The sequence below is a fragment of the Homalodisca vitripennis genome, chromosome X (assembly GCF_021130785.1).
Source record: "Homalodisca vitripennis isolate AUS2020 chromosome X, UT_GWSS_2.1, whole genome shotgun sequence".
NCBI lineage: Eukaryota > Metazoa > Arthropoda > Insecta > Hemiptera > Cicadellidae > Homalodisca > Homalodisca vitripennis.
This window is the reverse complement of record NC_060215.1, coordinates 129,762,961-129,907,139: the sequence shown is the minus strand read 5'-3', so window position 1 is coordinate 129,907,139 and position 144,179 is coordinate 129,762,961. Positions and strand designations below refer to the sequence as shown.

Sequence of the window (144,179 nt, the reverse complement as noted above, 5' to 3'; positions counted from 1 at the left end):
AGAAATATGGATTAATAGTAACGAAATAAATCAATACTCCATACCTAACTATGTTTTGTATTCAAATTGTAACGATAGTTATAGATCAGGTGGCATTGCGGTTTATGTTAAAAGTTCAATTTCAGTTATACATTCTTCAATAGTTCAAATGCAAACAGCTGATGCCTTAAAAATTATAATTAGTATTCTTGGTTATCAAATTTGTTTATTATCTGTATACAGATTATATTTCCATTCAATAGATTCTTTCATTAATGAGTTCTCAGTAGTTTTAAATAGTTTCAATAAATATCAATATTTTTTTATTGTTGGTGATTTGAATATAAATATATTAGAAAACACGCAACTTGTTGATAGCTATCTGAGGTTATTGGCGATGAATGGATTAGAAAGTTTAAATCATGAGCCTACAAGGATTGCGGCAGACTCGGCCACCTGTATTGATCATGTTTTCGCCCGTATTGCGTGCCGATACAGGATGTTAGTGGATGTCTCAACAATACACGCCGGTATCACTGACCACTCACTGTTGTGTGTGCGCTTATCACTGGCCGGTGGGGATGGGGAGGGGGACGACCCCTTGCCAACCTCTCAGCCGCTCAGGACGCGCGTCAACTATGATAAGCTGAGACAGCTGTTGCGTGAAGCCGACTGGTCTGATGTTTACAACGATCAGGACCCGTCGTCTGCTTTTGACTCTTTCATTGACTTATTTCAGATATATATAAAACAAAGTGAAGAAATATTAACTTTTAATAAAAAAATAAAACAAATAAAACCTTGGATAAATGATTTTATTTGTAGAAAAATTAAAAAGAGAAACTCCTTATTCAAACTTGTAAAAAATCATCCTAATAATATTAATCTGAAAAACTATTATACCATATTTAGAAATAAGTTACAAGATGAAATAAGAGCGCTAAAAAATAATTACTATAAAGTACAATTTGAAAAATGTGAAGGTAATACAAAAAATACTTGGAAGGTTTTAAATGGCATAACTAATCAAATGAAAGTAAATTCAAAATCTGTTGGATTGTATATAAATGATAAACTTGAATACGACTCAAGGACTGTAGCAAATGAGTTTAATGAATATTTTTTGAACATAATAGATAACTTAGATTTAGATAGCAATTTGCCTATGAATTTTTCAACTTTAAGTTTTAAAAGCTATTTTGACGATGTGTATCAAGTCAGATCGATGTTTTTAGAAGCTATTTTCAAAGAAGACGTAACTATTGCTATAAATTCCTTAAAAAATAATACCTCTCCTGGTATAGATAATATAAGTTCTAATCTTATCAAAACAGTTGCACGGGAAATAGTTGAAATTCTTGCGTATCTGATAAATTCAAGTTTTGAACATGGTATTTTCCCAAACCAATTGAAGCAAGCAGTTGTAATTCCTATTTATAAGAAAGGACCAAACAGTCAATGTAGCAATTATCGCCCAATCTCATTACTTTCTTGTTTCTCAAAAATTTATGAAAAAATAATGAAAAAGAAGCTTTTAAAATTTCTTAACAACACGCGTTTTTTTAGTCAAAATCAGTTTGGTTTTAGAGATAATATGAACACTGAAAATGCCCTAATGCATTTCATGTCAAACATTTATGACGGTTTTAAACCTAAATAAATGTACTAGTGGCCTTTTTTTAGATATAAAAAAAGCTTTTGATACTGTGGATCATGATATTCTACTTGATAAAATGCATAAATCTGGAATCAGAGGAGTAACAAACAAATGGTTTGAAAGCTACTTAAAAAATAGACGTCAATGTGTCAAAGTGTGTGCCACATACAGCGAACCTGGTACAATTTCTCACGGTGTTCCTCAAGGATCCGTTTTAGGGCCAATTCTTTTCATAATATATATAAATGACCTATGTAATGCAAAATTTGAAGGTAAAGTGACGTCTTTTGCGGACGACACTGCGCTCAGTTACGTAAAAGGTAATTTGGCTGATATTCATATTGCTATGAATAAAGATCTGACAGCAATACAGTGGTGGTTCAAAATGAACCATATGTTACTTAGTACTGAAAAAACGATGTATATTAATTTTAGCTTAAGAAAAGATGTATCGTTTGAAACACCCATAATTTATAAATGTGCAGGTTGTATTATGGATTCAAGCTTAAGTATCTGTTTAACAAATAAATGTTCAATCGTTGAAAAAACTAAAAATTTAAAATACCTAGGTGTTATTTTAGATCAAGAAGTTAATTGGAAAAATCATATAACAAATATTAAAACAAAGTTAAATAACGTAATTAGACTTTTATTTTCTGAAAAATATGTGTTGCTCAAACATACTTAGAATGCTATATTTTGCACTTGTACAAAGTCGTATTGAATATGGATTATTTCTTTGGGGTGGTACTTATAACATAAATATGAATTCAATATACTTACAGCAAAAACATTTTGTCAGAATAATAACTTCAAAAAAATAACTGAACCCTCTCGTCCACTATTTAAACAGTTGAAAGTTTTTCCTTTGAAACATTTATTCGTTTTTAAGATTTTAAAATGTTATTTTAGTATGATAACTTCTGTTCATCAAATTAATGAATACAAAAGTAAACTTAGAAATGCAGATAATGCTGAAGTTCCAAAGCCGAAAAATACATTCTTTACCAAATCTTTTATTTTTATTGGACCTTGGTTTTTTAACAGGCTGCCAAGCCACATTAAAAACTCAACAAATAAAATTGTATTTTTAAAAAAACTAAAAAAGTGGCTCCATGATATAGATAATATAGATATCGTTCTAAATATTCAAGTTTAGCTTTTAATATTATCACTTTGGGTTTTTATATAAATTTTCATTATTATCCTCTTAATCATTTTGACAAACACATTAGTTCTAAGTAGATGTAAATTCAAATTTAAATCAGGTTATACAGATTTAAATATCTTGTTTTGAATAGTTTTATGTAAATATATATTTCTTTTCCTTAGCGAGAATTTGGTTTATTTTTTGTGTGATTTTTGTTCGCTGATAACTATTTGTTTATTTATTGTTTTTATGCTGGAACCTCCGAACAGGCTAGCCTTGGAGGCCCTATATTTCTCTATATATAAAAAGTAAGATGTAGTTGATAATCATCTTTATGTTTTTGTTATCTCAGTATATTTTTTAGTTTCATTCTTGTACTTAGATTACTTAGTTTTATGTATTCTTACGAGTAAATTTGTTTAAGTTAAAAAACCTTGTAAACTTTTTCATTGTGCTTGACATGTTTTTGTATTTAAAATATTGTAGATAAACTTATAGTTTTGAAGTCAGTCCTGGCAAGACATAAATACGTAAAACTGTCTACTATACATATATAAAAAAATTGTCAACTATATGTATATTGTATATATTATTGTGATGTAAAAGAGAAATAAATTCTTTATTCTTATTCTTTATTCTTTTATTACCAATAAAAGTAAGAAAATTGAAATTTCTTTGAACATTAAAAATAATTTAAACCAATATTCTGAGCGAATTAAAGAGATTCAATTGTAAAATTTCACAAAAACTTGTCCATTTATTAAGCTACTATTTAACATAAAAAAGTATTTATTTCTGTTTCAAATACCTGGAGAAAAGTGAAGTTGAATGTGGAAAAACATAGAGGTTTGTAACAAAAAAAACAACACTAATACAAGTTGGTATTAAAAGTTATAAATACACTAAAAACCACACATTTTATTATGATTATGAGTAAACTGGATAAATATTTTAAACATTTGTTGTTCAGCTAGTAATGATAAAAGAGAAAATCCTCACAGAGTTTTAAAATGTCACATATCATTTTCAAACTGCCTGCCTTGTTTCCTAATACATGCATATATATATATATATATATATATATATATATATATATATATATATATATATATATATATAGGGTGATTCGGTTAGTGTTACCGGCACTTTCTGAGCTGATTGTACTATAAAAAATAAAGAAAAAAGTTCATATAAACGTGGGTCCGGAAATGCTTCCTTACTGGGTTATGGCCAATTGAAGATTTCACCAAAAATTGTGTGCAGGAGGTCAAATGATGATTTGCCGCGTGTTTATGAAGAGATATTTATAGGCGAATGCAACTTTTTCTAACGGATTTTTAGATGAGAAATTGAATAAAGTTCATCTCATAGCTGTATCTCATTTAGTTTTTTTGTTATACTACAAAAAACAGAAATAAAATAATTGTGAAAACACTTTTTTAAGGTTTAACGGACAATTATTTTGTTAAATAGGCATTGAAGACCCACATTTTTACAAAGAAACTTGCAGAAAATTTAATTCTGAATAAAATTATGTGCCACACGGCTATTAACAGCGAAGTATTAGTTTCTGGAATTTAATTTTACAACAAACATTCTACCAAGCAAGTATATGCATACGAGTTGTTTAAATATAATATACATATACAAGGTGAGTTTTAAGTCCCTTCCCCCCTATTTCTTTTTTAAACCGTATAAGTTAGGAGGTTTAAACTCCGTACATATTCGTTAGACCTAAATATCTTGTTTTTCATGGGTTCATTGACTCTCCACCTCCAATGGGGGACGGTCCACGAGGAGTAAGCCGAGAATCTTAAATGTAAGCATAGGTTGATATGCACATCAAATTAAAGGTTCGTGGTTACCTTAATGTTCATTTTCGTGAGAAGTGGATAGGACGACGCGGGGCAATAGAATGGCCGGCACGGTCCCCTGACTTGAACCCACTGGATTTTTTTTTGTGGGGACACTTGAAGTCTGTGATTTATTGTACACCAGTCGCATGTGTGGAAGATCTTCGGAACAGAATTACTGAGGCCTGCAGGAAGGTAACACCAGAAATCCTAACCCGTGTAAGGAGTGAATTTGTTAACGGACTATACTACTGTCAGGAAGTAACAGGCAATCAGTTTGAGCATCTACTACAATAAAAGGGTAAGTAACAACCTACTAGTATCGGAATCGTACAATATTAGAACCGGAATCGCTGTTGAAATAAAAATAAATGGGTCTGAAACCTTTGTAAGACAACAATTCTTTAAATAAAATACTTACAAGGCGACACAACACATGATCGACTTCTTATTAAATCCTTTAGTTAACTCCTAGATCTCGGACTTCCATTGATCCCTTAAAATCATTAAACACAACAAAATAAAGTTTCTTTTAAAGAATAAACAGCAATAGAAAAATTGTTTTGAAATGAACTTTTAAAAAGTTGCGCGATAAAACGCAGATAATAGCACATTACTATTTTGTACATTTTAACACCCTGTAATTTTCATTAGGATGAACCTTTTGAGGTCCGGTTTGCGGCATTGTATTCTACTTACAGAGACCTTTAATTTGATGTGCATATCAACCTATGCTTACATTTAAGATTCTCGGCTTACTCCTCGTGGACCGTCCCCCATTGGAGGTGGAGAGTCAATGAACCCATGAAAAACAAGATATTTAGGTCTAACGAATATGTACGGAGTTTAAACCTCCTAACTTATACGGTTTAAAAAAGAAATACGGGGGAAGGGACTTAAAACTCACCCTGTAAGTAGATATGAATACGATGTTTCTAGACCACTTTTGGAGCCATTAGTTAATCAATGTAAATAGTACGAAAAAAACTATTTTCAATCCAATTCTAACTATAAATATGTAAAATTTTACCATATGTTAAATATGTTAAAATTTACCATACAATTTACATTTAATTCTATCAATAACTATGATAATCTTTATTCATGCAACTTTTAAGGACAATGTGTTGAAACGATGTACATACAGCATTGAAATAGTGTGTGTAACTCTCCATGGAACTTTTGTTGGCAATACTCGAGTGGTAAATTTTGTTCTATAACGAAAATAATCAAATGTTCCTTAAATGTTTATGCAGTTTGCTTTCAATATTCTTAATCTGTTTAATAGTTTAATAAATAATGTTTATTCTACAATATTAACCATATTACTATATCTTTCTTTAATTTTCTTCTATTTTTTATCAGGAAAGAGGTAATATATATCACAAATACGTCTCTAATATTAAGACTATAAACTCATTTCTGTATTTGATATTTTGTTTCATAAAATACACTATTATTATCTTAATAAATTGATAACGTGCATTATAAAGGCCACAGTAGCAATAGCATCCAGATAAACTATAGTAGATGGTATGATATCTGCTGCAAATAGAGAAATATGAATGTAGCTCCTTATTTAGCCGAGAGATTGCAGCACTTTCCAGCCACGCTTGGGCAAGGATTGAATTTTATATCTGCACAATACATTGTGCCATACCTATTTATTGGCCTGAGGGACAGGACGCCATCATATACCTTTCAACTGACACAAAAACAACTCCCCATGGGGCCACCCATACCTGCTGTGGCCGCGCGAGATCCTGCGGGCAAAGTTTTAGAAAAGTGGAATTCATTTTTATTGTAGTAATAAAATAAAGACAATCACGGGACATTTAATATTAAACCGCGATGACAACTCCAACTGATATTAGCAGAATAGACGGACTGGACAGGATCTGCGAGCGACAACGTACACCTTACAAACGCCGACGGATACGGATGAAGGCAGGGCAGGACAAAGTGCCCAAGTCTTAACCCTCTTGACTTGGTTTTACATTACTTCCTTCGCTACCTATCTCATATAACAGGTGATATCAAAACATGACTTTTACTCACATTACGACCTAGGCCCTTATCTTTGGATGTTTTCTAAAACATTACTTGAGCAAAAGTTGCATAAAACATTAGTTTTAGCCAAGGTTGTTACAAATCATTAAACAAAGAAATTTTCTATGACGATTAAAACGTTTTGATAAAATGGTATTTCGTACTCAACAATGATCCCTTAACAGTGAGAAAAAGTTAAATTTATTCCATATCCCAGTTCATACCCAATGCTACCTAGACTATTCTACAGTATTCATCTCTCTTAACGGATGTAATATTCCAGATTACGAATAAATCTTGGTGGTCATCTTCTGCAAAATACCAAGTATAAGCTGTATTATGTTTTGAAATTTATTAATAATTTTTTTATATTTTGGCTAACGCATATAATATAATATATATATATATATATATATATATATATATATATATATATATATATATATATATCCACCATATTCGGTTGTATCTCGAAATCAATATTGTCTGAGTGGTACAAACACTCTAATTAAGGCACATTATAATATTAATTCCATGTCAGCAAACACTCCAGTTGATTACATCTCTACATGAATTTAATCTCCTGGTCAAAGGATGACGTCTATTACGATGATGAAGAATATTCTTTTACACGGTTGACCAAATTCTTAAATCTAGAAACATAACAGTATTAAATCCACGTTTGAAACACCTCAGTTGATTAGATCTCTTCACAAATTTAACTTCCTGGTCAAAATATTTTTATATGGTAGTACAAACATTATAATTGAGAGACATAATTATCAATATTGACTTTAATAATTAAAACATCACTTCAGAAACTCAACTTCAAATTCAGTTCTTTAGTACATTAGATTCTACGGACAGAGTATTTTAATTTAACTGAACAAATAGTGTGGTCAATGTAGTGGCCTTCACGTGTTTATGTTACATTAAAACTGATGTATCCAAAAGCCAATGTCAAAACCAAGTTTGTGGAGGTCAATATAAGTTTTGACGAAGCCATCAACAAGCTAGGCTGTTCAATAGGAGTTTTAACTAATTCATTTTGGTCAAAACGAATAATTTCACGAATCAAGGGTCAATGCTAGATTTGACCGTAACGTCAAATTTAGAAAAGAAATTCAATTTAACACAGTAAATATTCCAGGAAATCATCATTTATTTTTAATCTTTTTTAATATCTCACATGATATTGTACCACATGATCTTGTAGTTAATGATGAAATACCACTATAAAACTGTTAATGAGAAAATTTAATAATCTCACTTGATACAACATAGAAATGGTTGATAACACTTTGAATTCCAAACATAAATATATAAATATAAATTGTCTGTATTATATATTACCAAATAGAACAAGGGCATGAATGTGGCCACTTCCAGTCCTGAACCATTAGAGATATTGAAAAACTGTGAAAAGCAAAAATGTCTTATTTTGTAGATTAAAATCTAAAAACAACATAAAATACAGGGTGTTCCATAAAAAATTTGAAAGTGTATTCTTGAGTAAAACTTAAAATTGAGCAAGTTCCAAATTTAAAGTGTGGTGCTAAGTCGTGTAATTAAAAAGGTAGCTATTGGATCACTTTAAAAAACTCACCCGGTATATATGTATATATATATATATATATATATATATATAATATATATATATATATATATATATATATATTAGGATGGTCCAAAAACTGAAATGTTTGAACATGTATTCTCCACATTCATGCCCTTGTTCTATTTGATAATATATAATACAGACAATTTTTTTAGGTGAATAGGTCAATGTTTAGGGGTCCTTTAGTTACGTTTCTGAAGAGACAAATCTGTCAAATTATTTCCTCAACAGGATCAATATCACTATGTTCTTATCTAATAATACGATGGACTACAAGTAGTTACGTTTCTCAAGAGACAAATCTGTCAAATTATTTCCTCAACAGGATCAATATCACTATGTTCTTATCTAATAATACGATGGACTACAAGTAGTTACGTTTCTCAAGAGACAAATCTGTCAAATTATTTCCTCAACAGGATCAATATCACTATGTTCTTATCTAATAATACGATGGACTACAAGTAGTTACGTTTCTCAAGAGACAAATCTGTCAAATTATTTCCTCAACAGGATCAATATCACTATGTTCTTATCTAATAATACGATGGACTACAAGTAGTTACGTTTCTCAAGAGACAAATCTGTCAAATTATTTCCTCAAAAGGATCAATATCACTATGTTCTTATCTAATAATACGATGGACTACAAGTATATCTAATAATACGATGGACTACAAGTAGTTACGTTTCTCAAGAGACAAATATGTCAAATTATTCCCTCAAAAGGATCAATATCACTATGTTCTTATCTAATAATACGATGGACTACAAGTAGTTACGTTTCTCAAGAGACAAATCTGTCAAATTATTCCCTCAACAGGATCAATATCACTATGTTCTTATCTAATAATACGATGGACTACAAGTAGTTACGTTTCTCAAGAGACAAATCTGTCAAATTATTCCCTCAACAGGATCAATATCACTATGTTCTTATCTAATAATACGATGAACTACAAGTAGTTACGTTTCTCAAGAGACAAATCTGTCAAATTATTTCCTCAACAGGATCAATATCACTATGTTCTTATCTAATAATACGATGGACTACAAGTAGTTACGTTTCTCAAGAGACAAATCTGTCAAATTATTTCCTCAACAGGATCAATATCACTATGTTCTTATCTAATAATACGATGGACTACAAGTAGTTACGTTTTCTGAAAGAGACAAATCTTTCAAATTATTTCCTCAACAGGATCAATATCACTATGTTCTTATCTAATAATACGATGGACTACAAGTAGTTACGTTTCTCAAGAGACAAATCTGTCAAATTATTTCCTCAACAGGATCAATATCACTATGTTCTTATCTAATAATACGATGGACTACAAGTAGTTACGTTTCTCAAGAGACAAATCTGTCAAATTATTTCCTCAAAAGGATCAATATCACTATGTTCTTATCTAATAATACGATGGACTACAAGTAGTTACGTTTCTCAAGAGACAAATCTGTCAAATTATTTCCTCAACAGGATCAATATCACTATGTTCTTATCTAATAATACGATGGACTACAAGTAGTTACGTTTCTCAAGAGACAAATCTTTCAAATTATTTCCTCAACAGGATCAATATCACTATGTTATTATCTAATAATATGAGGGACTACAAGTAGTTACGTTTCTGAAGAGATTGATCTGTCAAATTATTTCCTCAACAGGATCAATATCACTATGTTATTATCTAATAATATGAGGAACTACAAGTAGTTACGTTTCTGAAGAGATTGATCTGTCAAATTATTTCCTCAACAGGATCAATATCACTATGTTATTATCTAATAATACGATGGACTACAAGTAGTTACGTTTCTCAAGAGACAAATCTTTCAAATTATTTCCTAAACAGGATCAATATCACTATGTTATTATCTAATAATATGAGGGACTACAAGTAGTTACGTTTCTGAAGAGATTAATCTGTCAAATTATTTCCTCAACAAGATCAATATCACTATGTTATTATCTAATAATATGAGGGACTACAAGTAGTTACGTTTCTGAAGAGATTAATCTGTCAAAGTGGTTCCTCAATGGGATTAATATCACTCTGTTTGAAAGTTATTTTTGACGATGGAAGGATTGTGAAGGAAACAGGATTTTTCCGAACATTTGCCATCGTTCAGTGAAACAAGAAAACAGTAACACTACGTTTCGAGATCTGAAGAAGAGATCAGATTGGAGATCTCGAAACGTAGTGTTACTGTTTTCTTGTTTCACTGAACGATGGCAAATGTCCGGAAAAATCCTGTTTCCTTCACTCTGTTTGAATCCACTACATTAGTATGCACCATAATTTGAACAGAAACATTATTTAATGAAAAGCTTACGTTAACTGGAGTAAGCATATTAAACTGATTTTGCCAGTAACCATTAATGCAAAATAGTTTTTATTTTGTCTACGGGGTTAGGTTCATAATTATATCAAAGTGTTCGATCACCTGGTTAAAAATTATGTCTCTATTTATGAATCTACAACAGAGTATAATCGTGAGTTCACCTCCAGAAGAGAATAAAACCAAATTATTTATTTTGTTCAATATATTTAAAATTAATCTCTTCATTACTAAATGTTTTATATTAGAATTGTATCTACGGTTTATTTTTATGATAATATTTAACAGGTTGGATTCTTTAGTTAACAGGACTGAAATACGTTATTTCTCTACCTACTGATGTTATTGTCAAAACTAAAATTCTCACGAGTATCAACTGATTATGACCAAAGGGCCGCAGTCAAATCTGGTTTTGAATAATTAATAATTAATCTGCCCAGCTAGTTTTGACTTAAAAAGCAGTTTGAACCAAGCCAGGCAGTCTTAATTGGTACGAATCGGTCAATACTAATTTGGATTGTTAATGTTTGTTCAAAATTAGTTTTACCTGTTATGTGGTATCAAGTAAAAATATTATTAAATAACTGTTGTACGTCTGTAATGAACGCATTCTGAACTATAATATTTACCCAGTCTTTTCCCCTCGGTCTTACCTTCTGTAGTTACCTTCCCTTCTATTTCCTTGTATTTTTGACATTGGAAGTAATGATACAATTTAGCACAGGTAAAACTCAAAGAAATTAGCATTTTTATTGTAACAAAGCTAATTAATAAAAGAAAGTGATATTGATAGAGAACAACGGAAATGAGGAAGGATGATTTGTTTGAAACCAATGACCGAAAGAAATTATTAACTTCTCAGCAACAATGAGAAGTTTTGGCTTTAAAATCAAAATAAAAAAAAAAATCATTAACAAAAAAAAATCTTAAAACAACAAAACAAAATCTTTAATTGTTCTAAAGGCAAATAACACAATACATTTTCAATATAATTTAATGCATCTTGGCCATTAACAGTTACTGGACAGAATTAGTAACTTGTCATGTATTAATGTAGCTAATCTAGCACTCCAACGCTATTAATAGAAATATGTTTTTTATTCAACTACAGAAGTAAATATGGAGTAATACCGTAGGATGGGGCGATGGAAACTTGGTGTGGTGTTAACTGTTAAAGGTTTTTAACTCCAAGGTCACAATCATTTAAGATAACTCTTCCGAAACAGGAACAATATTGATAATACGATGACTGCAAGATAAGTTTTAATAGTACAAAATCATTATTGGGGATTGTGCTGGAGAGAGAGTTTTTCTTCTGGCAACTAGCCAAAGCTATAACGGTAAGTCATGTTCTTCATTCTTTTAGCCCTGACTCTTTGCATACTTGTGGCTCATTGAAATATTATAATTGTATTTTCAATTTTTCTTAACTTTATCACAAATTTATCTGAATTCAATTCAATTCTGGATTCTTTCTCGGAGTCTGAACATTTGGCCAGCAATCCTTTTCTTTTAAAAAGTAGCAGCAACCTTCGCTCTTTTTTTTTGCATGTCCAAACAAGCAAGTGCAGATTTCTTTATTACGTATGAGACACTTTTTTTAGATACATAGCAATATTTTGGATCATGATCACCGTTGATTGGAATGGAATGTCTGAATGGAAATGGAACGTGATTAATCAAGTTTTAACGATTCTTGCACGGCATAACGTTAGGAATTAGTATTCTTTCTTTAATAGATAGTTAAATATTTAAAAAATGAATAGGCCTACTAAAGCAGAAAATTGTATGGATATTGTTAAAACAGTTCGATTAGTTATTGTTGACATAGACGGTTTCTGATCAAATTAAAAGTTCCTTTTTCAAAGAGGCGGAAATAGGGCCATTCATCCCTCTGTATCAAAACCTCAATAATAATAAAATCAAATTTATATCTTAATTCCCAATTCCGAGCCGATGGCCGAGCGGTGGTTGATGGCAATGGGGTTTTTCTGCATTAAAAATTAAAATTACAGAATGGGGCAGTTAAGATATAAATGAGCGGTCTAAGACGTTGGACTTTGGGTCTGAGTTAGAGATAGCGCAGGATCAAATCCTGCCTGTGACCGAAGCGATTTTTATTAGTACCATTGACTTTGTACGTATCGATAACTTTATTCTTAAAGCCAAAACTTCTGATTGTTGCTGACGGACCTGAGTTGTCTCCAACACTGCCCGCTACCTCGCCTGCTGCTGCCGCCCGCCAGTCTGACACAGAACCGTGTCATGTATCATGAAATGGCATCATTATGAATTGGCACATATTTTCCTTCCGTCCATTTTTAAAGCAGATAGTGTGGCAATCTTTGTTAATCCTGCCATATATGATCACTTCGCTCAGTAGGTTGTGATTAATGGACTTGATCCGGTGACTGGGCTTGCAGAAGTTACGGTCAAAAGAGCTCTAAACCCTCAAAATATTAACTACATACTCTAAGGCATCTTTGTCACACACACGAACAATACGTGTAGAAGGTCTAATGCAGATCACCAACGGAGGGCCCCTTAGAATAACTCTCCGATCGTGATCGACTTCAGCTCGCGCTGGAAGATGATTTCTGCCAATTCAGGCTGCAAAAACATATCAAACATCCACTAGACTTTTGGATATCATCCTGTGTTTTTCCGGGAACATCTCATTGCCACCAACATGATCCAGAACTGTACAATGTTTAAATAATTGCAACATACGCTATTCAGGTAAATATATTAAGGTTTGTTAGCTATAATGATTCAGTAATTGTGTAATTTACATAATCATGAGTTTAGCTGTTATTTGTTAGATATATAGAAATATCTTTGCCTAAAATATTTCATATGTATGTTAAAGTATGTCTAAATATGGCAAATTCTAATTTGGTTCCAATTACAAGATACAAATAAAAAATATATATTATTTGGGTACCATCAATGTACAAATGAACCTCCTTGATTATCGGAAATGTAGTATACTTATTCTACTGTGAATTTCTAATTAAATCTGTGTAATACTATCGTAAAATAGTTTAGGCTCTTCTTCAAAATTATGTTTCCTTATTTTTCGTTGTTGTTTTTCCGTAAACATACAGTTGTAATTTAGTAAATTATAATTTACCAAAATACTTTAAATTATAAGCTCATTAATTAACAATAACTCAGGTGTTAACAATAACCAAACCAATATGAGTACGATACATTAATCGGTATATGAAATGTAGTGCAATTTTAAATGATAACGATTATAATCAAAACGTTTAACTTACAATGATATTGTTAATTTAGTTTTACATCAAACTCTGTCTGTTTCCTCAATTAACACGTGTATGAGCTGATTCCAGTGGTTGACCATTACAAATGTTAAGCACTGTCAGACATTATAGTTGTGTCGCTAATGTACGTGTAATACCCAAATGTACTAATGTACTAAACATACATTACAATGATTCCGGTTATTAAACCTCATAATAATCTAGGTATTTATTTATATCCTCAGTTTATATATATCATAGAATATTCTAAAAATATTTTTCATTTATTTTAACTATCAACTTAATTATAATTTTCAGGTTTAAAGGCTTTTACAAAATTAGAAAGATTGTAATTAATTTTATTTTATTTTATTTATCAGACATTGGTTTGAGTCTATGGTAACGCTTTCCTTGTATGAAGCAGAGTGAGAGAGATAAAGAGCATCATGCATTGCTTACCCCTATAGAGAGCAATACCCAGGCGCAATTCCTAAACACACCCTTTGGCGGCTTTTATAGATTGCCTATTTAAATAGTAGTATTATTAAACCTCCCTTCATAATTTAATGAACAGTGTTTCTTGTCAAACTTCTTTTTTACCCCTGTAAACAGTGAATTGTGCAAGTGTTACAAGAAGTATTGTGAAGACTTCTGCTCGTGACTACCGCGGTTATAATCTGACAATGCGTGTTACTCGCTCGTTATTCTTGCTCTCAATGCAAACATCACTTCAACTCCTTAGACACTGTCCCAGGTGTGGACTCGAACTCGCACTAGTGATAACAGCAGAGTCATGCAATGGTCTTCCGAAATATGGTTCTGTGAACCCACCTCAACTTTTAAATAGTTTTCTTCATTATATACTAATTGCCCTATCTTTGAGTATCGCTTATTATTTGTTAATCTTAATCGAATCTCACAAAACATATAACAGGTTTTGAATTCTTATTATAAATGTATATATATATATATATATATAATATATATATATATATATATATAAAATTTATTTAGCTGTCCCTATAATTAAGAAGCTGTAATGAAGTAACTCATAACGTAATTGAATTTTTTATTCGCCCTCAATATTTTAAATTGTTAACTAAATACTAATTGCATCAGTCGCATTTATCTACTTGATTGTAAGTTAATTGACACCATAATTAACCAGAACAGCAACTTGTGCAGCATGTGTCAGCGTCAGATTTCAGACGCTTCACTAAGTGGAAGGTAAAATGGAGCTACATTCAATATTCACACTCATACAGTAGCGACATGCGTAACTATCCTTAATTTTATACTTCAGTTACCGTAAAATTTTTCTCATCAGTTCATGTTAAAAACAGCTAAACTGTTGCTGTGTTATAAAATTTCGAAATGTTATAACATATTGCAAAGATTTTCTAACTACAACTACATAATCTGTATTTTTTTTAATCGTGTTTCATTTTTTACACTTAATATTGTACCGTATGACGATAACACATGGGGGTGGTGACTTCTGAGGTCGTAGTAATAAATACTAGAATTGCAAAAAGTTTTACTTATAAGTTCAGTTTAATTACGATAACTTACAAGCACCACTTTTTTAGATGGTAAAGGAAAAGTTATGTAATGCCACGTTGCTGCCAATTAGAATAAAATAACTAAAACGTATATCTTCTAGGTGGGCCTAAAATATTCCAATGTTCTCTGAAATTATGTCTACGATGTTTTACTTTATAAGACATAAGATTTTACTTCCCTTCGCAATGTGTATACTCAAAACCCGGGTGTCCGGCGTCTTGGCACGAGACATTGAAGCTGTAGTCTAAGAACGGTTATTTCTAGAAGAGGAGTAGAAGTTGGGAAGTGGTAGCCATCTATTCAAACAAACACGTGAGATACATCAGCTACGTAAAACTCGCGGACAAAGCGCGCGAGGTCTGATCGGTTACGTAGTTGGGCTGCTCCAAAGAGTTAGAAGAAAAATATTCATACGCGTGCCAATTAGGTAGTTACTCCGCCCAATAATTTAGTTCCGGAACATTGGATGTAAAATAATATTATATTGTACTGGCTGACTAGGTTGCGAAATTTACATTATATGAAATTAAATTAGTCCATTAAACGGTACAGAATATCCCCCTGTTTTGATTTCGCAACCTAGTTAGTCACTTTACTTTAAACATATTCTAAATAACAAACTTAATTCAACCTTTTATTCATTACATAAATTCAAATTCAAACCATAACAATACGATAGCGCGGGGTTTCGAGAGTTTTCCTATGAAATCCGCTAGATCGCATACCAATGCAGTTTTGCAGTTTATCTCTGCTCGCTTAGGGACCAAAAATAGAAAATCGATTTAAGCAAACTATTTCCATTCAGTGCACGTTGCAGCGTTTTAGAATTTGCGGGTCGTTGCGAGAATAAGGGCATTTAAGGCGATTTTAAATCGTGAACAAATGTAGTGTAGTGTTTTGTTATATAGGCGGCCATATTCATACTTCTTTTTTGCATTCATACCAGTGTTTTTGTGTATAGTGTTTTGCCATTAAATACCCTGAGACTTGCGGACAAGTTACCAATATGGATCGAATACTTTGGAATGAAACATCCCCTCACGAGAAGCTAAGTCTCCCATTCCTTATTAATACTGCATTACTCTTAATATATATATTTACATACAACATCCTATACATCTTACATCTACCTTAATTAGAACACTTCAAATATATCAAAAAAATTCAAACTTCAATATTTTGACATACATACAAAACACAGACAATTTTTCATATTTGATTCCCTCATTACAAACAGTCAGGATCAACTTTGTCTCATTTCTTTTATACTAAGTCTACCTACAAATTTGTTTTACATATTTTATTTCCACTCGAACATTCGATTAGTATTCATCAAACAATTAACTTCCTGGGTTTTATGTTATCTTTTAAAATTTGGCAGCAAAGTGGTTCCTTAAGCTAGGGATGCTACAACATTTTTCTTTCATGCATAATATGTTTTAATTTAATTTTAAATCCACAATATGAACCTTTTTTTACATTCAAAATATTTTCAGTGAGTTGTACAATAATAGTTTATTTTCTAATTACCATTGAATTTAAAAGAACATGAATCTCCATCAAGATCTAAAATTAATTTGCTATTAGTTATAAATGGGTTTCCTAATACAATTTTCCATTTATGTACCATTTTAAATTATCCAATACAATAAATTTTACTTTCCAACAAAAATTTAGAAATTTTTATCTTAGCATAACAGTAACCAAAACATTTTATTTCAGTGTTATTTGCAGCAAACATTCTATCATTTGACTTCATTAATTTAGAAACATTTTTATTCAACAATAGGCTATCATAAAATTCTTCACTAATTATATCTCTTGTAGCACCAGTATCTAATAAGCAGTTTGTTTTTTACATTTTTTACCCACTATAGCTTCAATTAAAGGCATATTGTTACACTGTCTAACATTTAGTCTTAAATTAGGTTTTCTATAGTTTAATTTACTCCAATTTTAATTACCTTACCATGGATTCTCATAAAATAGTGTTTTTATTTTCTTACTGCATTGCTATTTTTAAAATTAGTATTCTTAGACTTATGAAAACCGGGGAGGGATATTTTTAGGTGTTGTGTGTAATACCACTCCCCTACCAACTAGTTTTTTGGATTCCTAAAAGCAATTTTCTGCTAAGTGACCAGGCCTATTACAATTGAAACATAACTTTGGGTTTTTGACAGTATCCCTACTATTTCTAGGTTCAACATGTGGTGGATACATGTTGTTAACATATGTCTTACTTAAATTGTCCCTTAAGTTATCATTAAAGGTTATATTGTTACTAGCTATACACAAATTTTCCAAATCTGTAAAACAAATGGGATTGTTTTCCAAAATTAACTTATTTCTATCTGTGGGCTTAATACCTCTTTTTATACAAGTTACCCAAGTCCTGTTCACTTATGTTACACAATAAAACTTGACTGAGCTCTTTGATATCATAGATGTATTCATACAGTGGCTCATCAAACCTTTGTGGCCTATAAACTAAATCTAGTCTAAGTCTTTCAATTAGGCCTACAGGAATAAAAGCACTAATTAATTCCCTGTGTAGATAGTTGACATTAGGCATGACAGACTTACACTGTATTATTTTGGCTAAAAGTGGACCTTTTGCATAACATGGTAACAATGCTAAAATTTCATTTTCTGATAGGCTAGTTTCACATTTTAGTTTTAACAAAGTTTTCAAAAAGTTTATAAGCTCAGGTACTATTAAACCATTTGTTTACTGTAAAAATTTTGTTAAATGACATTCTACAGGGTTGTTTAACTTATTAAACATATTTGAACTAGACATAGGTTGACTAATACAATCATTGTTTGCATTATAAATAGGCACTACAGGCAAAGTGGGGGTACTGGCAGTAGGCTGTGATATTGTTGGTGGTTGTAACAGAAATAGGGCCTATTTGTTCTTTCACTGCTGTTCCATAGCCTCATCTTGTTCTAATGATTAATTTAAATTGGCTTCTAACACTTTAAGCTGTTCTAGGGTTCACTGTAGGTAGCAAGTTTTTTAGCTAACTGTTGTTTCAACATTTACTAGCCTACACTTTAAAGCTGATAAAGTTTCACTATGTACAGTACTTAGTTCTAGCTGGTTGTCTAAAAATAAACGGTTTATTAAATGTTTACACTTTTCTTGGAATTTGGTGATTTCTAAAGGTGAAACTAGCACTGTTCAATTCACTGCACCCATGTTCTAATAAAATATCACTTTTTCACTGAGAAGTTGTACTTCCTGATTGTGGTCTATTTTAATAGGCTACTAGCAGTAGGTAAAATATTGTTTCTCAAACACTGTCTTAAGGACTTTCTGAGTTCATTTACTGTACTGTCACTATTTAATTTAATACCTCTAGATATCAGTTCGAATACCAACTCATCTTTAGACAAATATTCTATTTTAATGGCAGGCATTGTGGCGTTTTCCACTCAGTTTCACCACAGTTGATGGCAGAGTAGGCACATCAATAGCAGATTGGCGCAATAATTGATGTGCCTACTTAAAAATTACATCAACAGCAGATTCGCGCAATAAATATGTGTGTACCGTATGGACGATAACACATGGGGGTGGTGACTTCTGAGGTCGTAGTAATAAATACTAGAATTGCAAAGTTTACTTATAAGTTCAGTTTAATTACGATAACTTACAAGCACCACTTTTTAGATGGTAAAGGAAAAGTTATGTAATGCCACGTTGCTGCCAATTAGAATAAAATAACTAAAAACGTATATCTTCTAGGTGGGCCTAAAATATCCAATGTTCTCTGAAATTATGTCTACGATGTTTTACTTTATAAGACAGAAGATTTTACTTCCCTTCGCAATGTGTAGACTCAAAACCCGGGTGTCGGCGTCTTGGCACGAGACATTGAAGCTGTAGTCTATGAACGGTTATTTCTAGAAGAGGAGTAGAGTTGGGAAGTGGTAGCCATCTATTCAAACAACACGTGAGATACATCAGCTACGTAAACTCGCGGACAAAGCGCGCGAGGTCTGATCGGTTACGTAGTTGGGCTGCTCCAAAGAGTTAGAAGAAAATATTCATACGCGTGCCAATTAGGTAGTTACTCCGCCCAATAATTTAGTTCCGGAACATTGGATGTAAAATAATATTATATTGTACTGGCTGACTAGGTTGCGAAATTTACATTATATGAAATTAAATTAGTCCATTAACGGTACAATATAATATAATATCATTAAATTATATTACACATGATTTGTAACTTACTTGTCATATGATGCGCCATATGACTATAGTTGTTAGTCATGTACAACTATTGATTCTGTTATTAGTTCCTAGGCCTTGCATATTGACGCGACAGGAACGTTACAAATCTCCCGATCGTTCAATCCAATTTTCATTTTTTTAAATTTACGTTCTTTTAAAAAAATAGTGGTTTGCCCTAACCAATAGGTGTTAAACTAAGTGGAATACATATAATTAAGTAAATTTCTGATTGCAATATAACATTTCCAAGAAGGATTTTGTACTCCAATATTCGTAATTTTAACAATAAAAACTATCCGTATCTCACGTTGACCTGGTGGAGTTCACGGCATGTGTGTGAGTTCTACTGGCGGAGTAGAGGATCCATGGCAGCGAAAACTACTGTAGACAGAAAGTTAGAAGTAAAATCTACATTCTTTACACGTAATAGTCACTTTTACGTGGACGCTTCCTTGAACTGCCTTACGTAACACGGGTTCGTGAGCTGTGTAAACATGCCTCAGCAGAACCTGTATTGATCACTTGTTTGACAACCACGATTATGATAAAATCCTGCATTACCAACATTCATATCACTGACCACAACAGAATATCACTGGATATACTATAACACTACGACGACCCTACCTGTTTTCCACACATTATTACTGATAAACAACAATTTACTAAAGTTTTAGACTCCTTTCACACACGCCGTTTTGAGAGTGATGGAAAAATTCCAAACTTTTAAAACGTTTTAAAATTAGTCCTTTGACACGGACCTATTTTTCATCGGTATTCAATGGGTGCGGAACGTTATTACATTATATCATTGATTAGGAGTACTTACATCACTTCATTTATTAGTGGTTGTTACATTACATCATTTGTTCAATATTTTTACATTACTTCCTTGAATAGGAGTTGTCACATTACTTTATTTATTAGTGGTTGTTATATTATTTAATTGACTGGAGGTTGTTACGAAACACGTTGGTTAGGAGTTTTTACATTACTTCATTAATTAGGGGTTCTTACATTACCTAATTGATTAGAAATTGTTACATTACTTCATTGAAAAGGGGTAAGTACAACATATTTGTCATCTAGAGTACGTATTTATTCGTTGTGTATAATCACTATGATTTGAAAAAAACAAAGAGAAGAAGTTACCTGCCAAACGAGTCTGAATGCAACGACAAGGCGTCTTAACTTCCAGGAATATTTTTTCTTGTATTCTCGTCTCAAATGTATTATGTATAAGGACAAGAGATCTCAATATATTTTTGAAAGTATCTTTGTTGGTTTGAATTCGGGAATTCTTTCACCACTAAATAACTCTTCACAAAGGCAGTATAACGTATTATTATCGCTTCCATTTCATATGAACTTTCACTTCATAACTATGTAAAAGTTAACTTAGACTACCACTTACTATTATTCTAGAAAGATTACATATTTATAAATAAGTTCATTGTTCAGATCAATAAACATTACCCAGTAATAAACTGTGTTCATACCAACCTGTTAGCCGCATCCTTCTCGGCATTATCACAATATTACGATTTTTGTGAGTAACAAACAAATAAGGTGGGGAAGATACGAATATATATATATATATATATATATATATATATATATATATATATATATTATTCAATATCTTTTACCACCTTACCATATTCCTATTCAAAACACTTTAAATACAAGTATTATATTAATATATTGTTTAAATGTTAGTTAATTTGGCAAATTTTTAATCGCGTTTTAAAAATTATATCGTATTTTTATACTATTGTTGAAAATTACTCATTTTATACATATCTATGTTTTTCAGCTTTAGGTCGAAATGTCATGATGTTCATGAATTTACAGAAAGTTGCTTCATGCAAATAACTGTATTATTTTTTAATGTTATTTTTTAATAGTCATTTCTCTACATTTCCTCTACTGTGTGCAATCGAGCTGGATATAGCCATCTACAGATAGTCCAGCTCCATTGCTTTTTCTATTACTTCCACTAATTTTCCCATGGCATACGTTCGGGACAGAGTCGCCCACATGCTTGGCCAACCACTTTACTCACCTCCATCATGCAAAGAAACATAATTAACACTCCTGATCTGCTATGGTGTCCTCTCTTTTTTTAGTTCTGCTTACATTAATTTTTCTGTTTCTAGATTATGATAATTAATTATAAAACAGGAAATAAATTACATTAATGCTGCAATGAAGTATAAAAGTAATTCGTAACCACGTACAATTTTTTAGCCCTTAGAGGGCACATTTCCTACGGAATTATCTACTCTTAAAAACAGTGAATTCTGCAGATAACTATTTTAAATATATACAGTTAATCAAAGCTTACCAAAATAACAAAACATCATGTGACATATTTTTATTACTGTTATTATGCTGTGTATTATTAACTTGTTTTGAGTAATGTGGATATAAACCTCTTTTGATTTGAAAAACTACGGATCTCAACATTGTGTTTTAATCACTCAGATGAAAATTGAATTCATACTCATTCATTGCTGTTTCAACAATTTTAAACTTTTAATCAAGCTATAAACACATCTTAAATAGTAAGTTTAATTTAAAAATTTAAATAAATCAAAAGTAATAAAGTAGTATATAAATTAAAACCCGAATATTTGCTATTACAATTCGGAATTGAAGGGTACAATTTGTCTGAGTCTGGACTATACAACAAAAGTAGCTTTTGTGTTAAACCATCTAGTGGGACGTGTGAAACTTTTGTCGATTTCCAACTTTGTAAATCCAATTCTCGTTTGAAACTCTGGTTTGGACCGGAATTCAAAATAGACCCTTCAACTTCGGACAAAAGAAAGTCGAAGAAAATACAAGATGGAGTTAAGGATTACTTATAGATTCAGTGTCATTCACTGAATCATAATTACTTTTGATTTCAAAAATAATAAGTATTTCATTGATATAATATGTTTATACAAATTACTACAACCTAGAATTCAAAAGTAATTTAATTCGTAAAAATTACTTACAATTGCATTACGTTTTAAAATCACGTAATACACCATTTAAATTTAAATCATGACATTATTTACTACCCAGAATTCCAGCAATATCTATATAAAATAATTTGAGTTATCCTTGGCTACGGTGATTACATTTATTCCTCAATGCAAATGCTCGTTAACAGACGTTCTGTAATATGATAATTTACAGATTACAAAACTTACTATCGTTAATGCTCATATTATTATTGCTGTGTCAAATTAATCTTGTATATAAGTAGCAAACATGCGCACTACCTTCTAGTTGCATGGATTTTTGTTGTGAAAATGTCATAAGAGAGAGAGCTAAAAGTATAAGTTCAAGATTTTACAAAATTAATTTTAAAATAATTCCATAAAATTGTTTTCATAGTTTTAAGCTGTATGTTCAAATTAATGAGAAGTAATAATTGTATTTACAATAATAGTACAATAGATACTTCATTCTTAATTATACATACATGAGATAAGTTGTACAAAAATGTCAACATCATAGTCTGTAGAGATGAGAAAGTTATATATTATTTAATTTAAACGCACGTATTTAGCCATATCCTTCAAGAGCGTAAACAAAAGTGTAAAACTATACTCAGTAAATTAAGCTAAATGATTTCTTATCAATGTCTAGTCTTTATTAGGAAAGAATACGTATTTCTGGTTTTAGGAAGTTTCTTTCGAGAATATACAATTAGACTTAATATGAAAATAATTGCATATTAATATAAGCTTCATAGATTTAAATCAACGGGAAGGAATGTTTCGGAGAATATAAGCAACTTATTATCGCATTTTGTGTGGGGTTGCACTATACAGAATACTGCAGGATGTAGATTTGCAGAATCAACGTAATTATCTCTTCTGTTTAAGATTGCTTTATAGTAAAGTGGAAATCGATGCACAGTAACATTATTAACATATTATTGTTTTAACGATATTTTTACAGTGCCCATACTATATATTCCTTCTGTCTAAGATGATGCCAATATATGCATATAAAAACAGCACAATAAAGCACCAAAAGTATTTTCAATTAATGATAAATTTCCTTATCAGAGATTATGAAACACTAAGTAGGTAAGCGCTCTATTTAATATTGCACTAAATGTAAACAATGAGTTACTATAATGTTAACTCTGAAGTTTGTACGGTATTAAAAAGTATAATCTGTGTAAACAATGAGAACTCATTGAAGCGTAAAATATAAAGTTCTTGGAGGTAAGCGCTGCTTATTTATATTTAAAATAGGTTTTAAGAGAAATATAAACGTTCTTTATTTTTGAGATTTTCCTGTCATAATGGTGAGACCTTTATAAATTAATGAAAGTTAAATAATTTTTAATTCATGAACCTCCGTTAATTATTGAGTTGACCGTTTTGTCTACTACATTAACGTCCATAGTTTAGGAGTAATAATAATTTTAATCAAAGAAACAAGAATACAAATATGCTACCAAAGAATATAAAACATATGTAAATATGAGTTATATTTAACACTTTCATAAACGGCTAAAGTTGGGTAGAACCGTATTAGCTCACTAATTTGTCAATTAAATACCTGTCTTTTGATTAAGAGAACTGTTAAGACATTGTATAAAATATTTACATTTATAAGAGCTATGTTTTACATTTTGCTGGATCTTAAAAATAATTACAGATATTTTTGCACTACAGCCGCAAAATGATAATATCTAAAGGTCTTTCAATTAAAGGAAATTATATTGATACGATACTTTTCTATGCATATTTTCTATTAAATTAATGTGAGAACCAACTCTAAATATATTGGTCGCCATTGTTTGTAGGTCTAAAATAATAATAGCATAGGATTTTCAATTAATGAGAAGTTATATTACCTCAGCATATAAAATACCGGAAACAAGTGTTATGATTAAATTTATTGTAAAAACCACGCACAATATTGATAATTCAGAAGTGCTCCTGATAGTATTGGCTGTATTCTTTGCAATTATTGATGATGAATGTAACCCTATAGTATTAAAGCACCTAATTAAGAGTTAAGATGTACTAAATTACCCATATTTTTTCCAATAACAATTAGTGTGCATGTGCATTTAATATTTTTAACATACAGTAATTGACTGAGCGTTAGTGGAACTTATCATTCGAGGTACTGAAAAAAATATCAATTCCATCAGAATGTCTGAACGATATCTCGAGAACTATAGACTTAAATTTAATTTAAAAATCACTAAGTTTGATAATAGTGCATTTTATATCATGTGATTTTAGGAAAAAATTGTTATTATCGCCTTACACATTGGTCTTATGAGCTGAATAAATACATTTGAAAGCAAATTGAGTACAATCAAAAAACAACTTTAACATCACGTAGTAACATATTTAGCTTAGTGAAATGAGCAATACACTTCACATTTTGCACGCATTCTCAGCAAAGCCTGTTACAAAACACGGCTTACTCCAACCTTGTTTAATTAAAACTTGTTCTTTGACACCATTACTGTACATACTGACATTACGGTTAATTTTACATTCACAATTTTTGTAAATAAATTTATTTTTATGCTATATTTTGCTCGGTTATTATGTTAATATTAAGTTTCTCTATGTTTTGTTATAAAATTAATTATTTTTATTTTAAATTTCCAAATGGATTTTTCCAATGAATGGATCTTTCTTGCGTCTATTCACGTCCTATAAAATCATGCTTCATTTACTCAATATTCTAATAATTATCATCTGTTCTTTTTTGTATTATATTACCGCCCGAAAAATGTTCATAACAGTATCATCTTCATGCTATTAATGAACAAAACTGTTAATAGCAAATATTATAAATTGCTCCTACTTTATCGTTCTGTTTAGCTTTATACTATACAGTGTGTGTAAAAAAAAGTATAGACATTTTTATAGCTATTAACTATGAAACTTAAACTGGTAAAATTTCCCGCTTTGTTTTAAGTTGGTAGTTGAAGATTTCATGTAATTCTCGCGAATTTGAAGGCTCGTACGAAAACGTCCGATCCAGGAGTCACTCAACATTTTTTTATGTAAGCATGCGTTGCTTTTGCATTAAAATAAAGGTCTGCTTAAACTTAACCAAGATTCTGTTATTCGAAATTCTGTTATCCTTTCACCCATATTTTCCCACTCTATTCTGGATGAGACTCAGATCTAGCTGATTGAGGGGTGAGCAGAGATTTCAAGATTGCTCACTTAAAAAGAGAGCTTTCATAAATGCGTTGAATATATGAATACATGACTTCATCCTGAGAGCTCGTCTGAGAATTGTGGGCTGAGCTTTAGCGAAGCCTATCACTCGTGGGGCTGGATAATTTAATTTCTGCCTGCCTGTCCTGCCGATATCTCGAAAATATACTGACCAATAGATTTACTGAATTTTCCATAAAGCTTCATGTGTATATTAACAACAATGAGTTCGATTATGTTCCATGTCACTCCCTAGGAATTTACTGAACATTAGTGAATAGTTTTACATTTCCTTAATAGGGAACCATGAAGGCCAGAATAAATAAATTTGTAAACAAACCGAATCAAATCATTTGATATTCCAACAACAAAAGTAAAATGAAAAATAGTTAAAAGTTATGTTAAAAATCAGTGACAACATTTCATTTCAGCTCACTCTTACGTTTTAGTAGCCTACTCTCCATAGCTCTCCGGCATTGTGATTCTCTGAACACTCCTATTACACTCCATGAAATGATGAAAAAGAAGAATGCATTGTGTGGCAACATAACTTGAAAAAAATGTATCTGTTGACTTTACAATTAACGTAAACTTCATTTATTCATACACTAAAATGTGTTACATGATGGTGCAAGTGCAATATGACTCAATAGACTGACACAGTTTCTATTTTGCCTGCCAGAGGGGATGTAATGATTGTTGTACTCTCCAGCGACCCTACCCCCGCTCCATCAATCTATTCCTGTAGTTATCTCGAGAATGAAATTAACTATAGATTTTAAATTTTTTATGCACCCTCAGCGATGCCTGTTACGACACGTCGTGTGTTGTACGAAGTACCTTGTAATATACCAGGATATCCATTGCTCCGTAGCGACAGGTGTATTAACACTGATAAATGCGATGCGGGAGAGGAGTTGCCGTTTATATTGAATAATATAACCTATGAGCGGTATAATCTGCCTCAGCGTTTTGACCCTGGTACAGAGTACGTGGTATCCTGAGATTAAAAGAGAGTATAATTGGTGAGTCTGTGACATATAAGTCACATGGTTTCACACAGTTTTCTGTCACCTCTTTTTCAATACTTGTTTGTAGATTTATCAGTCGAACACAAAAGCATGATCTTAGAAGAAAATATGTTAGTATTTTTATGTAAGCATCCAACGTTTGGGGATGCAGCATCTGAGATTACACACGCCTACATCTACTCAAACTTTTAACAATACAGCATTAGTTGAATAACAGAACACTAAAATTTCAGCTGTGGACATTGTTCTCTACAGTTATAAGTAATTACCAAACAATGTATAAATGCAGGGTGAGGCACACTACTCATCCGCGATGAACAACGGCTGAACCGAGAAATCCACCTTATTTGTTTTCAAAAACTAAAACCATCGGCTCCAAAGAAATCTAAACGATTTATAACGTACAAAAATACCCCCTAAATGGTACATTAGGGGAGTTATTTTCAAAGCTTTTCAAATGTAAAGGTAGGTCAAGCCGTACCTCATTTTAATGGTCACTAATCATTTAAAAGTTTTTCTGATGAAACATGAATAATGCTTCTTATTGTTTCTTCTAAACTTGTTCAAAAATGTTCAGTAAATTTTTGAAGATTTTAAGTTATTCAGAAACTGTGAAACCTTACAAATTTAATATTTTGGACCATCATGTTTACAAGAAAATAAAAATGTTGTTTAAATGTCACACACATTTAGAATCAGGTACAGCTCGACCTACCTTTATATGTGAATATTTTTTTAATGACTAGCACCTCCCCCCCCCCCAGTGCAATTTTTTAGTCCTTTTTATGTTAAAAATCGTTTTCCTGATTTCTTTGCGGTCAAAATACTAAGGTTATCGTTCAAACTAAGAAGTTATGTTATAGGCTCAGTCCCTGAAAATCGCGGACGGGTGTTCTGTCTCACTCTGTAAAGATCGTTAAATAGTTATCTATCAACCGTTTATGGTACAGCTCTGCCCCCTTCAACTTACCTGCTCAAGCAGATAGTTATTATCGATAGTTTCGATTTAACACCAGGTGGCAAAAGACGTCTCTCCAAAGCGGCTTCCATATATTTCAAGAATTAATTGTGAATACGATTCAATTGTATTCTCAATAAAAAAGGACATTGACCTATAAAATACGATAAAACTTTAGTAATATACTTGGTTACCTCTTTGCAATGGAATATTCACATACAAAATATTTTACGGTGCTATGTAGTATTACGAACTTTTTTTTTTAAATCAGTGTAGTTATAAATTAATGAGTGCTCACTATGCTCATTTACCTCCCAGGTTGTGAATAGTATTACTCTATTCTAGTGCGGCTCTGTTGTGCAAATATTTTAATTACAGTTACATTCTGAACAATAAAAAGACTTAACAGGTCTTGTTACTTTGTTTTTAAAAGAGATTTAGAAATGGTGATTCCATTTTTATACACATACTTATTCATATACTTGTCTAATTAATTTATTAGAAAATGCATGCACAAAACAAATTTCATCTTTAGATCTCCCCAAAAATGATAATAAGACATATTTTATGAAAACCCCTATTTAGTGAATTGTCACAATTATGTTACGTTTATTCTTAGTAAGTTTCAAAAAAATACATAAAGCGAATTGTGTTTAAGAAACTTTTATTTTTTTTCAATATTAGCCATTACGTGAAAATGTATTATGTAAATTTAAGTATAGTTTTTTATATGAAAATTTAATATAATCTTCCTAAGTTGTATGTATTGTTTTTTTCTTATTTTTCTTTTTTACTTTTAATACGTTTTGTATTTCAACTCATTTATGTGTTTACTCTGTAAGATTTTTCCCTGTTATTTTTGGACTTTTTAAAAATTGTTTTTGCACTGTTACTGAAATAGTTTGGAAAATTTTTTTTAATATTTACTCATAAAATTAACCTGATTATTGTAACGATATATGAGGCATAACGATATATGCATCTCAGTATGCCTAATATTTGATAAAATTGTGGATCTTACGATCTGGGTAAACATGAGTTAAATATGCCAGTATGGTTATAATATCCCAATAATAAGCCAGTTTTCAACCATATGCTTGAGTCTGCTATGAAGCCAGTATCTTCACAATACTTTTACAATAATAAGTTAGATGTTTATCTTGTGCCACTTACTAATAGTCAGGAACGAGAACTGCTATTTAGAATGTATACAATAGAAAGCTAAATTTAAATTCTGTTGTAAATTCGACGTAATCTATTATTGGCCTAATCAACCACAGATTTTAATTTTTTACGGCAGAAGCGCATCTGGCATGGCTAACTGCTTCAAAGTTTAGGGGTTCCAGATATTACCTACCCTCTCGCAAAGGACAGGGCAGAAAATCAATTTGACATCATTGTGGCTGATAACGTCTTGATATACACCAACTGACTCTTTGAACTGTTTAAACTGTATACGAGGCACTTGTGTGTACGTGTCAGAAACGGTCACTCGAGCAGGACCCTGTGCACTCTTGGGGCGAAGCCCTCTACTTTCCTTACTCAGATAATTTCACAATGAGAAAATTTTGTTACCTCTGCATAACCCACAACATTTACTTTCCCAGGACAACTCCATGTTATGGTACAACTTCCCAGCCTACAGTTATATTTATGTATTATTTAGACAGTTTATGAATGTTAAGTGTTTATTTCAGTTAGTGGTCTCCGGTTGAAGTGGTTTTGTCTTCTACCTGTGTATCTAGGATTTATAATTAATCAGATATTGAACTGTCCGACCTGAACTAAAATAAGAGTAATATTTATAAGCCCTAGTATTTCATGTTTATGTACCTTGTTTTACCAGGTAATATTATATTACCGTAAGTATCAATGTAGCTTTTAAAAACACAAAACTCTTGTCTCTTAACTAATTTACTCAATATAAATTGATATATTCACACTCAATGTTTATATTATGAATCAATTGGTAGAATACTTTTCGGGCCATTATACATGTTATTTCATATCTGGGGATTATAGTCATTGCTTACTATTGGTCGGTAGTAGTATTTTGATCTAATCACTGTACAATACACTATACTTTTATTTAACAGAATACAAAGAATAATGTCATAATTTGGGATAGTAAGATATTGATTGTATTATTTTACTTGTTACTTTTATTAATGGTTACCGAGGTGATTTGTAAAATACTAAACGCCCATATTATTGCTCTGTTATTCTGTCTTACGAGTAGTTATGATTCAACTAGGAATTAGACTCCCCGTATAGAGGTCTAAGTGGATGCCGTAATAAACTGGGTGGCGCCCTAAACTTTATTCCAACTTAACACTTAAACATATACAAACATAAAAGTTTTTCCGACCCCGAGCTCCTCCCCGTGTGGTCGGCGGGGTATGAAATGAATTCCTCTAAAAAGGTAATTTGTAGCTAGTTTTTTCTTTACTTGAGTGCATTATACTGTGTAGGCGTAATTATATTGTATCTTGTATATTGTGTAATTGTGAGTATCTTGAGATACTCTACCACAAGAGAGTATCACATTGTGTGTTTATACCACATAAACTATCCTGTCCAATTTGGATAGTGAGTTTCTAAACAATACTAGTCGTGTTTAATATTTAATATCTTCGTAAGGATGAATTCTACGTGCCAGAATATTATGTTCAACATCTTAATATCCATACGAGCAGATTTTGCCTTGTACTTGCTGGCAGATAAGCTAGCAGATATCTTGTGTTGCAAGGATCTAAGCAAAGTTGTGAAGTGAGTAAAATAATATACAGCTATAATTTACCTATTAACAGTTCACTTAGGAATCATTCAATGTTATGTTTGTGCAATATTAAGATGGAATTTTATTATATTATGGTCATGGTTTGGGCAAACGATTTCTAGCTATTATGTTTTTAAATATATTACGATGTAACTGCGTCCCAGCATTTATGGACTGGGAAGTGATGGGTTGTGTAAACATGTATAACCTGCCGAAGCTTCAAAGCTTACTAATCAGTTTTATCTAGTAATTGTACATGATTAACTTGGAATTGTGTCTTGTGTTATCATAGTCTGGACCCACAGTTTATACCTAGTATTGTTACAATAGTTGAATGCCATAATAATATCTTAGAGGAACTTGCGGTCTGAGCTCATAATTAAAGTAATGCCAACAACAGCATGTTATATGTTTACGGTGTGAAGCTTGTAGCATCTACACGGAGTTGTACGTAGTACATGTACAATAATGAGCTGGAACAATGTATTCCTTGTACTGCGTCTGGTCTGAGTCCAGGTGTATAGTGTGATCAACACACTATTAGCAACATATTTATTACATTTGACCCAATTCTACGTACTCGAACGTAAGCTGAAAGTGTTTTTGTTTCATATAAAAGTCTTTATTAAAATTAGTAACATATGCCAGAATATCTTGGCTATTTTCTAAAGCCCAACAATCTACCCGTATAAATTTAAGCCACAATAGTACAGTATATGCTAGTTATGGTCTGAGTTCATATATTAAGTTATTAAAACATCTTATTAGTAACAGAGTTACTTTCTACTCTTCACGGCATCATACAGAAGTAAGAGCAAATTGAAATTTTCTGCTTAATGGCTAGGCAGTTATTTTCTAGCTAGTACTTTTACAGTAATAAACTGGATTGTAATGTATTCACCCCTGCCCATTGGTGGATAATAACAGTGTTATATATATGCAAATAATTATGCACATATGTTTTTCAAGGCATATACATTTTCAAATTCTACCTAGAAATTTCACATTAGTAAGTGGAATTTTGTCTTGTTATGCTCACAGTCTGGGTAAAGAGTGATTATGTATGTCTGTATATTCTGATTATAACAACTTAGTCAAAGATTTACTTTGTACCTACTAATTGTATATCAGTAGTTATTTACAAGAGTATTCATATATCAATGTACATTCTTTTTCAAATCTAAAATTCCACACAGTCAGTGTTTGACCTGTTCTTGTAATATAGTCATCTGGCATGATTTTTTGTGCTGCTTATTGTTTGGGAAAAATTTATAAACTGATTTTATCAATGAAATCAATATCTACCCAGTATGTTTGAAATAGTAAACCAAATTCAAATGCTACTCATGGCCTAGGCAGGGTGAGGCACCTAAGTTAGCCGGGTATCAAACGTGAGACCCAGGAATTTTATTTCCTCGACGTTTGGTATTCTCTGTCCAATCAAAGTTAGTGTTGGCCTCTCCATGGTTTGGAGCCTAGAAAAGACCATGCAGTTAGTTTTCGATGGGGAAAAAAGAAAAACCCGTTACTCTAGACCACTGTTCAAGCCGGTTTATAGTCAACTGCAAAGCTCTTTCAGATGTAGACAGTTTCTTTGCCGAGATAAAAATAGCAAAATCGTCTACGAACAAAGAACAGCGTACAGGAGGTATAACGTACGATGCAAGTTCATTTATTGCAATGGTAAACAGAGTGCAGCTCAACACACTTCCTTGCGGGATTCCATTTTCTTGAATAAGAGGATCAGAAAGAGTTTTCCCGAGTCTTACTTGGATGGTTCTGTCTGACAAAAAGCCATTTATGAATTTCACCATGTGGCCACCAACACCCCAAGATATTAGTTTATTTACTATACCCCTTCTCCATGCAGTGTCATAGGCTTTCGACAGGTCAAATAAAACAGTTTTCCTTCAATAAAAGAGTTTAGGATGAACGTCTCCAAACACAACAGATGGTCAGCAGTAGACCTGCCCTGCCGAAATCCACACTGAGCAGTCGCCAGAAGATTGTTTTTTTCCAAATACCACACAAGCCTTCTATTGATCATTCTTTCAAGGACTTTGCAGAGGCAACTACTAAGGGATATAGGCCGATAGCTACTTGGAGACGCTCTATCCTGGCCCGGTTTATGTAGAGCGATAATATGTGAACGACGCCAAGATGTAGGAAATACATTTTCTAAATAAATTATGTTATATAGCGTTAAAAGGTCTTTCTTAATTTCCTCCGTCAGGTTCCGCAACATGGCATAATGTATATTTTCAGGACCTGGTGCGGAGTTTGATGTGGTCTTAAGGGACAAATCGAGTTCATTTATGGTAAAGGGAAGGTTTAAAGGGGAGTCGTTATTTCGATTTAAATTAATAGGCAACCTTTCCTGAGCAGCTTTAAAATGTTGAAAGTCGAGGCAATACGACGACGTCTTGGAAACTTGCTCAAAGTGAGCCGAAAACAAGTTGGCAACTGTTAGAGGATCTGTCACTATATCACCGCTACGTTCTACACCAATTATGGAAGGTGGAGAGGGCCTGCTGCAAACTGAACGTAGTTTTTTCCAAAGATCAGACGTAGGAGTAGTTCTCTGCGTGACGACTTTGTTTCCCTGAGGACTTGGGAATGTTCAATTCGGGCGCTGAAATAAGAGCTAATGTAAATGATGCAGTTACTATTTCAATGTCAGTATTTTGAGTATTAATGGTTAGAGGATTTAAGCTATTTCTAAATTCATTCCAATCCGCTTTCTGAATTTTCTACCTTGGAGGCCTGTCGATTGCAGAAGGAAGCGAATGAAAGGCTATGGTAATGGGCGCATGGTCACTTCCTGACAGGTCGGGAAGAACGGACCAGTGGACCCTGGTTCCCAAACACGGACTGCATATCGACAAATCAATTGCCGACCACACGCCGCGCCGGTCCTAGGACACATGTAGGTGGCCGACCCGTCATTGAGTCGACCGTTTTCACCTCATCCCACAACCCCGAAAGCATGTTACCCCTCTGACTACAATGACTGGAACCCCAGGAATGATGATGTGCGTTGAAATAGCCAACAATCAAGAACGGAGAGGGAAGCTGGTTGATTATATTACGCAGATTGTCAAGGACCAGGTCGTAAGGTAGAGGTGGGATGTATATAGAGCAGATTGTTATTTTAATAGGAATGTTTATTGTTATTATAATTGCTTGTAGATTTGTGACGATGTTCAAGACTCTGGCGTTCAAACAAGAATCCGAAAGAATCGCAACACCGCCACAGGCTATTTCTTGTTGGTGATCTAATAGAAAAGTGTCATAACCATTGATTTTGTGTTATGTGAGGAGCTAATTTGGTTTCTTGAATACAGATTATTTTGGGCCATTTTGTATTTATAAGTAGTTTAAAATCCTCTAAATGACTTCTTAAACCATTAATATTCCATTGAATAAGCATGATTTTATTTTATTATTATAATGCATGCAATATTTTACTTTTTTACCACATAGTGATTTTTTTCTTTGTTTTGTTACAGGTCGGAAAGTTCCACGTAACGTTTGGAACTCCGTCCTGAGCTCCAAAGGATCCTCAGCTGTGCCATCATCATTGATGGACAGTTGAGATGACTTAGATGATGACGTGTTAAGGTACCTAATAGGCACTTTTGACCTTTTATCGACTTTAGTTTAAATATTCTTCTTAAGCTTTTCTGACAATTTATTCTCTCTTCTAAACTTAAGGCAGGTTTCAAATTTTGCTGAACTTTATCTCTGTATGTAAGACATCCTGGTGAAGGTTTAACATAAGACTGTGCATTAGGTTTAGAGGAGGTCTGAACGTCTCGGGGAAATTTACTGGGCAGGACCACAGACTGTTCCCCAGTACCTGCAGTGAGGTACTGAACCAGAGCAGCCACCTGCTCAGTTAATGCACGCAACATGCCCTCCAAGACTGTACATGAGGAACACTGTGCGGTCTGAACAGGGACAGATACAGCTTCAGAGTAAGAAACTCCTTTTTTTGGAGTTGGGGAGACCCTCCTCCTGTACTCTTTACGCGCCTCGTTAAATGAAAGCTTTTCGATATTCATGATTTTTAATATTTCTTTTTCTTCTTTAAAGATATTACACTCTCTTGAATATGCCGGATGTTTTCCCTTGCAATTGATGCATCGCGTCTCATTTTTGCACCCTTCCTCTTGGTGTCCTTCATCACCACAGAGGGAACATGTCTCCGGGTTCGAACACACTTTACTTGAGTGCCCGAAACTCTGACAGCGGAAACACCGCTGGGGGTTTTTAAAGTACGGCCGCACAGACAGAGACAAATAACCGGCTTTGATGGTTTCTGGCGGATGGGGTTTTGCAAAGGTTATAATGAGACCCGGGGTAGGAACCTTTACCCCGTTTTCGGCCCGAACTATCCTGACCAGATATGTCGCCATCTCGTACTGTAGCTCATCCTTTATTTCCTCTTCACTGCAGTCCATAAGGTCTCGACAGAAAACGATTCCCTTGGAAGAGTTCAGAGAGGCATGGGGCTGGACAGTAATCGCTACCTGGTCGAAAAAGCTCGTCATTTTAAGAAACTTCTTGGATTGGATGCAATTTGCAGCCTCCACCAGGATAGTTCCATTCCTCAGCTTCCTTATAGATTTAGGTTGCCCTCCACAGGCTACTAAAGATTTCTGGATAAGGAACGGGCTCACCTTAGTCAGGGGTTTTCCATCTTCCTTATGACTTAGCACAAGAAATAAAGGTGTAGGAATATTTATCTCATCGTCGGTTTGTTCTTTATCCATTTTTCTTTGCTTGTTTTGATCAAGCTCAATTCTGAGTCAGACACTGCCGTTTTTTCTCCAGATCACTTTGATCTCTTGTTACAACGCTTTGCCCTAGTTTTGGGGTGGTTTCGGTTTCCATAAGTATTTTAACCAGCGCATCGTGTGTAAGGGTGCAGGCCGAAATACACCGGGAACGGGCACGCCCTCGATAAAACTGGGTCCCGTGGGAGCCCAGGTTAATCTACACCACCCCCCCCCTGAGGCCCGGTGTTGACTCGTTTAACTAGGCTTGGTATACTCGCACGGCCTGGGCTCGCACGTTGCAGCAGGAGCTCCGACACTCCTACTCAATACACACTTCCTGACCAAGGACATCGAAATGGCTGGCTTCTGAACCAGTACATGACTTACGCCTCGGCAGAGCAAGCTCACATCAGCTCTCACCAACACCAGATAGGGCACCTAGTGCCGGCTTAAGCACTCGGTCGAACAGAGCGGGTACTAATAAGACCCTGGAGGGGGATTGGGTAGGAATTAAGGAAATTGTTAGGTTGGTGTGGGCAGTTTAACGTCATACCCAGGACGACCCATCAGATTTTAACCCTCCAACTGTTGTTTATCAAAATTTTGATAAACATAACCCTTAGCGGATTGTTGTTCGTCAAAATTTTGATAAACAAACATTCCCTTGCATAATCACTCATAACAGTATATTCCGGCAACGTATCGATTCGATTCATGCACCATTGGATTCGGGGAAAAAAAAGCCTAAGGAATACTATAGTTTTATTCCTCTTTATTTTGTAGTTGCAACGTACCAAGTTTGTAGTTTGGAACGTAAAAGATGTGACCGCCATGTTGTCGATGCCGTCTGAGTTGTTGATGTGACGAGTCGTGTTTATTAGTAAGTTTTAGTAGGTTTATTTGTGTTTTAGTGTTGTGTTTAGTGTGTGGTGAATTGTTAAATATTGCAGTAGTGCAAATAAATATATTTTAGAATAAATAAATTTCTCGAAAATTTTTCGCAAAATTTTTGAGTAATGACAAAATGAAACTTTTTTCGACTCTTCAAAAAAAAAGTTATGGAATTTATTTTACTACTGCTGTATAGTTTACTTCATTCTGAGTAATAAAATATGCAATATAACATGTATAGAAGTAAAACTGTATTAGTAAAACTTTTATTAGCAAACTCTTACATATACACCCTATTTTCACAATTTATGCGCATCGCTGCTTTTTGTTATATAGTGTTATTATAGTTTCATAAATTTGTATAATGCTTATGTGTTTCTGAAACTAGAATAAATTTGACACACAATGGTACTCTCACTTTTATAGTTTTCTTACTATAACTTGGTTTGCTAAGTATGGTCCCCCCCCAAATAAAAAAAAAAAAAAATGTAAATTTTGAATTTCATGGAAAAAAAATTTTAGTAAACATTTTTTTAAGGCCAAATTTAAATACTAATATTATTATATGTTTAATTCTGAACACAAAAATATATACTTCTATATATATTACTTTTAATTTATATTTTTAATAAATTTTTTAAAAAACCCTTGCACGAGGCTCGAAAACATGCCGCCACTACAGGAAAAAATGACTGCCAGTTGGAGGGTTTTAAATATATATTAATGTTGCAAACATTTTTTCAATAAAATTTCAAGCTTCACATTGATTGCATATGAGATAAGATTGTTATATTTTATGACTTAAGGTTTGAAATTTTACATGATAGATAAGAAGGCAAGAACAAAACAATAATGTAACATATATTATGCTCTTTAACTTGCTTGTTTTTCCTATGCTAGTTTTATGTCACATAGCAGCATTCAAGTCATATCTTGTAGGGATTTCACATAGATTTATACCCGTAATCTCGTATTAATTAACTTGGTCATGTGAATAGACTTTTTCGCCAATTTTCGGTTTCTGATATCTGTTTCGACAATATTTTGATGTTCAAAATTTAATCGAGACAAATCACTGCGAAATAGAAAAACAACGGCACAGCGCAAGTTTAACACAACGTACATTAACGCCAACACACGACCTTACACAATGCAAGTTATATATTTGTAGTATATATGTAGCCAATTTTACAATATAGGAGATACCAAATTTTTAAATATTCTAAAACAAACAAAAATTAAAACACACAGTTTCTGCACCTTAAATATTACAACTGCCTGCAGTAGCCTTTAACTCTCTTATTTTTAGGACCTGTCCAAGCCCCTGCTAGGCTACCCTTTGCATTGCATCTGGGATATTTGCTCTCTTGGAGTATATCTTTTTTTTCTCTCTGGAGTAAGTCAAGTTTTTCTTAAATATTAACCCTGGTTTAGTAAATAAATAACGGTCTAACACAAGTCTATAAATTAGTTCATAAATTAACAAAATTAATCCAAAACATTTCATGATTTCATGAATTTGATTTGTTTTAAACATCTTCAATTAAAACTAAACACAGTTTTTAGCTTTATCCCTTAAAACTATGCCCAAGGCTATCGGTGTATAAGTCTGCTGTTCGATTTAAAAATAAATTAGACACCGGATCTAGCCATGCTTAACACTGGTTCCACACATTTGTTGCTAAATTCACAATGTATTCAATAAGGTGGTTTAGTTTAACATGAATTTCAATTAATTTAATAAATAAATCAGTTCAATAAGTATAATCATGCTCAAGGGAATTTAAAAAAAAACACAGATTTGCATTATGGAATAATATTTTTATAATATTTTCATACATGATTAACATACAAGAATGTTCATTATGGTAACATAAATTAAATTTTAACAGTTTAAACTTGTCTTCATAAAATTTACCACATTTGACCAAGCCAAACATTAACAATATAGTTTTATATGAGGCTTAAAACCTCAAAAGCCATCACCATAACAAATTAATCATGGATTACCAAACTAAAACTAGACATCTTCGCCAAACTTTTGTAAAATGTGTGACAGTGAATACTGAGTTAACTTTCGCGTACAAGTTAGGGTTAGAGTACAGTATATTTCAATATGTGAGCCAAGTGTTAAAATTATCTCATTACTCATTGGCGAATACAATAAAACATTAAAGTTAAAACTTCAATCACTTAGATATATTATTTAATCTGGTTAAAATGTTTTTCTTGATATGATAACTTATAGCTCATGCGCTGAGACATATATATCATAATAAATAAATTAGTGATAAAGTAAGTATTAAACTTAAAACGAAGGTCAAATTCGCAAACCAACTACACTACAATCAATGAAAAGAACCTTGTACTTTTTATAGGAACATCTAGTGGCATTTAACAAAACAATTTGTCAATGCCTTTTTTTGGTCTTTCGTTATTTTGTTTTCATGTTACTTTCTTCCATCACCAAAAACAATTTTAACACAGACAAATAAAAACAAAACTAAAGAATTTTATCTTGAAGCTTACACATAAATAAAACAAATAAAACTAATAGAACAACTTCCTCAGAGAGGAATACACACAACATTAATATTATCAAAGTAAAAAACAGTAAATAAACATATGTATCAATACAAAACTCTTGTGCTTTTAACAAAATAAAAGCTTACTCACAGTTCTCAGATCTATTTGTAATACGGATACATCATAATGAGGAAAGAAATTATAATACAAATTCTGTATCTAGATTAAAAAGACGGAACGTACCCTATACAAGCTGAGGCACAGGTTTACATATAAAATTTCCAAGCTACACTGTTTGACTACAGTTAGGTTAAGGGTTTCAGTATAGTATTGCTCAGTCCGTCGAGGTTTCAGTCTTATTATTCTCAGCTGATTTATTGTCGAGGTCAGTCTTTATGCTTCTGAAACACAATCACCAAATATTTATAAACATACATGAAATCACACAAAACGTTTTAATAAGATATAACGAGGTTTACTCGTCAATACATATTTTGCTTGAACACAGTTTTATTAGTAAGTGTATAAGCGATGAATAATACTATATAATAATAAACAGTATATACAACAAAAATACACTGCTTATTGTAGGAAATCACCAAGAACTTTTATTTTATTCTTATGTCATATTTACCGTCTTCAAACAAAATATGCTTAGGTTAGAGGAGAACTTAAAAGTTAAATTCTAAAACATTTTAATACCGTTACACTTATATTATAAAAATTATAATAATATCCCCGGAATAACATTCACCTGACGTAAATAATAATTATGAATTTGAGTTACATCACCTTGTCTGGAATATTAGAGGTTATAGGCCTTTTTGACACACTTTCAATTATAAATTGATAACTTCTATGGGATTTATTTTTCCCCCACCTCAGCAACTTCACCACAGATGCGTTATTACCTGTTTCCTACTATCTACTAAAGGTAAACTTAACAAAACTTAAGTTACACTAAAGAAACAAACGTGATCGTTCTTAAAAACCGATGATAAGCAATCATATTTTAAATTTACAACTGTGTTCTTTTTTAGTAAGATATCGCATTTGATAAGTAGTTAAAATTACTAAACGTATCAACCCACCAACGCAACTCGAAAACACATTAAATCTGTGATATTGCAGTTTACTGCGTTAATGTATAGAAATGTATTTCATAGGGATAAGTGAAAGGTTTAATTTAATTACGCAGAATAAATGGAACATTTGTATAGTTTCACAACCAGCTGATTTTACAGAACACATGTTTGGTAATAGTATGAACACGAACGACATCAATAGCATCAATATCTATGTTGAGTACTGTACATTTTCGAGAAAAAGTAATCATGCCAACCAAAGTCTTATAAATGATAGATACAAGGGCCGAAGAACTACCAACTGCACTTTTATTCCTTTAAAATTAAGTAAGATCTTGCCCGTTAGGAGAAATTTAAGCTACACCTATCGTATGGTTACACTAATATTTCTTATCCACACATATACCAGTTATAACTAAGTTAGCATTAAGAATTTTCGCTTCTGGCTGGTTTATACCTTTCAGTTGACACTAAACTACGTACTGTAAAAACCGATGTTTAACTTAAATCTGCAACCCAATGTGGGATTTGCAGGAGCGGATACCGCAAATGTATATTGGGGTGCAAGAGTGGATCAATAGATTTAGCAGAGGTCGACTCAGTGGGTGGAGCTCTCAAATTTAAAAGCATTTTCTAGCCTCAGCCATGGAGTACTGTTTGCGTCGGTCCTCCCAGCCTACTCTGACTAGAAGGGGCAGGAACAGAACTAGATCGTTCTTCTCCCAATGTGGCACATCAGAGATATAGTGCCCGTTGTCCTTCCTCATGGGATCTCGCCAGGAGGCAACCTCTTCCCCTTCCCCCTTACCCATCCTGTATATCATTCGCTCCGGAAGCGATGTTCTTCTGTGACTAAATGCAATCAAAGGTTTATCTTCTCCTAAGTAAACAACCACAATACTAATAACTAAGCATGCTACTGCATTTTATTAACTTCATACAATAGGACCCTAGGTGCAGAGACTTTACTGTCTACTGGTTTCTCGTGAGAACAATCTGCACAAACTACATACAAATAGAGTATACTAAAGTGTTATGAAAACCCAAGGCCAATGAGGACGGCATAAAGACACATAATAGATTCAGACTTCCTGTGTTTACCAAGTTTAGTGATAGTTTGGTACAACCATAAATACATATCAAGTGCTCTAAAGAGTAGTTTTTTGTTTGAGGCCAAGGTAACAGGACAAAAGCACGGGTGCTTCACAAGCTACTGGTACTCTCGTATGATGAATGGTCGATGAATACAAACTAAGCATACTAAAGTACATTTTAAGCCCAAGATCTATGATTTGGGTATAAATATAGATGTCACATACAAACTAATGGAACTGTCATGTAATGATGATAAACAAACTTGTTTACGTAACAAGCATAATAAAGAAAACCTTTTTGCTTGTAATTATTATAAATGACGAAGGAACATATACTCTACAATCTATTGGTTCTATTCTGCTCAGGCAATTGGTGAAAATTACATATACATTGAGCATACTAACGTATATACCAAGACCTATGATAAGTTACGAAGGTACAAAGTCACATATCATATACCGTTTCTGCCATATTAGGATTTGAATATGAGGATGAGAAAATATATATAAGACATATTAAAGCATACTTTATATTTTCATTGAATGGCTTGAGGCTAAAATAATGTGATAAATATAACGTATAGAATTGGGTTGATTCTCCCCTTTGATGAATGGGCACATACAATACAATGAAAGAACAAAGACAAAGGCGCATTTATATACTAACCGCTGGTACTAGTCTTAATGATTAAACACAATGTATTAAATTACCGTACAAAGGGATAGAGGCCATAAGCCTGAGGTAATATTGAAGAAATTTTAAACAAATTATCTAGGGGTTGTTCGTTTTTTTTTTGTTCCTTTGAAAATATATATAGAGGGAAGATTAAACTGAAGTGCATAGCTTTAGAATATTATCAAGGTAGTATTCACAGCTTGTTTACAAGTTACACCAATAGCTCGAACCTTTGCAGATTTGCAGAAACCATGTACATGATATGTAAAATATGTGTGTAATGACGTTGCAGAAATCACCCCATCAGGAAATAGAGAACTTTGTGTACGTACTCAAAGCGCTCTATTTTCTGATCGAGTGGTGATTCATGAAAAGTTTATTTTGCATCAAACGGCGGCCCGTTTAAAGGTTCAATACTGATCTTATTTTAACATTCGGCTCGTTGGCATGTATGAAGCTTACAAAGGGTGTTTTGCGGCATTTAAAACTTTCATAACACTACCTACTGGTCATCTTTCAATATATGCATATGAAGGTTATTACATAAAAAAGTTATTGAAACAGTCGTATAACATTGTAGCACCTTTGTATATTTTATCTGCTACGGTTAAAAAATATATTAAAAAATATCAGGATGTTTCTAGATGTTTTACAATTCTGACTAATATTACCACACAGAATTAATACAGAGTTAATAAAAAGTCTGGAGACCCCTGTTAACATTGAAACGCCTCCCACAAGAAAAAATAAACTCTGCACACCTTTGTCATGCTATGAGTACTTTTTGGGCACAATTACTACTTCGTTAACACATCCAAAATTAGGATTTATGGGGCAACTCAAACATTTCAAATGATAAGCCCCATCGAGTGATCCCTCGTTTTGAAGGTCCTGATTAAAGAAAACTAAAAATTCAAACTAGTGGTCTCCATCTTAACTCAGTAAAAAATGGCGACCAATTTAACGTTTCAGAAGTCAGAATTAAGTAACCTTTAGGAGCAGAAAAAATTTTAAATATTAATCACCACTCAGTAAACTAATTTTTAAGGTGTTAAAACGGGACTAGTCAAAGCAAAGTTTATGTTGAAATATTAAAACTAGAAAATAAAAAAGTTAAAAGAAAAAATTGGGAATTCCTAACGACAGGAGAACTAAATTGTATAAGTTATGGACTTTATTCAGTGTAATCAGTTGTTTTACTAGTCTGATAAGAGGCTACTTAGCTTCAATACTATTATTGTCCTGTCATACTGACTCGATTCACATTGTACTTTACCTTCTTGAAGCAGTTAAGCGAACAGGAACTAATTATTTGTTAATAATGCATAGTAATGGTTATAGAATTAGAACATACGGTCGAGATATTTGCTCCATGAAACATTTCCCAATAAAAACCCTACATAAAAATTGGCTGTTAAAAAACAATTAAAAGTTTTGATGAAACAGGCTCATTGAAGACAGCCTAAATCTGAAAACCCGGGATAGGCAAAAACCGACAACTATTGTCTGGAGGCGTTGAAGTCTGTTGTTAAAAACCGTACTGAAAAAACCACTACTCTGTGAACAGAAGTGAAGATTTCTGAGTGATCCCTTTGTAAGATATTGCACATGAAAATCATTAAAAGGTAGAAAAAAATATTCTTGTACAGGACCTGAACTAAGAAAACTTTGATCGAAGAGTATAATATTGTGATGAATTGATAAGTAAAATAGCTAAACAGACAGATGATACTTAAATGATATTGTATTTAATAACGGTGCAACCTCCATGGAGGGGGGTTTAATAGACACAATTATCGTCTCTCGAGTAATGTATCTTTACTGAGAACGAGAAAACCACACTCAACGTGCCGAAAAAATACGTCTGGCTAGGTGTGATCGGAGGACGAGTCATTTGCATTCTCTATTGAAGGGAATCTTACTGGACATGTGTATTGACATTAGCTCCAACAACAGATAACTCCAGCAATCCAGACATCCAGAGGGGATTTTAAACAAGTTTGGTTCCAACAAGCACCTCCACTTATAACCGGCAAGTACCCCACTACTTACATAATGTTTTCTGCAATCGATGGATAGGTAAACGTGAGTTTATTGAGTGTCTTTCCAGATCACCGGACCTGTTACCACTCTATACTTCATATAGGGTTATGTCAAATACAGACTATACGAATCATAGCTACATGTTATTTATGATCTGAGAAACATAATTGTACATTAAATACAAGGGTTGACATTACAGCAAGTTGTGTCACATGTTTACCATACACTTGCGCATTTTCGAGCACCTAAGGGGAAGCAATTTGATAATTTCTTGTGAAACGTTATGCTGGTAAGTAAAGTCAGCCTACCTGCTTCGATTCATAACAATTATATTAGGTTAATTATTACATTTATTTTCTTATCATTCACTGGTATTATTAAAAATACGGGTTACAATGAAATTTCGAATGCATTATGGTAAGAAACGATTTAAGAACAATATTGAAAAAGGCACATTGTTAGACGATTTCAGAATCGTTTGAATCAGAAGCTTACGGGATGACGCCAACTCAACGACGTTGTTCTAGATTTTGTTCCTAGTGTGAGCTGTTACAATATTAACAGGGGTCACCAGACTTTTATTAACCCTGTATACTGAATTAGTGTACTGTTTGGCCTGATACTAAGAGGATTTGACAAAGGCACAGATTATATACATGCCACAGCGCTGGTTCGGCCATGTGGCTCGGTTAACATTTAGTAGGTGCAAATTTTGGGGCGTTAAATATTGATAAAAAATAAAATACTAGCTTTTAATAAGGAACTAAAATCCATTAAAATATGATCTGATCAGAAATCCAAAAAAAATACATTTCAAATTTCTTAATATAAATCGTCCTGAATGGAACAAGAGCTACTAACTTATTTATTTAATAATATGTTTATTTATTACAGTTGTAAGCAACCAATGTAGAAATATACAGGAACAAGATGGTATACATATGCATGAATGCATAGATGATAAATCCAGTTAGTTCAATGTGAGTGAATGACACCAAGGCCGTCATGCTAGCGTTTAAGAAATGTGTACTCTGTTCCATACATGTAAGGACAGTAAGAATGGCTTGTACGCTTCAAATTAAAAAACTAAATTTGGATATAAAACCTGCCCATCTTGTTGCAACAATAATATGTTTTTAGATCATATCTTCTTTGATAACATAACTTGTAAAAGTTATTTCAATCAATTTTATTTTTCATTTAATATGGATATATGAAAAAGATTACTAATATGCTGTATTAAATTAACATAGATATAGTGAATTAGTTGTGGTTTATTAGTTGTAACACAAGCTACACACCTTTACTGCTGTAAGAAACGCATCTGTGGTGGAGATGTATTCCGGTTCTTGGAGCTACGCATCAATGGCTTGTGAGTAGAATGTAGTTCTGGGTGGTGCTGCAGGTTCCAACACCTGAGGCAAAAGTAGCGGAAGCACGTCATCTCCCGACAGAAGTACGGCCCTTGTTGCACCTTGCAGTGTGAGCACGGAGAATCCTCCAGATAGGGATCTACTTGGACCTGATTGACACAAATTTATAAATTAACAGCCATAAATGTCAATGAACTCCTATAAAAAGGATATTATGTTTACATGATTATATTAAGTTATTAAGTTTATTGCAAATTAAAATACGTCTAAATATTTAAGATTCGTTTTGGGCTACGTGTGGTTATATAGTACTTAGATAGACGAACTCTCTTTACAAACATTAAGCAACTACTTTGTGTCTCAAGCGACCAACTATCTAGGACTCATGTAAATATTCAATAAATATTGCGAAACTGTCAATTCAAATGACAATAGACAATATTTATTTACATATTCTTTAAAAACTGTAATTCGTCGACCATTTTACATAAATGATTTAAAAAGGTTTAAATATAATTTTGTTCTTTATTGAAATGTATATAAACTTAAAAACTATTGATTCTAGTTGAGCCTGAAGTCTGATTGTTCTTCCAGTTGACAAATTCTTCCAAGGTGTAGAAAGTGTGCTCCAGCAACCAAGAAAATGAGGTCCAATTTAAATAATGATTACAATTATGCGTGGCATACACATTAGTAACAGTAGATAATAAAAATTGTCAATAATTTAAAAAAACATATATGCTATTTTATGGGCAAAAAAATAAAAGAAACAGAAAATGATATTTTTAGCAATGAAACACGAAAAAATAAGTTTTTTAACTTTTACTTGAGCAACAAGTAAGCATAGACAGCTAGTCCTCATTCGTATAAAACTTGTGGTATTTGGCTAAACACTGATAGTTGCAGCAACATATCAGTGCATATTCACTGTAGGCTTTAACATTCATGACGTGGATATTGTATAAGACTAAAACTAAGCCAGCTTATACAATAAAATTGTATTTTAGACTAACGATTCTTTATTTTAATGCGGCAAAGAACTTAATCTAGGACTATACACTCACTATTTGAAGAAAACACTATATTGGTTAATTTGTCAACCAATCTTTACCGACTGTAATCATTTGTAAAAAAAATGTTTAATTCACTATTTTCATCCTGGAAGTACATATTAAAAACTACTACTGTGAAAAACGTCATACTTACCATATTTCTAGCACTTTTGGAACTGGGCCGGAATTAATATGACTAAGCTAGCAAGGGAATTACCTTTCCAAACAGAATTTAAACTGACAAATTTTCACTGTGTTGTTGTTCACGCTTAATTCGTAACCTCGTTGGGTATACACTGGTAAATACAAAAGGGAGTCAATGAAGTGCAATTAATCCCTACATAGCATTGATTTAGATATATTTCATTTCTTTATTGCAGTTGACGGCTAATTGGGCCCTCGACAGTGAAGATTACGCTCTAGTATGGAAGAACTTTCTATGGCGTTTTATTATGGGGGTTTTAGGTTTTAACTCTTGTTTTTTACACCTACCATGATTGCGCAACGGAGCAATTACCACCAATGTTCTTTTCAGAATTACTTTAAAAGGGCTCATGAACTTTGGAAAATGGTTTTTAATTTTAAAATTAACAAAAATATCAATAAATGATGAATTACTAATATCATTCATTGCAAAAAAATTTCAATTTTTATCACTATTCTTGGAAGTATGTTATATATTTGCAGATTACAATATGACAAATTGTTAGTCAGAGAACATTCTCCTACAGGAAGAGGCGCTTGAAAGTTTTTGATATGTTAAAACATATGATTGGCCAAGAAACACCAAAATAGTGTAATTTTGAGAAATAATAATAATACACGTTCCTGTTATAGGATTTATAATTATGTAAAGCAGTCTGGAAAATATCTTATTGTTTTAAAAACTTAAAGATCAATCTATAATCAAATTTAAAAGACTCATGTACGTTATACTTGAGTGAATATTTCCACCACAGAATAGTTTACATCTGTCTTGAGTTATTTTTACTGGTTTTTAATTAGTTACGATTAATTAAAATTAAAAATATATGTTATAAAAAATTCAATTATGCATTAATCGTACGATTTGGAAGATAAAACATAATGGAGTTAAATTTTGTTGATGCCATGTTAACCCATTGATAAATATGTATATCATACTATTGTAGGGTGCCCACATTAAGTATTAAAAGTTGTGTCCCCCCTTTTAAACACATTTTACTGCAATTTACTATTTCAAAATATATTTTTATGGATTTAAAAAAAAGTAAAAACCACATATTATGATTTGCGCTCGAAATAATTTTGACTACTTTATAAAGTAATAAAAAAGTATTAATAAATTAACACTGTTTTAAATACAGTTTTTCAAAAACAAGGAATGAACATGTACGCATGAAAAACTAATAATCGAAGTAACATAACAGCTTTTAAGAATACACGAACTAAAATGTTTGTTCGTGTTTTGTAAAGGCATGATGCCCAAAGTTAAAAAGCATATAGCTTTTCTGTCATTAGGAAAGCACATTTATATGCTTTCATGGATTCTCCTATGTTAAAACAAAATCTCTTACATTTTGGATATAACGTCAACTTGGTTATTTTTTAATAATATTTGACCTTTAATATGAACTATGTATAACGTATATATTTTTTTTCTCATTAAAACACGTAATGGTTGAGTATGGCTCATAAAATTAAATTCTTGGAAAATTCTTATTTCGATCCAGCTTAACCACATGAGGAATTATTGAGTTAATCATATACCTTTTATATTTTCCTCATAAGCAGTAATAAAAGTTGAATGATTTAGTAACTTAAAAGAAAATTGCGTATTTTGTGTTCTTCTACAACGAGACAACGGATATTACAAGGGTATTTAGGTTGTTACAGTGCCTCTACAGTTATTGTTACAATACCTTTAGATTGTTTATTATTTAGTGGATAATAATTTATTTATATTGGTGGTCTGTACATTAGCTTATATAAGCTAATATTCACTATAACACCACCACTTCTTACTTCAGCTTACCTTTTTAGTAAATTTAGTCGTCTTGATTTCGATGAATGCTGCCCTGACCGCCCTCATGTATGAATGTCTGTTGTTAAAGGTCACTCGAGCAGAGCCTATCGGATACTTGAACTTGTCCGTGTCAATACCTGCAATACATCATACACAATTATCCGGCGCTTATACAGGATACAATTTTCCTGGAATTATATACATTATCTAATTTCTTAGAAATATATTAATATCAGAATAACATTTAAACCCTCTCATACTCCCTTAACCATTAACAGCCAATCATAAAACACAATTGACTTAAAATATAATAATAGCAATAATAAATATTCTAATTAGCTTAAGGAACTTTAAAATAATTACTTCGCTGAAGTTTTTATGTTTTATGTATCATGATTTATTTTATCAAGATAGAATTTTGAATTAATGGCAAGGTGAATAAGTTTAAAATTTGTATTCATTAATTTTCTTGCGGAAACACCTCACTCAATTGTGGAGCACTTCTTTTAAGGCATGGAAAAAATTCTAAATTTGTTTTCTGCCTTTGTAACTTTTAAAATTCTTCTTCTGATCAGAAGTTTTAATGCTTTTAAAACTATATATATATCTATAGTATATATATGGGGTATTACGCATACATAACTGTTTGAATAAGACAAAATTTACTTTCCAGTTCCAAAATCAAATTCAACAATAGCTCAGAATATGTATAATAGTTTTGCACCTCGTGCTTATTCAATCTTTTCAGTAACAAAAACGACATTTATACTTCACGATCTTTAACAAACAAAGTATGCAATAGAATAATACGAAACGATAGCAATTGCATAATATCCATTAACATCAGTCAAGGATGGAGAAACCTCTTAAAAACAATTTAAAAAAAGCTTACCAAAGAAGGCGTCATTATACACATTACCTTTGCCTGGCAGTCTGCGATGAGAAATCCGTATTAATCACAGAGTGATCGTAAATTAGTTCAGCTAATCACGATAAAGCTAATCGCCACCTGAACTGTATTACCTGTCTGAGTAGTTCGTGTGTAACAATACGTCGATTAAAGATGACTTTCCAAAGAAAGGTGGAATATATTAAGATTTCGATTTTGTTACGCATTTTTGTAACCGGGTGTGAACCGGGAAACTTACATGATAATCAAGACAATAACTGCGTAAATTATCAATTCAGATTGAATTAGTATGTTGTAACACGTATTATACGATGTTATATAGTTTGTTTAGGTTGGGTTTTCTGCAAAGACTATTGTTTTTTAACTCCTTTAAGTCAATACAGATTTATCCTAGAGGACGAATGTTGTCTTTATACGCCACATATTTTACAATAAATGTGATTGAAAAGGAGATGCAAGGTTATAAATTTTAACTTTCACATAGAGATTATTATACTGGCCCATATTTGTAATAAAAAGTATACTGATGTAATACATTTATTTTTTTCTGTAAATTTTTGAAAAGATGTAAATCATTCTCCAATTTCAGATTTAACAAACTGCTATGTAAATAATTAATGTACGTATGAACAAAAACGGGCACAAATTGGGTATTTGTGGGGGCTTTAAAACCTAAAGACTCACTGAAACCCTTTAGAATAAATCAAATGATACCCATTTTCTAAATAAGATTCGATGAACCTCTCAGATAAATCATCAACAACATGCAAACATAATTTGTTGACAATTTTAATGTAAAAGTGTGTCAAAAGCTTTAATAAAATGGTATGGTTTACAATTTCCAGCTTCCATTCTCTCTAAACTACTAAGATAATTAATTGAAGAATTCGTGACAGCTTGGATAGTACGTTTAAGTCCTCCCACATTTCTTAGGGAATATACTTGTCTTTTTACAAGTGATGCCTAAAGTCTATTTCTACAAAACATTTATCTGAGGTGGTTGCGACTGAAACAACTTGTGTTTTAATGTAAGAGTTATGTCAACTTTTTTGTTGTCAATAAAGGGAAATCAAAAATCATTTTAAAATTGAAAATCGAAGCTTAAATAAGGATCTTACTTTCATAATTGGGCATAAAACCCCTGCTTGTTTTTCTACGCGATTCCTACTGATAGCAGACAAAGGTTGAGAAACCACAACTTGAATTTTAGCGGCGATATTGACAGAGATTGTGAGAGCCTTGTGGGATATTTGTCAAGTCGATGCACTTTGTTGCAATATATTATTGAAATATCTAGACATTTTTAACCTATTCAGTTAAAAGTTAGGGTTTATGAATCAGTACAAATTAAGTTCATATTTATGTTCAACCTAAGAAATAAGTCCATTGTTTACAAAGCCACTATATATGTTGCCTGCAATTTTCTAAAGAATAAGAATCTTAACCTTTTCATCAAAATTTATTCTTCCAAGAGGATAAATTGTTTCTAAGGACACATAAACCACATTCTTATCACCCCTCGCGATATACTACTGCCAGTGCAATGCTACAGTGATGAACTCATTTTGCAGGAAACTTAAAAAACCTTCTTTTGTTTATAGTTTCACTTATTCATTTGACACTTCGTGCAACATTGTATAACGCCAACCAATAGGATCTGTGATGATACACAACTGACAATTCCTTTATTTACCAGTCGTAGTGTGGACGATGATTGATCTAATGATACAAGAGATACAGTTCTCATTTTTACAATTTTTATTATTAGAGACAGTAGTTAAATTGCACGTGTGTAACCTTGTTTATATTAGTTTCCTTGTGAGAACAGTCCGTGCTGATAACATTTCGTGAAGCCAATGTTTTGTGGTCATCATCTCTTAATGATAATCATCATACGTGGAGTCATCATGAGGTGTGCAGTATTCTACATGTTTAATGCAAAAATCAGAGTGTATTGATAAATTATTACTATCGACCCTGAAAGAAAAAAAATATTTACTGCTGTGCAGTCACCTGTACTTAGGTTTAACATACCCAGGTATAATACACTAAATGACATCACTCAATGCGCTGATGATTACCGATGGCAGGTAAGCCATTTAACGTTAACATTTTCATTACACTTCACGTTTGTTTTATTTGTGAACATTATTGGTGTCAAAGTTCAGTTTAAATGAAATAAAATACACAGACCCTATGCTATCCGAAGCGACACGAAACTATCAAATAAATACAGAGCGCGATGAGATGCAATGTGACGAGGTCTGTGTATTTTACTACATGTGTTAACATGTATTTGATGGTTTCGAATCGCACCGTATCGATGTCTGTGTATTTGTATCCTAAGTTGCATATTTGGTTAATTCAAAATCCTTACACACATTTAATGAATATTTTAATGGAGGCCTTGTTATCATTTAGACACTGCAATATGATGTAATTAGTTCATCAGAAAATACAAGGTTATGTTAGTCCACGTAGGTAGTGAACTAACTACCATAACATAAATATAATATTTCAAAGTGGAATTGGCCAATGACAACAAACCTCATCTTATTTACTTCCAATACGTATATGGAACTGTCCTATTGTTAGAATAAGCTCAGGATAAGTTAAAGCCAAATTTTCTGATTGGTTTATGTGGTTGTAGCACTCATATTTGTCACAAATACGATTGTCTGTGATTATACCAGAACTCCAACGTTTATTCAATATATTGTAAAATGTTCCACCTATTTTCAGATTGTTACAAGAGGCAATTTCTCTCTCGCTGTGGCTCTTGAAGTAATAAATTTCCTAAGTTCTCGCCAATGTCGCTGTACAATATTATAATAAAATGCTTGTATTATAATTTCATGGTTCCTACGTAATTGAACGTTTACTTCTGCATTGTAGTAAACGTCACCTGGTGTGCTGGTTAACAAACATCCAACAAAGTTACACCGAGGTTAAACAGTCAATTAAATTTTAAAGTATGTTATTAGATAATCTATTTAATTATTGCACTAATTTTAGAATGAATAATACGCTTATTTCACAACATACGATTAGATATGAGAACAATTCACGAACATCAATAAAACATAATTTACCCTTAAAACAGATTTCAAATTACAAATATAAATTAAAATTATATACTTCATTTTATTGCTTATATAGAACAATAAGTGTATGATATTCATTATGTTAAACATGGTTTATCTAGAAAAATGGTCAAAGGCATAAAACTGTCATCAAAGCTGCGAATCATCAAAGGGTACCGGTGAAATAGTGTGCAATCGTTTGATGGATTGTTGAAATCGTTAAGCTAAATGATGCGCCCATTGAAATGCATCAAAATAATGAATGCCTTTTCATTAGCACCCTTTGTTTTGGTATTTCTGTCGGTTATTTCACTGGTTAGTAAATCACACAGGCTACTTGAATGTTATAAAAACATACAGCTTTTGAGTTACTTAAGTTAAACAATTTTAATTTTTAAACGGAATATTGAAACTGTTCATAACTTTTTCAAATCAATTTTTACAAAACGTGTCATGATTTAGTCTATTATAAAATACTGTACTTTAGGTAAGTACTCAATTTGGTCACGAATTGAGCTTTTGATCTACGTTTTCCAAAGTTTGTACTGATAGAAAATACCTTCGAAATTATATGCGTATTGATCTATATTACTTTGCATTTAAGATTTTCATGACACTCCACACAGTTGTAATCCCAACGTGATGTCTAATGGTTATTACATAATATAGCAGATATAGCAAATAGTCGTGTACGTCGTGCAAAATTCGTAAATTGTATCTGCTAAGGTTTAAACAGTATTAAGGTGAGTCCATAATTTTACAAACCCTGTATCACGTAAACGGTATTTACAGTTTTTTTTAATATATTTATGACCATGTATTAGAGACATTTTCAGGAAAAATCTTGTATATTGTGGTCATTCTTCATGTTCAATACGGCTATCTAAAACAGTTAAACTATTACATTAGATCAATATTTTACAACATATTACTGTTTGTTACTGAACTTTAATACAGAAAAGTGAAAATTTAAACTTGTTTTACACCTTATACTGAGTTGTACATAATGCTACCAATCTCTTCAGACATCTCTCTCTCCAACCCAACAACTTATCGATTAATGATTTTGAGATGGTAAGGAGAGGTTATTAGCTGATAACACTAATGAGCTATTCGATTGGCCGTAATACTTTGATTATTTGCTTTGGCAATAATTATTCTCATTAATTTTCATTCAATTTCGTTCCTCAGATTAGTCTAAGATAACATAATTGCACATCAGTTTTAATTAATTGTTTCCAGATTGATGCTCAGATAGTGTGAAACATACATAAATATTATATTGTTACAGAAAAATGTAGCCTATCATAGCTAACTATAGCGTTGGTAATGATTTTAGTTTTATTTCTACCTGGTATCTTCAGAGATGTACCAGTATATAAATATAATTCAAGCAATACTATATACAAACACGTCCATATTAACACATACATCTAAAAGTGCCCAAAATATTTGCAGACTGTGAAAATAGTTTAAGTGACAACAAAATATACAAAACTGGTAATATAAACCTGGTCAGTTCAACCATGTCAAATCAATCAAAAATGCTAATAACTAAAAATTTTACTGTTCCTTGCTAATAATTATTTAATTATTATAATCCTTAATTATTGCAATCAATTAAAAATTTAATGATATCTTCCTTTCTTTACAATAACTGACTCATAAATTTACATTCAATCTCCATATTAAATGAATAGGAATTATTAAGTTTAAGGTTTTCCTGCTCTATATTTTTAGCCTGGAATAGCTAACATAAACCTTTAATATGTGTTTGGGAATTGTAGCGTAATTGGTTCGCTCTTAGTATTTCATATTTTTTATAATAAGATTTTTTTATTTTATATTGGGACAATTAGAGCAGAGTTCGGCCATTCATACATATGAAAATAATACTAATAATAAAATAATAATTTCACTTTAGATAAAATTTGTTCTCGATGAAAACAATTATGCACTCACATTATATTATAATTTTATACAAATAATATCAATGAACTAGGATTCATGGAGGCTGAATATGAACGCTGTAAAGTATGCAGCACAGTTTAAAACTCCAAAGTCAAAAGCATCTAGCCTGATTTCAATATGTTTCCTAACAGCACTACATATGTAAAATTTACTTGTTACAGCGTTTCCAGCATTACATATCCTCCCGTCAACCATCTTCATTTTCATAGTGTAACTAAAGATATGTTCTACCGTTGAGAATAGAACTACATCTGTATTGAAAAGGAACTTCCCGCTATCTTCAACATTATTTATCTCTTCTTTTGGCCTTTTCTTAGATTCCTTCAAAAATCTAAATCATACTGGACATCTCGTGGAAAATATTATTTTGGATTTTACAAAGAGACTTTCTTCCTCTCTTTCCCAAAAAGAAATTTATTAAGAACGAACTTATATATTAATTTCTGGGCCATTATTACCTATCTGTGTAGCCTCGATTTTAAATTATCTGTAACAAATTCGCCTCACTTTCATTAATTAGAACTTATTCCAGGTAAATTTCGGCACACCTCGCAGTTACTCGTGATGATTCATTAGGAGTAAAGCATTCTGTTTTGGCACTCAACCGTAACTACTAGGCGTGTGAAACGTGTTGTTTGTCGCTTTTACTATTATCGTCCCTTGCTGTGTGTAGTATTTGCTACATAGGTAATTTTAAACTTATTTATTAAATACTGATGGGAGAAATTATATGTTAAATATTTCCGAATGTAATTGGTGATGTCAAAATGTAGGTAAATTAAATTATGTAATTTCTCAAGAAAGGGTCTGCGGATGTAGGATGTACGACAGCAGGGTTTTCTGGAAGTCTACTCTGTTAACGGGTTTACAATGAGAGTTGCCTTTTTTCCTCTCTGACCATGTGATTGGATAGTTGGAGGCCAATCTAAGGTGTCGCTTATAGTTAGCTGGTTGGAAAGGGGTCGGTATAAAACCCTCCGACCCGCTGTTAATTGTTCGTGGTTTGCTTGTTTCTTTTTACCCTACCAGTCTGCGCGTGATATTGAATAATTTTGATAAAAAATGAAAATAAGAATATTTTAATTCACTTAACAATTAAGGCAAGCTTACAAGAGAGTAGATGTCGTTTCAAGTATTTTTCAAAGTAAAGTCTTCAATTTTAACATTATTTAAATGTTACTTGTAATAAGCATTTAAAATACAATAGTCAAAATCGTGTTTATACATTAAGATAAAAAAAGCTTTTAGTAAATATTTTTGGGTGAAACATAGTTAAATTAAAGTTTGAACTTTAAGTAAATACCAATAGTAAAAGGTTGTGACACGAGTGGTACGAAGAATTTCTCCAGGAAAATTTTAGTTCAGTTTTATGTAGCCTCATTTATAATAGAGAAATACATATTATTTTGAATTAAATTATACATTTTATTTATTTAGTTTTATAAGAAAGTTAAATTTATTGTTCGAGTTTATTTTTGAAACAAGGAGTTAACTACAAATTTATTTTATTTTAAAGAAGAAAACCTTATCTTGAGAAAACCTTTACAACAAAAGTGTTTGTGTAAGCTTTTGGAAATTGAATTTAAATATATCTAACAAGTATAAGAATTGTTATTTTAAGTTCAATATAATCTGTAATTAATTATCTGCTAATTAATACAGAATTAAGAGAGAATTTTTTGCATTCGCTCGGACTTATTTGGGAAACGGTTACATCTTTTAAAATTTTTGAAGCATTTCTATTACCGGACCTGTGAAACAGTGCCATATGGAAAATGACATTTCTGTCCACAGCAGAATGAAATTCCTCTTTTCTTCCTTCTCTTGCTTGATTCCCAAACTAGTTAGCAGGGCTGACTTGGACAATTCCGTGCATTTTCTAACGTTTCTGCTCACCAAGAATATTTTCGTAGAAACAATATTTTATATTGTGTGCATTTGAAACAAAACAATCACGAAACAGAAAATGTTAGTTAGGTTAGCACATTTACCTGCATACACAACTCCTCCAAAAAGGTCATTCATAATGATAAATAATCCTTCGGCGTTCAGCATTCCATGGAGAGCTCCCACGAACACCGTGGTCTGTGGATCCAGTTTCTGAGATGGGGTCTGAACATAGTTACTGTCACTCAAAGACCATGGAATCACCTGCACCTGTGTCACACATATTATATCACATACCTATTACATTTATAAAAAACAAATAATAAATTATGTTAAAATGAAAAGCTGTAACTAGGATTAAATTTGTAAGGGATAAGGAACTGAATATGAAATCTGTGTTTTGAAATATAAACCAGAAGTAAAAGAAAGTATTACAAATATGAGATTATCACTTTAAAATATAAAAAAAGAAATATTAATTCTAATACAACCTAATGAATTTAAGGATCTTTTTCATTATTTGAAATTAGAAAGCGAAATTAAATTAAATTAATTTTTAATAATACAAAAATATTAAAAGATGAAATTATCTTGAGAATACAATAAAATGAATGATATAGCACGGTATATCCCTTTTTTTCAGTAGAGAAATATAGCTTGCGTCGATTTGGCAAAATGGGCCATATGCCTAACATTAACTGTTACAGATGAAAAATACACAACCCAGTGGAATGCACCCTGTCCCATCTCTTTTAATATTCAACCAGAATAACTTAATCTATCTCACAGACTTTAGCCGAATATTGAATGTAAAGAGTGCAAGCGAATACAAAACGAAAAATCTTCTTTTTTCATTTTATATACATTAAACGAGACTGAGGTTTACAATAATTCTGCATTCTCAAGTATGTATTTACATTATTTTGTACTTTGTAGATTTCAATATGTTGTGTTATCAATTGAAAATCTAGTCATATCATATCAAGAGATAAATATATAAATTACTCTCTTGGCCTCATTTCTAAACTTTTAACACACGGAACCTTACGATTTATCAATTTTAAAGTTTGTAATTAATCGTTTCCAAAGTAATTCATTTATATATCATTCATTTCAAATAACAAACATATATTTACTTTTTCATTTCATCCCTATATTCTTAGTTCTATAGATTAATTTGCAAGAAACGCCCGTGTATTTGCTGCATATCAAAATAAAAGTTTAGTTAAATTTACATACATCATGTTTTAAGTACAGTATTATTGACTTAAAAAACTATGTGTGCCTATATGTGTGAATAAAGTCTTTTTCGACATGGGGAATTTTGGAGTTGTGGGTGATTTGCGCAAGGGAGCGCCATTGGTTTTGAAGATGCCCATTAGAAATCCTTCTGTGTATACGGTACGCGAAGTGTGAATCTGAAATAACTGTAGTGATATTCATCGACGACATTGTGTTGAATACTCTACAAATAGGAATAACATATACACACACACAATAAAATACTACATAAAATAATTCAAAAATAAAGGTTGTCTGTGTAAAGGAAAATTCATCATTTGTCCTCATGACTTAGACAAAGTTGTAGATATCATCCGGTAAAAGCTTTGAACGTTGCCCCAGAATGCCCATTATTCGTGATTAAAGATTATCAGAACATATTTCAAAGTTTTCGGCAACGCGAAGTCTGAAACCGCACTTATATTACTGCAGGCACTTTGTACAAGTGAAAAAATGTGGGTATGTGTGAGTTCGTTCTCAGAAAGGGTGCATAAATTGAAAATATTATGATATGATTATTGCTTATCAATTAAGCAGTCCAGATTATGATTGGCAGATGACTGATGTTATGTGTAAGTAAAATAGTTTCCATATGGCTACATTTGACTTTTACGGGTTAAACAATTGATATAGTAACTAGTTCTTAATACCATATAACGACAATATAGGAATTAATTTAACAGTTTAATTAAACTGACAAAATACATATTTTCAGTTTGAGAAATTCTCCAAAACTCGATATTTTTTCGTTATTTTTCTAAGGCAACTCTGATTCCTTTTTCGTTTTAAATACTTCCCCATACACGTATAAATCGACAATACACAGTTGAGTATGGAAATTCTTTTTAATAATCACATTCGTCTATACGGTGGGGTCAACCATGGTATGAGGGCTGCTTTCGTATAAAAATGTTTATACCCGAGTTTAAACGTTAATTAAAACCACTATAGCTTAATAGCGGGAATTACGCGAAAACCCAAATTCACTGGATTCATTCTTACCAAATATCACGATGTATTCCTCTCGATGGTTTAAAATAGATTTCACTATATTATGAGAACTCTTTTCACGCTACAACGGCAGTAGGAGTTATGGATCAATGTTGTGAATCTAAATTGCAGATGCACTGAGTAAATTTGATATGATTTTAAACCACTGTGAGTAAACTTCAATTACATGTATTATTTTAATAACGTTAAACATTAAAAATAGGACGGCTCTGAAGCACTCACTAGACGAGGGATATTTCTTCAAGAGCCAAAATATACTATATATTGGTAATTACTTACCTAAGTAGTGCTGCAAACATAAATTTTTGTCATGTGCAATTATAACATGCACTGATACAATGTTGAGATATGAATTTTTTTCATCGTTTACTGCTCAAAATTTTAAATGAACTAATTCCAAGTATGTTTACCTCTTTAGATTTCATTTTCCTGGAGGAGATGCGGAAGTACCAATTCACACCATTACCACTGGACACGTCACGAGTGCAATGGTTCAGCAACGCCTTAACCTGCAACATAAAACGGTGGCGTAGCAGGTGAGGTACAATTATTGATCAATTGTATTCTACAATTTGTAATTAAATATAAAACATTCTACAAACAATTACAAACATTTGTCGATGGTCTTGTGTAGGAGACAGATGGAAAGTGTCCAGATAGTCCGGCGGCAGTCCTAATAGTTTGCTGACAAAACACAGCCATTGTTATTCGGCGGCCCGAGAATTGCGACCCAACCCTTGGGAATTCCGCCCACTGAGGCATCTGGCATACCCCACCAAGAACACTATTATCTCGCCCATCAACCGGATATAATTGTTTGGCGGTTCTTTATTTTTGGCAAAGTGGTAAAAATAAAATCTCATAGTACTGAAAGGATTACGGGATTACGGATGTTTGCACAGTAACAGAAACACTACATTTTAAAAACTGATATCTGCTCTCTTCACCAAGTGCCAAATCACAATACATAATTATTGTACATCAAAAGCACAAATATATATTAAATGTCAAGTGAGGAAAATGCAAACGATAAATCACGATACAGAGGAGATGTACGGTTGAAACACATGATACACCCAACACAGCAAGCAAGTAGAACGTGAAGTTTTATAGGTCGTCCTCATTATCATGAGAACATGTATCATTGCTCAGTACATAAAGAGTTGGAAAGGTTAAAATATATAGTAGTAAAACTTATATAAAAGTGGAGCAATGCCTACTAACTACCCGTATAGTTTTCACTGTGTATTTCTGGGGTTTTAATATAATAGAAATATAATACAGAAAGTTAACTAGATACTAATAAAACTTTCAGTTTTCACAACATTGCATAACTGCTAAAATCCTGGAGGGGGATTATCTAAAAATCTGCTCTTAGTGCGGTTAGGAAGCTGAAAAATAAGTAAGGCTGTAAGTAGGTTAATATATAACTTAAGGTTCTGACTATCCCATAATTTGCAATATTTACATTTCATTAATTATGGTACCCTGGTGATGAGTTACCAGTTATCACCATATCTGTATAGTATAGTAGTATAAATAGAATGCGATAAAAAAATCCATAACCACCAATAAAATTCTCCATAAATATTACGACAGTTCACAGCTCTGGAGGCTTGTACTAAGAAAGAGCTACTCCCATAACGATAAAGCTAGGTTTTATGGATTGCAATATAACATTACCCTTATAAAGCATAGATAAACACTTAATAACCACCAAGAATTATAATCAATATATCAATTCTTTGTTTTGAACGTTTTTACGATGGAAGGATTGTGAAGGAAACATACTCTTATAACTGTATTTAAATCTGAGTAACTTCGGAAGATACAGAATGTTCCGCATTGATAAAGATAGAAAACTGGCACTAGCCACTGTTGAAATGCGAAGATACGACCACTAACAGGTGGATAGCGGACACTATCTCAGTCATATCTCCCTTGAGAGGATAAGAGAGGATCTTTTCCGACTCAGCGTCTACCAATGAAAGTGGGTGGGGAAGAGTGTCCATCACGTTATGCTTACAAAAACCTTTAACACTAAGGAGCCCCACCCACTTCAATAATCATCCTTCACAGTAAACTAGACCTATCGATCAAGTTATCCTTTTACGCCAGTATCTCGACATTGTGATTAATGACGTGCCGCTCCTCCACAACTATGGGTTGCTCAGAGGTAAGTGAAAAATCGGTTTTAGCTACCAGTGCCGTTTCTATTAGCAGATATAAATCAGCCACAAGTGAATCCTGTTGGGGACAGTGATATATCAGTAAGGATTATAGCTTTTGATTGAAACTAGAACAAGATAACAGGATTTCGGACATTTGCCATCGTTATATGTTACAGAAGGTATAACACGAAGTTTCGAGGATTAGAATCTATCCTCTTCGTCAGGTGGGGGGAGATATTAATACAAAGGAAAATAAAGAACAAAAGGAAGAAAGGAATTGTACCAAAAATAAAAATAAATGAAACATTGTACCAATCTAACAAACCTCAACCAACACACCTTGACACTAAGGCTAACACCAAAACATCAAGCCGGAAGTGGCTTCTTACCTTTACCCCTTTCCCTTCCTGACCATCGTTTTCCTGTCTCATTGTTTCAGATGACAAGACGCGGTGCCGAAGAAAAATCCTACAGTGATTTTCTTGTTAGTATACCATTATGGCATGTGCTGGGTGTGATTGTGATTATTGTATTCGTGACTTGTGCTCGGACTTACATTCTTTGCAGTGATAATGACTGGACTGGACTCCAAGCAGTTTTAGGGTATGTTTGAACCCTGTTCTTTCCCTTCTTTTCTTCCTTCAGTTCTTAATTTTTTAATGTATTAATATCTACCCTCACATAGAAGAGAATAGGTTCCAATCCTCGAAACGTATTGTTATACCATTTGTAACTTTTACCGATAGCAAATGTTCGAAATCCCGTTATCTTTTCAAACCTTCAATCGCCAAAAACAAACTTTAAACAAAGAACTAGAATCAGGTTATAAATATCAACTAAATGAATATCCATGTAATTCTCATTCATCGCATATACAAATAATAAACGTCTAGGGAACTTGTAATAACTTAACTTCCAATTCACACAATCTTAAGTTATAAGGTTGTATGGATTATATTATAGCAGTGTAAGTACTTAATAACTACCTACAATGTTCTCTGTGTATAACTATTATATTTTTAGGAATAGTAATAATCAAGTGTAGAATCACACACTACAAGTGCTATTATCGTATAGCCTAGTAGTTATAACAGAATAAAAATCCATACAGTTGCCACTTAGTCCAGTCAATGACGGTAAAACAACGTGTAAACTGTTTATTTATCCCATACAGCACAAATTTTCATAAAAATTTGGATTTAGGTTCTACTTGTTCTCTATTTCAAACTCAACCCTGTGCCGGGGATTACTTTTTTCCCAGGGTGGATGCCACCCTTTTTTGGGGGTGAGCAATTTTTCATTGGCATGAGTGCAAATCAATAAGTTCACTAATTCTAAGCAACTTTTGTGCCATGAAGTTTTTTCTGAAATGCAATACTTTTTCACTTATTCGCGGGTGAAATTGTCGCTTTTCAGGCAAAAAAAACATGTTCATATATAAATACAGTGAATTGTAAAGTGGCTATTTTTTACTCAAATTGGTTTGGAAGAGAGGTGAGATTTTCACTGTTTTGTTCCGACGAAAGAATAAGAATCGACATTACTCCCTTCATAACTCGCGTAGTTTTAAAGCAAGAAACTTTTGTCAAAAAGTAAAAAAGAAAGCTTTTAAAGGACTTTTAAGAAACTTCTATGAATTTCCCCCCAAAAAATGCATTGGTTTTTGGTTGTTGAACGTAAAAACTTTCCATTAAGACGTTTAAAATATTAATACTCTTTCAACAAGCAATAATTCCGTTTGCATTATGTCTGCACATATCAGAAATACACGATACTTTTTGCTAAATATTTTTTCTACAGGATTTTCCAACTAAATGTATATTTCTCCAGTTATTGGCGAAAACCCCCTGAAAACGTGGTTTCTTTAGGTGAAAACCAGAAAATGGTCATTGACTAAACTAACTGGATATGTGAACCAAACTACGTAATACTGCCAAGTTATTGCAGAGGTTTTAAGTACAGTAAAAATTTGTTAGTCTAAACGTGCGCATGTGAGCGGTGCCGCAATCAATGCCGGACATCTGGAGAGAGCGGTGTCGGACATTAAACCTGCAGTTCCATAGCTGAGTTTGCATTACAATGATGAGTAAAGTTGCGAGAGAACCTGCACAACTGCTGTCGCATAGTGTAAACTAGGGTAAGCAATTTTAATCGCGAGTACTTTACGACAGCTGCATCGTTATTTATTTCAAGAGTCGACGCAAAATCTACTCATGACACCGATATATTGGGTACATTTGTAATTAAACTTGCAGACTAGTAATAAATGAGACTCAGGTTACTCAATTAACAATATACCTGATTATATAGTAATACTAATACAGAGTACTGATACAAACCACTACTGCTATGTACTTGCAAACTTTTTCACCGTACACATAACTCTTAAAACTGTTGGTTAGCAATGAATAAGAGCCATTTCACACAATTTATAGTGTAATTCTTGTTGGGTTAACAGTGTTCAGATGCAGTGAGAAAGCACTTATAAAGTCTTACAAGATTCAAGTATATAATACACAGTACGGATATATTTCTCACTGCACTCGTAATTATAACTACATTATTATAACCCTAACATTGGTAATATGTTTTTTTTCCTGCTGAGACAGTTCTTAGTGTTGTAACGATTAAAGTATAATCATGTCATTAAAATGCGCATATTAAAGCCTAATTACGGCTCATAAAGGATTTCATTCTATATAAATATATAGTTTTTTCAGACCTAGATACTAGTCGTATAATATAAGGATAACCACCAAAATATTTTAAGTTCTAGGTTGGTAAGTATTATAGTTAAGGTTTTTAGTTAAGATTGAAGGCAGCTGAAAGTCTTAAACAATTGTTGAATGTTTGGGATAGGTCTGCAAACATGGACACACTGTTACAGGATGGTAAAAACTATTTTAACACGTATTTATTTGACCGCTACAAACTCTTTGGACGGTCCACAAATCATAGGAAGAAGATCTTAATTAGACCGTAGGTTGATATTTACTGAATTTATAGTTTTTTATTATTGTAATGCACTTCATGCTTACGACCTTCTCCCTTTACTTAAAATGTGAATTTAGATCATCCTGACCGATATTATTCTTGGTATTGTCAAACACTCACTATATAATGCCAAAAAGAGTTAAACTAACTAGTACGATGACCGGTTAAAAGTAGATAGCGGGTATTAGCAGTAGAAAATGTAACCGATTTACAATTGATGTTTGAAACATATCCTTATTTATTTCTTTTGATGAATCGTAAATATAAATAGTAATTGTGTCACTATTGAAATCTCTATGTAATGACTTGATTTCAACAGAAATGAAACAGCCAACCAAAGTCTGACTTACGGATTAACATGAAACTAATGTTAACACCAAACAAAAGATACTTTACTTTCTATTGAATTACAGATGTGAGAGTTTTAAACCATTTTAATAATTGCCTCTTAAGATTAATTACCTAACCTTTTGTTTATAGTAAAAGTTCATACTGTCGCTTGGCAATGTCAAAGCCTATCGCTGCGTGTTGTAAACAGGGTGTTTAATTCTCTGAACTATTGTATTATCCGATAATTTTGTTTTTGAAGTGTGACTTTTGAGAAATCCGTATTGAGATACTGGGTGGATTTTAACTCTATAAGTGATGACATATAAAAACATAAATTAAAGATGCTTAGCTGTTCTATATTTGGAGATAAACTATGCATTCTTGCACTTAGATTCTCATAAACCATTCTTGAATATTTTCGCTTTTTCAGGAGCTTTTGATTGGCAGGTTGGCTTTTGAAAACTTGACCTGAGCTGTGCGAGGTTAATCCATATTGAAAGTCCATACTTCAGGAGGTCAGTCCTCACACCAACCTAGTATGAATTGAAGGGCGTCATGGCACCGAAAAAGAACTCCTTCTGCAAGCACCGCTGGTCACGGCTAGTAAAGGGATCATCGTCCACTGATGGTATTTTGACTCTCTGGTCTCATCGATTCCCACCTTAACTATGACAATACTTCCCATATGCTTCAAGTAGTAACAGTTACTGCTCACCATTTAGGTATTTTATTTCCTATGTTATGCCTGTAAAAATGCCCACATTTGAGACCTCTTACATCTAGTATTAAGTTTGGATATTGTTTGTAAAACAATTTTCGAGAACTTGTTCTACTGAGTCTAAGCTCATCAATACAACTAATACAGTAATATTTTGATTTTAAATTTGAGATATTATACAATCAAGTAATTATACAAACTAATGTTAATGTAAAATTACTTATATTGGGGAGAGTAATGATTACCTGTTTTTCAGATTCAAAGATGATGTACACATAACCCTTCGGCTGATTCCCCGCTTCCTCCTTGCCCGGCCACTCCACCCGCACCTTGCCGAATTGGTTGAACACACAAATGAGGGTGTCTTCAGTGACATCCCAAGGCACACCTCCAAGGAACACCTGCAAATTTACATTATAATTGAAAATTGAACAAACAGAATTGTATTTGAACAAATTCCTAATTGAAAACGTTAAGTTTCGCGGTGTCGCATCATCGCCATTTAAGACAAAAACAACTTGAGCATAAGTATCGGCGTCACTAATAGAGACTGCATACTTCTTGTATAGGTTTTTTAGTATTTCAGATTGGTTTCTAAATTAAGAAAGTACCTGTTTTCTCAAGACATTGTGGGGTCTAAAATTACTCTTATAGGTTAGTTTCATACGTCTTTGATATCTTTCTAAAATGTCAAAGACGGCGTTGCGTCATTTCAAATAGCTAAAACAATTGTTTCACTGCAGTGTCTAACCGATTGCTATTATTCCTTATTTATTTCAGGTTAACGAAACGATTAGTTATATAGATACATGTAAGTTTTTATTGGTATCATATAGAACACTAAACTCAAATACGCGATGAAGTATTCGAACCAAAGTTTCTTAGATGTAATAATTCACAAACGTTAAGTAGAGGGTTTTATGTGTTCTTCACTTGGATTTATGTTTCCTTTTTACTACGTAAGACTGATTTATGTAAAACATAGCTCAAACTTATTTTAACTTTTGACAAATAACGTTATATTTTACGTACAATATGATAATGTTTATTTTTCGTTCCTAAATTAACTGATATTCTAATCATTTAAGACTCATGCAACTTTTTTTTCAAACTAAATAACAGTGCTGAAAAATTATTATTATAAGATTAACGTTTTAATTACGTGTTAATTATTAGACTTGATTTCCAAATAATGATAATGATCTAAATTAATATAAAGCAATCTAAAAATCTATATATATATATATATATATATATATATATATATATATATATATATATATATTATAAACCCAAGAAACTGTATTGGATTGTCGTAAATACTCAAAAAATCACTCATTAAAATACTCAATTAAATGTCTATTTATTCATCAATTTTTATTACTTCAGCACCGTGATCAGTCTCTTTAACGTCAGAAACCTGTTAGTTATATCAAGTATTATACAATTACTCTGACATTTTAGAGCATTTTAAATGAGTTTTAAAGCCTTGACGTTGGTATATTTGTATTTGAATATTTGCTGAGGTAATAATCAACTGTGACAGGTTATAAAACAGCCTTCTATACTTTCTAGTGTTGTAGTATCCTCTACCTTTGTTCTGATACAGTTATTGTTTGTATGTTACTATTACGGAGTTGTGCTTTAATCCTCTAATAAGCAAGCGACAAAGACTAAATTGTTAAAAGAATTACTTGCAAGACTCTCTCAACATCCACTTCACGCGTTTTAATTACTGTAAAGGAAGCAGAAACGAATTTTTTCTTAGGAAATTGGTGAAACCTTTTTCTTTAGCGAGTTATACTCTATGTGAATCGGCCAATTTTAAATGAGGATTTCGAAAAAGGTTAATTACTTTTCTTTTAAAATCCATTCTCAATTACTTTTCGTAAATCGGTTTTCATATCTTTACACGGTTTAATTTCGACAATTTATTTGATTTCAATTTACATTGTTTAAATGTAGTTTATTTAAGAGAGCAGGCGAATCTTATGCATGGCTGGCGAATAGCTAGTGATTCCCTCAGCACCCTGTTGCCCAGTCCAGCCACTTTTTGGGCTGATTAGCAAATGAATGTGGCAGTACATGTTATGTATGTTGGTAGCTCAGGTAATATGTACCGCACAGGGTGGCTCAAAAACAAAGCGCTGTATTTGCTCTCGAGGCCGAGAAGTGAAGGATACATGCCTTTGGTTGAGGTTATAAGTTGACCAGTTCCTTTACAAGTCTGAAGGAACGAGGTATTTACCATTTATAAAAGAAAAGTTCATATTATTCCACACTCACTGGAATATAATTTTTTTTATGAGAGAAGATGGTAATTTACCGCTGTCTCCCTTTCTCTCTGTACATTATCACATGGTTATTCTTGTCTTGAAACTTAAAGAAACAACTGCAGCCATAAACATTCGATAATGTCTGTATTTATTTTATTATGGCCTTTAGGCTATATAGCATACGGAATCAGCCTTATATTGCTTGATTCTTCCTGATCATACAGAGAATACACACATCAGCATTCAATTCAGCATTCAAGCATTCATGGTACATATTTTTTTACCATAAAAGAGTAAATGGTTTAATAAATTTATAGTTTAGTTGTTTTTCTAACAACGTGTATTCTAAGATATTTAGTTGTTAAATGGCGTAATCTAAAACTTGAAACTGTGTTTTCTACGTATCCAAGAAAACTTATTTTACAACAATTCTCAACTTTTACAGAGATCATCCATCGCTAAGCTCTAAAATGTGACTCTTTTCAAATGATCTACAGTATTGTTACTGTAAAATATGTCACCCTCTAGAAAGCTCCTTTACACGAAAGTGTCTTAAACTTAAATTTTGCCTCCTTACACGCTGTTCCAGATACACAAATTTCTGTTATTCTTAGTTATGGGGAAGAATAAGGATATAAAATATTAAACTAGACTAAAAAAATTAAACAATCTATTTTTTTTTTTTTAAGTTACTGGTGGAATTACCGTTCTTTATGTAAATATCTCATTGGTTTATGAGCTACTATAAATATGTATTCTCGAACATCTCAGTTGCTTAACCAAGAAGCTCGGTTGAGTAGATTTATTACTCAGCAAACTATATTTCCAGCCTCACAAGGTTTACTTGGTAAAAGGCTGCGATACATTTGACGCACGGTGACTTTAGATCGATTAACTCCTTAAATATCTCAAGATGGAAAAACTGATGGCAGTATTTCAGTACCTGTCATTGTATACCATTAATGTAATTTACAGTATAAGCCAATGTTGGTAACACTTAGAATTTTAGCACTTACTGACAATTAGTTTAACACTCTCTCGTACAAGAGAACCGAATTGAAACCCTGAAGACAATTTTATTTTAAATTGTAAACTACAATATTGATGTATGTATTTTTGCTAAGCTGATACACTGGCGCGTTCAGACATGAACTGTGTATAACTGTTTATAAAGACTCCACACATGATAGTATCTGTCGGCAATTAAATGTTAGGTTTCTACCACCAAGTAGGGATTATACTCTGCTTGTTTGATTGCCCATACTTTTGGATTAGTTTTTTCGGGCACCAAATGTAAGTCAATTGCTTTCAATTCCAGAGCTGTTTATAAGGTATGTATGTACTTGAAACATGTCTCGTTTTAACGTAACATATTTACGTATTGTAATACAAAATCCCAAAAAATTAGCAAATTCTTTATTATTAACTGAATCTTCTTTTGAAATACTATACTATACTATACATAAATAGGAGTGCCGGGCCTTCTCAGCCTACAATTTGATTTCATAAATATATTGAATAAGTCAAAAAGGTAATATAAAAGAATATTTGCCGCATTCTTTCGCCAATCCTTAATAAACATTTTCAATGTATTGTATTTAAAATATCTGACCAAAATATGCAAATTCTTAACGTATCTAGAAACTTTTCTTACTTTAAAGATGATATCAGAATAAGCCTAAAATTCCACTACAAGAAATACATCCCTAAAAAATAAAATAACTTTTAAATTATTTAAAAAGTACTTATTAGATCTAGCAGCAATTGACAGCTGCTAAGAATATAAAGCAAAGTGTGGGTCTTGTCAATTACCTCAGAACCCTTTTTTTTGATTTTCCGATTCAAACAATAACAAACTAGACTTTGTTAAAAACCTAAAGTTCCCTGTTATATATGTACATCAGTTACGTAATCTTAAATATCGTTTAACCACCGACGAACAAGACATTTTGAGACACCTTAGTGAAGGTCCACTACTGTAACTGTCCGGGGTGCTAAACTATACATATATATATATATATATATATATATATATATATATATATATATATACCCTGTGTGTGTATGTTTATTCCTTATATATACCAGCTATTTGGTTGAAAATGGCAACTTTCAGTCTTATTATGTCGCCACATGACAGGGATATAACCCTTATTTACGGTTTATGACCGTTTGTTTTAAGTGTGGCAGTCAATAAGAATACAATCCAAGGAAAAAATATTGTTTAGTCATTTTAAGCCTTTCACTAACCACCATTTCAGCCCCCATAAAAACTAACGCTGTCGAAGATCGATTTCTTTCTTAAGGGAAATCCCACTATCAATTCCACAAAAAAACTAGATTTTGTACAAATAGATTTTCATCTCCATAGTAACTGGCACGTAAATATTCAAATCGTTATAAAGTAAAATAAAAAGTAAAATATTTCATTTGTGTCTGAATAGTTTATATACTTTTTGTTAAATTACTGTACAAATAAAATGTTTTATTTAAATGGCATTATATTTCGGTAAAAACCATCTTCAGGTGCATAAATTGTATAAAATATAAAAAATATTTATTATATTTATATTTATAAATATATATATATATATATATATATATATATATATATATTAAAAGATATATTAAAAGTTTATAACACTTATAATAATCATAACTTTTAATCATAAAGGGCTCTTAGCTATGTTAAGGGCCATTATATCGTAGTCTTGTGCGCCGCCGTCTCATATACAAGTGGGTCGTATTGACAAGCTATGAATAACTACTACAGAGAAAAGAGAGACTTTTATCTCTCTATGTTAACTACGCAAACGATGGCAAACGCTACTTTCCTTACATGTGCTGCGCTCTAGACGGTGTACTGGGCAACTAACTCGACTCAGTGGTAAACATAGAACACTGTCCTGCTTTGCTTCTGTTCCTCTTAAATAATTTTTGTTTCTGCAAGTAGCTGTATCTTACTATATTTTTGTATCTAGTATTATTTTATATATAAAATAATAGTATCTATTTTAGTGGCTATATTTTAGTATTTGCGGACATGGTGAGTTGAAGTGTAGTAGACCGTTATTATGTAATAGTGACAATCGACAATGACAATACACGATGTATTGTCTCAAAATGGATACACCCGTTATTTATACTAAATAACTGAGGTGGATTGTATGAAAGTAATAACACAAAATTTATTCCGTTTGTTGTCTTACGCTTATAACAAATATGATATAATTTGTTTTTATAAGCTATGTTTTATGTGTCCTGACATATAATCTCTTTTCATGGAAAGTTTTCATGGAATTTTGTCTTAATTCATTTTTAAGGCTTAAAAATACGCCGTTTATTAACTGTTAGCGATATATATTTTTTTCCTACAGCATAAAATACTGTTCTAATAAGACGTACATACAAACAAATGTAAAGTTAAAAAACCATTTCTGAGTGATAGCTTTTAAATGAAGGATATACATACATGCTGACGCTATAGACATAGATATAGAGTTATATAGACTACAGTGTTAAAGGAACTAGGCTATTTTATTTATTTTTCCTTTTTGAACCATATCCCAAATTAAACAATACTAGGGAACTGGGTGGCTGAATTATCTTGTGAATGATTTTGGACATATGGCCGTCATTGTGGGTTTACTATTTTCATCTTACTACAATACATACTACTATGCAATATATTTAACTATCCATCTGCATTTTTAACTGCACCATGTATAAATAAACCAATTAAATAGTTCTGGATTCTCTCTATAGCACGAAAACATGATAGGCAACGCTCGAATATTTTACTACACTAAATAATTCATATTAAAAATAATGTATTTAAGTTTTTCTGTTGAAACGGCATTAGTCTATTATTTTACATGACCAATAAAGCATGTGTAAGACTTATGGAGTTTGGATAAGATCAGGTACAACACTCTGTAGGTTTCTAGTATAAAATATCTGTAAGAAATCACCAGAACATTCAAATATGAACTGTAACATGTCTTTAAGTCATTTTTGTGTTTAGAGAACCGTGTATTGAAGCACGGGATATTTTTACAACATTCATCTAAGAATAAATTGTTTTAACAAACTATGTAAAATATTTAGGATATATTGCTCCAAAATAGTTTCATTAGTTGAAAGTCTTTATTTCTCAGTAGTACATTACACAGAGCCACATGGGGCGAATCCTGTGCGTGACTCTGAGTTCTATTAAAACATTGTTCGTTTAATACATAACTAGATATTATGAAGAGACAGAAAAGAACACAAAAGAAAACAAAGCACTGAAAAATAATATAAAATTAGAAAATATGTAAAGGTATTGGTTAGTTAGTATACTCCATAGTATAACTGCCACAGAATAGTTGTAACCACAATTAACTTCACCATATACAGTAATTGACAAGCACTACAGAAATACTTTTCTTCCTGTAGTACGTTGAAAGATGTTTAAACCAGTTACTATATGAATAAAATAAAATAATAATATTGATTACATTAAAAATTTCAAAATGTATAAAGGAAAAGTTTGACTTTGTAGATACAGCTGTAACATAGGGCTTGTATGGATAGAATCAGTCAGCAATTTGAAATGTTCAAACTTAAAATATATAAAAGTAACGAGATAATAAAGTTAGACATATTAAAGCGAATTATTACTATATTAATAAGCGTTAATCCCATTGTACAAATTCCTAAATTTTATGTGGAATCATGAACAACGACTTACCGTTGCAAAATGAATGCGGGAATGGAATGTGATCTGTTCGTTACCCTACAATGATTGACAATATGACTTTCTGAGGACTATGGTAAGATCAGGTAAACCATGAGATGAAATCCCAAATTAAAAACATCCTGCACCGCCCAATCTTTTATGCTGTCATATTACTATTTTAATTGGCCAATCGTTATCACTCGTATGTCTGTTCTGTTCACACGAGAACATACTGACCTACAGGCTTGAAATTTAGCATGAAGCTTAGTTTCTATATGAGGAACATTGAGTTCGATGATTGTAAATATCTTTACATGGAGTTTGGCTAATATTAACGAATATTGTTCCATTAGTCTTATGGGTGCGCATAATGGTAACGAGAAAATAGAATATGAAAATTGTAAAACAAACTGTACCACAATCATATAACACTTAACATGTGGATATTTGGTGGATTGTTCATTAAAATATACATAATATTCTCAGATGCTTTCAATGAGAAAACTTGTTATAATGTCAATTCTCGGAAGACTTTGTTTTACTGGCTAAATTTAGTTTATTTCTTTTTTAATCAAGAAAAATTTAAGCGTTTAACTTAGCTACCCTTAATGTAATCTTTAACATTAATTATATATATATATATATATATATATAATGTATCAAACAATAAAAGCCACTAGGATCAACAACAAATACAATTTTTTTATACATTTGAAATTTTAATTGGCAAATAAAATATGTGATAGTACGATTTTTATCTTAAACGTTGTCAGTTAACTTCTTTTATAGTTTTAAGTTACATACACTGAAGGCAGATAAATTAACCTGCAGTAGAAGGCAGGTATTTCCAATACATTTCCAGCCTTAGTGCAATCAGCTTCCGAAACCTGCATACTTTTAAATTCATTAAAAATAAGTAAATAACGTTGTAATACTAAAATGCACAGATGGACTAACACGTTTTTTATAGAAAGTTAATAGAATAAAGGCATTAACAAATACTGAACTTGCAAAAATGTATATTTGTCATATACATTCTGCAAGTTCATATACAGACAACTCCAAATCAATGTATGTTTTATTACATAAATTGAAACTAATATTAACTTACCTTGCAGGAGAAGGTTGGGTTGTCAGACACATGTCTTGGCAGCATGCCACTCCACGTGCAGGCAGCTTCGAAAAAGGAAGCTGCAATAGAAGGATATACAAATCTTATTTTTAGCTTTGATGCAACCCTTAAATACATACTAGACTTAAATTTGTTAACATGTGTACCATTGGCGGTACAAGCGGTTAGTGCTTCATTCTCCCATACAGTAAATAAATTTCAAAGGACATCGTTACAAAACTTACACAATTAATCAGACCCTCAGCTAATATGAAAATGATATATAGCTATAAAAAGCACACACTACGTTAATCTACACATGGTAAATACTTTCATTACTCGTGTTTAGATCATTACAAATTAATAGCTGATTATGGTTTATATACTGTGGAGTGTATTATTTACTTGTCCTGAAGTGTGTAAAGTCTTATCGCCTGCGTTTAGTAAGAAATAACTAACTAAAAAGCCTACGAAATAACTTGATTTATACTCGTTTTCAACTCTGTCAGACACCCGTAAAGGGCATTAACTTTGAATACCTGGAGTCAAAGAATTTCGATGTTTTCAGAGGTGAGTTTACATTAGAAACAATACCGGTTAACAATTACAGTAATTCGGGAGTATATAAGTGGATTGAATCATGATAAATTTATACAGCGGAATTATCTAGATTCCAGAATAAAATATCTAACATGCAACAGAAATTCATAATAACATAATATTTTCACAAAGCTGGTTATAGCAATTATTTCGATCGGTGTATGGATGAACGCCTATCACGAGACATTTTATAAGCCCCTTCATTCGACTTTATAAGCGGACAAGCAAAGTAGGCTTAGCCAGTTTTGGTTTAAAATCTTTTGATTGAAAAATAGCTCTATACTGCGGTAACAAACTACCGCGAGATTGTATATTTGTTATCAATATTCAGACTTGGTATGAACAGGTAAATGTATAGGCTTGAAATACCAATAGTTAATATTAACAGATCGTGGAAAGGTAAGAAACTCGGGATGAGTTCACTGCTATAAGTTTCAAATGTCAAACTAGTAAAACATATTACGCGTTTTTGAATATTTCAAATAACTAATTCATTTGTCCAACTTTAATATATCCTATTAATTTACAACTTCATTGGTTCAAGTGTCAATTGTCCAAGTATAATTGAATAATACTACGAAATAAAGTGTTTTATTGGGTGGAGTGAATATAGTAGGATTTGCTTTGTTGCGCTGAAAATTAAGCAATTACTTAGTCTCCAGTGAATAAACATTAAAGTGGTACTAAAGGATAGTACGTACTTGACATTTTCCGTACCCCGTAGAATTTGCCCCAGGTTCATGTCAACAAAACTTAACAACTGCTACTTTTCTGTAGTGACTGCTTTGTAATTTTGAACCTTGGGGTAGGTCGGATTTTGTTACAGTTCAGTCGGGATCAGGTTGATGTGTATGTATATTCAGCGTTGGTTATATGGTGAGTTTTTGCGTTTCACTCATAAATAATTTTAATAATTTGAAAAAGAATGTGTCCATTTTTTATCTACTGAGTTCCTGCTTAACAATTGTAAAACACTAAAAGAAGCTTTGACAGAAAATGAAAATTGTTTTATGCCCCATGGCTTAATCAGGATTTAAAGTTGGGGGGGGGGGGGGTTGAAGATGTTCCACGTTCTTGGAAGATATTACACTTTGAATTCTTGGCTTTTCAATGACTGAGTGCTCTGTAAAAACTGGTCTGCTCACATAGTTGTTCACTATCAGGACCACCAGCTTCATTACTGGACAAATCGTGAAATGGTGATTTGGGCGATGCGCCTCATCGGGCAATTGAGTCTTATACCCGCTTTCGTTATTGCACGCCTCGGGGAAAGATTTAGGTGTCCTGAAAAGTAGAGTAATTACCATGCTACAATAAATGGTAAGGAAGTAAAATACTATTATTTCGTAGTAGTTGCAGCAACTATTTACTTTTTTTTATCCACTTCTACCATTGTTCCTAGTGTCAAGCGTCATCCCTCAATACAAAGAGTAACATTTGTAAAAGTATCAGTAGTCAAAGTGAAATAATGAGAAGAGCTGCAGTTGAGAACCCTATTCGGAGACGCGACGCGACGGTTGCTTTTACATCGATAAATGTTAAGAGGAGCAGATATTATTCAACGCACAGACGGTTACATACGTTATCTCTGATTCTGTACAGTCATTTTCCCAGAGAAAACTTAGCAGTTATATTTAACTGTCATTTTAACAGTAATGTGTATTAAGAGTTCTTTAGGAATTTTCTGTACACGCATACAATATAAACCAAAATTTATAGTTCATAAGTTCAATAATTTACAAGAAACATTCATAATTACACCAATAGATACATTATGAACATTGGAACTACTGCCTCCAGCACTACCAAATACTTTTCTACCATTGTCTTTATATTTTTCTCCCAATTTTCTCCCAAAATACGTTATAAAAATATCAAGGGGTAGAAACCTTTCGTAAACCTCTAGTTTAACGTTTTGGGGGAAATAATCAGAACTTTCTATCCATTTTTATCAAAAAAAAGGACGACGAAGATTCTGGATCTCTTCAGATAAACATACAACAGGAGTCAAATCTATGAAAACATCGGATTTCAGACACTGCACTAAGAGGAAAGTGAACTTAAGCTAAACTTAATATTTACATTAGATTATGCAGTTAACTAAAAGAATACCTAAATATGTTCCGAATAGATCTAGAAGTATATTTTTGTGCCAGATTTTCTATGGCCATTAAATTATAGATGATAAGTACGGGTATTCTTTACGTAGAACAAACAGAAGTGTAATGAAATCCATGTCTACTTCGCGGTACCGTTCCTAATTTCCGGGGTAATGCGCTAATCCAACGTGTATTAACTTATGCGGAGTACAATTTGCTTATATTTGTCGCATTTTTAGAGTTCCCGATTGAGCATCAGATTTGCTTTATCATTGTTATAATTTTATAATACACTATTTGTCGCAAGCAAGCCCCTGTTCAGCATCCCTGCTTGCGCACAAACAACAAAATGATCTGCGCGAAACCTTATTTTTAGAATGACAAGACTAGTACTGCCAATCCAATGCCATAGCAACGGCAAGGTGTTTGGTTGCGTACCTTCTCCTTCCACCCCTCTACCCGCTCGCTCAACCCAATCTGCAACAATATATTTTTAATTTTTATGTTATTGATACCTAAGACGTAGTAACATTGATCATAAGATGGAAGTGATAATGAAGATAATGGAAGTGCGCTTTATGTATGGTCAATCAATGCATTTATAGATTATACGAAATTGTTAATATTATACAATAAAAGATAGTTATTCGAAAAACTATATCAGAACTACTTAAGCTAATCTGATCATTACAGTCGGTTATATTCAAATACGTTGTATTAATATTATATTGAGATTAATTAAAATATTATAACATGAGTTATCTCGTTTACGTTAAAAGGATCCCTCAATATAATGTGAATCCAACCTGTCCTAAGGAGGCAAAATTTTAACTCAGGAAAGTTTTAAAACCAGTTCGGTAGTCAGGTGTAAAACTTAGTAAAATAGTAGTTGGAGATAACTTAAATGTTTTTCATTTGATTGATGCAGTTTTCCTAATTATTGCTGAAAATATATCACTTAATGGCTTCTGGACATAATAGCTTAGATTTGTTACTGAGAATGCTTTATTCTCCATTCAAATGTTTAATATTTAATTTCCTCCCAAAATTGTGTAAAGAACTAAAAGCCGCATAGGTTCTTAGCAACAATTCAAATAACAGTTTAAAATCATTTTCATTATAACAAAACATGATATGTAAGCATAAGAAATAATTTTATTTGTATATTTTAGTCATAATATTGAAGGCGCATATCTAAAAAGAGAGGAGTTTCTGCCCGATGCAGAATCAGAGAAACCATTTCTGTCACAACTTTATATTTGTCGATTTATAAGTTAAGAGAGAACGATCTTTAAATTCAGGTAAAGAACTGCACCTCGCATTACTTGGACTACTGATTATTTGGATAAATTGCATTCTTCATGTTAAAGGAGAATCCGGTCATTTGATACTAGGACCATGACGCATTTCCTTTCATATTATTTTTTCCTTTGACTACTTACTACAAAACTAAGTTGTATAGCTTCTTACTGATGAAATAGTTAACGTTTTACCTTAGTTTCTGAATAAAATTTGACATATGACACTCGGAACAGTGAGATTATCCCAAAACTCTATTAAAGTACTGAGTGTAATTCCTAGGTGAACAAACCACGTGACTAGAATTTTGCATTTACTGTCACAAAAACACAGTATAAAATAACTTTCACTATTAAAAATTAAATATATAGTAATTTCTTCTAGTTTTTTTTTTTAATTAAATAATATTATTTGTTACATATATTAATAAAATTTTATGAAAATTAAGAACGAAAATTTCTATCTCATTCATATTTTACTGAATTTATTTCGAAACCTCATGTTATTCAAAGTCTACAAATTATAACCAAGGTTTCCTGTCAGAAATGAATTCAATGAGTTGTGTGAGCGAACACATCAGGACACTTGTTCATATCACTTAATTAGAATTTGAAAAGGTTTTAATCAACTTTAAATATTAATCGATGATAAATAGACTAAGATGATAAATAAACTGTTATGTGTTTTATTTCTACCCAATTACAATACATAAACTATACATTAAGTAGTTCACGGCATGCCCTGACTCAGTAGATTTGTTTAGAGCATAGTAATGCTTAGAAGTAATTCTGAAAATAGTTCATGTTGCCTACGATTTAACCACTAAATAGCAATTTGTAAATCAAATTTTCATTTATTTCAAACTCCATTTATTACATGGAGAGATAAATTAAATAGTATGTTCCTTTCAACCCATTATGTTATTCTGAAATTTACATATGAACTGTATGAGATTTCATGACCTACCAGCCCTGTTTCGGTGAAAACGAGCAACCTTCTCAAGTAAGTCAGTGTTCTCATTGAAGACGAGTTGTCTGTCTAGCTGGAGAGACCAGTGAGAGGGTGGCACTGATGGAGAGCCTCGCATTGTGCAGAGTACGGGGCTTGATGTCAAAGTGTGCAGCGCTCGCAGGTTGGCCAGTTCTTGTTCTGTGGGTGGTGAACATATCCCTCCTGATTGGAATAGGTTCAAAGAGTTCTGAAACATTCAATTAGTATTATAATTTAATGCATTTATAATTTAATTTTCATTGTTCGTCTTTTGCCGTCTCTTACTGACATAAGCCTTCTTAGAAATGTTTCTATATTTTAAATGTATTATAGACAATAGATGATTTAAAAGGGTAATAGGTGAAAAGGCTGATAGGATTTCGGGCATTTGCAGTAAGATAGATTGCTGCAGTAAGGTACACTCGGCGTGTCCTTGGGTGTGAAACCTGTACAACAGCAAAATTACGTAAAATATGCAAAGAATTCAACTATTCAAATACATAGCGCGCAAAAAAATGAAACTAACGAAAAATATTTACACTCAAAAACATAAAAATAATTAAACCGAATACCACTGTACCGTTATTTAGTTATATTTTATATAATACATACTTTCGCCACCCTGTTACTCGTTACTGGTTAATATAAGTTACATCCGATGTTCTTGGAACTCAATTCTTGGCGGATTAATAACCTAATTGGCACGCGGATTGATTTTTTTCTCTCGTGAACTTTGCAGCTGCCGTTCCTGCTGCCGAGTAATATTTCGCGAGCCTTGCTCGTAGGTAAAACTTATATCTTCGTATTATAAATTAGCCCTTTCATGCAAGACATATAATTTTGAACGTAATATAAAGTAAAGTTGTACATAGTAAAGTAACTTAAATTGTTTGATGTTTTATTTGGCAGGTTATTATTGATAATAGTGTCGTGATGTCCTTCTGACGAGTCCACGTTTTTTTGAATCTTATCTTGTCTTGATAAATGGCTAATACCGTCGTGATTTTGTTTTAGGCGAGTCCAACCGATTCTCTGATTTTAACTTCGAGTATCTGAATCTGCTTTCGACTTCACCTTTTAGACTTCTAATCAACTAATCTTCACTCTATTCGGATACAGGTGCAATGTCGAGCTAAAATGATGACGCCCGCGCTTGTGACTCGACATCAACGTGAAGGGAAGTTAATTTTAAAGTTTTAAATAATATATAAATTATATCTAAGTCCATGCAACATTGGGACATTAGGCCCACACCTATGATATCATATTTTAGTTCTTGATCACTCTATTTTGCAGCAACGTTGTTTATTATTTTTAACATCTAGAAATGGTGCTTTTATGTTTATTTGCCAAAATTTTTGAAAATCGGGTATTCATTACTACGACCTCAGCGGTATCCAGCCCTATGTGTTTCGTCCATGCGGTACACCACGTTGTGCGCCATCAGTGGAATGAAAAACGAAAATTCACGACAATGTACCCCGCCGTTGAAACATATGATGCACGCACAGCAGTAAACAGGATGAACGAGAAATCCTGCGTCATCGTGACATTCCGCTTAGTGCGACCATTCTGTTACACATCTCTCCAACATATTTTTTACTTCAACTCTCTTTTCTTAACCTCAAAGTCGATGTGTAACTCTAGACGTTATTGGATAACATTTCCTAACTGTTATTATTTGTTATGTTTAAGTAGTAAATCAATTACTATAAAGTTAATTTTGTTGCAAAGAGCGTACAAAAATGGCAACTTTTAAAACTTTGAAATGTCTTCTTTTCATTTCACTTTTTAATTGAAAGTATTGTGGGTATGAAAGTAATTAATTCTGCTGATTCATATTTTGGAGAGCATTGCTCACCGTTTTATATACCCAATTTTTTTCAGTACTCGATCAGGTAAGTTTGAAAACTTGAAACTTGACCTGAGAGGTGAACACAGGTTCAGGCAGACGACCCGTCTATGATGTATAGCGGCTGAAAAGAGAAACATACCCTCTTTGCTTTAACGAAACTCCCCATATTTCAACCACAAAATGTTCGGAAACATAGTTTTTAACAACCATAATGGCAGTTTGGGGGAAGAAGGGATATTGTTTTAGATTTTCAAAAGTAGGTCGATCCGTACCTAACTTTTATAGGTCTCTATTAGCTGATTTACAATTTTTAAAGTTTTACACTTCTTGTGTGAATACCTGACCTTTAGTGTGATCGTAAATGTAAAAGTGGCACTATTTCACCACTGTTTTTACTACTTCTTTGTTAAAGTTTTAAAAATATCCAAATGTTATGATAGTTTATTAAAGAAGTAGCCTACACTTTATGATAATATGTTACGGTGGTCACTTTTCAGCATATTTCCAATTTTAAAAACGTTCCAATTTAGGTTATTTCAAATTTGTAAATTACCTATTATTAGTTATTATTCAATATATTACGAATTATAACTCCTATAAAAAACTCTCTTAAAAGACATATTTGTGTCTTTAAAGTTTGTATTTGAAATATTTGTATATTGTGAAATGGCAGCTGACGTTATTGTAGTAACTATATGGATTACTTCATCGCGACAAAGAAATTGGCTCGGCTGACGTTGGTAATTTCAGAATTTAAACAGGATATGGACCAGGGGTTTAAGAGTTCACATTGCTCGTGAAATGGTAGCGAAATCCAATCCATTAATTATCTGGATTACTTCATCACGGTAACGAAATTGGCTCGGCTGACGTTGGTAATTTCAGAATTTAAACAGGATATGGACCAGGGCTTTAAGAGCTCACATTGCTCGTGAAATGGTAGCGAAATCCATTACAGTAATTATCTGGACTACTCATGACAAGACATGGCAGAGAAATTCCCTTTGCTGACGTTGCTGATGGCAGAATTTGTAAAGGAGATGGAGCAAAAGGATGACATTTCAGCTCACATTGTTTATGAGATGGTTGGTGAAGTCATTGCAATAATCATCCTGACTATTCTATCATGATGATTATTCCTCATGATCAAATTAAAACTAGAAGATTGAGTGAGGGATTTAGTTTTTAATTAAACTCGGTTCCATGAAGGAGAAGTTACGTTAAATGTATCTGACTGTCAATATGCTTTGTGTTGTGATACAATCATTTTACACTGCCAAGAAAAGAGTTGAAAACAATTTTACCTTTTTTATTACTTTTATAAATTAAGATAAAAAGTATTAACCAACTAACATTTTAGTAGCTTTATTGTCTCTGCTGATCTTTACTGATGGAACTAACTTTGCTTCAGGTGACGCTTACTACAGTCAATGCCACTATTATCTGTTGGTGATGAATAATTTAAAGCTGAGTTGAAACGAGAGGGCCAATTTTGACACAAATTTTGTCATTTGATACGTTTGCTGCAATAATTACAATTTGGTAAAAGCATTGAAGTGAGTACTTCTATGCTCAAGACGTTATATTCTAACGGCAAGATTGAGTGAGGGATTTAGTTTTTAATTAAACTCGGTTCCATGAAGGAGAAGTTACGTTACATGTATCTGATGTCTTCACTACTCAGGAATAAAACATTATAACGGCTGAAACTGTAGATCTCCGATTGGTAGAGGAATAGAAAGGTGCAGCTCTACAACAAACCCACTACCATAATCTAGTCTACCATATTCGGTGCAATCGTCACTCACCATTATATCAGATAGATCAGCACTGCTGACGTTGCTGACATCAGAGTCTGAAGGGGAAATGGATCGAGAGGTCCAGTTTTGAAGCAAACTGGGTTCCATGAGGGGGCTGCTGCAGTCACTGGAACAAGATTATTCTTTCTTTTGAATCCAGCTTCAAGTTCTATCAGCTATACGTACTGTGAAACTACATATATACATACATATTAGTAGCAAGTTAAGTAATTCCTAGTATACTCTTGAGGCAAAAAAAAACGCTCTTTACTATATATCTACCAGTGGTATTAGTTTGCGAAAAAACACCAGATAAAAGGACTCCTTAATTATAATTAAATGTTTAATCACTAGTTCAGTCTTCACATTCGAAAAAGGATAATCCAAAACTATAATTAATATTAAAGACATCGTTTAGCAAACTGTATATTTAAAGTCAACTGAAACTAAAATAACTTTCTACTATAAGATAAATTTCATAAGAATCATAGCATTAAAAGAATTAAAGTTATCGTAAAAGTTAACATTTACTACCTATTGCTTAGCATATATGTATGTGTATACATCATCATGACTTTCTCTACGCATTGCCATGTGATACACTAAATTTATACTGCTTGGAAAAGAGATAAACTAGTTCTCACTATTACTGCTTAACCCAATACTTAGCATGTATACATTTAAATACATCATCCTGACTGTCCATATGAGCTGGACTGTGATACACTAACTGTGTACTGCCACGTAAGGAGATGAACTAGTTAAGGCCATTACTGGTTAACCCTTTACTTAGCACTTATCCAATTTGATACATCATCCTGACTAACCATATGCTCTGTGCAGTGATACACTCACTGTATACTGCCACGTAAGGAGATGAACTAGTTAACGCCATTACTGGTTAACCCTTTACTTAGCACTTATCCAATTTGATACATCATCCTGACTAACCATATGCTCTGTGCAGTGATACACTCACTGTATACTGCCACGACAGGAGATTAACTAGTTAACACTCTTACTGGTTAATGATTTACTTAGCATTTATACATTTAGATACATCCTCCTGACTGTCAATATGCTTCGTGTTGTGATACAATCATTTTACACTGCCAAGAAAAGATTTGAAAACAATTTTACCTTTTTTATTACTTTTATAAATTAAGATAAAAAGTATTAACCAACTAACATTTTAGTAGCTTTATTGTCACCAATACCTACCTATAATTAATCGTCATCCGTCTCATACATATTTCATACAAAACTGTTATTTATTAAAAAAAACACATCGTAGCAAAACTTAATAAATAAACTTATAGCTTTGAGACTGAATAGCAGAGAGAGATCTATACATATTGAAAAAGTAGTAAAAATACTGACTAGGTCATCCAAAGACTTTGTCGAGATTTTCCCTTAACCCTCGTCGGATAAAAGAAGAACTCCCCACTTTCCTAATGTTTTGTGCATAATTTTTTGTTTTAGTGCGTTTGATTTTGTAGTGATGTTTCGTTTGTGCCACTGTCGTTTTGGTGTTTAGCATCAGGTGTGTTTTATTTCTTATGTTGAATTTTCCTGTTGTTAAGTAAGACGTTGGCGTGTTTATTGCCATGATTTGTTTATGTTTGTTAATTTACTTTTATGATAAATCTCATGCCTAATTTTTTATACATAAAGAGTTCGGATTTCAATTCTCTAATCGTGGGAGCGGAGCACGATAAGCGGACCCGGTTTTTATATCCCTTAAAATCATCGAACTTCACGTATTACGCAAAAATCACCAGATTCAAAACAGAATTATAAATCGATGTCAAAGTATCTAAAATACTAAATAAAAGTCAATGTTGGACTTAAAAGAATCAATTTTAAAATCAGAATTATACACTTCTATAAATAATAAAATAACCATAAGAATAAACAAATACTTAGTACGTGTAATAAGAAAAATAACATGGAAGTAGTAAAAAAAATAATAATAACATAACAAAGCCATTGAAACTAAGGAAATCACAACTAGTAATTTTGTCAACGTTATTTTGTTTAATTTTCTAACCTACCTATATTGTTTATTCAGATAAAACAATATTAAATACTAAATAGTGCATATAATCTAGAAATATGTTTAGAGTTGTACACATGAGCGAGGTTATTGTTCAATTCCATTAATCACCGTCGGTTTATTTCATAAACTATTGTAATTATGTAATATCGTTTGTTATATCTATGTGAAAACCGTGTCCACTTATCGTATGTTTACGCTAGGAATCTTGATAGTCTACACAATTAACCCATCGTCAACCCACCTGTATGACGAGGAACACCTGATGGTGTGAGGGGTGTGAAGAGGAGACATCTGGCCGATGGGTTGTGCGTTATCAAACCCTCCACTGTTGGTCTGTGGCATTGCTCGCTGCTGGGTTATCATGTCCGTAGAGTTCACAGATACGTCCATCTTGTTGAATGGTGGGAAGGATGGGGGCCTTATTCCCTGAAAGAGAATATTCAGTAATTTAGAATATTATATCATAATATCGGAAGTCATAATAATAATAATAATTGAACACGAAGTCATGTATAATGCATAGTTCTCATATCATGAAATAAAGGGACTAGATAACTCTCCCACTACAACGGCATAAGGCAGTCCTGTTTTATGGATATTTCAATAGAGTGATTATAACATCCAACGAGATCTTTATATATGGATCAGACACCATTCCACTGTAATAGCAGGAAACAGTCCTGATATATGGTGGATGGCTATATCATGATACAAAGAAATTGCCTGATAATTTTCAACGAATGTGTCTTTTAAGATTGCTCTGATCTCCAAACAAAAGTCAAACATTGTTGTAATTTAATAGTTTTAAGTAGTGTAGAAAAGAGGATATTTTCTCCATCTTCTAATGAGATTAAATAAACTCGTAGCAGTACAGCTATTGTATGAATTATCCATATTTATAAGTCAACTCAGCTTCTTTTAATTGGAAACCATAACGAGTCATGCCAGGGTTGCCTGGAACATTAACTACAGCAAAGTAATATTTGAGTAGTATGTATACACTACTTACTTTCAATTTTTTTAAGTATCTCTCGCCTTCTCGCTGCAATGCAGTTTCAAAGTAATTTTGGCCGTCTACCAATGAAAGAAATTATGTAAGCCAGAATGAATAAAATGTTTATCTTACAACCACAGAAGTGGTGTTCTCATTTATTAAATCCTGGAGTAACTAAAACGTAAACTTATGCAAATTCAATCATACACTGATATAATTCACTAATAGTGATGCAAATTACCATAAAAAAACAATTGTTTTTTTGCATCTGTAGAAGATTAATGCACGTCTTCATTCGTGCATCAAGGTCACCCCTACGTGGCGTGCCCTGACGCTCGTTATCAAAGCGTCATTGTAATTGCAGTATTAATACAAAGTCCGGGTAGATTTAATAAATGTATTTTCTATAGCATACACAAACAATACATTGATAGGGAGCGAGATGAAACAGGTATTGATTGCGTCAGAAGACAGTTCTGACCCACTCCTATTGATTCATCTGCCAGGAAAGCATCCATTGAAGTATTACGCGTACATTCAGATTCCAATGAGAGGCTGATCTATTCTGTTGGGAGATGCACGTCTATTTCTTATTCTGTTTTTTGGAGAGGACATCTACGGGGACCACGCCCATTCTTGTTTTTCCAGCAAACTTATAGTGCAGTACAGGAGAGTCAGTCATACATACATACATACATACAGCACACACGTAAGTCTGCCTAGGATTCTATGAAATAATCTATGTTTGGTAATGCTTCAATAGAGAAATATGTTCATCGCTGTGAGAACCTTCATTATTACAGTAATAGTTTTTACATTATTACAAAGGCTTTCACCCGTTCTTTTCATACATTTCATACATTGTATCGGAGTTTTTCTAGGAACTTAACAATTGAACTAAGTATATACGGCCGATTCTCACTCTCAGCTAAACTAACTCAAATCATTTTTCTGTAATTTTAATTGCTGTGGACCTTCGAGCTATTTAATTACCTAAGCTTTCAATATACTTTGGAAAAATTGGTACTGTGGTGGCAGCTTTAATTAGAATAAGAAAAGTTTAATTATTACACTACCTTCTTCATCTATTACAAAACGTTGCCAATGTTTATAGAATCACGCAATGAATATGCTGAAAATTTTGTATAACTATTTTCTTCCCATTGCTTTAGTTCCCAAGAATTTTCCAACACATCTGTATCACTTATGGCACCTTTAAAAGTGTGAAATATGTTAAAAATTAAGCAGCTATATGATTTGTAAAATTATTTAAGGAATTGAAGCGTACACAATTATTTAAAACTACTTTGTAACGACTAGAAGAATGAAAGAATAATCCGTATTTAAAGTATCCTGAAAGAGATGAATATAACGTAACACTAATTATTGCAACATTTTATCCTTCTTCAATCTCTGATATTCTAGAAGTTTCTAGTCAGAATTTAAAAGAGTACTGCGAAAAAGAGACAACTCAAAACGACAAATATTTCTTAGTGAGTAAGTAAGAGACAACAAGAAAACTACCAAACTAATTTATGTAAAACTAATTTTACACCATCTAAGTGAACTTGCATGGTGATTTGTTGATATTTTAGTGGTTATATTGACACTGCCAATACACGTGAGACACGTAGCACTGAGGAAAGGCGGTAAACCCTTTTTTATTGCGCATCAGTGAGCTGACATATCATGGTATTAACTTAAGTGTTTTCAGAGATAAGCCAGATGGTGGATATAAAGGCCAGCTCCTTTCAGATTAGTCAGTATATGGACTGTAGCTGTGGATATAAAGGCCAGCTTCTTTCAGATTAGTCAGTATATGGACTGTAGCTGTGGATATAAAGGCCAGCTTCTTTCAGATTAGTCAGTATATGGACTACAGCTGACTCTTTTCTACTTCGTTTTATCTAAACCCCGAAAAGCATGACCTACATTACAGGTGTTTCAGGAGTCTTTATGTCAGGCTGATAATGTAAAACTACCTTGAAAAACATTGCATTAAGATGGGGCAGTGGGTAACATTTCGTGCCAAAATTAAGTTTGTTAGATACACTAGCTTTCTCGGACAGGAACCAAAAAAATAATATTACTTCTTAGTAAATCCATATATATAAATATAAATATATATATATATATATATATATATATATATATATATATACAAAAGGTTGTACACCATCCCCGATTCACCAAACTTATTACACTCCTTTTTACTTGGGATTTGAAGTTAGTAAAGCTCGCTTCAATTTTATGGAGCATGTAAAAATGTAGCTTCAAAAGGTTAGTTTCAAACCTTTTGAGAATAAATATGCGTTGTTATATTGACTTAAAATCGTTGTTAAACTGTATAAAAACGTTTATAAAATCTCACCTTATAAAATATTACCTCCATTAAATGTTTCACAATGGAAAACATATAGCTACGTCATTATTTAACACATTTTATAATTAGATAGGTGTTGTCGTTTTGAAATATTAGTATTCTTTGACTTCACAAAAGAATATTGCACATTCAAAAGCCACAAGTTCATGTATGGAAAATTGGATGTAGATTTGTATATTACAATTCACTCCCATCGTTTTTTCTAAGTTGGACATTTTAAAGAAAATGTTATACCATAGATCTCTTACCCTTCCCTCTCTGTAGGCCTATGTTGACTTTAAAATATTTATTTTCAGTAATTTTCCATGCAGCACTTTTATTCATCGAAATACGTTCCGATTCTCTATATCTGATACTTCTATCAGATTTTATATCGATTTAATCCCTAAGCCAATAGCATAATTCTATGTACTGATTCTGCTTGGCCACAAAAAACCAGCACGAAGCGACAAGACGCAGTGGCACCTATCGGGTACAAAATCAGCACAAACTGGATGTTGTACAGCGCTTTTATGCTAAACAATGATATGCACTCTACTAGGAAGCAATTCTGACCTACTCTACTCTTGTCTGGTCTGCGCCGCAACCCATTGAATGTCTGTTGGGAGTCGGGAAATCTTCCTCAGCTGGCATGCTGACAGGCTCGGCCGGCAATATTGGCAGACGTGTAGGCGCTGCCAACGTAGCATCAAATGCCTCGTGCCTTTAAGTCTTCTTTTATTGGGTTACATCCATTTCGAAAGATATTATATTTTGTAATCTGATGTTGACTAGCAGTTATGTGGTTCATAAAGATGTTTTTCACTATAAAGAGCATGGACACAATTAAATCTCTACTGTTAAAACAACTGTAGAAGTTTTTAAGGAATAGTCTGGTAAAACACCGAACTTTTGTACTTTGATGTTCTGCATTAAACATTTTACTCTACAAACTTGAAAAAGTATTCTTTTTTTAATTACTAAAACACTGAAGAAATTTTTCGAAATGGAATTTACTTTTGTCCGCCACTAAAAGTAAATGACAAGATTTTGTTCGTATAACATCTACGATACCTGTTATAACGTATCTTTATTACAATAAAAGATAATCATTTCTAAGAACGTAAAAGAATTATAACTGACATTATTGTGATATGTTAGTTTGAATATATATTTAAACCAATTTGACTATTAGAAACTATTTGTTGTAGGGAGATGTCTACGACTTCATAATAATATGATGGAAATTCGTAAAACACAATGTTATAAAACACAAAGTAATACATTTTCGTGCATCAGTTTCTTGCTATGCATCTTAACTACTGCATTAAACGATATTCAAGGTTTGATTATTAAAAATTTAATTCTATTTTCACGTCTTTTTATTACTACGTAACTTCGATGACTACGAGAATGGCAATAACCTGTTTCTTAAATAGCCGATCACATTCTTGAGTTAAACTGAAAGATTCCTTTTCCCACAAACCGTTTTTCCCGGAGAAAAATCATTTTTAAGAGTGACCTGATTCAACAATAGATCACAAAAAAAAGCAAGGTTTTGTTACAGGTCATTTTCCAACAACAATGTATTACGACAAGCTGGACCTTAAACAAGACACCTCTAACATATGTTATGTTAGTTTGGTACGAAGCTTGTGATGGCACTGAAATCGAGGCCGTCCTTGTGGGGGTCCAAAGCTGACATCCTAAGGGCTATCATTAGAAGGAAAAGTAAAGCCACCGATATTTAGATATCCGCTGCAAGGCTTCTTTTCTGTCAAGAATAAGAGAAAAGGGGAAATTGGAAGGATACTGTCGACACGGTGTATAGACTACTGGTAGGCCATCCACCCATTTTTTCTGATCATCTTGGGTTTACGGTACACAGTAAACAAAATTTTTAAAATCTCGGACATTGAAAGTTGATATAAAATCGTAGTTCTGCTGCCCAGTGTTACTCTAAAGGGAGTACCTCCTCATTTTATTTCAATGTTCAATTTTACCAGTACATATATGCCCCGAAGTTTGTATTTCATATGAGAAATCCTAACTTTATTGATTTTTTAATGCGATTAAGACATTATTGGAAAACCTCGTCCGCTTTATACTATGAAAACCTAATCCGTACAAATTAAACTGCTATTTATACCTAACAACCAAACTCCACGTGACTTGATGAAGAAAACTTTGATATCTTTACTGAGGGTGATTTCATTGAAAACTTATTGAAAAAATTTCCTTAGTAAACGAAAAGTTGCCCATGATGTCACTACGCGAGATAGGAGTTTTTGAATCAACCCCGTTGCCTCCCATTGGATTGATTTAGTAAGAATTTGACCAATTTTATCGTCCTACGGACAACAAATTTGATGTGAAAAAGTTTTAGCTATGAGTTGTTTATTTTTGAGTTGCTATGAAATTAATAATATAAAGAACTGTTTTCATACCGCCATAGTAGAATTTTCTCCGAAATATACCTGAAATGCTTTCATTTTGACTTCACTTTAAGAAAAATGGCTACTGATAAGTGCAAGTAAAACATTACATTAAACAAACATGGAATATGGTTTAATTGAAGCTTTCAAGTTTTATCTTGAAACTAGAAATGGTCCAGTTTTCAATGCAGAGGAGCCATCAACCACTATTGTAAGAACTTTAAAACACAGACACAGACTGAAAAACACAAAGGAAGCATAAAATAGTCCATAACGTATTCCATCGAAAACGTTTTATGTTCTAGCAAGGAGATTCTTTATGCAGCTCAAAACATCAAAAGTACAGCACATACCAGTGCTTTGATGAAATAAAATAGTAACGGAAGAATAATTTTGAAGGTATTATTTGAATAAATCGAGGTATACATTAGGTTGTTCAATCTTATAACATAGAAGTATAAATGAATTGATACATTTTGATTTATCAAAATAAAGCCTACATCGTAAAGACTATAATGACTACTGTATAATCATGCGTCTATAGATCAACCACTTTTTGCACCAAAGATGTGTTGATAATTGCATACGACGGATTATTATTTCCGCATTTGTTGTATCTTTTAAATTTTGGAGCATTTGCGATATCCAGTCAGAGAAAAGCTTGTATATTTCAATAAAGCCGTTCGAATTATCGGGAATATAAAGTTTTTATTACGGTATCTTCAGGAATTTTTGCGCACTGACCTAGCCTAGACTCTTGTCCAGGAAACTACTCTATTATATACTGTCGATACAATTGTACAATGCACTATGCACGGTTATGAAGCAAGACCTAGAGATTTATTTTAGAACAGCACCTATCACAGACTCGGATAAGGATTATAAATAGTCTCCTTAAGGCACTAAAAATTAAAAAAAAAAAACAAAAAACAAAAAGATTTAAATGAGAGAAAAACTGTTTAGTTTATGTTATTGCTTACAATACAAGGACATTGCTTGTCAATTTATGGTACGGTTTGTCCACAAGAAGATAAAGTTCATATCTACTCTGACGGTTTTTTGTAGCTTTAAAGCTATCGTTAAGGATTTTGACAACTATTTTTTCATTAACTAAACTGCATGGAACTTTGACGTCCACAAGATAGAAAGAAGGATTATTTTCCAACCTTAAATTAATTGAACTTGCATATAGAGTTTGTAGTTTTGTGTGAAGTCGGTTAAAACGTGTGTGTCCAGGACCGTAAACTTAATTTCCCACAAGGAATGTGAGACTTTAACAGTCCGTAATAAAAATTATGTTGGTTTGTGCCTATAAAAGGGAGATACAAGAGAAGTGTTAGGTTAGTTGCCACCGCGTGCATTCCTGCTATAATCTTTTGCAGTAATATTTTACACAAAAGTCCCGGCCACTAAATCAGGCGGGTGGTAGTGAATGCGGTGTTGTCGGATGTGGACCAAGCAAGGCGCTCTAAGGTCGATAACCGCTTGCCATTCAGCACTATGTGGCAATGCTGTGCGTACAGTGTTGCCTAGGTCAGCGCCCAGAACTCGTCTTCTGTCACCGTTAAGAGTTAAATCCACTGCTATGAGTGACATAAAATTGACACTGATTTGATTACAGTCCATGCTCAAAATGCCATGGGATATACATGAACATCCACTCATCCATTAGACCATTAGTGGTTTATTGAAATTCAACAACCATCCATCTCCTATGAAACCAATTCTACAATCTGTGAGTAAGACGGACTTAGGTAATCAAACCAAATCCATCCTTGATAACGTTTTGAACTATTTATGAATAATAACCAATATTATCAATTTCAAAAAGCTGTAGGTTTTCATAAGTCGCATATTTGGCCACGACAGCACAAACTTGCAGAACTAATTTGTGACCAGTCCAGGTATTGGGAGATCAACCTCTAGACAAAAGATCTTTTCTTCAAGTAAAAATTATAGTGTCTATTTTAATTAACTTAATTGCGTTCAACCAACTATATTTGAGTTTGACAACCGTGGAAAATTCATCATTTTGGTAAATAAGTTCTGAGTAAAAATGCAAAAAACAATTTATTAATTTGACTTCATTCCAACTGACTGAATATACAAAAATGTAGTAACGTTAATTGAAATCTTTAAGGCAAGAATTTTATAGTGAGTACAAAGTTTGAAGCAAAAATATTTATTTTTTTTAAGCTGGGTAAACCACTGCGTAGCTATTAATGTAATCGAAAATATTTACAAGACGAGATGGATTTTTAAGAGTCAACGAGTAAAGATAGACGCCTAAATGTTTGTCTAGTAAGCGATACAATCATTTCAAGCCTAGATGCAAATAGGTATTCCAGGCTAGGTATGGCAACACATATTACCCTACCCTTCTCATCAAAATATGATTGAAAACTTGTTTTACTGAGTTTTTGAAAACCTATTGCCGAGTTTGTAGAAAGTTCTTATCACTCGGTTTTATTGAAAAACAATATAACAATAGTGTAAAAACGGGGATATTCAAAAGTGGTTAAATAACTTCAGCAAACTGGTATCGTTGAATCTGTCATGGAGAAAAACTTCAAGATTATGACAAAAGATATTATAGTTCGGGATGGTGCAATTTCACACGTCTACATCGGTAACCAAATGGAAATTCTGATTGGCATTGGAGTGATAGTAATCATGATTATGTTTAATGAAAGCAATATTGTAAATATTACCCTTCTCAAAACTTTCTCCTTTAACAAATCAATTTTTATTACTAATAACTATATTAAATATTTTGATTTACAAAATGTAGTATTATTATTGGTAAATAATGTATGATGTGTAGAAAATAGGTGTGTGTGTGTTTATATATATATATATATATTATATTATATTCGCCGTGCGACTACTGTAAAATATATATGACCAAAAAATTTAAATAATCCTCGTTTACTGAAACTTTTAATTCACGAAGTTCAAGAAAAACGTTTGCTATCTTTGTTTTTCATGTTTTAATTGTACACAAACTAAATTCAAAGTGTGCATCATCAGTCTGTCAATATATTGATCTATTGATGTAGTACGTTGTTATGTTAAAGGAAGGAATATATAACACAGAAGAAATTAAACATAGTTGCGATTTCAGTTCGATGCAATATATGTATTATTTATAATAACCACCCTCGTGATTTCGTGGCCGGCTCTTTGGTTATAATTGATACTGTAAAATATGTAAATTGTTCTTTTGACGGTGAATCGTATGAAATGAGTGCTAAACAACGAAATGTCCACGTGGGGTGGGTGTAATTGAGGGTTATTGTGTGGGCGACAAGGGTGCGTACTTAGACGTCTGAGCATTTTCATAATCATTAAAGTGTGGGTGCTAAACACATATGAACTCTTTACTGATAAGATAGATGTCTTAAGCTCTGGATATGGGATCCATGTGATCGTGAGACCCATGTGGGATTTAGTGACCGTATAATCGATATTTTGTATTCTTTGAGTGACCAAATAAATGTCCAGGTGCCCCGCACACAAAGTTTAAAAGCTCTATCCGATACAGAAAGCTATATACGGGCTTAAGAAAAATTCCCGTGTAAAGAGACCTCATGTTAATATTTTAATTAAAATCCAGAGGTGATCTCCTAATTGTCTGGAGTGCTCGATTTATCTGCTGTTGGATCATATTTAAGTATACAACATCATTTATGTTCTCTTAATCTCTCATCACACCTATACAAACGTTATGTTTTCGGGATGTTGAGTGTGGTGTTCTCGCATCCAGTTGACATCTTAATAAGGCCGATAAATGTTTCTATTAACCTCCACCTGACGCATTGCTTTGTCAGTAAATGCATTCAAATTGGTTGTCTGGGTATCTATTTTAGTCATCACTTCATCACAATAGTGTACCCAACGAACGAAGTCATCTTCGTTAAGCTCATGTACAAGATGAATTTTTTATACCTTATTTCATGTAAAATCTTTTCATAAAAATGGATACCTGAGAAATCCTCACTTCTCTTGACAAAGTAGTAGTTAACACAGATGGAGTTTCAACCACAGACATTAACGCCCCCAGACAATGGTCTCTGTCTTCAGGTTTAGGCCTATTCTTCACTGATATTGTTTCTTTAAAACGTGTTACTGTTTTTTTTTTTTTTTTTCAACAACGGATTACAATATAGGATTTCATCGGGAAATGATTCATAAAAATTATTTAATTTGATCTTATGATCAAATTTTAACAACATAACCAAGCATCATAAAATGTAATATGCTCCTGTTCACTTAACTCCATGATGACAGTATATATAATGTGATTCGAGTCAGTATGGCAAGACACTGATGATATTGAATCTAATAAGCCTCTGATAAGACTAATAAAACAACTCATTACACTGGACAAAGTCCATAACTTTTGGAATGTAATTCTCCTGCGTTCAGGAATTCCTAATTATTCTCTTTAACTTTTATTATTCGCTAGGTTTACATTTAACACATTTAAACACATACTTTGCTTTAATTATGCGAGATACACAAATAAATCAGTGAAAAAATACAAGCTCAAAGAATAAAAAGAGTAGATTCCATTATTCCAAAAGGTCCAAGAATACTTCCGGCCAGCACCCTATGCTTAAAAAGCATTCTCGAGATAGTACCTATCAGGTAATAGGCTGATACAACCATTGAACCCAAGCATGTATACGCTTACCATCCACGTTATTTATTGATCCACACATTTTGTTACTAAATCAAAGTTACTTCAAAGTATTCAATTTATGTTCCTTAGGAGGGTTTTCTTCTGGCTGATTTATACATTCCAGTTGAACTTGCCGGTTATTGGGTACATTTGGGGTGTCTATATATTGAGGTGCCAGGGAAGATCGATAGGCCTAGACCACTGCGGGAAATGACTTTAACAGTTAATAGGAGCTCCCTAAGTGTTAAGGGCTGATGCTAGCACAAACACAAGGTCATACCACCCCCAACACCATTAACCACCATTCAAGGAGACATGACTGAGATTATTGCCCAAAATCCTTCCTCATGGATCTTCACAGGAGGCGGCCCTATCCCCAACCTTAGCCATTCAGAATATCCTGGATAATGAATCCCAAACTAAAAAAAACATGACCTCGAAATTCTGGATCCTGCGTGGGATGAAACAGAGTAAGACAGGAGACGAGAAAGAACAAGATGAGCAGTTCTGATAACAGGACTCTTGTCCAGGCAGGATTTAGACCCATCCTATTTCACGCCTACTCTCAAGAGCTTTAAATCCTGTGTATATAATCAAACTCCAGCAATCTCTGCCATTGAGAAGAAAGTAGGGGTGATTACATCAAACAGTGTTACACTGGTTTTCTATTGATGTTTGGTGTTTCACTTCGGTAAACCATTGAAGTTCACTCGTGTAAAAGCCGGTCTGAAACTTTGATGAGAAAGCTATCTATTTCACAATTTTGATGTAAATATTCAATATTGTAGCCGCATTAAATACCAATTTTATAAGCATTGTTTTAAAATGTTTGATTATTACTACTGAAGTACATTTAAATTTTTATCTACAACATGGATGGCTTGATAATTTTAAATAATACCATTTGAAAAATTAAACTTAATAAATCAGTGTAAGTGACTTAAAAATACTTTTTATGCCATAAGTGCCTCGTCATCATTCACAGCAAGTCAACTCGTGAGTAGTCGATAGACTATAAGCATATCTTAAATCGCATTTCATTTAAAAACTTTTGATACGACAAAACAATCTCATTAAAATAAAAAATGGGCAACCAGATCAAAATGGTGGCCATTTAGAGTTGATGTCAACTGATAAACAAGTTCCTTCAAAAAGGGAATTAAAACATAATTTTAAGATAAAGAGAGATGAACAACATTACTCATGAGTTATACGCACAAGTGCGTTGTCATAATTGTTAATCTGGCCGGTTGCCGTTAAAAGAATACGTGTCATAAACAGAGTTTCCTCAAGCTATACTTTCTTACTTACAGAACTCCAAAATGTCTGTAAACCTTCATTTTAGAAGATCATCACTTAAGAAATACTTTTCAGCTAATGTTACACAAAATTCGTTTTCTGAATTTATATTGGCTAAAAGTTATATATTGAAATTACATGAAATTGTACGGAATATTTATTTTGTAACGCTAATCGATTTTCCACACACTCTTCGCAGGGCGCTATATTAAAGAAGTGAAGAGTCGTGGATGGAATTAAATAAGTTTTCAGGTCCTACGTTATTGTGCTTGAGAGATGAGATTTGATATGAACCATGCCTTCATAATCTGCGATACAGATTGAGTACTACTCCAGCTCGAAAATGTACGAGTAAAGTATAGACAGTGTTGACGTCCCCCATCCAACCCTCTCCCGCCCACAGACCGCCCGACCCCCCTTAACGAATGGGATGCCGCTAGTCTACTACTACTGGACTCAAATCACCCGCTGTTTTCTTGTTTTGTGGACCCCAAACCACGAAACGACCTCCTTGCTAGCACAAGGTTGTCTCTTCTTTGCTTAATTTAACTCTATATTAGAACAGTCATTAAGGATAAAGTACTGGATTAAAGAGATTTAAACTTGTGATTTTCGTAATACATAGTAGAATAAAAGCCAATTGTGTTTAGTTACATAAATAGTCTAGCAAACTCATTTTTCGACTTAAAGAAGACGTAAAGATTTCCCTTCATTTGAGAGAACATCTATTAGAAGATCGTGTGCTTGTTCTTACAAAACATTATGCATGCTAGAATCGTATTTACTGTTTGGCCTCTTCAATGATATTTTTTGTTACAACCTAAAATAATGTTTTTAATGTTTTTTTGTATTTTTATGGATTTTGACTTACTTCATCAGGTGATTCAGGAGGTGCGTTTGTAAAAAATGTAATAACTGACCAGTTATCCATTTGCCTCCGCATAACAGTATTAAAACACCGATAAGCAAACTTTAAAAATCAAAATTACTCGCAACTTAAAATAAATTACAATGGAAAACTATACATTTTCACAACCATTGCTAACAAAACTACTACATAAAAATTTATTCTTCAGATATTTCCAAAATTTAAATGCAATCAAGATCACCATACAAGTATTGAGGTTTTATGTACTCGTATAACTATATAGAAACAAATCTCGATTTTTGACAAGAAAGATGGAGCAGTTATGGATTTTTCCATAAACCCGTTTTCCTTACCGTCTCTGTATTTGCAGTCAACTCTGTATTTGTCTTTGTTGCCAACTCTCAAATTTAGTGGTTATTTTGTCTCGCCTATTTATTCTATGTTTCAAGAACATGGTATTTTTGAATTCGTATAATGCGTGCCATATTGTCTAAGTTGTTTTATAATAGTTTGCTCAGGAGAGTTTTGTATTTTAAACGCAGTTATGAGGTTACATTTTCTGTGCACTCTTCTACTTTTCCTCAGCGGAATATATGAACAAAGAATTGTTATGTAACATTCTTTTCCATGTTGACTTAGGATTCTTCAGGTTGTTTTATAACAGTCTGAGACTTTTATTCTGTACAATTTGTCAATTAAATATTTCGTGATTGTCTGTTAAAATACATTACTATGCTCTTTAAATGTATTACAGTAGCTTACAGTTATACGATAAGAAGGTACTGGATGTATTATGTCTTCCAAAGAACGAAATAGTCCTGAGTTCCTAGTTAGTAAAATTCGTTTCTGTGGGTGGATTGTTGGTCATTAAGAGACCAATCTCACAGTGAAACATGTCACTTGTTCCTCAGATAGCTGGGAAACAGCATACTCAATTCCAGTCACGAAATCCAGAGATATTACTGATTTATGGGCCACGGTAAAGCTTAATCCTTTGGATAAAACAGCAGTTTCCGTTTCACTTAAATCCTGGATCATAGATTTCCGGTATTTTTGCTATTGTTTGCATTATTTTTGCTACTGTAGTTTTTTGGTGAAATCGCGTTACTATTTCAGTTTGTATAACCTATAACAATGTCAAGCGCCCAAAATCATCTTATAGTACAAAACAGCTATCATCATTAAGTATCATCATTTTCATCATTTTTGTATCCGCAGCCTTTTGTAAAAAGACATCACCTCTGTAATTATTAAAACAGTTTTTCATTTAAGCAATTCATTTGAACTTCTTTATATTTGCAAAATAATTCGAGTAGTATAATTAAATAAATTAATAAAATCATTTAATTATGTTGATTTAACAGTTTATTTTTTCATCACACAATTTTTTTTTTAAGTTCGTTACATTAACTGCTGTACTTCACGGTTTTATATTTAAGATATAATAACCAGTTTGAAACAACAATTTTATTAAAAAGTACAATATGTACCAAGTTCATATAAGGAGCTAATTGCAGATATAAGAACTACGGGTTGATGTGTTGAAAACAGAATTTATTATATATCGTCAGCTGTCTAATTCCTCCGAGGCACTGAAAAATGAACAGCTCACTGTTCTGAGTCTACTGATGGGACTCTAATTGTTGATTGGTAAAAAGAGAAAGGGATAGAAAAGGAGGGTAATAACATTTTACCCCGATGGGAGACAATGAGTATACGGTAAGAGTCCACCAATAACCACCGTTTACCGGAACAGGTATAACCCCAGAACACCTAAATTTCGAATGCAACGAGTCATCGCGGGCCAATAAGAACTCTTAAAAGACATCTTCTCGAAATTTAAGATCGTATATAAAAATAAAGTTCCTTATATTTAGCAGCTATTATTTTAGAAATCACGCCACTGACATGGTTCCATTTGGAGTTTCGAGAATCACCAGTCGCGCCATACCGGTTTACCGGGGATGACCGATAACCAGAAGGAAGTCTTTACCATTACTTGGACAAAAGGTGACTAGAATGGTAACTTTTATGAATAAAAAAGTCTCCTTCCTTGAGATTTGTAATTAGTCAGGACTACTTAACTCTCAAGCAACGAGAGTGTGAAGTTACTCGCGATGTCAATGTTTCTGAAAAGCATATTTCTCTGAATCCTTCACCACCCAGCTCGTATGGTAATGCATTTTATATTGCAAACTTGTCTCTGCCTAGTTCATATATAATAATTTTAAGTCAGTTAAAAGTGATAGCTAAAAGAGTTACTTTCATAGCTGTACACGACAGCTTATTAGACGAAGTGTAATTTCTCTGAATCTTTCACCAACCGCCCTAGTTTTTGCAAAGATACACATCGTCCAGTGTCTAATTATCACTTTGCAGTTATAATCAAGGGTTATACGGTTCTTAATGGTATAAAACTAACATTCCCTGTTAATAACAAGATGGTTAAACGCGAAATGCCTCCCGTTTAACCATCCTTTTACTATCTATACTTGTTTGAAAATAAATCTTTATATTTATAAAGTAAAGTAAAGTATATAACTAAGTAAAGTTATATAAAGTAAATTTATTAAAAATGCCACCATTTTGTTCCAACAACTGCTAGAGACCTTAAATTCTCACAGAATATTTTTAAAGCCTATTTAATGAATTTTGCAGAGTTAGAAAATGTTCGGTGCATAAATGGTCAAGCAATATAAAATCAAACTTTTAACCTCATCGTGGGACAACCGAAATATATAGCCTACTCGTCACTCCCCAGTTTTTCTATCGGTGGTTCAAGTCAAGAGGCATAAAACATTAATTTTTTTTGCATTAAAGGGATTACATAATTAACAGTCCACGATAATAACAGAGAGATGTGTCCGAACTTTCACCACGTGTCCTAATTATTTAAGGAATACACTTACACTTTTCATTTGTACAATATATTAGGTCAGTTCAAATTTGCCCTTAAAGGGATAACTTTAATAACAGTTCAGGATAATAAGAACACCAGCAGAAAAAAAAAACCGAATAGTTTTTATACGGAATAATTTGCATCCTAAATATTGGTACCGATGTAATGTGAGACTTTATGATACTTTATGTGGTACACTATAGTGAACTGCTGATAATATAAGATTTGATAGTAAATTATAGAGACGGAAAAAATATATGTAATAAGTTAGTAAAAGTGCACTTAATGCCTTACCTCCTTTATCTAAAACTAATAATATAAATTGAATCATATACTTATTATAAGTCTTTTGTGTCTCCATTTAGAATTTTGGAAAGGCTTAGAGTCGATTCTTCGTTCATTTATGCAAATAGATAAGATTGCTAAGGAACATTTAGAAGGACATCAGTATTACGTACGTAAAACACATCATCAACGAGCAACTTGCTAAATGTCCTACATCTTAGGGAATGATAAATCCCTGTTAAAATGTTCTAATTTTCTTTTTATATTTAAATTTAAGGAACATGCATTAACACTTAGGGTTGCTAGGTAATAATATATGTTTAAAACTATAATACTGTCATAGAATACTACTACATGTTCACAGGTTACACATACGAAATAATATACGCGTAATTAAAATAAATATTAGAATGCCAGACAGTCGTATGCTATAAAGTTAGTCAGTATCTCATCTTACCAAATGGTTTATTTCCCCCTAAAACTCAATAGCTGAATAACACTTTGTGTACTTTTGTCCTAAGCAACACTAATTTTGACAGGAATCGGGGGCGAAGGAAAATAAGACCTCATAAGATAATAAGAGATAATTGTGACAACATTATCTCTTCAACAAAAGCCACATTATTACCACTACCATTACTGCGTACCCGCTTTAACGCAACGTGTGGGTTGGTGGGAAAATTGTGTACTATAATAACTAATTGTAGAGTATCAATTTAATTGAACGACTGAATATATTTAGTTGTTGTGCACTTTGTTTTATACTAATTTTGACATAGTACACACAACTTAGTTTAAATGTTGTCTCATTTGTTTAGTACGTCTTTTAGTTTGTTAGTAAGCGTTGTTTGTATTATACCAGGTAAATACAAAGTCAGGAATCTACCCTCTGTTTTGTTCTAACGTTTATATAAGGATAAACCCTTTGAGTAATGGTGGAATGTGAAAAGGAAGTTTCATTTGGTGATTTAGAAAATTTGTTGTGTCCCTTAAAATGAGGGAATTTGGGGGCAACTCAAAAATTATAAATATAAACCCCTATCAACTGATTGACCCCTCGTTTTGAAGAGCATACCATAATTTAAAAAGGGTGAGAACCAAAGATCGCTATCTGTCTTAAATAAAAATTGATCGTCAACATTTTAATTAGGTCTCACACTTACATTTTGTTGTAAAGTTGCTGAGTGCGAGGAAACCGGTTTATTGGTCGTTTGTGTTTTGAGCAATTAGGACGAAGGATTCAATAAATATTAGAAAGTACACTGATAAAGAAGCGTATTTGCAAAGAGTGACCGGGCATTCCCAGTTCGAACTACAGTTTAGTACCAACAAGTCCCTTCTTTGTTTCAATCTCGTCAGAACCTGTCATACTTTTAGAGTGTTTACTATCTAGTGGTACCATTACTGGGTGTTTACTGTTTCGGGAAGTGTTGGAAAATTTCAGTTACAGTTGCGGATTTGAATCACTTTATTATTCTTACTTTAAAATAATATTTTTAAATTATTACTGCCTACAAGTAATAATGCCCTGTAGTCACAACGGTAGAGTAAAAATGAATTATTCAAACAATTTTTAAAAATTTGTTTTCGGGGCTTCGAATGAATTTGTTTGGCGGTTTAATGTTGCATATCTTGATAGACCTGTGACAAGGAAATTCTTAAGAACTTTTGTAAATAATTTTCGAGTATCTGGGACTATTTCATATGTTCCATGCTCAGGCAATGACAAACAGTTTGAAATTGTAGCACGATCTATTAAAGATTCCCAGCATTCACCGAATCAGTAGCAAATCTGTGTAACGTTTCCCAAGGGTCGGTGATACGCTTACTGGAAAAAATAAATGTCACTCATAAAATTCAGCTTGTACATGAGTTAAATGATACAATGTTGTGCGGAAATGGAAGCACTAATTTCTGCTCATCAATTATTTTTTCGAAACATTGTGCTCAGTGATGAATGCAGTTTATTGCGTTTAATTTTTTACAATGTGGCTATGAACAAACACAACTGCAGGTACTGGGACAAAGAAAATTCCAAATTTGAAGTGAATCCTGCACCCAATACCCGGAAAAAGTAAATTTGTGAGCCGAGATTTTTCGGGATATATTTTAGGACCATTTTTGATTAGTGGGAATCTTAATAGAGAACTGTGTTTACACATTTTACAAACATCAATTTTCCTTGCAACAACTGCTGTTATTATACTGTTATTTTTTTAAGACATCGATCACTACCAGCAGGATGATGCCCCAGTACATTTTCACCTTACTGTACAACATTTCCTGGGAACTCAACGTCGTGGTCAATGGATTAGTAGGCGTAGTCTCCGGACCTTCAATTTCGACTAGGTACTATTGATCATGATTTTGCGTATTTATTTATTTAAGGATTTTATATCCCTCCAACTGACATTAGGGGAGTCAGAAAACATCGCCAAACGATATGATAAGGGGGTAGGAAGTACAAGTATTTGTACTGGTTCTATTCATATTTAAACGTAAAATCATGTGAGAAAGAGAGATAAAATAAAAATTCCGTGTTGACTAAGCCCAAAACCACCGTCTTTGGTGGATCGATCTCGAAAGTTCAACTTTGAAACTAGTGACATCGTTTTATCATCGTTAAGTGATGACTACTCGATGTAACATCGTGGAACGCTGTGTTCTTAAAAAGTGCAGATCTCACACATCAACTGCTCAATAAAATCACCATAAGGATGCTTCAACACATCTAGATTAATATTTCTAAGCCCAATAGAAGGACCCCTAGGTCAGAGAGAGCTTTGCAGGATCGTGTAGTCCCAGTGGCAGTGGCGTGGCGTGAATTAAACTTGTCAACATTTTTGGTAAAATGGCTTCCTACTATTCTCGTATTTTATACTTTTCCATATTTACCCTTTTTAATTTAAGTTGATTTTAGTACTAAACGTCGCAAAGTGCGTTGATTAATTGACAAAAACAAAAATATACTAGTTGTGCTTTAAATTTCAAATGTACGTAAAGAGATTTTTAAAATGACCTAATTTATAAGATCAGAACTGGTTTTCCCGTAACACGTACTGGGTCATTAGTGACCAGTCAAAAGTTATATTTATGAGTGTTTTGTTTACATTGCTTTTAATTGTAAGTGGGTCAAGGATAAAGACCAATATTCAAGGACTTACGAAATCACCTCCGAGCGGTCATGGACATTGAAGATCATGGCAAATACTTTTAAATTACATAATATCTGCAATATAACAATAACAATACTAATAATTATTTAATAGTTTGAGGTTGAAATTAAAATTACAAAATATTAATTCTTTTAATTTAAAATTTAATTTTAATTTTAATTTTTAATTTTAATTTTTAAGAGCTTAAAGCTCTTAAAAATGTCTTAATATCTACTCGTACTTTTTATAAATTATGTTTTATAGACTAATAAACTTAAAATTTTGATATATGTTATTTGTGTCTGCGACTTCAATTTTGTTATAATTTTTTAAGGCTGCAACATATCTATGCAAAATTCATCTCCTATAAATTTAAAAAGCTAGGAGAACAAAAGAATATCCAGTATTGCGGAGAACATTAATTCACTGATAAACGTACAGGACACCTCAGAAACTTTAAGCTGGGAAGCCGCAGCTTCGATCAGACTTTTTTTGCCTAAAATTGAGTAATAGGTGACACAGACGCAAACGTAACCTTGCCATGCAGTCTGATAGAAGTCTTTCAGAAGAGTATTTCCGGCCTAAGCCAGGCTCGTGGAAGACCGAAAACCCCTTTGAGAAAATACCCACAAAACCAAGAAAATGTGAAAAGAAGTACACAAAAAGTACTTGAAGTTCCTTGCTGATGGTGCAGCGGGAACTATGTCAACTTTTCAACGATTATCTCTTACTCTTCATCAAGCGTTGGCACTTTATTTATCATAGAGTATATATTTAATGCGTTAACCTCTGTTGTTAATTCTGTAAATTCAGATTGTTTTCCTAGTTTGTACAAATTGAATCAAACTAAACATTATATAACTCCAATTGCAGTTAACGCTAGCGAATCATCTTCTGAGGTAAACTTACAAGTTTTACTTCAAGTGACATCTCAACGAATAATAAAAACTTTACATTTAAGAGGGAACCTGGATGTATTAAAACTTGCAAGTGTGTGTTTGGTGGCAGCAATGGGCATAGCCAATAAAATTATATTAGGCTGCAGGAAATAATAGTAGTGATGATTTTTTTTTCTTAGCAGCCATGGCACCTTTGAAACTTATTGATGTTGACATTTGTGTGGATTAATGCAAAACCATAATTTACTCGTTACTGTAGACCAAAGATAAAGAAAACGCCTGAATTCCTTGTTCCTAAATGACACCCCCAGATCTTTTGCGTAATGAGGAAATATACACGAAAGAACAAATACTAACTAGACATCTGCCATGTCATATCAAATGGTCAAGATATTGGTGTAGTTAATACTTAAGTAGTGTAGTTAACTTCATAGACGGGAGTGTAGTTAACACGTTATCAGACACTAATGCTACTACTAATTGTGTAATTTGTGGAGCTAGTCCAATGCTAATGAATAGTGAAAAGGTACTCAAACAACCTCTATTAACCTCTAAATGAATATAGAATACCTATCAAAACTTGGCAAATCTGAGGAAAGGACAGTAAGCAAGCCGTAGACGCAAAAAAAAAAATTTAGTTTAATTTTAGACAAACCTAAACGCGATTACGGTTCTACAAACAATGGTAATACGGCAAGACGCTTTTGATCTCAGTTCTGAGACAACAGGAATAGATAAGAGGTTGATTGACAAATTTCCTCTCATTTTAATAGTTCAAATTTGTATTGATAGGTTTAGAACCTTTTTGGATAAAACCAGGAAATTCTATCTTAGTTTATATATTTGGTACTGCATGCAGAGCAGTTTACATGCAGTGCCTGTACACAGGTGTGAAATAGTCGATTCATTTTCTCTTCCTACTGGCCAGTGTCTGATGACGTCTGGAGGCTAGACAAATGGATGTCAGTAAGAATCGATTATATCAAATACAAGCTCTCTACAGAGTGCTCAAACAGATATCTCATGAGTATCCTTTTTTGACCTCAGATCCTTTAATTTAAACAAAAAGGTGAGTATACTGTAGTGATGACGTGAAATACTATTTAATTACAAGAATCCCAAACGCCCTAAGTAGAAGATTTTAACTTCGATTTAGCTATAATTTCTTCAAGTGAAGAAGTAGGATCCTTTACAGAATCTGATTAAACTTATTGCTATAAAGTGTACCTTAGTTTTATATGTTTAGTGAGTTTGAACACAAAACTTTAAAAGTTTTACTGCAGTGCCTAAGCTAATAGTATATCTTCAGAATTAACCTCCAAGTTAAGTTTAAAATATTATTTTTATTATTAAGAAATATTAATTGAATATATAATTTTTAATATTTGGTTTAATTTATGCCTTGTTAAAAAAACACAATACAACTTGAGCCAGATATAAAATTGTTTTGTTTTATTCGAATTGTATTGTGTGCAAATGGCACAAACAACATTTACATTCAAAAAATTAAGTGTATTTTACCATTTCTTATGTTTATTACAACAATTTATTCCGTATTAATTGGTTATTTTTTTGTACCGTGTCCTCATATGCGCACTGCACTGTGCGTCGAGTTAATAATAATATACCTTCCTACAAATAACTGTGTATTCATTGATGTTTTTTTCCATTTCTGATTATACCTGCCTAATTAATTATTGAGTTAAATTATATAACAGTTCAATTTCCAAGAACCATTTATTTTTTAATTTCTTATACCTGATAAATATTGCAGATCTGTAAGCCTTGCATACACACCATAAGATATCTGTGTAGAAAAGTAGTGGTCATCAGACAATTTAATTAATATAATGTGTACTCTAGTTTTCGATTTACTTTTTTATCACGCTTCCGTTTCTTTGTTTTGTAGACGTCATGTAAGCAATGGCAATAGTATCCAATACAACTAAAAATCTGTTTTAAAGAACTTCTTTGCTAAAAAACCCAAAATAATTATAGTATTGTTTTTATCCACTATAATTTTATAGGGCTATAACTTTTTTCTTTCATTGAAAGGAATTCCAAACTTTACTTAATTTTTGTCAGTATTATTGAGACGCATTGCAAAAATCTTGAAATAAAATTTATTACTGGTTAACAATGAATTTTATTGATTGGTTTATATTTTTTGACATTATATTCGTTTTTGATTTTGCATTTACTTGGTGTTTTCATTTAATGTACAATAATTCCATCGCATTATCATGGAGAATATTATCAAATAATAATAAATCAATACATGTTATCAACAAAGAATTTCCTTCCTAGTAAATAATCAGATGTGTTATGTGTTCAGTCACTGGCCGCCAAGGTATACGGTGATGATGATGATTAGATATGGCTGTACTCAAATGTTATCAGGAAGAGGCTTGCGGGCTAAACAAGCCCGCAACACATGGTCACGTGTTTTGGAACGAGGGGACTCACATTCCCCCTCACCCAGATAGAAACCGCATTAACGTCACTGAAAAGTGATCAACCCAATATTAGCTTGGATAATATAAAAATAAACAAAATTCTTTTAACTTTACATGAATGAACTTTTCAAGCTTCTCTACAGAACACGAACAAGTGAGGAAACGTGGATTATTTAAAATCGATCGGAATCGATTGATGGTTTAAATGATGTTCTATGAACCTGATTGGCCGAAAATATTTTGAAAAACATTTAATCAAACTTATAAAGGATTAGAGCAAAATGGTCATAACTACTAACACACGTTGGACCAAAACGTATGAACATGAAAAAATGTTTGGAATAAAGATGGAAGCATTAAACTTTTTCATTGAACTCCTACCATAGGTTTTTTTTCTCCTTGAAAAATATTCACAAACTATAAATATTAATTTAAAATTTTTACGCATTTTTCTTATACACTGAGTTTCTGCACACTATTTATTAAATTATGTCATGAATAGCTAGATAACAGTCGAAGCCCCAATAGCTTGTTAATGGGCGGTGAATTAAAAGTAGAATCTACTACCTAGAGTCAGCATAACTATTTGTGAAATGAATATACAAGAGGTAATTCTAAGCAGTAAAAAGTTATCCACTACAGAAAAAAACTATAATCTATTGCTTACATACTACTATTACATTAGAATCTATGAGAAAATTACATCTTAAGGTTGAGATACAACTAACCTTTACTTTTATCGAATATCAGATACTCCAAAGCACAAACCAGAGATAAAATTCATTTTTTTTGTTTGCCACTAAAAATTATTAGTTAATCGTTTTGTTGGAGAACGGAATTTTTATTTTTCATTATACTACACTGCATTGAAATGTTGTTATATCTGCTTTTTTAGAGTACAAAACATTATTTTAGATGTTTAAAATAGAAATATTACTAACCCCTACACGTAAAATTATTTTCTGAGCTCCAGGAGATTTCCACTAAGATGAAATTATCGGTTTTTATTAAATGGGTTGTATCAGTTTATAAACTTTGATTCAGTTTAAATGCCTAGTAAGTATTCAATTCGATCATAAAGATTGTATATAGAAGTGTCATAAGAAAAGTATTTTTCAAACTTCATTTGAACATTTTAGAATTTATTAAAATACAACAATAATTACCAGACGTTACTAGATATTTTTCTGTATTTTGCATTATTCCTCCATTATTTTGCTATATAGAAATGAAGCTTCATGCGCAGTTTCGATTTGGTTTTTTAAGAGTTTAGTTGACTACAACGTTAATACATTTTATTTTGAAAGTTTTTCATCTTTTTTTAATATTTATTTTCAGCATTTTAATTCTGAACACAATTAATTTAATATCAACAATTACCTAACTATATTAACATAGAACAGAGAAAGCATAAATATAAATGAAGTGTAATATTGCAGAAGGAATAAAGATATTTTCATTTCATTTCATTCATTTCAAATCTCACACACACACACACACACACACACACACACACACACACACACACACACACACACACACACACACACACCGAAAAAAGCATTCATGCTAAATTAGTCCATTTTAGTTTCAAATTTAAAAAGATTTCTTTCAATAATATTAAAAAATTAATTTATTTATTTTAAATTATTAATCCATCTGTAAAAACATTTGGGTATATCGAACAATTATTTATTTATGACAAAAAATATTCTTTATTGTATATACATAGAGAAGTTGAGAGTCTGGATCTCCCTCATGTAACTTTGAAAGACCTATTTTATTTAATTGGCCTCTTAAAAGCTCCTCATTTAAGTTTTCGAATGACAATATGGTACAAACCAACAAGTGTCTATAAAAGTTAAGAGGGCTCAACCAAGTCTTAAAAATTGTAAGACACAACTAGACCGAAGAACTAGCAACAACTCTTTATTCACTTCAACGTTAAGAAGTATCTAGCCCGTCCGTATAAATATAAGTTACAACTAGGAGGTATTTACTACTACCTTATCATTCGCATCAAACTTGAATTCGCTGTAACTTTAAAAAGTTAAGAACTAACTACAACTACGTAATTTTATTCACTTCGCAAAGCTGGGCACAGGTTATGTAATAGTTATGTTGTGATTACGTAATGTTCTAAATGAATTTGTTCAACGAAGTGGAGGAAAAGTGTATTTTTGCATTTGCGGTAGAACTCAGATTCTCTGTACTAACAGCTGCGCTTGTCATGAGAAATAAGATCACAGAGCGAAATTCCAGTGTTGAAATAATCCTTCTAATACCTAATGATCCAGTACGATTAAGAAATTATTACGAGGTGACGAGTTCTACAAAATGGATTTTTATACACGAATATACAACTAAAATAAGTATATGCTGGTCAAATTAGTTTACACATACCTGGTGCCTGAGCGTTGGTAGCGGCAAGGGCGATGAAGCGGCCAAGGGGGCCGACGGTGACCATGGATTTTGAGAGGTTTGGCCCAGAGTGGTCCCACGGGGCATGTTTAGTCCCAGCAACTCGGAAATTGATCTCATTGTCTGTCCTGTAAACAGCCCATACGAACGTCCATTATATGAACATCAGAACTAAGGTACAGTGATTAAATAAGTCCGTATGTAGTGATAAACATCTCCCGAACTAACCTAAAGTATTTTAAGCTATAACTGTACAGTCTACACTTATTTGTTTAAATAAAGAGATATTTAAAAACCTCAGTTCAATACATCCACACATACCCACTTTTAAGGGCATTTCTCTCAATCTTTCCTTGTAATTATGGAAGAATATGTGATTATATGGAATCCGGACTTCTCACAATTACACCAATGGGGATTTTAGACAAACTGCAATACAAAGTGTAAATTTAATTACTTCTCTTAAATATAGAAAATATTTTAGAATTGTAAATTTCCCTTATAAACATTTGAAACTTGGGCCGCTAATGTACTAGTGAATTAACATTACCTGTTACATTGTGCGACGTTTTACTTGTGATGAATCTGTAATCAATTGAAGCATTTCCAAAGATTACCTGTGAGTTGTTGAATCTAATGTAGGATGCAAATCAACAACTTTTAAAATAACCCGTGATGGCTTCTTTTACTTGCAAAATAATCAGACATTTACTTTTTATAAAAGCAAACGGTACAAAATATTAATATTTTCATGATCAATTTTAAATTTACTTTCTTTGAACACCAAACTTTTGTTTCAGAAACTTCAGACTCGTTATGTGGGTTGCGAGGTTTTTCCACAACATATGTTTTAATTACGCTTACTGATCCTTGGCCTACTATGTATAATATGTAGGATATTGAGGGTGACGCTTTTCTCAGAAATAAGGGTCGGAGCTACACAGGTACAATCACGGAAGTGTGTATAAAATTTCCTTCGCATATGCTCAGGAAGCTAATTATAAGGCGAAGAGAGCTTAACCTTTCTCCTATTACAAGATTGAATGTGATGACTTGGGCGTTTTTACAAATAGTTTTCAATTATCACGGTGTATAAGCACAAATCAGAGTTCTTGGATAAACCCTTCATGTAGGAGCAAAAATTTAACACTTTGTATTTTTTATGGAAAAAATAAATTTTACGGCGTTACACATAATAAAATCATAATTTTTTTATAAGAGGAAGATTTTCTTGTTTTGCACGCACTAACCTTGGGGCTTTATGCTTGATTAGGACCTTAAATGATTTCTGCGACGTAACTCTGGAGAGGACCCTCTCCAAAATAACATTCTCTTTCGCATTGACACCTCGTATCTAATGAAGCTTTATTCTTTGTAGCACAAATTAAGTATTTAATATGTATTTCTGCCTGCTCTACAGTTGATTTGCAGCATGTGGCAAATACACAATTATAATCAAGTCGGACGGAGGAATTATTTATATAAATGGTTATTGATGGACACGGAGATTTGGTTGGTACCGAGAGAAAACTGTTTAATCTGAAGCTATGTATAATTTATTTGCCGGCAAACGATTATTACTATGAGAAAAGGATAGGATCGGGCTTGGAGTGACAGTCACATTACACCTAAGATTAAGATCCTTTAGGACTTAGAAATAATTTGAGGAGTTGGTATAATTCAATTCAGTACGAAAAAAGCTTTAGGGGTAAGAACATAAGAAGTTAATAAACATTCAAGAATATAAAGAAGTAACACATTTCGGACTAGTGTGATGGATTATGCAGTAAACAATAAATTCCATTACGGCTGAAGAATTAAATGTTTATGGTGTGTTTTTAGCAACTCAGAAACAAAAGAATTATACGTCTTCAATAATATTCTGAAGAACAAATTACCGTTTCACTGCACATAAATATTTTTGACACTGGCCTACTTAAAGAAGAAAATTTAAGGTAACATAAAAACCTAAATCAAGAACATTTACATGTTTAACTTTATGGGACTTTAAAATAACGAAACAACAGTTTTATATTGTATCATTGCCTCCAAAGAGTTTACAAATAGCTACCGGTAATCGGTAGAACTCCCTTCCCCTAGTAACAGCCAGAGCTAAGGCGGTCATCTTGATTCCCACCGCTTTCACGTGGTTAGATATTATTATTAGTTATCTATAATACAATTCCAAACATTTTTATTACTTCTCATTTGAATATTCAAAAAGTATACACTTTCCTAGAAAAATGCTAAATTTTGGATGGGTAAAAAAGACATATCTATACATTTTCTTCGTTAGGAATAAGCTGATTAGCGAGTAGGGTCATCTTCACAGTTCCAGGACAAATTATTTTACAGTTGTTAGATTTACTACGTAAATAGAGGATGGCGTAGATAGTCGGAATCTCGCAACGTAGTACCCGCCATATCTGTCTATTAAATATATCTAAAGTAAGACGTGAAATCAGGAGGAAGAGGTTCTCGTACTTTGACCCTAAAATCAATAACACCCTTTCTCCTACTAACCTCAAATAATAGACTTGTAACTCACTTAATGGAACATTAATTACTCGTTAGGTTTTGAACTTAGTTAAAACTTGTTAGTTCAAAACATTGTAAATATTTTACGTGAGTTTTAAATCAGAAATTACATTTAAATTTATTTACTCGTGGTAATTGAAGATTTTATTTTATTTTTAAATGTTCTCAAATAATTATTTTAGGCTGATACATACGAGTTGTTTTGAATAATATTACGTACGGGGAAACTCTTTTGAATACTATATATATAAAGCGTTTTCATATATTATTATTTTATTTGCATGTTGCTCTGCTAAAGTCAAAAGTTTTCCTTTCTGAGGTTTTGTACCAAATATATGATTGCTTTCCGGTATCATTTTAAATTTCAAGTATATCTTTTCTGTGACGTATCTCTTCCTCAAGTCACTCAAATTCAATGTCAATAGGTGGTTTCTGTTCCCAATGTCAGCGCTCTCGCCAATAAGCCTCTTAACGTGGAAGAGTATTGAAATGTACACAGGCAGCAGGTTCAATACAGAGTTTCTCCATGCTTGTTGATAGTGCTGCCTCATAGCGAGAACTGAGACTGTACTATCTCACTGAGACTGGATTTTGTTTTAACTTTTCTAGTCATTTATATTCTTCAAATTATACTATTTTTAATTCTTATGTAATTAGTAAAATAATACGAAAAATAACAAATTATTTTGTAGAATTGTAAATAAAAATAAATAGGGTAGACATGTAAGTGGAGAATAGTTCAAATAAACCTATATAATGGAGCATGAAAGAACGTAAATGAAGGTTTTTACCTAACTGACTGTAAATATTGCTCGGCTATTAAGAGCGCCTTCTATCTTGTGCCCGCAAGACTAACTGTTCACTGTATGTGCATTGCGTAGCAACTAGGCGCATAGGCCTTTAACCGTTTTATTGAAAACTAAATTTTTAATAAAAGAAAACTGTTGCAAGCTGAAAAGTTTTTAATAAATAAATAAAAAGCTAAATACTAATATTATTGTAAGAACATAACTTTTCATTCCAGATGTAACCAAGACTGTATTTTTTTTTTTTAACAGTAACTATTTCTGGGAGAAATATACATATGTTAACATTAGAGAATAAATTAGATAATTAACATAAACTGCTGACCAAATTATATTTATTTTTACTCTCATTACAAAATACAATTCACACTCCTTAGAAATCTGTGTTTTAAATCATAAGAATATTATATTTGAAAACTTCAAAGAATCAAATGTATCATCGGCAATGACAATATTGATAGACAATAGAGAATATGATTAAAACTACGAATGAAATCAAATCAACAGAAATTAACACATCATCTTAATTAAATACAAGATAACTTTAGATTGCATTACATCGGACAGATGTAAAGATGAAATTTATTAAAAATTGAAAAATATCATTGTAAACATTAATCTACAACATTTCATTTCCTTTCACAGTAAAATTTTGAAATTGGGGACGTCAGGAATTTTTAGCTGTAGGGTATGAGGTCACGGATGATCTGCGCGAAGAAATCGCATCCCAGTTGTCTTTCTTCGATAGCGATAGCTCTGCCACGCCTTAAGTTTTTTTATATCCATGAGTGATAAGATTATCAATGGGTACTCATTCTCTCTGAAATCGTAATCAATTAACCATAAATCGCTTAGAATGCTGTCTATGCTTTAGATGGAGTATTTAAAAATTAGTCCGGTTCTAACCAAAAGCTCTTCATAATTGTAGATTCCTTGTGGCCAAGATCAGGCCTTGTAACGAAATTCGATAATTAATAATTCTAAAAATTAGTTTTTACGAATCTCCTTAACGCAATTCACCAGATTGGGCGCAATGTTTTTTGTACATTTAAAATCGCTACAGTTATTACTGTATACTAATCCATTGTACTAAACAAATTCGTCTAATTTTCGGCTGACGTCATTGCTAACCACAGCAGACAAATTCACGGGATGTGTGTAAACATTCGACACAGGAGAAAGAATACAAAAGATTTCAGTGTAATTGTAAACAGACAATAGAGCTTCCAGGAATAAAAAACAGACGCTTCACGTCACTAAGTTGATTAAATCTAATACGAAACAAATCGTGGTTTTGTAATATTTTTCAATCCTGCCACAAATGTGTCCAACATATAAAAAACTTTATGAAACATTAGAAATAATCGGAGTCAGGTAGTTCTATACATTTTTCAGGGTACTCTTGTACCCAATATGCTGTTTTAAATTCATACAAGGGTTATTCCTTATCATTCACTTACGATACGAATGTATAAGCTTGATTCACGTGAGAGAAACACTCGAACAAGCATATTTGATCTAATAAAATTAAATACTGGTTTTACCATATAGACCGAACATCCAAGTAAACTATATGTCTGCGAGTGTATAAGGAGTGAGAAGCACTATCAGAACGCTGGGAGAGGTGGACGACTCGGAAACGCCCGTGGCTTTGGTTTAATCTATTGATCGAAAACTGGCATTGGATCTACTGTATTATTGTTGAACGGACCTTAAGATCAACGGTTCATGCTTAATTTTGTACACTCTCTACTTTTACGCTCTCAGTATTGCAGTAGGGCATTCTGACGAAGGATGGACTTCTACCACTCTGAATTAGCTTGTGGCTACAACGAGGACAATTATGAAAATCATTCTTAGAAAAGTACACTATGCTCTGAAATTCCAACTCAAGATTTTAAAATTCTCAAAATTAGACGTATACTCTCCATTATCACTGCTAATTTATACTTGCTCGTTGAGCTGAGAATGAAGACACAACAAAAATTTAGCCCGAGTGACAACTATAAAACTTGTATATGTTCGTTTGTAATATAAAACAACGGAATTATTGCTTTGTATTGTTCTCAGCTTGATGGACATTGCTCACTGCCACAGATTCTTCATCACAAACATTTCTAACGCGGAAGGGTTAACGCTGAACAAGTAATATAAATAACAGAAATATTTAATGTGGCGTTTTACGTTACGTAGTTTATAATTATGTAAACATAGTTTAAAAAATAAACATATTAAATATGTTTATTCGTGGTGATAAATAAGAATTCAATCCTAATACAATACAGTAATTAAGAATATAAACTAATAATGGTCACATTCTTTAATTTTGTTTTCATATATGAATTGTGTATAAAAACTTAATTTATTAAGATGCTGTATTATCCAATTTGTTATATTTTTATCACGTATTAATTACCGAATGTATTTCTTTTTTTAATCTTCACATATCCAAAAATCTGACAATTTAAAATTTGACATAGTCCATATTGGAGTGTAAAAATTCATTTAGTTAATGGATTCTTCATCAACTCGGAACTAATGTAAGTTTCCTTTAAAGTTTTACGTAACCTCTACCCTTTGACGTCATAGAAAGAAGACTAATCAAGGTCATTCAGTCCTCTTCTCCCTATCCTTCAAGTCAACATTACAGCTCGGTCTTGTCGAAACAGGTCATTATCGTTGTAATCATGACCTTCATATGCAGGAAGTAACTCGTTAAAATATAAGGTACGATATACTATTGCAACGTACTGAAATGGTTATCACAAATAGTTAATAGTTATTACCATAAATGTATATCGAAACTTCACTTTAATTACTTTGAGTATATCATTCTTGAACCCAAAGTTGATCAAGTCACTACCTTCCATCAATCTATATGAGCATGAAGACTGAATTCTTCTTCAGATTAAATTTTCTATTTGAAAAACAGATCTTGCGTGCTATACTCCAACCATCGTTCCTTCATAAATTTTGACCGAAAATCAAAATAATCTTCACTCAATTTGTGAATGAATTAGATCTTATGATAGAATGTCATGGCCTTAAGAGTTTTATTTACAAAAAAGTGACTCGTACCATGGTCATGAATATATTTGGATGTTTTAACTCGCTAAAAGTAATTTGGTGAATTTCCTTATGTAACTACGGATTGGGGCCGATCAGGTTTTCTCTGTTTCCTTAAACTTAGCTTGAATATTAAATAGTGTAGCTTGACCAATTCTATTATTACTTTTACAATATATAGAATATTTTACAAGCTTTTACCTCAGTATCTTCTATCCATCCCCGTCTCTAATTACTATATGTATTTAGATCTTTTTTCCGTGAGATTAAACACCATTTCTAAATATAACTAAATAATCGTTTGACCTCATGCCTTCCGCAAAGCTCACAGGTAAGAACAATAGATCAAAATTTCTGGAAATTATTACCTAATTCAACCTGCAGATAATTAAATAAAAACTAATAAATGTACCACCATTCACTCTCAACAAGTTGAAATGTTTACAACAAACAAGTGGGGGGAAACAAAACTTTTACGAAGAGAGTATCTCCGTTACTTCATATTTCTACTTTGTCTTGTAATTAGAACATTTATTAAACTAATTTTTACCATTTATGTCGTAGTGTTAAATCATTTGACAATACAAATTAGTGCTAGTATTCACTACATTGAGAACAATACCAATAATAATCCCTATATTGTTTTGAGTCAAACAAACTGAAAAATCATTCTGTGAAGACGTTTATAAATAATAATTGGTTTAAGATAAACAAATTTACTTCTCTTGTGTCATTATTCTCAGCACAAGTCCTTCCAAATGAGGTATCACCCAACACAATTTGTTATTTAAACAACTAGGTTACCACAACCTCCAGCGTTGCGTCGTTTGGAGCACATGATATATAGTAAATAAATAATATATAAATATGACAACAGGCAAATACTTTATTTCCAAACTAAATGGTGGCGAAGAAAGTGCTAATAGTTCAAGTTTACATTCTCTGCCACCATATTGTTTAGGCTTGCTCTTTACACACAACTAGCTGTTGTCCGCGGTGTCCCACAATTTTTCAAAAAAAAGAGAGTGGTCCCTTATAAAACATCCAACGGACATAGTCAATGCTTTTCAGACTCTATCCCTTACACTCATGGAAAGTTTACTGTCATTTAAATATCCCTTATAAAACAGCCAACGGCCATAAGCGATCCTTTTCAGACTCTATCCCTTACACTCCTGGAAAGTTTACTGTCATTTAAATATCCCTTATAAAACAGCCAACGGCCATAAGCGATCCTTTTCAAACTCTATCCCTTACACTCCTGGTACTTTTACTGTCAATCAAAGATATTCCTCATTTTTAACTACTCCAAATTTAAATTACTAAATTTAAAGGCCAGTGTGTTGGAGCTCCTGAGTCGGACAGAATCCTTTGAAGTGAGAAGAAATTAAACGAATTAGGCAAAATTACATAACATTTGGTTGAATGATTGAAAGTAGATTCTAGAGAGGGGCAGAGGGAGGGATAGTAAGAGATGTTAGGCCGAAGTCCTTGTCCCCACCTCCAACCTTGCACAAATTGGAGACTTTTTCGCAAGATATTCCCCTGCTGTTCTTCCTTGTTTGTTCTATTGTTCCAGTATTTTTCTTCTACTTATATACATTACTTTAATTAAACCTTGACATCTTCCTATATTCACCAATTCCCTTAGCACTGAAGACCATTGTAGCACTTCAGTCCCGAAACTTATACTTTATAATACATAGTGTCATTCTGTCGTGTTACGGCTCTCTCATGTAGTGGCCATTCATCCGCTCAACAACGTTCTTCCCTCTCACAGTTCACTCAGCCAACACTTTCTCAGTTGTTTTCCCCTACAATGAATAGCCACGCTTCCGAAACTAGAACTTGTAACACCATGTCAGATCCACGTAGTCCTACAACTCTGCCACTCTATTTAGATCCTTTCCTACTTTCAAAGTATGTCTAACACTCCTTCAACGCTTCTTACTCCACCTCCCACATTCCTGTATCAATGCTTAATGTCATATTCCTTATTTTAGGTCCTAATTAATTTAGTTATCTTGCACTTCCCTGCTGAAAATATCTTTCTTGCACTTCTCATCTGTCCCACGCTCATAAGGGTCATTTTCAAATTGAGAGCAAATATCAGTCCCAGGCTAATAACATTTTAGTAACTGGACAAATAAAAATTATAATAGGTTAAGGATTAACAAAAGTATGCTAAGTAGTTAGATAGACCCATTTAAAAATAAAATGATAATTAGTTATTGTCCAATAAATGTTATAACTCTCATTTTGTCCAATCGCTGACTGTCCCCAACAGTTGCCATGAGAATGTCTCTACAAATCTACAATATAAATCTCTATTCTTCAATTGTAATACAAGGAGTAAGTCATCTTCCAATTATAATCTCTTTGACCATAACCTGTAAATAAATCAATATGATTTCTAAATAAAGGATATTTTGCGTTTTTTCCATGTCCCCAGAACTATCTCTAAGACAACAACCTTTTTTCCAAATGCCACAAAAACAAGAATTCAGTTCCAGCGTTCCCTGTCTTGTGTGTTATGAGTTGTGGATATTCAGTATTACAGGTTAATATTGTTCTTGTTCGACAAATTCGTAAAATCTTCTTTTAAAACCCACTCCAGGTAATTATTTATTTGCGTATATTAATTAGATGTCTGCTCGCCGACGGTAAGGTAACAACGTATTTCTTGAACAATAGAGTTCATATTATCGGTGTTGTGAGCCGTTACGGAATCGGTTATAACTATACTAACTATACGGTTATAACCTACGACGTTTTAAGCGGCTTTCCCCCACACCTGCATCGCTATCAGAACAGATTTCATGGCCGCAGCTTATCTGAATCCTTTACATTTATCGTATCAAGCAATATTCGATTCCTTAATTTCCTTTCCCTCTTACATACTCATAACTAGTTTAGGTGCACGAAATCCTAAGAAATCCGGCCTCTTCTCTGTGTGACCTTTTGTACTATTACTGGTTTCGTTCTTCCCATCGTTTAGTCTTGGCGTAGAACATATTCAATGCCACTTCTTTTGTCTTTCTTATGTTTCCTTAGAGTTTCAAGATCACTTCGAACTTCGTTTCCAGGCGTGATATACCCTTTCTTGGTTTAACTAACTCTCTTCTGATCATTTCCATTTTCTTCTAGCGACTCCACCTATTGCGTCAAGACCATTTTTCAAATTTAGAAACCATCAAGCCGCAATTGGTCTTGAAATCAAGCAAAAACCATTTTCCATAAACCTGTTGCGATACCAATATGTGATCTAAATCCTTAATTTACCACATAGTATAACTCACAAACATGACGAAATTTGTTATGGAAGAGAGTTTAGTTTTACAGAGTTCTCAAGAGTTAAGTTTTGAAACTCTTTCTTGGCAAACAGTGTGATAGAAAAGTACTCCAACTTCAAAACTGTTATCAACAAAGTCAATGCTAAGACGGGTTTCGCGTATACCGGCAATTGGTTATAAAACATGGTACATGGTACAAAGTCGTCTTGGTTATATTTATGTGACCTTATATGTGGAATCGGTGATGGTGGTTTTAAATTTTTAAGTAATAAATTATGTGATTGACCTTTTTATTAAAGTAATCAAGGTCATTGCACATACCGCGAGTAGGTCGCGAGATTGTTTAAATCGCTTACTAGTATGAACTACAATATTTGCAGCAGCAGCTGGTATCATTTAGAGTTTTGATGATAAATTAATATGGAGGTATCATTGTGGTTTCAGTGAATTCCACTGGTTATGAGGACATCATAAAAGTCGACATTGTTGCAATAGAAAACCAACAGCTTCGGACGAGACTATCGATAAAACTGTTTTCTCAGTCACTCTGTTTTTCACTCTCTCAGATGAATTACCTGGTGGAAATAAAACTTTAACTATCACCTGTTGTGCTAGATAATGAATAGACGCTAGAACCCTTCAATAATGTAATGGAACGGTTTATTGATTCGTTTCATTTGAATAATCGTGGAGTGAAAAAATTCACACTGTACCACGAAGCGAAATTCTCTATTCTTCGTAAACTTAAATTTAAATGAAATCCGTGAAATGATTGATTTTCAACTTTAATATACTAAACTTAGAAACACCACATTACGTTTTAGGCCATTTAAAACAATCAGATATAAAAGTTGGATTTATTCTAAGGAATGGTAACTACTAAAACTAAAACTTAGCTCCAGCACAACAGGACAATTAATTACCAGTAATTGACATTCAGTAATAAACAGTTATATTTTGTTCACACTAGAGTTTACTGATTTAAACATTCCTTATTTTTTATTTTGCTTTAATACAAAGTAAAAATGAAGGGAAGACGTGTGACATAAACTTGTTTGATATCACACAACTTTCAAAGATTTTAAGATTAAACTTCTAAATATCTGACACATTTTGATCAGAACTAAAAGTCATACACTGTAAATGTTTCTTTCATTTAATAAATTGTAAGATCTATATTCCTTTTATTTATATATTGGAAGAATCTTTGTATTATTTATTACCGTGAACAATACATATTTGCATTGCAAACATCAAAACTATATGAAAACATTTTTATTTTCAAACTAACCTCATCAAATAAAAGATATACACCTATAAATATTCTCCCATATATATATATATATATATATATATATATATATATATATATATATATATATATACACAGTATATAAAGTATTAGGCGTAACAAGAATCACCGATCGTCTGCACGTTTACGTGAATCAGTTATTCCACGAACTGATATAAACGTGGAGTATGAGGAATATGAGAGAATATAAGCCACACATTACGTACAAAACCACAATATTCCCCTACTTTAGTTATCTACTCACAGGTTTCCGTGAACATTTAATCATAATATATTATAAAATAAACGTTATCGAATTATTGCGCAACTTCCGATACATTAGAAATTCGCCTTTCTCGCTACAACTACCAGGTTCTAATGTGGCACCGGAAGTTTGTTCCAATTCCACCAGCAAAATTGTAGTGGTTTACTTTTAAATTTAAGGATTATTGGTTCTAAAAATACATTAAAATATCATGAAGATATAATAAAAGCATACACTTTTTTACAATTGATGAAATTGCTATTCTGGTTTCATTGGCGATCAGAATTTATCATGCATTTAACAAAGCGATTAATTACGACTTAGACCCATATAGATTAGATCATTATTGATATTGTGTGTTGATATTGATTATGTTGAGAAATTATTGAAAAACTGTCATAAGTGAGTTCATTTAACAAACACTGTGACCGAATGAGAATAGGTGACAAAAACACATGATGAGTGAACCGACTGGAGAACAGATTATGAGTGAAACGCTTACAACAACGAGTGAATCACTCACAAGTAATAACGTGATTCGCAAGAGATGGCCAGTGACGAAACATTTAACCAAAACTTAGAAAATAAACCAGGTGATATATTGATTCTCTAGCACCATGGTGCGAGCCTAGCAACAGCCTGGTGGCCTTCTCTCGCTTGGTTTCTTTGATGTATAATCAATCTACAATCTTTGGTGGAACATATTTGTGAAGTTTTCATAGTCATTATGATGTATTCATGGTTTCCATGTTAGAACAAATAATACGATACAGTACGTTGTGTAAGTAGTGTAATAGATATCAGTATTTATGTGGGATTCCCTCTTTGTCCTTTATCTTCGGATTTCACCCGTTATCCAGATTTTCCCAGCAATAAACCGTAATATACAAAACCATGGCATTTAAAAAGTTTGAACATAAAATTTTACAATACGGCAGCTGTAACTTTTAATGTCTCAGCATTATACAGAGACACTAGACAATGTTATCTGAGATATTGGGACACTAAGAGGACCATTCTTACGATATATTCTCAGTCACAATCACGTGTTTATAGTAAAGATATAGCTTCAGTCGTTTGAAACGAAGTCTCTTGAAATTAATGACGCGTTCTTTGTCAAGTAAATACATACATTACAACAGTAAATACTTATATTATAACACGTTACTATTGTACACTTATTGAATCCATTGAAATATAACATACTTATATTTAAGATAACAATTGACCGCTGAGGGATCCTGTCCTTGGAAGTTTGAAGACGAGACGTGCTGCCAGACGCAGATGAGGAACAAGGTCGGAGACAATTAAATTCTAAACTTGAATAGTATGTGGTAAGCGACTTCCGAACTTACATACTCATGACTTGTTTCTGTCTCAGTATAAATACCGCCCTAACAAGTTACATCACTTCTTGTCATGTCAGTACATCACTAACTGTGTGGATACAAGTTTGCATTTGTTATTTTTTAAATATTTTTTACAATACAATGGCTTTATTTAGTACCTCTAGGAAAGCGGTCGAAAATTAATTCCTAATCAAATTATCCGTTTCTTAAAATTGCCAGATATCAATAGAACATTCAAACATATCTAAATAAGGTGTCGATTTCCATTGTCATTATGAAAACGATGAATGAGACTGTGAGCAGACTGATTCAGTCTTATCATAAAAAACGTGTTAAACGTACAAATTACGAGTGGATTGTAAAGAGACTACCAATAAATGTCTCGTCTAAACTCCTTTTTACGGTTTTAAAAACACTTACAGCGAACCACTTTCTTTAATTCTGGTTAAACTGCATTCGTTAGCAGGAAATACTATAAAATAGTTATCAATAGTTAAGCTATAAAGATAGATTATGGGTCATTTTTTACAGTTCAATGTGGCCAAACCAAATGTAATAACAACCGTAAAATACATCGCCACGCCTGTATATAGTAATTTACTTCTAACTTGTGTTATGACTAACATTATGTTAAATTTACGTAAACCACAATAAGAAATATTACAAAAAAACTGCCCCAATTCCAATTAAAAGATATCGAATTAAGGTTATTTTGCAACGTAATACTAATAAGTTATTCGTGTGTTACTGTTGCAGTTAATGAAAAATTAAGTAATAATTTTGTACATTAAGATCCACAGGAAAACACTGAAATTCAACTTGAGAAATCCATTCCTTTAACCTAGTGAATATCATCAGCTGCAAATCAATTAAAGCTACGTTAGCAGAGAGAAATGCACTTATAATTGGCTAAATGTATGGCATTCAATCAAGCTATAAAGCTATAAGTGTAGGACCTAGCAACCTGGACACTAAAAGCTGGAATTCATACTCTAGCTACAGTAGACTCACCAGAAGGGCTGCTTTCAGGGAACATGAAGGGCGAATCTGTCGTGGACGAGGACAGGGACAAGTCCCCGGAACTGTCGATTGGGTTCTGTAACATACACAAAACATACAGACACGTAAGACACAATAATGCAGACAACAACCAACAGTACTGTATAAGACACAAAACATTGCATTGTCTATGCTCACTATCTTACTTAGTTAATACAGTGAACATGTTATATTTTATTTCCCAAGAAAGTGTTGTGACAATTTAAATATTCCTTTACTAAAAGTTTATTTTTTAATTATTGGTGTGTTCTATTGCATAATGTTACTCCAGATTTGGCCGAAAACGGCCTTTACATATAAAATTTCATGTTAATAAATCGGTACAATGAGGGTATGTAACTTGGAAACGGCAAAACCTAACGAAAGTTTTTACCTAACTCCCTGTAACACCTTCCCTGGTATTGTAAGCGCCTTCAATCTGATGCCCGCAACAGCAACTGTGCGCTGTACAGCAGCGTGCATTGCTACCAAGTAGGCGCATAGTCTTGGGCATTATAAAGCCAAAATCAATGAGTTTCTACTTGGACCAAGAAGAGCATGTGTACTAAGTTCAAATTTCTGAGACCTTTTATTGAGAGCTATCAGAATTGCTGTCCAAAAGACAACGACACGATTATTTTATGAAGGACCTGTCCGATCCTAATGAAAACATTATTTCTTACGAGTAACCATGATGGCAAAAAACCTGCGTGAGCAAATAAGCTGCGGGTAGCCTATTCGTAGACTGCAAACTATTAATTCGACGAAACTGGAGTGCTGGAAATCAAATCTAAAATGCGAGTAGGTTGGTGTAAACAAGGGCGTTGTTTCTGAGGACAAAATTTCCTTTATTCCAACGACACTATTGAATCAGTAACTACACAAAAGTATTGTAAATTATAATTATCTTGACCTCGGAAAGAATATCAGTAGTTAATGAATCAAATTCAATCCCGTGTAAATATTTAGACGCAAATCTGTTCCGACCAACGACAATGATGAATTTGCACATTGAAAAGGATTTTAAATTCTAGATAGTTTTATCCTCTGAAACAATAGTAGATGAATCAAATCCAATTACATGTAAACAATTACTCGCAAATCCGGTCCGACCAACGGTACTGTTGAATCTGCAATTATTTAAAAGCATTTTAAATTATAAATATTTTGCCCTCGAAAAGAATGTCAGTAGTTCATGTATCAAATTAAATTCCATTTAAATATCTAACGCCACATCTGGTCCGACCAACGACACTGTTCAATTTGAAAATTGAAAAGTATCTTGAATTCTGAATATGTCTATCCGAAGAGAGAGTAGTTCATGTATCAAATTAAATTCCATTTAAATATCTAACGCCACATCTGGTCCGACCAACGACACTGTTCAATTTGAAAATTGAAAAGTATCTTGAATTCTGAATATGTCTATCCGAAGAGAGAGTAGTTCATGTATCAAATTAAATTCCATTTAAATATCTAACGCCACATCTGGTCCGACCAACGACACTGTTCAATTTGAAAATTGAAAAGTATCTTGAATTCTGAATATGTCTATCCGAAGAGAGAGTAGTTCATGTATCAAATTAAATTCCATTTAAATATCTAACGCCACATCTGGTCCGACCAACGGTACTGTTGAATCTGCAATTATTTAAAAGCATTTTAAATTATAAATATTTTGCCCTCGAAAAGAATGTCAGTAGTTCATGTATCAAATTAAATTCCATTTAAATATCTAACGCCACATCTGGTCCGACCAACGACACTGTTCAATTTGAAAATTGAAAAGTATCTTGAATTCTGAATATGTCTATCCGAAGAGAGAGTAGTTCATGTATCAAATTAAATTCCATTTAAATATCTAACGCCACATCTGGTCCGACCAACGACACTGTTCAATGTGAAAATTGAAAAGTATCTTGAATTCTGAATATGTCTATCCGAAGAGAGAGTAGTTTATGAATCAAATCTAACCTAGTGTAAACATTTCCTAGCATTCTGTGGTCCGACCAATGACTCTGTTACATTTACAAAGTGAAAAGTATTTTGCATTCTAGATACTTTATCCTCAAAATGGGTAGTTTATGAACCCAATTCAATTCCGTGAAAACATTTAAACGCAAATCAAGTCCGACCATTGACCATGGTAATTTTTCATATTGAAAATTATTTTAAATTTTTAATATTTTATCCTCAGAAATAGCAGTTCATGAATAAAATCTAAACCAGTGTAAACATTTGCTGGCAAATCCTTTCCGACCAACGACACTATTGAATCTGCGACTGTTAAAAAGTATTTTAAACTCCAGATATGTTGACCTAGGAAAAAAATCAGTAGTTTATGAATCAAAAATTCAATCCTGTGTAAAAATCTAAACGCAAATCCGGTCCGACCAGCGACATTATTGAATCTGCGATTACTCAGTATTTTGGATTCCAGGTGTTTTTAATAGTACGATGTAGGTTAAGATTCGTCATTTTGATTCATTTAAAAAGCTCAAATAAATTGTGTATAGTAAATGAAAATTCGAGAAGAGGTTCTGAATTTATGATGAAAAACTTAATTTGGTCAAGTCGAAAATCTATTCGTAAAAATGTTACTTGAACTTTCCATAAGTACGTACTAAAACCATGAAAATATATACAAGACCTTTATATTTTGCAACACGTGCTAATCTCTACTCATGTAAGTACAGGATAGTGCTGTGGTCACGTGCACATGACTCAAGATATCGGATATTCGAGTCCAACTGCATGATTTCGTTTTAATAACACAAGATGAACTACAAGGGTAAACACAATTAAATACGCTGTAAAGTTCTGTAAAACTATAGGCGAATTGGTTTTATGATTATAAAGTAAACGAACATGCTCCTAGAAAAGTATAACTGTATGTAATTAATGTTACAAAACACATTACTCATAATTGACTAAGTACGATAAATGAAGGAATCAAGAAATCCCAAGCTTGTTCGTTCATAGCTAAAAAAATAAATAAACTCACATTTAAATATTGTAAACATGGGCTATATGGATTGTATAATAACATAAACTAAAATGTTTTTACCGTACTTAGAAATAAAAAAAATTACATATCAGTCTATCAGGATGTAAGAACTTTTCAAAAGTGCCCTACACAGAAGCTATTTACTCTGAGCTGTTCATCCTTATAAATGAATAAAATGAATCCAAATAAAATTAAACACACGTTTAAATGTTGTACAAAATACGTGACTTTGATTTTATGATAATAAAACAAACTAAAATTCTTATTCAATATTAACATTTCAATATTAAACAGTAATTTCACAAAAAGTTGGATAGATCTACTTTTAATGTGAACCCTGAGCTTGTTTAGCATTGACTATCTGTAGTCTGGTTGAATATTTGTTATGTACAAAATAAAATTGTTTTCCAATAATAACCTGTTTCTTGTTTTGGACTTAATCGCTACCATTCTTGAAAACCCAGATTCACATAAATATTATGTTTCAAATGGAATCAGTAATTTTAAAACTCGAGACACCAAATCCGGGTACTCGTTTTTTATACCTATCCAAAATTTGTCCACATAATCGCTCTTGTACAACAGTTTTTTTGACTGGGTCTTTGACAACTCTATCATTTTGTCAGGAAGCAAAGCACTGAGTTCAGAATTAAATGGATATAAAACCCATTGTAAACCAGAAGTATCCTCATTTGGAGTGCAGTCCAAAGACTGGTTTTCAGAGCTTTCAGGTGATTAGACACGAGCAGCGAAAAAATGTAAAGGGAGCGAATCACCTTGTATACCAGTAACAAATTCTATAAGTTCAAGCGTCAAAGGAAAGTTTTCAAAATTAATTTCCTTTTCTCGTTTAATACAAAGTGATATTTTCTTTTACTTTTTTTCTTTACCCTGTACAAATAAAATTGTTTTATCTGGGCCTTGCAACTTGTCATGTTAAAAATGTAAAAATATATACGCCAGATACGCAAGTTGGATTAACCATTCTTCGTCAGCAAAATGTTCTGCAAGCTGGGGATTAGCATCCCGATAGAACACCAACATTCTGATCTTAACTAAAACAGTCTGTTGAAGACTTTTCCTCGAGAAATCCAAAGTACCTCTATGTGAAGCAAAAGATTTTTATGTAAAGAGCCCATTTCTTCACACAGGGCAGAAAAAAAGTAGTTTCGCAATGGAAAAGCACAATGGACAATGCATTATCCAGCACTTGTTTTGTTGCCAGAGCTTGTCTATGTAAAAAATAGTGAACACATTTAGCATTAAGTATGATGGTTTCAATATTGCAATAATTTCACAATATTTACCAGTGAGAACATCAGCACCAACACTGCATATGGATACATTTTCCCCAATCAATTTTAAAGGGCTGGGGGTTTCATAGACAGATAATACGTGCTTTCTCCTATTGGGTGATAAGGGATTGATTTGCAAAATATACTGTTCTCTTTAAATGCTCCACCCCTTTTCATATCCAATGAGATACAACATTTGAGAACAACTGCCAACGTTAATCGATTCGTCAACTTGTATCGAGAAACGCTTACTTTGCAGCAAAACAATTTGATGTACCAAGCAACGCTCTCAAAACAAGAGTCCTAAAGAAGAATCGTAATACACTTGATGATAAAAGAATTCAGGGAAAATACAGGAAGGTGTTTACTGATGACCAGGAGCTGGAACTTTGTCAACAAATTATTGAAATGGAACACCAGTTCTACAGTGTCATGCAAAATGATTTACGCTCATGGCTTATATAGTCTCGCGACCAAAATCAATATCGCTCTTAACTTCAATGAGAATAAAAAGATGGCATGCAAAGATTAGTTGGCAGGCTTCTAAAAAGTCATCTACAAATGACTTTGAGAATCCCCGAAGCTACTTCTCTAGCAAGAGCTCAAGGCTTTAACAAAGTCAATGTAACAAAATTGTTTGATATTTTAAAAACAGTTCTAGATAATCAAGAGTATCTAGGTAATAGAATTTACAACTGTAATGAAACAGGTATACTAAAAAGTTCAAAATAGACGCTCAAAGGTTTTCGCTTTGAAGGGAAGGAAAGTCAGAGCGATAACTACGGCAGAAAGAGGCTTACTTTCGACATTTAAATTTGCATATCGACTGAGGGAACATTCATTCCTCCCATTGTAATATTTCCCAGAAAGAACATGAAGGCTGAGCTTGCAGACTGTTCTAGTTTTTGGATGCAAACTGATATTTTCTTGAAATGGTTTTAACACTTTTTAGAACGTGTGTCTCAAGCCTTCAGACGACACTCCAAATCCTTTTAATTTTGGATGGTCATGCTACCAACACAACAAGTCTTGTTTATATCAAAAAGGCTATATAAAATGACTCTAAAGTTATATGTAGTCATAACTTCCACACTGTAGTCATAAGCTATAACCTTCAGACGTATCATTTATGACACATTTTAAAGCCTATTACATCACAGAAAGTGAAAAAAACCGATATTTCCTCAGAAAAAAACCGTGGAAGAGCTATCACACAATTTCAAATTAGGACACTTATGGGAGAGGCATTTTTACGTGCTGCAGTGCCTACATCAGCTACTCCGCAATTGCGGGATGTTCTCATTTAACCCTGAAGTGATTGTGGATGCAGATTTTCTTGTTGCAGAGGTAACTGACGTTCCAATAAACGATCCCTAACATGATGAAGTCTTCAATCGAATTGGAAATCAAGTTGACCCAGTAAATTCGGTGGGACAAAACGAAGAGAGAGACAAACACTACAACTTAGCATGCCTTTAACCAGCGGTACGAAACGTAAATGGAAAGAAGACATCTAATGATCCTAGCAGTGACGACTGGAGTAGGCTTAGTTCGAAGTCCCTTTAAAGTAAGTCCAAAATATATTATTCTTTTTTTCAAAACAGAATAAAAAAGGGGAAAAGAGCAATCATCACCGACAGTCCTTAGAAAACTAATTAGAAGAAGAAAATAAAAAACTACAAGAGGAAGAGTCAAAGAAAAGAAAGAGAGCAGATATGAAAAAACAAACATCTATGTTTTCCATTTTACTTGTACATATTCATTTTGCTGTTGCTTATTAAAATAGTCAAATATATGTTAATGATAAAAAAACAAAATTCCTTTTCTATTATATTACTTACACTAGCTGATATAAGAGAAACCGGTTTTGATAAGGATGGAATAGTCTACGAAATGTTTGGGCATTTGAGTTGGAGCGTATTCAGTTACTTTAAACTTTCTGGTAAATGGTGGTTGAGCATAATATATTTGATTTGAGAGATAAAACAGATTGTTATTAGTGTTATTTTAATATAATAACTCACTCTTATTTGTGAAATGTGACGAGTTTTGGAAATTCTTCAATTTTGCGTTTCAATTATAAGTTTAATTCACGGCCGATTCGCATTTTTTATGGAGTGTCATCGCTCACGACCAGTTTTACCTACGACTGTAGGTTGTCCGAGTGTCAAGAGTTGCCTGTAGATCGTGTGTGACACTAGTGCCTGCACGCTGACACACACTAGAGCCAACAATACGAGTCCGTACTCCGGTGACGAGAGATATGATTAGCTACTCTATCGCACGAGTATGATAACGGTATCAGGGGGCGGCAGGACTCCAGGGACACGCTAGCCTCTCTTTGCACATGTTTTTACAACCGCTTCACGGATACTCAGCAATTTTATTTTATGAACGGGATGTATTAGTATAAAATGCAATAGCGTTGAATAACAATAAAATATCGTTAATTAACATAATAAACTTATTTTCAAAAAATAATTTATAAATTTAAGAACAAAACTAGTGTGGGCATTAAGTCTGATTTATACCGTAATTGACAACAACTCACTTTGAAATCTTCCGTATTGAATTTAAAAATTAATAAACGCCCTATGTAAATAATTTTTTTAGCCATCAGACGCTTTTTACATTATAAATTCAAACGTCATATACCAAAGTGTTAATCGAACATAAATTCATAACCGTAAAGGTTTATTATATATTTTAATAGCCATTTTTAAGTTTATTTCTGCAACCACTGTGTGGAACTAACTACATACAGTATGACATTTTAATATAGTGATAAAGACACGGTATATAGAAACACACAAGGCGCTTGTTTTTAAATATGTTCACCTTGCTTTATACACTGGTATTATTTTCTATACGAATGATTTTTAATAACAAAAATAATAATAGTGACAAATCGTGCCTAATATCTTGAGAAGAGTTACCAAAAAACACTCTTTCATCAACATATACTATTCGCTATATAAAATTACAGCTAGGCGTCTATCGTTTGGTTTTGCCTCCCTCCCCACCTCTCCCGAATTCTCAGACTACCTATAACATCCATAAACTACATTAATTGATAAACAATCACAACTACCATCTTCTTTCGTCGCTGACCACAATTTGAATAAGGGACATGAAAGTAAATTAATTGTTTAATTGCAGTGCATAAAATTAAATTCATTGCACAAGTAATTTTCAAATTTAAATACATGCTGTAGATCCTAACATTCACACTCCCATATGTATTCATGTCCACATATTTGTTCACTCACATTAAGTATCATGTTTTACAACAGTGTTATCGTCTTTCCGATCGCAAAATAACGCAGAGGTTTGCCAGGAATTCGTCACGTAACTTTCATGTAAAATATTGTAACAAATATTTACTGTTACACATGTTAAGTATTTAAAATAATGGTGTTAGTTGCTATAGACGAGCACCTATATTGTATAGGTCCACAGTGCACCACCACTGAGTACAATTGAATGGGACAAACACCAGATATTTAAACTGAACGAGAAAACACTGCGGAGAACATGCACCGCTGCTTGGAACCGAGTTCTAGATGATATTTTCTTGGTCGTTTTGTATGTGAAACCACTGGAGATAAATTTATAGGGCTTTCACCACCCCCAAGATCCCGCTGCGCCAAGCCGCTCACCACCCCCCCCCCCTCAACTTGTCTGGACGGGGGCGGTCCAGTTGTTATAATCTTCAATTCATACAATGGTTGTTGGATTACTTTTTATGTTTTATATGACGAAGTGCCAGAATTTCATTGCTCTTAAATCACTTTACACCAATTTCACAAAAGGTATTCAACAACTGAAACTGAAAGTATTCTACATTAATTAAAATTAGATCACTATAACTTGTATTCCACATTCTACATTTAATATTCATTGCAGGGTTGTTGCGTTTTCTTTTCATGTTTTGCATGCGGACTTACTAGGACTCCTTTACTTTTGTACATCATTTCATGTTTTTAGGTTGACATTACTTCCCTTAGAAGAGAAAGCTAACCAAAGAAAATAGTACTAATTGACATAAGAAAACAAATATTAAGATTTATTTTTGTTTATTGTCTTGTTAAGTGTTTTTATGTATGAAATGTATACACCTCACTGTATTTAAGTAATTCGCTAACACAACACTGACACTTTCAAAATAAAAGAAAAAATGTACTCCTATATGATAGAAATTAAATTATAAGTAGTATTTTATATAGTAATATCATAATCTTACATAATTTTTTAATCTGGTTACAGTAAAACCAGGTTATAGGTTTAATTACTATAACCTAATTCATATACTTAAAGCAATAATGAATTTAAAGGAATATATTTTTTTTAATTAACTCTACCGATTTCACTTTTTTGTATTCATCTTTCCCTGAAAACAGTTTTGAACTAATGGTATCAAAATTATTTCTATTATTTTTTTGTTTGTTACGAGGAAAACATAATTAATTTTAAGGAGTTTTAGGAATTACATTCTACTATTAGATACCATATTTTTGGCCATGCACTCATCAAAGTCACTGAACTCCTGTTAAATCCTTCCATTAAAAATCCGAATTAAAATCTCGACCTTAGTGATCAGCCTCCTTAACCAAAAATTTCTAAAATATTTCTAAACCGGATATTCTGGTAAACAGGGAAACCCTCAATCAGATTTAGATTGCAAAGTGAAGACAATTGGTTGCTGTTTTCCATCCGAGGTTTGCCGTTAATATTCATGACCTCTGCCTGGGCTTTAATAACCAGGATTTGATAAGAATAGGCGGACTATCAGGAACCGCATACATGGAGGGTACGAAGGTTCAGATACTGCTGGGCAACAGGTCAGGACAACAACAACAACAATTATCAGTTACGACTAGAAAAGAGTCCAACCATTAGCTCACTGATAGTAATTATATCTTTGTACCGATATATTGTTCAGTATTACAATGTACATATGGTAGTCTATTATCTTGTAGTGCCCAAGATTTAATAATATTATTGTTATTACTATGTAAAACCATACCTTTTCAAAATTATATTTCAAATATAAAAATCATCGTTACTGTATACCAATATACGTCTAAACACAAGTGCAAAAATTCAGAATCTTATAACAACTGTAACTAACGTTTAAGGCAGCGTTAATTAAATCCGGTGTATTGCAACGGAACGCCGGTTTTGGACATTGGTTTAATGTTATCACCAATAAGGGGGGCGTGGTACGGTTCAGCTTCTCTAAGTACTTATATAAGAATGTCCAGACTATTAATTTCTTTGTTTCGTCTGTGATCACAGCAGCTGTACCGTCATAATAATACCTAAAAATCTGTACAAATTTAGTAGATATTCTGATGCAAGAAGATTCGTAAATTAACACAAAGGTAGTTGAGTTCCCTTTTCTAAAGCCCGCTTGAGATTATGTTAAACAGATTTGTCCTGTTTACTCTGGTAAAATATGGTAATCATTATCATTTTCAACTGATTAGAGTTAGATAGATTTTCAAGGCAGTCGATAATGGATCAAACTTCACACTTTTTAGTGAATTAGCGCTTCCTTCATTAAACAATGACTTATTAAATGTTTTGGTATATTGCGGATTTAAAAATATTAATCGAAACTAGCGATAATCTAGTATTGAAAAATGTTGTGCATTTTTAAATGTCGCACTAAACTCTATAGATTCGTGAAACTTTATTGTTCTTAACGTTTTTTCAAAGTCACTATAAGCTTGTGGTGACTTAAAATTATTATATTCAATTTCATCCATAATCAAGGATTTGGCAAACTGAAATTTCCCTGGTGACAAAGCAGGGTTTAGTAAATAGCAAGAAGTTTATATGCCTTTACAACTCCAAAGTCTCAATATTACCTATTTTATTTTTCCACTTTTTAAAATTATCGTACACCAAAGTGCTTTCAAGTTGTTTGCTTACGACATATTCCAAATTACAAAATCACAGTGCTCGTTTTTTCTCAAGACTAATAACTTATACATTTATCTTTTTCCCAAATATATTTCATGTTGGCTTATGAGTCGTTATCTTGTCGAAACAAAAAAAGTGAAAAAAGCATTGTTTTTGTATTCATGTCTGAACTTTAAATTACTTTATTGCACTTCGTCAGATTGAGTTATTTTTTTCCTAATTAATAATATGGCGAATCAATTCGACAACTTCTGTTTGCATACCGAAATTATGGTGATTTTAAGATTACGAATATTTTGAAACCTAACAACTTTGGGTGTCCAATTTAATTTAGGCAACAAATACCGATTTCTGGATATCTATACATAGGCGATGGTCCGTGACCGGATGGTTCTCTTATATATATTAATTTACAATGTGTGAAAAAAGCTAAATTTGAGAGTAGGCAAAATAATGACATATGCCATTATTACAGAGGCAGGAGGATAGTTAGGGCTATCAAGCCCTCTTTCCACTATACGTCAAATAAATAAATAATAATAATAAACTAAATAATGTCAGTAGTATAACTATACTGATAGTGTAGGATGTAATATTGCATACCTCATATTACTTGCAAAATGTTAACAATTTTAATATTAATGACAGATTACGGTGTAAAGTTAGAGCTGAAGGCAAAGAATGGCTGTAAAGTTATCACTGACGACAGTGTACGGAGTGGCAGACTGCACATATCGTAGTATATCAGCATATCGTCATTGTGCATAAAATAAAGTGTACAACTGGATTTTTTTATAAATCTGATTCTAATAATTAAAACGGGTTAATAGCAAAAATAATTACTATGCCAAAATTATTTAACTAAATTATATGTTATTCCAATGTATGTGTTTCCTGTCAACGAAGAACATTTTTACAGATAAACAGAAGTAAAGGAAAATAGTTATGTAGAAAGACTTTGAATTCAATACTTTACAGTTCGCACAGTCATAGTAGATTTCTGTCATTCAATGAGAGTGTCTGTTAGGTAACTGTCATATATTTAATTGCTCGGATTTTATAGTTGTTACTGCGTTCAATTCAATGAGCAGATAATATTTTTAGTGCTTTCTGTCACTCAGTTAATTAACGACTGTACAGTCAATAAAGTTATAACGAATATTCTATTTTCAGGACTAGGTACAATCAGAAATATTGAAATGATTGTTGCTGTTTTTTTGCAAAGGGAACTAAATGTAAATATTCATGGTTTATAAATAATTATTTTCTCCACAGTTATCAGCTGTCTAAACAAATTTTTCCTGCAAACAATTTGCCATAATTTACTCTTATAAACGTATGATGAATTTCATTTGTTTTTCATTCAATATAAATGAAGAGACTAGCACCTTTCTTCATAACAATACTTTTATTTTTTCAAAATAAATCATTAAAATGTATACACCAAAACATTAGAATCCTTAGACGTAACTGTGATTTACTGGTTGTGTTCTTGAATGCAATTAATCTAAAATCAAATAGTATAATTGTGACTGAGACCTATGTGATATGGGGGATGTTAGCATGTACTCAATGGACAGTTATAGTTCTTTATCTGTGGCCAGAGATAACAAGGTCTGCTGCATACTTGTGATCTACACTAATGATAGAATCACTCTTTCCATAAGGCTGACTCAACATTTTCGATCCTGACTATATACCGCTAAAATTTAAGATAAGTACTTTTACAATAATTTGTATTTATATATGGCCCAGTTGATTAAAATCCTTGATCGATACTGGACTTCATTGAAAGTTTGTTTAACACTATCGTTAAAATAAAGAGTTAATTATCATTTCACATAGGTAATATTAATAATAATAATAATCTCTGGCGAATAGTGGGATTACCTCATTTCACCTTCCTTTTAGTGCAGCATCTGAAATCTAACACTGGTTGAGAATTCAGACGCTGCACTAAGAGGAAGGTGAACTGGAGCTAAAGTCAACATTCACACTGAATCAACCCTCCCACATACGTATGTTATTTGTAGAATAGTCTCTTTATTGTATTTTAACAGTATATTGCATTGCGTTGCAAGCGCTTTCACATATCGGTATTCAAACAGCAATGCTATTCACATTCACACACAATACAGTCATTCGTAGTCACAGACTTAGGAACCGATTTTACGTTTGAATATTCCAACTACTCAATATTAACTCCTCAACAGGATAAAAGCACTTTAGACACCAAAAGATGTTTGAGGCGAGTTTTCAATATTGTTATTGATATTTATATATTTTCAGGGAGCTCATTTATTTGATCCACGCCGTCTTATTGCCGTAGGCGGTAAGATACCGTTAGTCTATGATTTTGGACTCGAAATTTTCTTTGCCTCTAGTCTCACACTGAAGAAGGTCCCTGTCCCGAACCAAATTGCACATTTTATGACGATATAGGAAAAACATCAGAAACATAAAAACAGGACAGGATCATTAATTAATTCCTTAAAAGAATCACTGAAAGAGTCTCTGTGATTCAACCTTGCAATGATTCTGACTGCCCTTTTCAGCCTGAAAACTCCTTCGATTTTGTGTTTTCCACAGCTATCGGCTAAATTACTTCAGTGATTATTTATTGAGTCAGTGGTGAGTTATTTTTTGAAGTCAAACTGTTCAGGATTGAGAATTCCATCGCTTTATAGAAGCATTCAAGTCTTTCACACATAAACACATTTAAATGTTTGACGGGACACGGTAAGGATAAAATTGGACTATAATGATGCTGGTTTTACGAGGCTGTTTTTTAATTAGGAATGATTGTTGTGCTCTTTCAAACAGCAGGTAAGTGTCCAGTAAAATTAAAAAGTTGATAGATTTTGAGATTGGACTCCAAATGTGTCTCAAGTACTAACGTTTGAGTTTCCACACTGGTATTCCATGAGTATCGCATGATTTATTCGAGTTCATTCTCAGTATGAAACTGCTAAACCAGCCCCCCTCCCCCCAAAAACATGAATGCGACCGGTTCCCTAACACGAATTCCATGAGATTGGCAGATGACAAATTCGTAGAGACTTCATAAGAAATATTCATTGGAAAAAAAATTTTCGCATTTTCTCATCAAATGTGAAAACTATCAAGCACGGATCGTCACGTCATCTATTGACGTCACAAGCGTTAGCGGCTCCAATCATCCTTCTCTATATCCTTCATTATCGATAGTTTGATTTCATTATAGATATAGGTACATGTAGACAATGAGGTGGTTGATAGATACATGCACGTTTATAACAGCTATGGTTGTATGTCATTAAAACCAATAAAAGTGTGACCGACCATACATTTAGAGTTATCCGTTATTTGGCTGAGTGTCAGCGAAGCGTTACTTTACGATGCGTTTATTGGCTGAGCGTTAGGAAAGCCTATCACTCAAGAGCTGGAAAAAAATCAATTTCTGTCTGTCTGTCCATACAATATCTCAAACATAAACCGACCTACAGACTTAAAGGTTTCATGTGCACCATATTTTTTATAGGCAACATTGACTTCGCTTGTGGTGCATGTCACCCAAGGGGTTTGGCTGAACTCACGCCAACATGTTTACTTGGTTTTATGGGTAACCATGGTGGCAACGAGAAAATCGCGGAAAAACAGACTTGTAAACAAACTGAGTACAATGATATGACTTTTTTGACATAATAGAACATATGTAAAATCGTTAAATTTATTTACGGGATTACATTTTAAAGTCAAGCCTGCAATGTAATTATTAGAGTCAAGGTAGCGCAGGCTCCGATAGTTGATTCCCCAAAGACGTTATTGTTGTAACGTATATTTAAATTGTATGCTAATTTTAATGTTTTCATTGAATTTAACTATATTTAGTAAATTCAAAATGAGGCAGATTAGTTTTGATGGGGAATATCAAAATGTTAACCCCCATACTTATGTATATAGATAGGGACAGTGGCGTAGCTACCTTGGGAGGCACCCGGTGCGGAAGTTGGTGGTGTCACCCCATCGAAAGTAAAAAGCAATACATTTTATATGATAAAGGTCATAGATAATTTATTATTTATAATATTGAAGAAATAGCAAAAAAATAATAGGTAAGACAGAAAAGGAATTTTTATACAGTTAAAATTTTTTCTTTCCAGCTTTGACAACTGCAAACTCAGCAATAACTTCACCGAAGCACTCCAACGCTGTGTTGAGTCTTTTATCAGATAATTTACTGTGTCATAAGCACTTCCCAACGGTTAGTGCAAGAAGTTTTTGTGTTAGCGATTTTTGTCTTGTTCTTGAAGTTGAGAAACCGGTGGGTGTCACCCGAAAAAGGTGACACCCGGTGCGACCCGCCCCCGCCGACCCCCTACCCTTTGCTACGACACTGGATAGGGACATTTCCGTAGCATTTACCTTCCGTTCGTTCGTACCCCGTACCGAACCGTAACGCCTGGAACTATGGACTTCGGCTGTGGAACTGTGACGTAACAATGAAGAGGAATAAAGACTATTTTTGGTCTCACCCTAATTGATAGGCCTACGTGTTATGTGAGTATGTTTTACACCCTAGTAATTAAGCTACGGTCCTGGCCCGAGGGTGCCCGTAACCGTTGGACTTTTAATATGAAAGTTCCTTTTCTTAGTGAGGAGCAGGCCCGTGCGCATGGGGGGGTTTTGGGGGTTCAAACCCCCCCCCCTTGAAGATTGGGATATATCATATTGTTTCCATATATCAGTTTAATTGTGCTCTATTGCGCCGTCAGTTTACGCGCATGCGCGCGCAAATATTTCCAATCGTTTGATTGCGCGCGCTTTCCTGTACCTGTAAATTTTTTTCTGTACCTCGACGCATCAACTTATTAAAAGAGTAGATCACATATGTTTTTATTTGAAAAAGTTTTTACTTTGTTTAAAGAATGAGTTACAAATGTATTAAAAGTATATAGTTTTACAATTTTATAATAAACTCATTTTCCATACGTATTAATTTTTAATCTATTACTTATTTAAGTTTCTTCTTTTTTATTTCATAAAATAAGTATAGAACCCCCCCCCCCTAAATAAAATTCTGCGCACGGCCCTGGTGAGGAGCCTTAATGATTACGACGCCGAAGATGGGCGGGACGAGCCCGCGCCCTGTCCAGCCCAACTTCAGGGAGATTCTCTAGGATGGCATTCCTGGCGCAGCGACTTCAGTACCCAAAAAGGAGGTGATTAACCGTAGCTTCCCTTCAAGAAGGGGGTGTGTGACGACGGGCCCATCTCCCGCCGTCTGAAGACACACCTCAGAAACAAAACAGTCTATGGCAGTCGAATCGGAGTCGGGTAGTGGTCGAGAACCGAGACGGTGTGTAGCAGCCGCGGTCGGGGTAGACGGCGAGCGTCGCGTCGCGGAGACTGCATACCAAAGGCGGTGAGACGGTGTGTAGCAGCCGCGGTCGGGGTAGACGGCGAGCGTCGCGTCGCGGAGACTGCATACCAAAGGCGGTGAGACGGTGTGTAGCAGCCGCGGTCGGGGTAGACGGCGGGCGTCGCGTCGCGGAGAGTGCATACCAGAGGCGGTGACGGTGCTACGGCCAGTGCTAGATTAAGGGCATTCTTTTTCATTTTTAATAAAGTAATTTACTTATTGGTAATCATTTTCGTAAAGACTAACAAACACATAAAAGTCACATGTCATTGACTTCAAATCGGAATTTTCCACAACCTGAAAAATCACCTCTTGGTTTTACAGAGTAAGCCATGGTCACCCGGTGTAGATAGTTACTTCATCAGTATTTTATTATGAAACAAATGGTAGACTAAATCACAATAAGACATTTACTAAGTTGCTTACTGATTAACACATACTAGTAGTATAACCTGTAAGAAAAGTAATGTTAAATACACAATTAAAAATACTCAACAAACCTCTCACAGTGTTGACCTAAACTTAAAATTACTTATCTCACACTTTCTACTTGTCCACACTGCAAGTTTACGACACTATTTAATACGTGTTAAACACGGCTGGAACATACTGCTCAAGTAGGCTACAGTGCTCGTGATATCAGAACCTCCTTCCTAGTCGCATGTTACAGAACACGGCTGATGCTGATTGTGAATCAGACCGGCATTACAGTCACATTAATCAGCTGTACGGTCCGGATAACCACGTTTCTCTCGGGTTTTCAAGGTCACGTAATCAATATTTGCTAAATCTGCCGTGCTAGAACAGTCTCCTGGTCCTTGAATTCTTATCTGCCTGCAGTTTGCTTTTTCATGTTTATGGTTAAATATACACGATTTCAAGTAATAATAAACCGTTTTCTTGTATTATAAACTCTCTCGACAATATGTGTTAAAAAAATATGTACGGTTTATGAGTTGTTTTATCACTTGTTTGAGTTACTATGACATAAATTAAACTAAAAAATTGCAAATGTTCTCTCTGGTTACAAGAAGGTGGGCGTTAAAAATGTAGGCCGAAAAATTTGCATCCGATCTCAATAAATAAAGTAGCCAGAACTTTTTTTGTCAAGGCATAGTTTGTTAATTTTCTTTTAAATTTACACTATAAGTTTTTAATATCCACCATTCGACGTTGAAATTAAAACACACTTGGATTGTGAATGAGTTGATTTTCTAAAAAACATTCAGACGATACACCTAATGTTTTAGTCAGGGCATGTCTGTATGGTACTTTAAGTCTATCTGGAACAAAAGAATCTTCTTAAATATCAAATAAAAGTTTCAAACTGCTCTTCAGATATCCGTCGGTCTGTTTCCGAATTGTAAGTTTTAACATAATAACTTATAATTAACATGTCAAACAAAGTTGAGACACAGGTGAGTGACATATATCTTCTTCTGTGATTTTACTAAATCAGTAGGTGAGCTGAAATTTAAAATTAACTATTATACACTTTCCCAAGGTCAACACAGGACGTATTTAGTAAATATGGACGGGATTATGAACATAATTTAGGCGTACAAAACTTTTGATACGAAATAATAGTTTTAGATATCACTAGATGATACCCTCATTTGAAAGGTATTTTTGGGTTAAAGGGTGTTGCTGGTCAAAGACATATAAGCTTAATGTTTTTCACTGGTTTCAAGACATATGCGCTACGTATAGAAAATTCAAAACAACACATCACACACAAAATTACATTGTATAGTGACTGAAATTATTTAAAACTAGAAATACCAGAGCAATTTCAGACTATTGGGATTTTTATTGCCAGTTATAATTAATGGAGATACGATATGCAAGTAACATGACAATATATTATAGTTCAAATCACAACATTAGGAATTAAAATGGCAAACTTTAATATGTACCAAAAACCCGTCCGAAGAAAATTGGAAAATATCAAACCTGCAAAATTCATAATACCTTATGGGATGAAATAAACATTAAATTCAACTTCTTGGTTGGTATTTAAAAAATAAAAAATCAAGTTCATTAGCAACATAGCACGTGAGGGTCGAGGCATCGCACATTATAGAGTGACTCTGAGGATCTGTTGGCGCGGTCAAAGAAACGATTCAGCCCCTTGACCGTGACCAATTAATTATACAATTAAAACTAATTGTCTGTCCAGCTTACCTGTTGTAGCACCGGCATAGTTCCTGTGAAGAGGTCTTCTTGTTACAACGTGCCGTTACATGAAAATCTACCCGAGTTACAATTAATTACAACGAATATATTAACTGAATACTCGTCGACTTTACTAAAACGTCCGATAATAATATTAATATTCACCGAATATATAAATACACAGCGAATCGATAAAAGTTTTTAAAACACACACTACATTAATAAATAACAAAATAGTTGCTTTAAAAGCGTAAAATTACATCGGTCCAACTTCGGTGGCGGTTTGCAACGAACTGCGGGGCGCGACGGGTGTAAGTCAGCTGTGCCGCTCCGTGACGTCAGGGGGGTCCCCCCCGCTCCCACCCCTGGTTCGGCAACCAGCCAATGGCGAGTGCCCGCTCCACTCCGTACAGACTTCAGCCTTATCGATAACAGATAACAGTGACGGCATCCGTGCAACAAGTTTGCCCACGATAACTGGGGAGCAGGACAGCCCATGCCTTACCCCTTCTGTTCACGGAGCGTGTAAAATATAAATTGGCGAACATTTTATACGATCCGTAATTTTGTAAACTGTCGTTCTAACCACGATAAAATCATTTGAATTTATTTATGTGTCCGTTCTGACGTAAGGGTCATGGCTGTAACATTAACGATGGGCGATGTTCTTACTACAAATTTAATCAGTTAATTACCACTGGATCGAACACAAACAAAAAGTAATTTATATTATAGGTATCTGTCAATACAATCGCACTGCCGTGCACCATTTATGTACCAAATAGGAATTCGCCCGATAATTTTAATTTAGGATGGAAAACCTGCACTTAATTTACCCACGTGACATTAATTCATTCTCTAGTGTGTAGCAAATATTATTTTCATTTCGTATTGTACTTTACCTCAGTTCTCGTGCCTGTGTAGTGGAATGAAATGGGGTGGTCCGAAACATGGAAGTTTTTATTTGAGTGGAAATATCCATCTTGGGACAATCCGAACTAAAACGTGATTATCACAAAACTGATCGTCCCTCACGCGCATATGCGTGTATGAAGTATTGGACGTAACGGGCAGATTTTAACTCATTTGTCATGCAGGTTTAAACCACCCACACACAAAAGCACACATAAAAATAACACACACAAAAATAAAAACGCACAAAACCCCACATATAAATTTTTGTAATTAATATTTTAACATTAAACATTTTTAAGTTTATTATATTTTTAAATTTTGAAGCTCATAAATCATGGATATTATATTGCCATTAATGTTTTAGTAGAAGTGAAATATGCGCTTCTGTCTGCTCCACGCCCGGCCCCGACGTCGTACCGCCCACTACGTCGCCTTCAACACCACTCCAACTAGCATCGGGAAAAACACCGGCAATATTGAATTATTAACAGAAAACGTAATGTTCAAAGCAGAAGTTACCAAGCTCAAAGCCGAGGTTAAAGTTATCCTCGACCACTCAAACGAATCGGACCAACGATGGATCGGAACATATAATTCAATTCAAATTACAAATATGACGTCTTTCAAAACAAAATACCTTAAAGATAAAACTACCCTAGATTCTAATCTACTGTAATTATTTAAAGCTTAAAACATAACCCTAATATTAATATATATTGGTTTTAGTTAGTAAAACACTGTTGTTAGTAGTGCGTAGTGCGTATAGAGGCGAGACGCAATATCGCGACTTTTGCCGCCGCGCTGCGCCGTGCCGGCGCCACCCCCTTACCCTGCAGTTCGCCCACTCAGTCTAGACCGCCACTACTGCGTTGTACTTTCAGGTATTTTCCTGCTCTAAATATATACGCATCGCTTTCTTTCTACAGACACGTATTGAATTTTGTCTCATGCAATCCAGAGTAAAGGTGAATTTTCATAGCTTTTTTCTATTATTTATTCTATTTATTCTATTATTCTAGTGATATCTTAACCGAGTTTCGTGTTAATTTTATACGATGCTTGTGCTTTATGAATGATGACTGTTATTTATATGAACTATTCTTTTATCAATCTGAATCAAGAATCAAGAAAAGTAAGAGCAATACTCTTTACTAATAATAACACTAAGATTTATACCTAGAGGGGTAAACAAAAATCTAAAAAAACAAGATGGGGGAACGTGCCTTGTCGCTACGACCTCACCCCTCCCACCGCGTTATAGTATAGCAGACTACCCGTGTCAACAACTACATAAGGGAGCTGTGTATCAGGTGTAAGGGGTCTGAGCTGCTGGACATCAACACCATCGTGAGGCGACACTTCACTCGTCATGGCCAGCAACCGAGCCATGAAGGGGAAGCGGCTGCTTTCCGAACTGGTGGTGGCCGACCTGAGGAAGGCCAACTTAGTCACTGTTGATAGGACACAGTCACCACCACTACCACCGCCACCAAATTACATTTTAGGATATCCTTATTAATTTATGTTTGCCATACGATTTAATATTGATACAGCAATAAAGATTTGATTTAATTTACTAGCACGGGTAGGATCAAAGCAGTGTTATATTTGGAAACGGAAATAAATTAATATTCCACTTATTTACATAGTGAGATACATTCCGTTTAAAATAGGCCAGAATCAAAAACGCAACCCTACAATTGTAGTACCGAGGCATTATGTCATGAAACGGAGCCAGAACATTTCACGAATGTCCATTACCGAATGTCCAAAGTCCATTTAAATGGTCAAGAGTGCAGATCTTAGCCCCATTACTGGTGTATAAAATTGTGTAGTGAGGTATTATACCATTGCCTCAGTACACGTTAGATATTACTATAAAATCATATTGCATAGTAAGGTATTACATCACACCCTGTTCTACGAAATCCACTTGGCGGCCTTACTATATTATTATTTATATCATATTGCATAGTAAGGTATCACATCACACCCTTGTCTACGAAAACCACTTGGCGGCCTTACTATTATTATTATTTATATCATATTGCATAGTAAGGTATCACATCACACCCTTGTCTATGAAAACCACTTGGCGGCCTTACTATATTATTATTTATATCATATTGCATAGTAAGGTATCACATCACACCCTTGTCTATGAAAACCACTTGGCGGCCTTACTATATTATTATTTATATCATATTGCATAGTAAGGTATCACATCACACCCTTGTCTACGAAAACCACTTGGCGGCCTTACTATATTATTATTTAGATCATATTGCATAGTAAGGTAATTACATCACACCCTTGTCTACGAAATCCACTTGGCGGCCTTACTATTATTATTATTTATATCATATTGCATAGTAAGGTATCACATCACACCCTTGTCTATGAAAACCACTTGGCGGCCTTACTATATTATTATTTATATCATATTGCATAGTAAGGTATCACATCACACCCTTGTCTACGAAAACCACTTGGCGGCCTTACTATTATTATTATTTATATCATATTGCATAGTAAGGTATCACATCACACCCTTGTCTACGAAAACCACTTGGCGGCCTTACTATATTATTATTTATATCATATTGCATAGTAAGGTAATTACATCACACCCTTGTCTACGAAATCCACTTGGCGGCCTTACTATATTATTATTTATATCATATTGCATAGTAAGGTAATTACATCACACCCTTGTCTACGAAATCCACTTGGCGGCCTTACTATATTATTATTTATATCATATTGCATAGTAAGGTATTACATCACACCCTTGTCTACGACATCCACTTGGCGGCCTTACTATTATTATTATTTAGATCATATTGCATAGTAAGGTAATTACATCACACCCTTGTCTACGAAATCCACTTGGCGGCCTTACCATTATTATTATTTAGATCATATTGCATAGTAAGGTATCACATCACATCACACCCTTGTCTACGAAAACCACTTGGCGGCCTTACTATATTATTATTAATATCATATTGCATAGTAAGGTATTACATCACACCCTTGTCTACGAAATCCACTTGGCGGCCTTACTATTATTATTATTTAGATCATATTGCATAGTAAGGTAATTACATCACACCCTTGTCTACGAAATCCACTTGGCGGCCTTACCATTATTATTATTTAGATCATATTGCATAGTAAGGTATCACATCACACCCTTGTCTACGAAAACCACTTGGCGGCCTTACTATATTATTATTTATATCATATTGCATAGTAAGGTAATTACATCACACCCTTGTCTACGAAAACCACTTGGCGGCCTTACTATAGTCTATTATTATTTAGATCATATTGCATAGTAAGGTATCACATCACACCCTTGTCTACGAAATCCACTTGGCGGCCTTACTATTATTATTATTTATATCATATTGCATAGTAAGGTATCACATCACACCCTTGTCTACGAAAACCACTTGGCGGCCTTACTATAGTCTATTATTATTTAGATCATATTGCATAGTAAGGTAATTACATCACACCCTTGTCTACGAAATTCATTTGGTGGCCTTACTATGTTGTTATTTAGATCATATTGCATAGTAAGGTATTATATCATCACCGAGTTATGACTGTTTTGGACTAAGACAATATGTATCTTACTACGCTGGTTATCAATGTG

At 33.1% G+C, this 144,179-nt stretch overlaps 1 protein-coding gene across 1 annotated transcript; it reads right to left on the bottom strand.

Annotated features, from left to right (window-relative positions):
- Positions 1-38,173: 38,173 nt before the first annotated feature.
- On the bottom strand, positions 38,174-139,905 carry LOC124369864 (cytoplasmic polyadenylation element-binding protein 1-like). The gene is made up of 13 exons (XM_046827994.1): positions 139,610-139,905; positions 121,768-121,852; positions 108,131-108,276; positions 83,633-83,817; positions 81,342-81,459; positions 77,655-77,886; positions 72,691-72,770; positions 64,829-64,984; positions 58,781-58,879; positions 56,183-56,348; positions 48,237-48,364; positions 45,099-45,319; positions 38,174-39,300 (listed from the first exon to the last, which is right to left on the bottom strand). Exons 1-12 carry the CDS (start codon positions 139,625-139,627, stop codon positions 45,101-45,103), a joined length of 1,632 nt encoding a protein of 543 aa, XP_046683950.1. The 5' UTR covers positions 139,628-139,905; the 3' UTR covers positions 38,174-39,300; positions 45,099-45,100.
- Between the last annotated feature and the right edge of the window lie 4,274 nt (positions 139,906-144,179).

Bases quoted from the DNA above. Each gene is read 5' to 3' on its own strand.
- LOC124369864 (XM_046827994.1), bottom strand. The intron at 81,460-83,632 runs GTGGGTTGACGA...ATCTTGTTCCAG, and splicing joins AGGTGTTCCTCGTCATACAG to TGACTGCAGCAGCCCCCTCA. The intron at 48,365-56,182 runs GTAAATGTGCTA...GATGTATTGCAG, and splicing joins TGGAGGAGTTGTGTATGCAG to GTATTGACACGGACAAGTTC.